Genomic DNA, 144179 nt, shown 5'->3' with positions numbered 1-144179 from the left:
ATGAAATGTTTCTGTGTTTTTATATTATTGAAATTTTTTTTATTAAGGATCACAATTTTCCTGCTTTTACATAGATCTTACTATTTTTTTTTCATTTAGCCCTTGATATTTTGCATAAAAGAACATAAGAGACTCAGGTTGATAACATTTGCCCTCAGAATCATGAACTTTCCTCTGATGAGATGCTAGGATGAGGGGCTGAGTCAATCAAATCTGTAGTTTAGCTTGCTCTAGGCTGTGTTACAGCTTTAATTATATTCATTTTCCCTTTGACTCTAAATATTTCTATTATTTATACATAGCAAAATGATGAAGATTTTCCTTCTCCAGTTCTTGGTCTGGTGAAATGGAATTTCCTGTCAGTTCTTTGATGGTTTTGTGTAGATTTAAAATAATTTTCCTCAATGTTTTCTTTGTTTCCAGTAAGTGGGTTGTTCTGAATTTCTCAGCCTGTCATATTCCAAAAGAAGAGACTCCACCTTTACAAGATATCTGTTAGTTCATGTAAATTACATTTCCCCTGGCTTTGACAGTTTTTTCAGGACTAATTCATGGTTAAATTATCATTAGCCTTTGTTAGTTTGATACTTGTTCTTGAACATGAGTTCAATTTCAATTCAATTGTATTTTCACTGATATGTCAGAAAATTAATCCAACCTACTGGAGTATTGATAGCAGGGATGGGAAAGTACAGAGTCAGGGCTTTTGGTTTGATGCTGATTTATTGGAACCTGAGGGTTAGGGTATCATGAGCAGAGAGAAAAGTGATATCAAATTACTAAAGTAACAGAAGAGATTCTTAAAAGAAAATCAACAAATCTGGGAAACTTATATATAGGGTGAGAAACAGAATACTATGCAGCCTAATGAGAGATCTCAACTCCATCAAAGATATCTAGGAACACTGAAAGTTTAGGGAATTCTCTAGGATTTAGAGACTCACTTACTAAATAGGTGGTTACGTTATTGTCGTTGGTACCATTTAGTGTGTGGAAATGTATGACTTCTTCAGATTTCTTGGCAAAAGGAAAACACTTCGAATTCACTCATTCCCAAGCAGACCCAATGTGAAGGAGCATTTGCTGGGAATGTCTGATTTAAGGCTGTTTCATGGTGGACATTCTGGCCATTGGAGTGACAGCAGCATATATTTTTCTGATGACTTTTTATGCCACACCAGTTGCAAGTTACAAGCAAAAAATGCCTAATATAAACCCTCCTGTCCCTTGCCACTTTACACTCATTTCCCTGTTTTCTAATGTTCAATATGCCACTAAATCTATTAAATAATTTGCTCATTCTTCATATTTTATTTTTCAATTCAATTTGAATATTTTCTATGGATTCCAATTCTTTGGGGAATTTCTTCACTAGTCTGTTTCAAATTTTTGAAAATATTTTTTAAAGATATTATAGTTATTTTAAAATCCTTGCTTGCTAGCTCCAACTTCTGGTTCAATGTGCATTTGCTTTTAGCAATTTTTTTCCTGTGTTTATTGGTCATAAGGTCTTGTCTGTTCTCATGTTTAGTAAATTGTTTATTGCCATATAGTGACTATAAAGAAAGATGTTTCAGATGATTTTTCCCATCAAAGAGGGTTCAATCGTTCCTCTGAAGAAGTTAAAACTGATAAACTCTATCCAATTAGAAACTGACCTGGGCTGGATTTTCCTTAGGGTTTTGGCAAGATGCAGTCTACCTCCATTTCACTCCTATTTCTAGGGCATGACAATCCAGGGATTCCAGTTAAGGGCTAGGACTCCCTTTATCTCTTCAGCAAGAAGAGAATGTGAGAATTTCCACTCATGTCTTGGTGGTTTCTGGCTTAAATCTTTCATCTCCCATGCCAAAAAGTATAGAATTTGGCAAATGTCATGAAAAGGAGTTCACTGTGTGTTTGAGGCCACATGAGTCTCCAGAGTCGGTACCCTAATTCTATTCAATCACCAAAAGTTCTGCCAGTTTTCCTGACCCCAGCTAAAGCCACCTTCCTATATTCTTAGATGCTATATGTGCCCAGATTTTAAGAGAAATACGGTTTATGAGTGCCAGTGTCATATGACAAATCTCTCCAGCACTGTACACCTTTTTATTTTCAGAACCCAAATTCATAGCAGGTCTTTGTATCTTAATCATTAAAAAATTGAGGGAAATTCCACTTTGCTTTTCCAAAATTGCTAGTGCTTTTGATCTACTGCATGCTGAAGGTTTGAATTAGAAAACATCTGGACTAGGAAACCTACTGCTTGTTTGAGATTCCTCACATCTCCAGTTTTGACATTCCAGCAGTGTAATTGCCATAAACTCTGAAAAAGCCCGTATTTTCAGTCTCTTGTCCATACTCATAGTTGGTAAACCTTTACAGGAACATCTGCAGGTCTTATCTCACCTCTCAATAGTTGTAAGCTTTGTTGAATTATACTCACTCTCATCCATATTGGTGAGTTTATATATAGGATGTAAAAGATGCTTACCAACATAACCAATTGATAAGACGAAGCTGAGTTTATTGCTTACCTTAGTAAGAGAGAATACTGCCTCACAGACCTTTGGCAGTTTCTGAGGGGAACAGGAAGAAAGGTAATAATTTAGTAAGAATGAGAAGTTTATTTTAAGATGTGTCTTTCAAAGCAAGGGTTTGATTAGAATTGGCTAGAGATCGAACGATAACAGCCCAGGTTGATGGAAACAAGACAAGAATTTTGTGGCAAGCGATTGAAAGAATTTAGGGAGTAAGATGTTTTCCACTGAAGAGTCCAAGGATTGTTCAGGAGATTTCTGTAATGAGCAACCAAAACATTTACCTGAGCGAAAAACTCCTGGAAAAATTGTCACGCTAATAAAAACAGAGGAACAGCAAAGTCTTGTTAATGTAGACATTGAAGTATGGTTTAGTTCTTAGTGTCCAGGTTGAGTATGGGACACAGTTTCTGTTCTCTAGTTTTGTAATTTATCTTTCTTTTTTCCTAGAAGTTCTCAATGAGAGCCAAAACTGCTATGAATTATCATATCCTACCTCAAGTGGAAGTCTTACAGGTTTTTTAACTTTTTAATAAAAATAACAGAAGTATTGAATTATGTATGCACTATATCTCTTTCTTTTCTCGGTAATTCTTACATAGGAGATATCAGATCAGTTTCCTACAAAGTCCTGTATAATTTTCTGTATCAGATAATATAAAATCAGATCTAGAAAAGTCATGTCATCTGTGGTGCCCTTTTTCTAAACTCAGATCTTAAACTAACAGCCTAAATCATACTTGCAATATACCAGCTGATTTGATGTTAAAAATTAAAATTTCAATTGTATTTATAAGGATGAAAAAGCACAGTAAAAAAGCATGCAATTTTCAGCTAGTTATTTTGTCTTGCGTTATTGACTGAACGCCGTTTTCAGACAAATAAAAATATTTATCTCAAGTAATTTTTTATAATATCTATTAGTCTATTTGTTGTTCACAGAATAGATCACTTACAGAACCTCTTGCTCACTGTCCAAATCTCTTCCCAACTCAATGCTCTTTATGAAAAACATATCAAATATATTTGTATCTATAAAAGTTAAACCTATTCATGCTGTGTAAAATTGAATTAGACTGACCATTATTCACATATATGTGTAAGAAAGAAATATATCCATCATTTTTATTGAGATATAATTGACAAATAACATTATATTAATTTCAAGTGTACGACATAATGATAAAATATTTGTACGTATTGTGAAATGATGATCAAAAAATGTCTAGTTAATACCACCATCACCCATAGTTGAGGTGACAGAATAAGCAAAGTACCTAGAGTATTTGTGTACTTACACTGATTTATGCCCATCACTTCATAAATTATTTTTTGTACACATAAATTTTGCATTTGCTTGTTTTGTGCTAAAGAAATGAATTGCAGTAAGGCAGAATGTACAACAGGAATATGTTATTATACATTACAATCTACAGTTGATTTTAATAAGCACATAGAAATTTGTGCTTTTTAGCATTTTGCACTGATTCATATATTATAAAATATCACTCAGAACATGGTCAATGCAGGCAGCATCTCCCAAGGTAGGCACATTTTACAATGTCATGGGCACCTTATTAATAAATATCAGTTATTGCCTATGTGCTCCCTGGAATTGTTAAATACAACACCTCATTGCACGCCAAAGTTAATAATGATGAAGTGTCCAGCTAAGCTAATTAAAATGGAGTATGTTTCAATATGGAAGCCTTTTCTATTGTTCTCCTCTACCTCTATCACTAGTGTAATGTTACCTTGATTTAGAGGTGGGACTTGGATGACATCTCAGTTTTCTTAGAAGTCTAAGGATCTGCATGACTATTTTAGTAAGTTTAACATGAACACACTATAATGTTTCATAGGAGCAACCTAGAGGGTTATCTTTTTTAACGATAGATTTTTTTTAAAAAATGAAATATAATTGACATATAACATTAAGTTTAAGGTGTACAATGTGTTGATTTGATGTATTTATATATTGCAATGTGATTACCACCAGATGTTACCTATCACCTCCACCACATCATATAATTACCTTTTCTTTTGATGTGAGATAATTTAAGATCTAGTCTCTCAACAACTTTGCAGTATATAATACAGTTTTGTTAACTATAATCACCATGTAGTGCATTAGATCTCCAGAACTCAGTCATCTTATAACTGCTCATTTGTGCCCTTCCACTTACATATTTCCAATATCCCCATCCCCTAGTTCCTGGTAAACAGCATTCTACCCTCTACCCTCTGTTTCTTAGAGTTCAGTTTTTTTAGGTTCCATGTAAAAGTGATATCATCCAGTATTTGTCTTTCCCGTCGAACTTATCTCACTTATTTTGCTTAGCATAATGCCCTCAAGGTCATTCCAATGTAAAATCTATTAGGAGCAAATACATTTGAGTCAGACAAACTTCTTGCGTAGGAACTTGCAGAAGTTTACTGATTACTTCTGGATTTCACTTTCAGTATCTGTATAATGAAATTGTAAGAGACAGCTCAAGAAACAGAAAAAAATATTTGAAATACATGATCCATACGGAGATAATTTAATTATTACGTGAAAAAACACAAAGAATTTGGTAAGATCTCTACAACAACATATATTTAAACAAACACCTGTTACCTCACAAGTCCAGCGTTGAATGATGAGGTGCTTAAAAAGCACATTTGTAGAAGGGAGTGTAAAAACATTTTTAATATCAGATTAATGGGAATGAAGGATATATCTCTCTGTTCCAATGAAGGAGTCCATTCAATTCAGGGACCGACATTGTTGATCAAGATTCAAGGAGTTGGAGCATCACATAGTAGCTGTAGGGGAGGGATTTGGGTAGATAGAAAATTCACACATTCAGTAACCCTTGGTTTTCTAAGTACTACCAAGAGTAATAACACACAAAAGCTATTTAGAAATCAGCAAAACTGACTTTTTTAAAAAGAATCATCCCAACACATTTTTTTAAAAGAATCTTCTTTGTACGGATGAACTATATTAGTAAAAAAAGCACTTACCGGTTGTTTGTTTCTGTTCTTTGTTGAATATCCACCATCCTAAAAACAGGAAACTATTTAATAACACATATTTACTGAGTCTTACTCATGCAAATACTTATGCTAAAGATTAGGGGAATGTAGAAAGTCACATATATGAATAGATAAAAAACATAATTCAACAAAGACTGAACTAGGTAAAGTGGATTTTATATAGTCAAAAACTCATTGAAATGATGGTGGTTAACATACAGTTGGGGGAAAGGGTTCAATGACTCCTGAAAAAAAGCAATATGTAGGATCACTATATTTCTAAATGGAAGATGAAGGAGAACATTTCAGAAATGGAAGAAACAGAATGAACAATAAAGAAGAGATGCAAAACATTAGTAGATGATCTATAGGTTTCTCCCTTAATGCAAAAGTAGCATGTTGCTGTGGAACATTTCAAAAACTGAAATGGTGCAAAGTGAAGAAGTAATTCACATTAATTTATATTGACTTCTAAAAACATTCCTAGACCCCCCAAAAAACCTACCAAATCATACTAAATAACACATAAAACCTAAAATAACACTAACTATAGTAAAAGCAGGAATGAAATTCACTTTCCCAACACTTTCATCAGCATCAGTGCATTCTGTTTGAGTTTATTAAAAACACTGATTGAATTCTCTTTAAATATAAGACAGCTTAACAGAACACCACACTTTGTATGTACACCCATCAATCCACTCAAGCAATAGACTTTTCATTTTATCCATTTACTGGATTCCGATTAAAAGAGACCACTCTGCTGCTAAGTTTGGCAGCTTTCAAGAATCATTCCCTTCTCATAAATAGTACAAATGATGGACACAGGCAAATTCAATGCACCCATAACGTCTTTATTTCTTTCATCACAGAGGCTTAATTATGTCCAGTTTATGCTAAGCAGAACACCCTTGCAAGCTCTCTGAGCCTTTTCTGATGGCTTAGGATGCAGCTTGCTAAGAGATGCACAAAATAAGTTGAAATAAAGCACAGATGCTCACAGACACAGTTCAAAGCTATGGTAGCTTGATGCTGAGTGTAGTTTCTGGGGGAAGAAGGTTGGTGGTGCCACTCTTGCTTCTCAAAAGTACCAGGTAAATAGCTCCCCAGAAAATAAACACTTTTTTCATAAAAGAGAAAATGCTTTTCAGATTTCTTTCCGTTAGTGAAAACAGGTAGATCTTTCCCAAGAGTGAAGTAGTGTAATGCAAACTTTCAAAAAGCAGTATTTGATTTCCCTCAGATATCTGGTTTCTCTGGAGGAGGATACAGATTCATGGTAGACTTGAAGCACAGCATTCATAACATTAACTTCTGTTGACTTTTTGACATTACTTAATGTGGTGACACAAGTGAATAAGTAAAAGTTCAGCCTTTATGAAAATTGTCACAACATTCACAGGGGAAAATATGGAATCAGAAATCAAAGTTAATCTCCTTCACACAACACAGAAGAGAGGCTTAGAGATTTAATTCCCAACAGTCACAACAATATGAAACATGAACAGAACAGAACAGAAGCAATTTTTCCTATCAAGTAGGTTTCTAAATGGCTAAATTTAAAGAATATAAGGAAAAAATACTTACTTTTTTGGAAAAATAAGCAATCAATATTGAGGGATTTGTAAATAAATCATTTTATGCCTACTTACTCAGTTAAATAAACTCTGCAATCTAATGGCCGAACAATGATAATTGTTTGTTAGAGCTGTGTGAATTTTACCAAACTCATTAGTCATTTTTATAAGAATAGTAAAGATTTTACTTATTTATATTTTAATCAAGATTCATAAGTAAACAATTACTTTTTTATCACTGTTCAAGTAATATTTTTGTACATGTGAATGTAAGATTTGCTTTTGTCTTTTTCAAATTAAGGTCGAGTTCACACAGCACAAATAACAATATATGTAAATCCAAGTCTAAATGGATCACATATCATAATGCATGTCTAGAGAAAATAAATATCGGGATACCATTCACATTCCAATATTCGTATCTCAATGTACACACACATATACAAGGTGTGCATAAATACAAGAAGTAGAAACCTATATGTCTCAGAAAGATTTATTGTTCCTCTTCCCACTTTCATTTCAATGGAAGAATCAACTTAAAATTAAAACATATGCAAATTGATGCATTATACTCAATTGCTCCCACTTTTAAACACTTCTCTTTTGCTTGTCAAAGGATTTGTCCTTGAGCAATAGGTAATCATACAAATGGTTCTATATGCTGTTGACAAACCAGTGAGGAACAGTGATAGGATAGTTCAGTAAAACATGTTCACCTTTCAGGAAACACTAAAGACACTGTACACCAAAAACAGTATCATACTTATTTCATTTATTAACTTATACAATATCATTGTGATAAAATCAGTTATATTTATTGAATGATGCAATGTTTCATCATTTTTGTCAAACATATGAGAGATTTAGTGTTGTATATCCTAGTATTTTTAACTTTGTTGTTTCTTTCAAATTATTTTGGATCAGAATGAGCTTTCAGTCCATTCAAATCTACTGCCTGACTTTTGGCAACAGAAGCTAAGACAAGTCATATCTCAGGAAGGATATATAGATATAGAATCAAAGTTTATCGACTTCTTATCCTAGACATTTTTATTTTTTTCACAAGACAACAATGCCTCTTTAAAAGTGACACTTGTTGGGCTATATCCTGAGGGTAAAGAAGACAATTTTCAAAAACTAGTCTTATTCTATCTTACAGATAGTACTTTTTGGGTATCCAGAAGAGTCAAATCCTTATCTATTATTTCCTTGATAATTTTGCATCAGTTTATTACAAATCAAGATGAATGTACAGAGGAAATTGCTTCATTGACTGAATTCTTTCCCTTGAGAATTACCCATAACCCCCTAGACCAAAGCTACCATGTTTCTAGTTGTTTGTCTCATTAATCTCCTGGCAAATATTAGAATGATCATTCTAAGTAGAATGGATAAACAGCTTCATACACTGATGTACTTTTTCCTCAGCCCCCTCTCTTTCTGTGACCTCTGTTTTTCCATGGCAATTGAGCCCAAAATTCAAGTGGACCTATTTGCCAGTAACAAATCGATTTCTTTTTATGGCTGTGCTCTGCAATTTTTCGTCTTCTATATCTTTGCAGATTTGAGGGTCTACTGCTGGCAGTAATGGCCTTTGGGACAAGGCTATTAGAAAACACTTGCTCTACACAGTGAACGTGTTTACTATTCCGCTATATTTCTGTGGGACAAATGAGATTAACTCTTTATTCTGTGATGTGCCCCCACTTTTCATCCTTTCCTGCTCAGATACTCAGGTTAATGAGTTGATATCATTCACCATTTTTGGCTTCATTGAATTGAGTACCATTCCAGGATTTCTTGTCACTTATTGTTTTATTATCCTATCAATCTTGAAGATCCACTCTGCTTATGGGAGGTTCAAAGCTTTCTCTACCTGCACCTCATGCTTAAGTTCTGTGGCAATTTTCCTGGAAACTATGCTCTTCGTGTATTTCAGGCTGAGTTCTTCCTAATTTCTAGATCAAGATAAAATGACCTTATTGTTTTATACCCTCTGATTCCCATATCATGGTCTGGAGGGGAAGCCATGTTTATGAAGATAAAGTTAGGATCCTGTCTGAATAGTGGAACCTGAGGATTCTGGCATCACTGGAGATGTGGAAGCACCTGAGGAAAAATGAGTATGAAATGGAATCAGAGGAAGGTAAGCAAGGATGACTTCTCCTCCAAATATGCACAAGAGAAGCAGAAAATGGTAGCAAAGCTCTTAGGTATGACAAATATATCATTTTCTTGAGTTTACCAGTTGTAAAATTATTGGCAATTACTTAGGTGGGTTGAGATTTGCATCAACAATATCTCTCACAGGAGTCCATTTAGTATTTTAGTATTGAGATCATCATGCAAATAATGACAGTACATTATAAAAAGGATTAAAAATTGTCAGTAAAGTCACTTTTTCAACAATTAAAGATACCAATTTCATTGATTTTTGCCTGAAAAATATTCTATCTTTATGAAAAGCAAGGGAAAACTCCACAACAACAAGCAAACGAGTAAACAAAAAGACCTCAGCACATCTATGTTTCTGCTTACTTCAGGTGAGGTTTCAGAAGAAATAGGAAACTATCTCAAGTAACGGAATGCATACAACTAGTACATCCCTTGCTCATCTTTGTTTGCTATTTGTTGACACAAATTTCTCATTGATAAATTTTGTGGCAATAAATTTAATTGCATTAAGACAAGATGTACAGCTAATGTACAGACTACAGTACAACTTTTAGAATGTTAATCAACAGTAAGTATTTAAAAAGAAAAAGCCAAAGCACCCATGCTTGTAATTGTACAGCAGTGATTCACACAAACATGATAGATAATACTGAAAAAAAATGGCCAATACAGAGATTATCCCTCAAAGATGCCAGGTTGTACAATGTCAAGGGGCACCAATTTCTTTACTTTCTCTTTGCTTCCTGAAAGTGTGCAATGCAGCTCACCCTCCACCTCACTTCTCTTCACATTAATAATCATAATGTTTAAGTGCACAGTTGATAAAAATAAAACAGATTTCCTCCCAATGTGGCAACCCCTCTGCTCTCAATCACTGTTGAGATCGTTGAGATCCTGCCTTTGTTTAGAGGTGGGACTTAGATGGTCTGTCACTTCTTTCAGAAATCTGAAGTCAATGGGTCATTAATTTCGTGAATTTTCAAATGTCACTAATATAAGCATAGTATAACATTCTATAAGAATACTTGAGAGAATTATCTGTTCAGACACATTTGTTTCATTTCCTCATATTCGGGTATCTATTGTGAGATATTTCTATGATTTCAGTGAACTTTAATGTATAATAGACTCCAGTTTCTTTGTCACGACTGGCTTTCAATTTGTGTAAAATATTATGAGACTATTAGAGACAAATCAGGGCATATGTGATAATATATAAAATAAATGAAAATATAGAGTGATAAATAGATAATATAAAACATCTGACTATGGTAAGAAGGCCATATTTTGCCTTTATTTAAAAGTATATCTCTTTGCTTTTAAAGGCTATCTCTTAGGATTTATTTAAAAATAACATCCGCCTGTGATAAACTATGCATGTATAATTTTACTCATATGACAATTTTTTGATACAAAGATTGTGTATAAACCAAGTGGTCCTTAGAAGAGGATAGACTGAATAAATGAATGTCAATATTAGAAAGGAATGTATTGCCTATAATCTTAATATTTATTTATATATATATAACTATGTTTATCCTGATCTTATTTTTGTTTAAAAATTTGATAGTATAAACAATACATCCAGTTATCCTTAAGCAGTGAAAATATGGTTAGCTTTCACTGTCTACAAAAATCTTTATTTTATGAATGTGTTTAATGAGGAGTGTGCATATGTGTCTATGTAAGTGTGAGTATCAGTGGGTGCATATTTGATTTGCAAATTATAGAAATAAAACAAAATCTTTATAAATGGACCAGAGAAATGGAAAAAAGAAATGCTCTTTGGATCTTTACTATTGTTAAATAGGTAAAATTTGGGGCAGTAAGGTAGATAGGAACAAAAGGAAAAATTAAAAAAATGATCTGCATTTTTTCTCAATCACCCTACTTGTATGATACATCAAATGATAAACCATGTTGTTAAATGAGTCACTTATTCTCAAGAGACCAAGTGGTCAACACCCAGGGACCAGACACAGACATGATAATATAATCCATGCCAGTGAGGAAACAATGCTGAACCCTCCTGCAGAGAGAACTGCATGTAACCACGGAGTCAGTAGTTCTGGGTCAGGTACTAATACTTTTTATTGTTTCTGTCATTTATATTGTGGATTTCTTTAGTTCTTTTAGCCTTCACATTAAGCATGTTAGAAAAACAAGGAAGGTATGAAAAAATATGAAAAACTTTATTTTAATTATTTTTATCAATCTATTTTAAAAAGATACATATGTATAAACAAATAGATTGATTTTAATCATTTTTATAAATCTATTTAAAACATATATACAGGATAGCAGAGCTTACGATAATTTGCAAGCATGTTTGTGGAGGAAGTAGGACATTTTTAGTTTAGATTGTTTTTAATCTTTTATCTGTACTTCTATATGCTTTTAAAAATATTTTCATTTTTAGGGAAAATATTTGTTTAATGATGTTTCTACAGGGATAGATATTTTAATGAATGTGTTGCGAGTTTTTGGAGACTTGCACATTGATCACTAAATCAGTATGCAGATGTAGTTTTTCTGACCGTCATCTGTCTTCAACTCCACATTTCTTATATTCTCACAGAACAGAGGAGTAGTTCATGCATGACATTATACATAACATAATTGGTTTGAGTAAAATATAGCGGTGGGACATAGAATTCAGTTGGCCTCTCAAGGACCACTATCTCTTTTAAACCAAAGAGAAGCAGATTTCAGAGATACTCAAGAGAAATAGGAATCAAAGAAAACAATTAAACAATATTACAATTTCTAGGGATTGTGATGGGGGCACAGTTCAGACATGATTCTCTGAAAACATTAGAATTTGGACACATGAGTCCTTTTATCACCTGTCTTACAAATCTTATCTGATGCTGAATAGGTCAAGAGGATTCTAGTCAATTAGGGCAGAGCGATTTACACAGCAACCATACTCCCTTTCTTGCTTCTCTATCATCTGTGTTACCAGCATCCCTAGAGTAAGGTCCCAAACATTCTTCATACTCTCCCCTGAGCCACAACAACTGTCAGAGGGAGCCTGTTTAGCCCTGGTGTATTTCTGTCTGTGCACTCTAGAGCAACACTCATGGAGACCCTTCCACCCTCTTCTCCAGCAACCACTGCCCTCCCTGCTTCAGAGGGTCCTGAAACTCAGACTCTCCTATTCCTTGTTTATTGAGAATAGATATGAGCTGAAGGGTTAATGGGGAAATGGGGACAAGTTATATCCATAGTTTTGCTGCTCCACAATTTTGAATGATGTCAGAAAAACAAAGGAAAATATTCATTACCTACACATCTCACTTAACTATGCTTCTCTATTACAGGAACTAACAGCATTGAAAACAGAGCAGTCTTGTCATAAGATCTGGGTTATCTGCGCCAACTAATTGTGAAAACTATTGCCTTGACTCTGAGGACATAAATTTCTTATCTATAAGACAGAAGTAGCAAAGATTATCATAAATATGACATGGTTCACATGGAAATAGAATGATTTAATTTAGGTTAAAGTGCACTACAAACTCTGTACAGTGTTGTACAAATGAAAGTGGGATATTGTCATTATCATTTTATATTAAACTGGTTATATTTCTGGGAGAGTCAGTTTCCCTAAAGCAGGCTTAACATTGTTTATCTTTTTCTAATAAGTGTAAAATAGAAAGGACCAGCAGTTTAACAATTAAAATAGTAAGATGATGTTATCCTCCACTTCTATTTCATTCTTTCAAAACCAGGGATTTCCAGACCGGAATGATGGTTGTTGAGAACTGCACCGTGATTACTGACTTCATTTTCCTAGGACTTTCTGACAGGCAGGATGTGCAGCAGGGTCTCTTTGTACTCTTTCTGCTGGTTTATGGCATAACTGTGATTGCCAATCTAGGGATGATCCTGCTGATCAAAATGGACTCCAGTCTCCACACACCCATGTATTATTTCTTGAGCAATCTGTCTTTCTGTGATGTCTGCTACTCCACCACTGTTTCTCCAAAGATGTTGGTTGATTTCTTATCTGAGCAAAAGAGGATTCCATATAGTTTCTGTGCCATCCAGATGTATTTTTGGGGTGTCTTTGCGGATGTGGAATGTCTTATGTTGGCTGTCATGGCATATGACCGTTATGTAGCTATTTGCAATCCACTTCTTTATACAATCGCGATGTCCAGGAGAGTCTGTACCCAGCTAGTGTCCATTGTGTACATTGAAGGTTTGATTGATTCCACAATCTTCACCTGTTGCATATTTCAGCTGTCATTCTGCAATTCCAATATCATCAATCACTTTTTCTGTGATATCCCACCCTTACTAGCCCTGTCCACCTCAGATACAACCGTCAATGAAATAGTGTTGTTCACTTTCAGTACCTGTGTCGTAGGTTGCAGCATTGTCACTGTCCTCCTCTCCTACATCTACATAATAACTACCATCCTTAGAATGAACTCAGCCGAGGGAAGATACAAAGCCTTCTCTACATGTGCCTCCCACCTGACTGCTGTGGCTGTATTTCATGGCACACTCCTCTTTATGTATTTGCGACCCAGCTCGAGTTACTCTATGGACACGGATAAAATGGCCTCCGTTTTCTACACAGTTGTCATCCCTATGTTAAATCCACTGATCTACAGCTTAAGGAATAAGGATGTGAAAGGTGCCCTGAAAAAAGCAATTAGCACTAAATTATCTCCTGGGTGAAACTGTGTTTTCACCCAAAAGTATTTATTTAAAGATTTTGAGACCTAAGTTTAGGTACTTTGCCATGAGTTCCTGTAGTCTCATCAATACACATTCTAGATATCATTTATGATTTATCATTGTGCCTAAATTGAGTGTACGGAGCCTTCCTTATTGATCTTAATTTTCTCTCCAACCTCGTTAAGAGTAGTAATAGGATCAGCTTATTTTGCTAAAAGGGTTTTTTATACCTCCATTCTCTGTTCGTAGGTATGTTCCAGTAAGATATCATGGGCAGAGCAGCCCTTCCCCCGATACCAATTCAACTTGCCTTCTAAGGTTTCTAGATTCCAATGCACATTTTTAAACAATGGGTTTAATAAACTTGCTTATTTGAAGGAAGTGCTTGTGGGTTAAATTAGGTTTATTTGCATATTTTCTTTGTGCTAGTGTCACCCTACAAATGTTCCATCATAACACTTAGAAGTGTATAAGCAGTAAATTAACAAATAAGAATGAATAAAAGACTACTATCCTAACTCAAAGTTCTTTAAATGCAAAGCTCTTGTCTGTCTTCTTCCCCAATATTTCTATTTTGAAATTTGCTGTGCTTGGTGAGAGGATTCCGTCCAAAAACATTTTTTGAATAAATAAATGAGTGTCCTCTGCAAAAGCTTAATCAAAATGATTCCTTTCCCTGATTAGTCTTTTCATATCATATCCTTCTCAGACATCCACCAACGAGTCATGGCAAATATCATTGTCCAAATATAATGCTATAAATCACTGTGTGTACTGTGTTAATATTATGGTCAAGTTTTATATCTTGACTCCTTTTATCCTTGCCACTGAATCCTTAAGCACAAGTATGACATAGCAAAGGTAGGTTTGGGTATATATCTACTAGAGAGAACAGATAGACATATGGTAGGGATAAGTTGTGTAACTACATTTGTTAGAATTAGAGCAGTGATAATGTTCAATAACCCAATAAATAGGAGATCCAGTGTTAAAGCCAGAGGTGTCAATTTTTAACCTCCCTGGACGTGTCTTTTTATAGAAACATGCTATGAACCAGCTAACAATGCAACTCTAAATCACCGTGGTATATAACATGCCACTCTTTCTTTCTATACCCATGTTACCCTTATGTAAAAGAAGGACTTCACCTCGGTTAGCTCTAAGGTCCTTTCCAGCTGATGCAATCTGTCTTTATAAAATATGAATCTACTGCTGTGTAAACCCATCCAAGTATTGCAAACGTTTTGAAAAAAGAAAAAAAGATGAATCACTTTTTTTAATACAAAAGTTTTGTCACATCTAGGCTGTTTTAACCTGAAATAGTGGAGACAATGAATCCAGCCAGATAGTATGAATTTCAAAAGATCAAATACTTAAATATAACCCTTATAGTGGCATGTTGTTCAAATTCAGAGATTCATAGGCATTACATAGAAGTGGATATCCGACTTTATTGGTATTCAAGGAAATAAAAATAAATACCTAAATGTAGTATTGTGACTAAACCACAGATTGCTTAAAATAAAAACAATGGCAATATCACATATTAATGAAGATGTAGAAAGACTGTCAGTCTTACACATTTTGAGTAGAAATGAGAATTGGCATTTTATTTTGTAAAACTCTATGGTAGGGGGCCGGCCTGACGGCACAGAGGTTAAGTGCGCACCTTCCGCTTTGACAGTCCAGGGTTAGACAGTTCAGATCCTGGGTGCAGACATGGCACCACTTGCAACTCCATGCTGTGGTAGGCGTCTCACATATAAAGTAGAGGAAGATGGGCACAAATGTTAGCTCAGGGCCAGTCTTCCTTAGCAAAAAGAGGAGGATCTGCAGCAGTTAGCTCAGGGCTAACCTTCCTCACAAACAAAACAAAACAAAAACTGTATGGTAGTGTCTACTAAATCTAGACATATAAATGTCCTTGACCTCAAAACTCCATTCCTAGCTTTATTCCCAAGGGAAATGAATTAATCTGTTCACCCAAGATATGTACGATTATATTCACTATTGCCTTATTTACAACAGCATAAAAACTGAAAATAACACAAATTTTTATCAACACAACAGATCAAGAGTTGACGAACTTTTCCCAAAAGTGCTAAGTAGTGAATATTTTAGAGAGTGCAAGCCACAAACCCTTGTCATAATCATTCAGAATATTTCTTGTATGACAGAAAGAAAAAAATATCCACCATATATAAATAAGATAACATATCCCAAGTCCAATAAAAACTTTATGCACCGTAGTTTGCTGACTCCTGTTCCAAATGAGGTAAGTAACTTTATGGTAACTTTATCCTCTGGCAAACTACCCAGCAGTGAGGATAAATGAAGTATCTCCACATGTAAAAACAAGGAGAAATCTCACAAACAGAATGTTGAGTAAAATGAGCAAGACAAAAAAATGCAAAAGCTGTATGATTTTACTAATATATGCCTCAAAAACAGGAAAATGAACATGTCATAATTGACATCTATTTGCAATGGTCATAGGGATGGTTTCTAAGATGCTAGTAATGTATTCTTTTGGTCTGCTTAGCTAAGGGGATCTTTTCATCTCTGAAAATGTAGTTGCAATATACTTTTTAAAATAAAAGCTTTCCATATGTTTACTTTACTTAATAGATTTCCCAGTGACAAAGGATATACCATCAGATTGTAAGCAATGACAAGATTTTATTGTTTTAAATTTAGCTGTTACATGTAGACAGTGTTCATCATATATTTGTAAAATAAATATAGTGCATAATTTCATCGAATATCTCAGTACATAATTAATCTTAATGTTACTAAAAGTGCTGCTTTGTTTGCAGGAAAACAATGTCTTTATCCATTCATAGGCACTTCTAGTCTTTCCTCCCACAGCAGGGGAATTTAATATGTTTTGTTGCCAATATCATGAAATAAAATCTGTCATAATACTCAATGTTTCAGGGACAGACAACTATTTTCTGAAGAATGTGATCTTCTATGTAGACACTTGCCTACATAGCATTGTTCTAGAGCCAACAGGGGCCCCCAGAAACCACTAGATATAGATAAATTTTTCTGACTCATTTGTATCTGATGTATAAAATGTCTCAAAAAGACATGTTTTTTCAATTATTTAAGAACTCCATTCTTAGTGAAACAGATTCATTTGAAAATTAAATTAAGCAATCCAATTTTCAATAATAATGTAGCTCTGAAAACTTAGGTTTAAATCATCGGGAGGGAGTAGATTGAAGGAAATTTACTCTACATGGTCTGGAATAGCAGTCCTGTTTAAGAAGCTAGTTACATCCTGATTCAACAAAGTATAACCTGAGGGATTTTCATATCCCTGAAGACAGGGAAGCACCTGACGGACAATTAATTTGAAAGGACTCAGAGGAAAGGACCAAGGGAAATTCTACACCCTCGAAATATGTACCCAGACTAAACAGTGATAGTAAACATCTTGGATAACACAAATGCATAAGTTTCTTGAGTTTAAATGGTATACAACTATAAGCAATTAGTTATATGGTTTGAGCTTTGTATCAACAGTATCTCCCACAGGAGAACACTTTGTGTCTTAGTTTTGGGAACATCATGTAAAGATTGACAATGAAATATATAAAGGCATTAAAAATTGTCATTAAGAATGATTTCCCAAATTTAAATATGTATTAAATTCACTGATTTTAGCCTGATGAGTTTTAGCTTTATAGAAAGCAAGAGGGGAAAACAACAACAAAGAAGCAAACAGAAACAACCAACCGGAAGAATTTCTGTGTCTCCAATCACTTTCAGGTGAGGTTTTGAATAAACAGGAAAGTACCTGGAGTGCTCTAGAGCATAAACTAGTACATCTCTACACATCTTACTTTCTCCCCACTTCAAGTTTTGTATTTACTCTCTTAGTGGAAATTAAATTAACTGCATTAGGACTCAGAAATACAGCTGATATGCATGACTATTACACATTATCTTGAAGTATTAATCAACGGTAGACATTCAATGAATGCATAGAGATCAATTCATTGAAGTGGACTTACTTTAGTCACATTATAAATATAGCTCAGAACATGGCTAATATCCCTGAGGGTTGTCATGTTGCACAATTTTAGGGGCCACAATTTTTTTTTTAATTTTCTATTTACTCCCTGGAATTGTGCAATGTAGCCACTTTCCATTTCATTTTCTTTTCACACATACACTAATAACCTTCAAGCGTTCAGTTGTAATAAATAAAACACAGTATTAGTCATTTTCTTTTCAAGTAGACTTTTGTCCAGTTAAAAAAACATATGTAATTTTTTTATAATATAAATGTGAAGTCATAATAGAGGTTTTATGGTGATACTGTATTTTGTGCATGTTTACAAATTTTAAAAGTAATCACTATGTATTCAATTATGGCCATAAGTGATGTTTGATTTGAATTCAGAATGCTTCTCTCTGATTTAAGTGAGAAGCATTAATATAGTCCTTCACTGATTTTTTTCCTGCTACATTTTAGCAAAAGTTTACTTTTAATTTACAGATAAACATGCTCACACATACTTGGGACACTATATGTATATACAGTGTTCCATAAGTGTGTCTGTGTGCTCGTGAATGTGTATGTGTGATATAGGACTGGCTGCAAACATTGCCCCTGTTAATTATTAAGCAGAATTGAAGTAATATTCTCTCAGTTACATACAGAACCATCGTACCAAAACTAATACAACCCAGTCTCCTTCCACCTCAATTCAACACGTGTCCATGCGGATAGAAACACATACCCACAAAAATGTACATAGGTTATATACATGTATGTACATACATGCATTTTGTTCCTGTTGGGTAAACAACGTAGCTTACAGACATTATTTTTCTTCTAATGACAAATGATAAAAATGCCATGCTATATACAAATAGATGTTGTAAGGACAACCCTTTATCTCTAACTCCTCTACAAGCTATTATTTTCCTACGTGAATATAACATGTCTCTGAACTGCTATTGTGGTATCACTCATTTTCTGTAGAGAGTTAGTAAAATGATTGTTAAGAGATCTTAAATGCATCATCAATTCTTAATTATAAAAATGGCTTGTTTTTGCCTCACTAAACAGAGAAAACTATAAGATGAATCATGCTAATTCTAATACTTGTGAGTAAACCATTATTTAAAAATGAAGACAGGTGAAAGATCAGTGCATTTTTTTTTTCCATCTTCCAGTTCTAAAGATGATTAAAGGAATCCAGGTAGTCCAGCAAGCCACACCTATGCTCACTATTAGCACAATTTAGACTTGATTTTAGGTACTCATTTCTGGATGTGATAGCCTCTCATACTTCGGGTTTGAGATTTGTTCCTAAGCTTTTAATACTGGAAATTATCTTTTGGGTAATCTAGATCAATTATTTCTGCTAAGGAAACTTAGAAATAAAGAATTTGGATGGTGTTCTGATGAAATAAAGACAAAGAGATAGTTAAATAATTGAGTCCAGAAACAAGTTTTTTTTTTTTTTTTACAGAATATACATCTATCTATATATGTACATGCACACAGAGATATATGCATGAAAAAGTACATAAGAGTGAAAATAAATGCTTCCTGAAGTAAAGTTTCTCTCTGGTTATATTCTCTCTATGCTATTCTGGTTATCTTTTGCTATATAAACATTACCTGACTTAAAACAAGGATCATTGGGCAAGTATTCTGTTCTCATGTTAACTCAGGTCAAAATGAAGCATTCAGTTGAAAGCTGGGCTTTGGCTGTAGGGTCTATTATAACTGGCAGCAAGGTGTGAATGCCTAGAAAGATCAACTCAGCTGGCCCCCTTCCCTCTCCATGTAGTCTCAGAGACTGTCACATGGTTTATCCAGAAGGATAGATGGACTTCCAACATGAGCTCATGGCTTTTAGTGACTGTCATTTTAAAGGCTGGACTTGGAAGTGGCATATAGTACTTCCGCCTATTTCTATTGGTCAAAGCAGTTAAAGAACAGCAAAAATTCAACAGGATATGTAGGCACTGTGTTTGTAAAGAAACTGTGTAAAGATGTGCGTAGTCATCTTTAATCTGCCCAAATCATCAGCCCATTGTAGAACTATGAGATTTCTCATTCTAGATTCTTTTATTAAAAGTTTTTTAACACTTTAAGTAAATACATCAGTATATGAGCAACCTTTTTATTCTTTGTTTTGCACAACTTAGAAAGTCACCAAATGAAGCAGTACTTGAACTTGAACAGCACACATATAAAAGGAAGAATGATAGGCATTTCAATCATTACTGTCTTTGTGAAAGTAGGATTAGTTTTGAGGCCTTCGGAAGTAGCCCAGTCATACCAGATTCCAAGATGGATAATCAAGGTTCAAGAAGTGTGGAGAATTCCACTGTTACTTCGTGGGGAGTTTTTGGAGAGTATACGAAATTCAAATTAACAAAAATTCTCAATTTCTTAAAGAACTAGTACAGATAATAGCAAATTAACTCTACTCTTGGAAAAACGATTATCTATGCAAAATTTTTTAAATGAATCATCCTTGTATATGTGAACTACATTAGTAGAAACATTTCCCAAAGCTAGTTTATTTCTATTCATACACCACCCTGCACTTCAAGTAACCCAAAATATTTAATAATCAATATTCAGTAAACAGCTACCTTTGCAAATTCTTGTTCTGGGGACTTTGGGAAATATAAAAAACTAAGCACTGAACTTATTTATAAAGCCTTAATTTTAATAGAGATTTTATGTGAATAAAATTAACATAATTCAAGAAAGTTTACTAAGTGTAAAGAACATGATAGAGTCATAAAACCAATGAAGTGTTGATGGATAACATGTACTTTGGGGATCGGAATAAGACAATGCTTGTGGAAGAAAGCGACCTTTATCATTTCCATTGACATGAATATTTAAGCATCATTACTCATAACAGCCCAAAAGTAGAAAGGACCTAAATGACCATTAACTGATGAGCAGGTAGTGTGCTATATCCCTAAAATGAAATATTGTTCAGCTATGAAAAAGGAAATTCTGAAATATCCAAACATGGATGAACCTTGAAAACACTACGGTAAGTAAAAGAAGCCCAACGACACCACCAAAACCCCCACATATTGTATAGTGCCAAGATATGGGATATCTAGTATAGGCAACAGCACATAGTCAGAAAGTAGATTAGTGGATGTCAGGAGTTAGAGGAGGCAGCAAGGAGACGTGCGTGCTAATGAGTAGAAGTTACTTATTGGGGTGATGAAAAATGTTCTGGAATTAGATAGTGGTGATAGCTGCACAACTTTGTAAATATAGAAAAAAAAATGAAGTGCACACTAGCAAGGGATAAATTTTACAGTATATAAAATTATGTCTCAATAAAAATAGTACCATTGAAGAATAGTCATATTCCTATATGAGGTGGTAAAGGAGAATGTTTCAGAAATGGAAGAAATAAAATAAAAAATAGAAAGGATATGAAAATTACTAGGTAGGGAATGTTTTTGTATTTTATTGGATTACTGCTTTGACTAGAGACAGAGGGTGCAGATTCAGTATAAATGTGAAGCTCAACACAAAAGTTAATTTGCAGTTTTCTTCCTGTCAGATCAACATGTTGATAATAATGAAGAAATAAGCTTCAGTTTTTCTAAAGTTATTGCTAAACTCGCAGGGAAAAATGTAGAGAGGAAATATAATTAATCACATCTTAGCATATACTGAAGCCTGACGGTGGAAGTTCCAGAGATTTAAGTCCAAATGCTACCTGGTAAATAAAATGCCATCTGCCTACTTTTCAGCCACCAGTAGTGAGTACAGAAAGATTTGCTCATCTCAAGTAGGTTCCTGAGTCTCCAAATTCAAGAAATACAGGGGAAGATTGCTTACATTTGGAAAAAACCGAAAAATTTGTAAGTAATTCATTTTATGCTTGATTACACAGTTTAGTAAACTCAGCAATCTAAGGTCAAAAAATTATATTGAATGGACTGAAATTATTAGTATCCACAAAATAGCATTTTAGTGATTTTATTTTAATCTAGGTTCACCGCAGTATCTTCTATCACCGGGGAGGCATATAAACGAATTTGTTTCTTTTCTTTTTTTTTTTTTTTTGAGGAAGGTCAGCCCTGAGCTAACATCTGCTAGCAATCCTCTTGTATTTTTTGCTGAGGAAAACTGGCCCTGAGCTAACATCAGTGCCCATCTTCCTCTACTTTTTACATGTGGGACACCTACCATAGCATGGCTTGTCAAGTGGTGCCACGTCCACACCTGGGATCCTAACTGGCGAAACTCAGGCCGCCGAAGCAGAACCTGCCCACTTAACTGCAGTGCCACCGGACCAGCCCCCAAATTTAAGTTTCTTATGTTTTATTTCATAAATAATTTAAGTATGACATTACAAATATCTTTCTACAAGCTCAACTCCACATGAACCACATGCCATATTTACTTAAGTCTAAAAAAAATCCACCACTGACATTCCTATTCTCATATATTCAACAGAGACATATAATACATGAAAACACATGATGCCGTCACACATGTACACAACCACAAGGAAGAGAAGCCTATATATCTCAGAAACATTTATTATCCCTCATCCTATTTGCATTTTTAATGTAAAAGTCCTTTTAAAAACAAGGAGATGCAAATGTGTATGTTAAATTCTTTTGTTTTCACTTCTTTTCAGCACTTTTCTTTGAACTCCTCAAGAGACTCATCCTTTGGCATCAGGCCCACTCCACAAATAGGTGATGAGGAATGGGATAAAACAATAATAAATTTCTGGAGGAAAGGTTTAATATTTATTTCATGTCTCACCAAATACTAAAGACAGCTTCGACTAAGACCAATAACATAAACATTTTCATTATTATTAGTGATGGTCATTATTTCTAGCACTAACACAAAGTCTTTTAAACCAATCATATTTTTTGAGGAACATAACAATGGTAGTAATTTTTTTGTGTCCACGTGAATATTTCCAACTTAGGAAATGCTTAGTCCTACATCTTACAGTGTGTTCTCTCTAACAACATTGTTGTCTCTTCCATAATATTTTGATTATACAATGAGATATCAATTCATCCAAATCTATTGCCAGAGATAATAAGTTAAAACTCAGAGATATAAAACTTATATAAAACCAGATACATCATGAATGACGTGTAGATTAGATAGAAGTTTTTCCATGTCTATTCCAATTTTTATTCTTCTTGTTATTATCAAATAGAGAGTAATGTCTCTTTAAAGACGGGATACATGGCTGAGTAATTTTCTGAGCACTAAAAGATAATTATAGAAAGAAATTGTGTTCTAACCCACCAATATTTTGTGGATGCCCAGAAAAGTTAAAATATATCTGTCATTTTCTTGTTCATTTTCTCATAAATTTTGAAAAGACAAAAAGAAACAGAGGAAATTTCTCCTCCTTGATTGGATTTGCTTATGTGGGAATTAACAGTACCCCTGGAATCAAAGTGACCCTATTTACCATGTTCCTAGTTGTTGATCTCATTAATCTTGTTGCAAAGCTCGGGAATACTATTTTAATTAGAATGGAATCCCAGCTTCACACATCAATGTATTTTTTCTCCTCACCCAACTTTCCTTCAGTAACTTACACTATTCTACAGTGATTGCACCCAGGATACTTGTAAGCTTTATTGCCAAGAAGTCAATTCCCTTCTATGGCTGTACTCAGCAATTCTTGATCTTCTGTACCTTTGCAGATTCTGAGTATCTACCGCTGGCAGTGATAGCCTTTGATCAATTTGAGGCCATTAGCAACTCCTTGCTCTAAACGGTCAACATGTCCAGCAGAGTGTGCTCTCTGTTTATAGCTGGGGTTTACATGGTGGGAATTATGGATGCTTCAATAAATACAATATTAACATTCCACTTATGTTTCTGTGGGTGAAATGATGTTAACCATTTCTTCTTTGTTGTCCCTCCTCTCCTATTGCTCTCTTGCTCAGATACACAGGTCAATGAGTTAGTATATTCACCAGTTTTTACTTCATTGAACTGATTACTGTTTCGGGGCTTTTTTTTTTTGTCTTTTTGTATATCATCATTGTAGTGATAAAGATCCACTCTGCTGAAGGGAAGTTTAAAGCTTTCTCCACTTGTACGTCCCACTTAACTGCAGTGACAATTTGTCAGGGAACTCTGCTCTTCATGTATTCCCAGCCAAGTTCTTCTTACTCTGTAGATCAAGATAAAATGAACTCATTGATTCATGCTCTTGAGATTCTTATGTTAACCCCTCTGTTTTATAGTCTACACAACAAGGATGTAAAAGAGGCTCTGAACAAAATTTAAACATAAAAAGTGGTTCCATTGAAAAGTTAAATGTAAATATTTTCTCCAAAAATTACACTATAATACATGAAAATCAAAATTATTTTGCCTAATGTGTCACGATCCAATAAGTATTTATACTATCTTCCAGACGTACAAAAATTTGTCATTCCCTAAGTATGCGATGCTTCATTTTGTATCTTGAATTTATATTTGGTACTGCCTAATTGTGGAAAAGTTCTGAACTCTTATGTTGGCCAATTTTTATTCTTTCAATGTTTCATTTGTGAATTATTTGATTTTCTAAAAGTTATTGAATGTATTCTAAGTATATGTTGTGTGTTTATGTGCTTTGTATTTCATGGTGAATCTAACAGTTTTTACACTAATGAGTCATCATTTAATGAAAGTGACAAAATAGTAGTTAAATAATTATTCAGATTAAAGTTATAATCACTTATAACCATTATTAACCATTTGGATACCTTCTTAGAAATGCATCATTAGTCGATTTGGTCATTGGGTGAACATCATAGAGTGTTTTTACATAAACCTAGATGGTATAGCCAACTACACAACTGGGCTATATGGTACTAATCTTATGGGACCATCATCATATATGTAGTCCATCATTAACTGAAACATTGTTACGTAGTGCATGACTGTATCTATAATAAACTAGAATTATGCCATAATGTAAAAAGACTGAGCATTATAAACCCAAAGCACGTTGTAATATAATGAAGGAAGTTAAAATGTCCTTCCTGAAAATGGAAACAATTAATCTGGGATCTAAAAGATAAGCAGGAATTAACTGAAAGATGCAAGTAGGTAGAGAAAGCATTCTAGGCAGATGGATCAGCAATTAGAGGGGCTCTTAGGTGGGCAGAACCATATCATTTATTTGGAATTTAAAGAAAACCAGAGTGGTAGGCTATAGAGCTGTAATTCACAACCCAGTCACTTCCTCCAGGGGGCTTTCCTTCCCTCCAGCACTCAAGTTTGTTTCACAGACCACCCTGCTCTTCAAAAAAAATTAGTAAATCTTTGACTCTTTTTTCTAAATCCTTACCTTTAATATGTGTTTATGAACACTCTGAGTTTAAGGACTGTGCATTTTATCACTTTATCCAAGCAGCAGCATAGCATCTTGGTAAAGAAAGAAAGGAAAAAGAAAGATACCAAAAAAAGTTAATTTTTATTGAATATTTATTCATATGAAACCAAAAAATAATCACTGAGGTTCTAGTGTGTGACTTGAATTCATTTTTTTGTATCTTATATGTAAGTACATAAAGTGGTTGAGGATGCTAAAGGTAATGGAAATTTAGAAACATGCAAATAAATTATTTGGAAAATAATTTAAACAAAGAGCTCTTATCTGAGTATTTACAAGATATTTAATTATTTCATATCAGTCTGCTCTAGTTTGGTGATAAGCAAATCACTAGAAGCAGCTTGTTTAGAAACAGGACAAAGACATGCATCTGAAGGACCATACAAGATTCAAGGGCACTCTTATGCTTGCTACAATTACAAAAGCTGAAAGTCATTCAATATCTAAGGCTATGTAGGTGACCTTGTAAAATACCTTTCAGTGAAAAAATTTCAGAGGGACAGTAAAGTCCAAGTAGGAAAATAAGACTCCTCTGCTTTCCAGGGTGATAGTCTTTATGGGGTTCTTAGACCTGGTAGGGGGAAGTATAGAGCTAGAGAAAAACAATGATGGATGCTTCTTTCAATTATAATATCTCCTCAATCAACCCATGCTCTTTTTGACATATTACCTATGAATTATGCACTACCTTGAACAGCAATGTGGTAGGAATGAGATTGAATCAGAATGAAGCCCAAGCAAAGTTTTGTGTCACTCTCAGAGGTATAAGGATGTCATCTAGTTAGCACTTTGCTCTCCCATAAGACAACTGTAATGCATTTAAAATCAAATTTCATCTGCATTTTGACTCCTATAAGCAAATCTAAGTTTAATGTGTAAACTAAAGAGAAGAAAATGATGTCTATTAAATGAAGCATTTTAAGCTCAATAAAAGAGAGCCTAAAAATGAAATTAATGAGATCTGTATAATTTGTGAGATCCCTGTACCTAAGTTTGTGAAAGCACTGAATGAATAATCACTTAGTGGAGACACTGGGGAATTCAAGTTTCAACTAAGGGCTTGTGTTAATGACCTGCAAGAGATTTCTGTCCTGTTTTTCTATAGAAAGTCAAGGAAAGATAGTATTGAACTACTTTAATCTAATTTGCCTTATCTAACTCAATCCTCACTATTCCCTTAACTCTCTCTTTCTCTAATTCATATGTCTCATAGAATACTCACCACCAATCGGTGGCAAATATTATAATTCAGATAAAATATCATCAATGTCTGCACATAATGAGTCCATATTATAGGTCTATTCCTTCATTAGAGTTCCTTATTTCTGACCAGGCATTGGCATCCCTAACCATAAGTGTAACCAATGATGACAGATTAGGGTCTATGTATAATGATACAAGCAATTAGCTCAATACTGGTGCAAAGCTGGTTAGCAAAACTTCTTAAATCAAAACAATTTTTAGTAATAATGTAGTCCATAAGGCTCAGGTTTTAATGGAAATTAGACTAAACGCTATGCAGGAACTGTCAAGTTTAGGAAGTTAAATTTATGTTCTGTCTAACCAGAGTGTGACCTGAAAAGACTTGCCATCACTTGTGACAGAGAAGAACGTGATGAAAAAATGAGTTTGGAAAGGAATCAGAATGAAGTGATCAAGGAAAATTCCTACGTCTTCAAATATGATCCAGAGAAGTAGATAATGGTAGTAACGCTCTTGGATTACACAAATGCATCAGCATCTTCAGTTTGCTTCAGGGCGTGCAAATTATTACAATTTCTTAGTTTGAACTTGGCCTCAACAGTACTTCCTAGGGTAGTAAATTTAGTATATCTGTATTGGTATCATCATTCAAAAAGTAGCAATAAAAAATGAAAAAGCATTGAAAGGTATCACTAAGAGCTATTTTCCCCAAATCAAGAATACTCTATTTTAAAGGTTTTAAACTATGATGTGGTCTGGATTTATAGGAACAATGGAAAAAGACTATGTCCTTGACTAGTTCTTAGTGAAGATTCAGAAGGGAAAAAAATACCTGTAAAATTCATGCACATATACTGATTTACTCCTATCACTTCATAAATTATGTTTTACATACACAAATTTTGCATCGACTTGACTTGTTTTAAATAAACAAATTAACTACAATGAAGCAGAATGTACAGCAAGAATACATTATTGTATGTTACAATCAACAGTAGACCCCAATGAATGCATAGAAATTTGTGCTTGTCAGCATTCTACAGATTCAGATATAAAATGTCACTCAAAACATAGCCAATGCAGAGTATCCTCCAAGGTTCCCACATTGCATAATTTCAGGGGTACCATAGTACTCGTTTTCTATGTGCTCCCTTATTTCTGTAATACAGCAACCCACTGAACACCAACATTAATAATAATGAATTACTATTACATGGCTAAGATAAATAAAACAGATTATATTCAATCTAGAAGCCCTTTCTATTGTTTCCCTCTGCCTCCATTAGTGGCAGAATCTTGCCTTGGTTGAGAAGTAGGCATTGGATGACCTGTCAGTTCTCTTAGAAATCTAAGAATCTGTAGATCACAGTTTTTGCAAATTTAATATAAACACACTATAACATTTCACCAGAGTAGTCAATAGGTACTTCTTCTTAAAAAATATTGTTTTCATTACAGTGTAGTCAGGAACCTACTAGGAGAAAGTGCTTTGGAGTCCAACAAACGTATTGCCTGTGAAACTCCAGAAATTTACTGATTACTTGAGTACCACACTTTTGGAATCTATATAATGAGGTTGTTAGAGACACTCAGGAAACATAAGATAATGTTTGACATATATGATGACAAACATGATGATGAGTTAAATTAAATAATACGTGAAAAAAACAAAGCATTTGTTAAGATCTCCGTAAGGAACTATATTGAATTCATAACGTTTGCCCTCATAAATCCAGTGCTGAATGAGGAAGTACTTAACAAGTGCATTTATAGAAGGCAGGGTAAAGACATTTTATGGTCAGAAAATTGGAATGCAGTATTTGTCTCTGTGTCCCAATGAAAGAGTTCAATGAAAGGGAACAACATGTTTGACCAAGGTTCAGGGAGGTAGCTGTAGGTGAGGGATTTTGGAAAACACAACTTTCACTCTTCCAGTAACTTTAAAATTAGTACCATGAGGGACCAGCTCCGTGGCTGAGTGGTTAAGTTTGGTGCTCCGCTGCAGCGGCCCAGGGTTCGGATCCTGGGCGCGGACATGGCACCGCTCGTCAGGCCACATTGAGGTGGTGTCCCACATCCCACAACTAGAAGGATGTGCAACTAAGATATACAACTGTGTATGGGAGGGGGAGGGTGTTTGGGGGAGATAAAGCAGAAAAAAAGAAAAAAACATTGTCAACAGTTGTTAGCCCAGGTGCCAATCTTTGAAAAAAAATAGTACTATGGATAACAGCACACACAAGTATTTTTGGAAATAAATATAACTTGGATTATTTTTTGAAAGTTTTGTCACAAAACATTTTTTTTAAAAAGAATCATCCTTGTACATATGAACTATATTAGTAGAAGAAGCTCTCAAATTTATTTCTACTCTTTTTTGAACATCCACCAGGTTCACAATAAGAAAATATTTAACAACACTCGTGTACTGAGTCATCACTCCACAGAAGTCCCTGTGTTAGAGATGTGGGAATGGAGAAAGATATAAGTGAATAGATAAAAAACATATTCAATAAAGAGGTGTGTGGATGTCATATAGTCATAAAATCATTAAAATGAGGGTGATTGACATGTAGTTGGGGGAAGGAAATCAGACAAGAACTAATGAAAATAGCAGTAAGATTACCACATTTCTAAATGGGAGGTAAAGGAGAGTGTTTCAGAAATGGAAGAAACAGAATGAACAGTGAAAATGAGTTGAAAATCATGCAGAGGATCTATTTGAATTTTATTAGACATCTGATTTCACTAGAGTAGGTTATAGATTTATGTAGCCATGAGCATAACTTTAAAATAAATTCTAGTAAGTTTCTATCGTTGATCAATTTGGCGATGAGTGAAGAATTGAAAGTTCAACCTTTGCTAAATTTGTTGCAGGATTCACAGGGGAAAATACAGAAATAGAAATCTAATTAATCACCTTCACATAACACAGAAGAGTGAAGGCAAATGTTTTACAGATTTAAGTCTCAAAAGTCACTAGGTAGAAATAAAATGCAATCTGTCTATTGTTCATGTAACTGAGATAATGCACAAAGACTTTCTCATTTCAGGTAAGCTTCTAAACAAACAAATTTAAAGATTATAGGGGAAAATACGTTTTTTGTGAAAATGAGGAATCAAGTGTTGAAGAACTTATAAATGAATAATAAATATACCTGCCTTATTCAGTTGAATTAATTCTGCAATCTAATAACCAAACAATGATATTTCTTTATTAGCCCTGTATGAAGTTGACTGACCTCAAATGCCATTTGCATAAGGATGGTAAAGATTTTACTTATTTATATTTTAATCAAAATTGATAAATAAACCAGTACTTTTTTTAATCACTGTGCAAGTAATATCACTGTACATGGAAATTTAAGATTTGCCTTACTAATATGAAAAATAGTAGAGATAACATGTTGCAAATAGAAATATATGTAAGTCCAAGTGCATACAGACCACGTTATAATATTTGTCTATAAAAACATAGAAATCAAACCAGAACCCACATTACAATTTTCATATATGAACAGATACATATCTAATGTGTACGCAAATACAAAAGAAGACTATATACCTCAGAAAAAGTCAGCTTAAAATCTATGATATGCAGTTTTATGCGTCATACTCTGCTGTTCTGACTTCTTTTTTTTTTGAGGAAGCCTAGCCCTGAGCTAACATCTGCCAATCCTCCTCTTTTTGCTGAGGAAGACTGGCCCTGAGCTAACATCTGTGCCCATCTTCCTCTATTTTTATACGTGGGACACCTACCACAGTGTGGCTTGCCAAATGGTGCCATGTCTGCACCCAGGATTCAAACCGGCAAGTCCCGGGCTTCCAAAGCAAATCATGAGCACGTAACAGCTGCGCCACCGGGCAGGCCCCGAGTTCTCACTTCTTTAAGGCACTTCTCTTTGGCTTGTGAAGGGATTTGTCCTTTGGCAAAGATTATTCATACAAATGGGTTATAAATGCTGTGGCATATCAGTGAAGAAGAGTGATAGAATAGTTCTATAAAGCATGGTCATGTTTCACTAAACACTAAAGACACTATATACCAAAAACAATACAATAATAATATTCATTTAATGTAATATCTTTTTCAGTGACAAATAAAATTATATATGCTTTTCTTGAGGTAACATTGCTTTATAACATCACATAGATTTTAGGTGTCCATCATCATACATTGACATCTGTATAGACTGCATCGTGTTCACTACCAAAAGTCTAATTTCCATGTATCACTGTACAAATGACCCCTTTCCCCACTTGGCACCACCCCCAATATGTTTCTTGAATAATGCAATAAATGTGATTCTTTTGCCAAAACTATATTAACCCTGCATATTCTGGCCTTGTCTGTCTATCTTTATTGTCTCTTTTGTATTATTTTGGATGCAGTATGAGCTTTCACTTTGTTCAAATCTACTGCTTGACATTGGATGACAGAAGCCAAGATGAGTTACATATTTCAGGAGTGAGATACAGATTTAGAATTAAAGTTTATCAACTTCTAATCTCAGACATTTTTAGGTTTTTTGGCAAGATGATAATGTCTCTTTAAAAGTGACACTTGGGGTATTTTCTGAGGGTAAGAAGACAATTTACAGTAACAAATCATGTTCTGTCTTACAGATAACACTTTGGATATCCAGAAAAGTCAAATGCTGAACTATCATTTTCCTGATCATTTTTGTAAAAGGTTACAAGAATAAAGAAGATGGACGGGGGAAATTGCTCCTCCTTGACCAAATTCTTTCTCTTGTGAATCACCAATAACCCTGAGACCAAAGTGACCCTCTCTGTGACCTCTGATATTCCTCTGAAATTGGGCCCCAAATGCTAGTGGATGTATTTTCCAAGAACAAATCAGTCTTCTTTGGCTGTGCTCTGCAATTCTTCATTTTCTGTATGTTTGTGAATTCTGAGTGTCTACTGCTGGCCATGATGGCCTTTGATAGGTACAAGGCCCTTGGTAACCTGTTGCCCTACACAGTCAATATGTCTAGCAGAGTGTGCTCCCTGTTCATGGCTGAGGTTTAGATGGTGGGAATGGCATATGATTTGATACCTACAACATTAACATTCCACTTGTATTTCTGTCAGTCAAAGGAGATTAATCATTTTTTCTGTTATGTCTCACCTCTCCTTTTGGTCTCTTGCTCAGATACACAGGTCAATGAGGTAGCAATATTCACCATTTTTGGCTTCATTGAACTGAGTACCACTTCAGAAGTTCTTGTCTCTTATTGTTATATTACCCTACCAGTCTTGAAGATCCACTCTGCTGAGGGGAGCTTCAAAACTTTCTCCACTTGCATCTCCCACTTAACTGCTGTGGCAATTTTCCACTGAACTATGCTCTTCATGTATTTCTGTCCAAGTTCTTCCTACTCCTTTGATCAAGACGAAATCACCTCATTGTTTTACACCCTTGTGATTCCCATGTCAAACCCTTTGACTTGTAGTTCATGGAACAAAGATGTGAAAAGTGCCCTGGAAAAACTAGAAATTAAAAGTTCACTTTAAGCAAATAGGCAGATAGTATTAATAAATATTTATATATGTACACAAACATACTCTTGTGTTTTCCAAATAATTTATTATACCATAAAGTTGTCTCAAATACCTTAATTAGTAAAATAAGTTTTTTCTCCTAATTCAGAATAGTACCAATATTTTGGAGATTTCTAGGTATGCTATATTTCATTGTATATCTCAGTTTTAAGTAAGCTTCTCTCTATTTTTGGAAAACTTGCCAATCTCCTTTTCAGTGTGCCAATTTTTCATTTGTTTAATGTTTATGTTATGCATTATTTTAATTAGTCTAAGAGCTATTAGAGTTTACATTGTACTTGTACTTCTAGGTGTTTTGAATTTCATGGTGGCATAGTGGTTGAGTTCACCAGCAGAGCTTCAGCTGCCCAGGGTTTCCTGGTTTGGATCCCGGGTGTGGACCTAGGCACCACTTATTGAGCCATGCTGTGGTAGGAGTTCCATGTATAAAATAGAGGAAGATGGGCACAGATGTTAGCTCAGGGCTACTCTTCCTCAGCAAAAGGAGGAAGGTTGGCGGCAGATGTTAGCTCAGGGCTAAGCTTCCTCAAAAAAACAAATATTATTGATTCCTGGAAAACTGATGCAAAAACAAAACTTTTTAGGGCCTGGCCGCCTGGTTAACTAAGTTCTCGCTCTCCACTTTAGTGGCCCGGGGTTCACCAGTTTGGATCCTGGGTGTGGACCTATGCACCACTTATCAAGCCATGCTGTGGCAGGCGTCCCACATATAAAATACGGGATGCTAAGCACAGATATTAGCTCAGGGCCAATATTCCTGAAAAAAAAAAAAAAAACCAAGAAATGAACTTATGTAAATTTACCAAAGAAAGAACTTCCTTCTTTAATTTTATTCAAGTATGTTCATTTTAGATGAGATGCACCTGCAATTGTCATTTGGCCTAGGCTTAAATAAGAATCTGGCACAGAGTTTATTTGATTTCAAAATCTTGTCATGCTATTCCTCAACATTCTACCTCAATTATGTCAGCAGGCATTCCCTGGATCATCAGCTCTTGACTGTATTGCAACTCACAGACTTCACATCAGCCTATGAATTTCCCTTCTTGCACTCACTCTGGAGAATGGATATGTTGCTATCAACAACTATACAGAAACTACATGAATGGCAGTTGAGAGTCAAAGAGTTGGACCTTCTCCAAAGGCCACTGGAAAAGAGGACATCATCTCCCCAATGTGTTCATAGCATTATATTAGTTAAAATTAATAAAAAATAACTGAAATTCCCAATGGATACAGTTTAAGCTGTAAAGGAAGAGTTATTGACATAAATATATGTCCCTTGGACAAAAAAAATGAAAAGTAGTATTTACATTAGCATTCCATTTGTAAGGATTTATATTGGCTTTCTGTGTATATGTAAAATAAACTAGAACCATGTTGTACGCAAAATTTTAAAAGTGGTCATTGCTGAGAAATTGGATGTTATATAATCGTATAATCTATTCCAAAAATTTAAATTAATTCCATGTCTTTCAGACTGTAATCAATCACTAGTTAATTCAATTGTGAAAAATATAATACAATTTCAGATTATCAAGCCTATTCATTTTATTTAAGTTGTTGTCATGAAAAGAACTCTGAGATCCTCTTTTTTTCTTCTGGGAGGAGAGAGCAATGGGTTATACAAGGTTTCTCCTTTAGATCCTCTTTTCTAATTTTCCATATCCCTTTGGTGTATGAAATGTGCTGAGTGCTATGAAGTCAAAACATCAATGGAATGAAACAACATATTAAAACATTCAACTTTCAGCACATTATTTGCCTTTCGTTACAAATTGATGAGTTTTAGACAAAAATATTTCATTATCTCATAAAGGTATATTTTCTTTTATAACCTCGAATAATTTCTTTGTTCATAGAATATATCACATACTACGACCTCTCACTGTCCAAACCCATTCTCAACTAATGTACTTTATTAAAAATGTGTTAAGCGCATATCTCTAAGAATTAAACCTATTTTGTTACATAAAATTAGCTCCACTGGCCGTCTTTCACATAAATGTGTAAGTAAAAAGAAATTCTTTTTTTTTTCTTTACTTTTTCCTTTAAAGACGTTAACTTCATAGCCTTTACAGGTGATCAGGAAACTAGGGTTTTTGTTTTTCTTTTAGTTTTATATTCATTTTAAGAAAATGATAAATATGGGTGAGAATTTACCACAAGAGCTAGAATTTGAAGTGAAACTGTCCTGAGTTTAAATCTGTATAAAGTCATGTACTTGTTTTTACTTGTTAGCTCTGTGACCTTAACCAACTAACTCCCTATCAAGGACAAAATCCCTGATGCTGAAAGAAAAGACCGTATCTTTCATGGCGTCATCCCACGAAATGGAGTCTCCAGGATCCAACTTTATCCACTTTAGAGCCTGCTCAACCAATCTGTCCAATTCCGGTTGCACATTCTAGCCTCGGAGCATGTTTTGAGCTTTCTGCTCGGCAGCCTTAGGACTTCTTTTCCCTGACCCTGCCTTCGCTCTTGGTTAAGGTTGAACATAGGTTTCTTCACAGCTACGCATGCTGGCTACATCATTTAAAAGTCTAGGCCAGGTTACTGAATCTTCTCTACTGATCTATATTTAAGACCCTATATTGCCAAGAAATGAACTTATATAAATATTTCCAGACTGCAAAGGAACCAATATCCTTCCGCTGTGATGAACCCATGCATTTTGTAGAATATTTCCCACTCAGTGTTTAGGAAGAAGCACTCGGCTCTCATCACCCTCAAGCTGCCATTCCGTTCTTGCCTATTGAAAGCCCACACGGGCCAGAGCCCTGCCTCACCACTGATCTGTATGGATGCAACTCTTCACGTAAATTTTGTTCCACTGTGGTAAATGGAACTGTGGTCTAGATTTAGAACCCAGCATACATTATTATGGTCAGAGGTTTTCCTCTCTAGCTCATCCTTTCTCCCACTACTCAACCTCACCTTTATGTTAGGACTTACTTTAGACTTTCCAGCCACACCTTTTCTTTGGGTCATGCTCTAGAAACTGGCCAAGCCATCATCCCACTATTTGTCTGTTTCATTTCTCATCTTTGATTCTCAGATAATAGCTTCCTTCAGAGAATTTAAGCTCTTTGCCTACCAATCAAGACATTTCATAGTGAATATATTCTTGAGGAAATATTTTATGATCCATAATTTTATTTAGTTGATATTTGAAGATTGCCTTTTTGAAAGTCACCATACTTGACACTATCTTATAATAGTCGTGTGTATACAGTACCCCTCTAGAGAATTAACAAAAACTATTGCAAGAGAAATATATAGTTTCTGCCTATTACTTGTATATAATCTAAATTATACTCAATCCATAGTAAACTTAACCATGTTTATTTCAGAAAAAATATTCAGTATCAGAAGAGATTGAGATAAGAGGCAGGGATCAAATAAGAAATAAATTAATAAGAAATAATTAAAGAATAAATCTAACAGAACAGACACAGATAACCACATGATTAAACAGAAAATGCTGAGAATCTTAAAAGAAGCACACAAGATTTTAGTGAGATGTAGAATTTGCATTGTCATCTGTAATTGAAGAGAGTGTGAGTAAAATATCATATAGGAACTAATATTTGTGGAATGCTTTTTTAGTGAATATGATTTGAACTGTTAAGCTATAATATGTATGTATTAACTTGGAAATAATTAATTGAAAAAGAGTCTCATTGAATTGAACTTATTTACTTTCACAAAGAGTGTTGTGAGATGTCAGTGATATCTAATATTGGTAGTAATTGTGATAAAATTTGGGGTGGGGGGAGAAAAGGAGTAAGAGTATTAGATATAGAATATTATGTACAGGGTAAATCTACCCCTGGAATAAACAGTTAAAAATTCAACTTTATTTTTTTAACTTGTTTTATTAATAGACATTTAGATTGTTTTCAATGATTTTCTACTACACACTATGCTGCAATGAACACATTTGAAAGTAGTGAACTTTCATAGATTCGATTCCTGGAAGTGAAATTGGTGGTTTAAATGGTGCATGCATATTTAATTTTCATGTTAGATGAATTATCCTCCATAGCAATTGTCCGCAAATTATCCTCCATAGATAGCACTAATTTACATTTCCACCAACAATGAAGCAGTATGACAAAAATTTCATCTTTAAAATGATAAAGAATTAGACATAATACAAGTGATGTGAGAAGGTATGGTTCTGATATTAGGCTCTGACCCTATTCTGTGGTTGAAGCCTCGTTACCCATAGAATAGGAATCGTCCATGTCAAATTGTCTTTTCCATCAGTTAGAATGAAAGGTCAATAAACAGACAGGTTACAAAGTTGTCAAGCTCATTTCCACCCTTTCTTAAGAAAGTGACTTTTGGAAAATCACTTTCTTCAAGGCATTTTTTACGTCTTTGTTCCTTAGACTGTAAATTAGGGGGTTCAGCATAGGTATAATCAGTGTGTAGAACACAGAGGTCACTTTGTCCATATCCAGTGAATGACCAGTGCTAGGCCGCAAATAAATGAAGATCAGGGTACCATGGTAAATAGTGACCACAGTCAGGTGGGAAGCACAAGTAGAGAACCCCTTTCTTCTTCCCTCAGCAGAACCTGTTTTAAGAATAGCTGCTATGATGCAGACATAAGAGAGAAGAACTGTTAGAAGGCAGATGGCCTCCACCAAACTAGCAAAGATTACCAGAACAATGTCATGCATGTAAGTGTCAGTGCAGGACAGCGAGAAGAGTGGGGAGATATCACAAAAGAAATGGTTAATTTCTTTGGAGCAAAAAGACAGAAGGAAGGTATTAGTAGTATGAATAATTGCACTCAAAGTGCCCCCCAAAAATGCTCCAATTGCAAGCTGACAGCAAATCCTCTTGGACATAATGACAGTATAAAGCAGGGGGTTGCAGATTGCTATGTACCGGTCATAAGCCATGGCAGCCAAGAGGAAAGATTCTGTGTCAACAAAAGAGCAGGAAAAATAGAACTGTGCAGCACAGCCATTGTAAGAAATGGTCTTCTTATTGGAAACCAAGTCCACAAGTAATTTGGGGGTGATGACAGAAGAGGAGCATGCATCTGTGAAGGACAATATGCAGAGGAAAAAGTACATAGGGATGTGCAAGTGGGAACTGATTGTGATTAAGAAAATCATCCCAAGGTTCCAGATAAGGGTAACAGAATAGATGAAAAAAAAAAACACAGCAAAAAGAACACTCTGAAGCTCTGGATGGTCACTAAATCCCAAGAGAAAGAACTCAGCCTTCACTGTGATGTTCTTCAACTCCATTCTCTGCAGTGTCCCTAGACTTTGATGTTGTGACAGAGTAATGATTGCAATGTTAGTAATAATCTCAATATTAACAAAAATTAAAATGATTGAAATAAATAGAACTGTACTTCTAAATCCATTTGGGCATCCTGATTTCACCCAGGCATATCTACTGTTAGTGTCGTGTAATGTATAAGTTTTTACTTTTTTTACTGAAAATCTGTTTTTCACATTAAATGGTACCATTATCAAACCAGTTGCTGAACTCTTAACCTGCGTTTAACTCTTACTTTCTTCAATTCTCTCAGATTCCACCAATGTCATGTGATAGTGGTTAAACACATTGCTAATAGAAAACTTTTAATAAATAGACTTTTTTCTGATTTGTGTGTTTTTTTGTTTATTTCCACAACAGATAAAAGCATTGCTTTTCCAGGTGAAGGCTTTTATAGATAGAGGAGCAGAAGTTCTGAATTTCTCACCTTGAGATTTGGCTTTGCCTCTGAGGAACAAAGGAACTCTTTCGAGTTGTTTGAAATCCACTAATAAAACAGAAATAAGAAAGATTCTGATTTAGTTATATAAGTGACTGAATCCTAACTCTTGTCACACAGTAGTTGTGAAACCTTGGGCAGGTTAATTAATCACTGAGTTTCAGTTTCATTTTCTATGATATGAGAATGATAGTACGTTTCTCATCATAGTACAATTGTTAAATGAATCTCCTTCTACAGCCTCAATATTCTCACCATCTTCTTTCTTCACTATTCTAAGGTTAGAAATATAACCATTGTGAGTCAATGAGGGCATCTATTTCATGTTATCTGGAAATGTGACAGATATGCAACGTTTCCTCTTTATCGTCACTGAAATCCCACTATTAAATTTCACTCCTCTTTTTCTTCAGTTGAACCTCTTTATTGGCCTCATTGCCCCCAGTCATTTCTCACGCTACTTTCAAACATGCTACAAAATCCATCCATAAATCACTCTAAGAGTTACCTGTATGAAGGAGATTTTGTATTTTATGTTTCTTTCTTGCTTAAACTCTTTAATTATTCCCTGTCTCCAACAAACTCAGCGTTCAAGTACCTTCACATTTGACTTATGTTTCCATTTTTATCTCATATTCTCCATCTCAGAACCTGATCTAACATTAACAAAATCTTACCCTTCTGTTCTTTCTTAAATTTGTTCCAGGTTTTTAATAAAACTAAATGTCTTTAGTAAAACTTTGCATACGTTTAGAGTAAATAAGCAGAGTGTAACTATGTAGGAAGTTATTTCCTTTGTATAGAGAATCAAATAGAGATACGATAATGATTGTGAATTCTGGATTATTACTCAAAGCTTATTTTCTACCTTTGCTCTGTTTCTCACTAAATTAGGTGAATTCTGGGTGAGTGTGCATATCTGGGCTTAATAATTTTCATCTTGTAATTTTCAATGAACTTCCACAGCTAATTTAATTCTCACAGCTTTTAAAAAATATGTTAATAATTTATTGTATCTCAATTATATTGAGAAGAACCTGATAATTTGAGGCCAATTAACCAGGACAGGGTTCCACTGTTCCACAATCGAAGAGCCAGGGCCAGAGATTGTAAATTCGGTTTTAACGGGCTCGAACACTTTCCAATAAACATTGCCTTCCCAGAGATGGAAATGCATCAGAGATGGTGAAACTTAGGAAGAAAAATGGAGTAAATAATGTAATTATTTTCCAAAAACTCCATGTGTTAAATTCAATACAAGGTATTAGTTTAAAATTAATTTAAATTTTCACTGAGGGTATGTGGTGAAATAGGCAGATTTACTTATTTTGACACAGTAATAGAGAAAGTATGTTGTGGTGATTACAAACGTGGACCCTGGAGCCAGACTGCCTGGGTTTAAGTACAGCTCTGCAACTTAATACTTGTAGGACATTGGCAACAGCTCAGCAGCTCTATAGTTTCCTTTTCTGATATGTAAGTTGCATATTACAGGAACACTTGTATGCAAGGTAATGATGAGGATTAAATGAGCTATTACATGTAAAGTATTTTGAAGAGGGCTCTTCAAATAGCAAAAATCCAATAAATATTAGCTATTATTATTCAGCCATTGAGACAAGCTTGATCTTCACTAGACACTATTTATTATTTTTTTATCAACCAGGATTCACTTTTTGCTCTAAAGAAAGGGTTAATTGGAAAAAGAAAACATCATTGAGCTACTAGTCAACTCTTTGGAGCTCTCTTTTCCTGAAATACATGTGTCATCCTCCTTAGAAAATAGCAACTTTCATTGAGTTACAGTCCATCCATAGCTGTCTACAAACATGAGAGACAAGATTGTCAATTGAGCTAAGAGTGGAACAATGGCCACTGTTGTGAAGGTGAGGGGAAGATAAAGTTATATCCAGTGGTTAGCAAGGAAATGGTGGATGAAAATCTTTCTTTGTTGTGCCATCATCTCTTTTGGTAATTATGAAGAATGACTATTAAAAAATAAGCACCAAAGAAATAGGCTTATCTTTAGAGATGATGCTTAAATAAGCCTTGGGTCTGAGCCATGGGGAACAAACACTTCTTTGCTGAAGTTGTTTTCTGCTAACCCCCTTATTTCCAATCACAGAATGAAGAAATCAATATTTACCAGTAATGACCTTCCAAGGATGTTATATGCTTCTAGACTGAAAGAAATTTGCAGGATTCAAAACTGAAAAATGAAAGCCAAATGGAAGAATGAAAGGTGAAACGAATACAAGAAACAAAAAATTAAGAGAAGTCCAAAGAGAAGCTAAATAATCTGTTCTTCTATGCAACTGGCAGATGAGAATGAAAATGGAGATCTTCGATAGAGTTCAGCAAACTTATATATTCCCTCAGTAAGCTCTCTATATGGAGCCCTAGTCACTACTTTTGTAAATTTGTTTTCTATTCCCGTAAAGCCAACCCACTAATACCACTTCAGTCTTTTTATTTCTGTTGGTAACTGTTGATACCAAGGTATTAACATAGGATAAAACAAATAATATAATATACAAATTGAGTCAGCTTGAATTTACGTCTAAGCCTACTCAACTTTTAGAAAGAAATAATAGATAAAGAGAATTGTGTTTATATTTAGATTCTGAATCAGAGTCCAGAAACGCTGAGGATTGTTTTAAGAATATCGTGTGTTATATGTGCTTTCTTGCTGTTGCTGTTGTTTTGGTTGGAAATACCTTGAGGACTTGAAAATCATTATCCTAGGTAAGATTTATTCTAAAAACATCAGTTTCTTATGTGAAAAATAAGTGAGTATAAGAAAATGATTATGTGAAATCCTATGCAGCTTTAATATCCTAGGATTATGTTAAGAACACTTACCAGATCAGTAACTTCTTTTCATTCAGTTTCTTGCTACACTGTCATCAGCATCAGTTCATTTTTCACTGAAAAAATCAACTTTGGCAGTTAAAAGATTAAAAAATAGACCCATTGCAACATTTGCTATAATTCATTTGGGAAGACATTTTGTGTTCATAGAATAAATCTGTGCCTCCCTTATGAAGGCTATGGTTCCTTAGAACAATGCAAGACCTTTTATATTTTGCTTTGAGACTATTGAGATAAACTTTCCAATCTCAAGTCAGATCCTAAGAACACACACACTAATATCCAAATCCCAGTGGGAAAAGATATGTGAGCAATTAAACAGTTCTACTGAAGACTTGATTAAACAAAAAATGAAAGGATGCAATGTGTTTTTCTACATCCTGAGAATGTCTCGAAGAAAAATGTTTTTTGGTTCTCAAAATAGTAGATCATTTTATATAAGATTGGATTATGATATTTGCTATCAAATTTGACTTAACCAGCTCAAAGCAAGTTATCAAACAACTATCAAAATGTTCTATGTGACAGCATGATGGGGTAGAGTGGAAAGAAGCAAAAATGTGTCTATCTAGCTAAGGAGATTTAAAGGATATTGAAAGTAAACATGTAGATGGATGAATGAAGTTAATGACTCTGATATGTGCTATATGTGCATTTATGTTCAAAAGGAATTCTGGCCACCCAAGGCCAGAATCTTCATTCAATAAATACATTTATTCTATGAATATATTGTGCCAGGCAGTGTTCTAAGTACAAAGCAGAGAGAAGGAGGATAATCTTAACACGACATTAAGAATTTTGTCAATTATTGTGGCTGCCCCAATGGTGTAGGGGTTAAGTTTACGTGCTTTGCTTCAGCAGCCTGGGGTTCATGGGCTCAGATCCCAGGCATGGACCTACACAGAGCTCATCAATCCTTGCTGTGGCATTGTCCCACATACAAAATAGAGGAGGATTGGCACAAATGCTAGCTTAGCAACAATCTTCTACACCAAAAAAAGAGAAAAAAATTAATTTTGTCAATTATAGAATAGTGAGTGAGAGGCAGTGGAGGAAACATCATAAGCAATTATATGGAGGTTGGAAAGCCCATGGCATGACTGGAGACTTGGAAATGAGTTTTACAGAGAATGCGTTGCCTACTAATGAAAGATAATACTCAAAAAATATATATCTTGGCAAACAGAGATATAAGCACTTTTGACCTTCTATCTCTGCCTAGAGGATTAACCTCAGCAGAAATAAACTCTTTTTTCCAATAATTCCAGAAAATCTCATTAGGTCATTAGTTTAATGGTGTCCACCAAGAAACCAATCACGGGTCTTTTGATGACTGGTCATGAACACTTCCCCATAATCCCATTAGGTGCAAAGACAGAGACTCACTAAGAATAGGTAAGGTTGGATTCTCACCAGAAAATTGAGATGTCATTAGTAAGAGAATGAGAAAAAGCATGTCAACCCCTATAGTTTAAAAGTAAGGGAGTGACCGGATTATATATATAAAACAAAACCCCTCAAATAAATACAGAAGAAACTTTTATGTGGCTGCTTTTCAGACATGTTTGAGGAGCACTCAGTGCAGTTCAATTATTCCCAGACAACTGGCAGCATTGCTTATGAAGTAACATCGGGAGGAAAAGAAAAGTCTGAAATTTCCAGATTTTGTGAAAGTGAATGTAAAGATGATGTCATTTTGCTAATAAAGTGAAACACTCTTTAGATAGGAAAAATGTGTCTATATCCTAGTAGGACATGGAGACTAATAGTTATCCATGCTAAAGTGAGAGTAAACTCTTTGTCTCTGAAGCCCTAAAATCCAAGGTCTCTGAAAGGGAGATTGTAGAATCTGGAGAGAGTTCAAATTAGCAACTTGGTTAAAGGTGAGCACCTGGGTAGCTGAAAAGGCTTCTTAAACATGGAAAAGTTTGATGTTGAAGGTTCCTCTGAAGAGACTAGAGCTCTAGTATATTGATGATCTGTAGTTCAGTGACTCCCAACTCATGTGATTTTGCCCTCTATGGGAGATTTGAAAATGTCTAGAGACATTTTTTGCCTGTCACGAATGTGGGGAGGGGTGGTCCTGACATCTAATGGGTAGAGGTCAGGGATGCTGCTAAACATCCCATAATGCACACGAGAGAAATGCACAGCCTAGAATTGTCTGGCCCAAAATATTGACAGTGCTAAGGTTGGGGAACCCTGTTCTAGTTGGAGGACCAAAGTTGATGGATGTTTATCTTACCTTCATCTTAAAATGCAAAGTCTCATGGGTGATACAGGAAATCTCACTCCATTTAAAACATTTGAAAACAAATGGAGAACCATGTTTTAATCATAAGCACAGTATAACTCCATTAGTTTAGTATTTATTTATTTATTTAAATTAATGATGAGTAGCTGTCCTCCCCATGGGTACTAGGATATTTCTAAATGATCTTTACCCTCAAAGATTTATTTTTAAGAGACATTAATGAAAGTACATTTTATGGGACAGGTCCTTGCAGTTTTATTATTATGCTTAAGTCCAATGATAACTCTTTGAGGCTGGCAGTTTATTGCCAGTTTATATTTGAGAGACTTGAATTTAAGCAAGTTTAAGTATCTTCCTCAAAATCACTCATCTGGATCTGAACCTGGAACCAGAGTTTTAACCTCAAATCAAGTTTTCTTCCTGTTTCAAAAAGCAATAAGGACCTATATTACATTAGTGACTCCAGCAAAAAGATAAACAATGGCAAATATGAAATGGAATCTTAAGAAACTAAAAAAAAAAACCAAATGAAGTGTTAATATTGTAGGAGCACAGGAAAGGTAAATTATGATTTGGCCTTTAAAAGATGGGTGTGTTAAGCTTGAGAATGGACACTTACATGGACCAGGTTCTAATGCCTGGAAATTGAAAATGTCAGCTTATTTGGAGAAAGGTTGCTTGCAAATGTGATACATTATCAAAAGCGATTGACACATGAAGCATGCTTGACTGTCCCCTGTGTAGAACATAACGTGAGGAAAAACAGATGTGTTTTAATACTCATAGGTGTAAGTATCCAAAACAGGAATATATAAGGCTTTAGAAAATAATTACTAGTTAATTTTACTTTATCAAAAATTATAAAACTTAATTGTGTTCATGTTCTGAAATATAACTAAAGATTACACATGTGATAATTATGAACTCAAGAAATTTAGGTGGTAGCATGTAATCAACTCCTCATGTAACATATATTAATCTCACTGATTTCATGCATTATACAAAGAAACGTCTAGCAAAATGAAAAAATGATTTTTGCCATCCTACAGTTACTAATAAAAAGTGAAGCATCTGAAATAACTTCTACAATTAGAGTGAATTTGTATAAAAATATGAGCATATATTGTTATATAAAGAAAGGATATTCTGTATACTTAATCATATCCATATTTAAAACACCAGTTTAGTACTTTAATGATCATTCCTATTTTTGACTCCATAGGTCAAATATCAAAGTAAATAATAATTTATGTTTTTTAATGAAGATATCTATTGAACTGCCTTTTTCTACAGGTGAGCACACAGAAACCTGAAAAAGCCATGACTTGCCCAATGACATATGGCTATTGGATCATCAACCTACTATTAGAACCCAGATTCTTAAATTCCCAGTCACGTACCCATCTCTCTATGCTAGGCTTTGATATACACTACAAATTGAGATATTCACATTTTTATTTTGTAAGGATCATATTTTTACATGTTTTTGCTAATCTTTTGACCATTTTAAAGACAATCTTCGTACTATAAAACTATGGATACTAGTCCAATCAATGTGTTGAGGGCCACGGAGCTGTTCTGAGGATCTGCATCAAGATGAAATGTAGAGAATGGCAGTTAGAGATACATCCTTGTTCAGGAATGAGTAAATTAAGTACCCTCAAACATTGAAAAAGACTCTGCCCTTTGCTAGACTCTTTTCTCTTCTTTCTGTAAGGTTGCTAGAATATTCATTCTTTTCCCATTACCAGTCAAGAAAATAGATGAGAGGTAAGATGTCTCCACACTCTAAAGACCTTTGTGATAAAGGAGTTCTTACTACAGAGAGAATGGTGGGATTTACCAAACTGGTTATGAGGTAAAACCCTCAGTTAAATTTGAATCTCAAATAGGTAACAAGTATTCACTATAAGTACGTCTGAAATATTGCACAGATATACTCATCCTAAAAAGTTATTCATTGCTTATCTGAAGTTCAAATTAAATTTGGCATTATGTATTTTTCTGTGCTAAATCTTGCAACCCTATATCCAGAAGAACTCAGAATGCTATGGTGACGGACACATCCCAGTTTTCCTGGAACTTTCCTCTTTCTAATGCTGTAAATCAAGCATACGAGGAATTCCCTCAATTATAATTCTTATAAAGATATGTTTTTCTCAGACTGTCATTTCTGGTAAGGTCATCTCTCTTTCTTCAACTCTAGAATTAGATGGCTCCAAATGTTGCAGCGCTAAGTCAGAGGCCCCATATAACATCAAAAATTCTCATGGCCCTATGTGTTCAGATATCTAAGGGTTTAAAGATTAATCAGAGGCAGTGTTTTCCAGTCAGTTATCACTATCATAAAACTATTTATTAATTTCCATTTTCAAGGTTTCTCAGCCTTGTCACTACTGATATTTTGTCCTTGGATATTTTTTTTTTTTTATGGGGAGCTGGCCTCTGCATTGTACCATGTGTAGTAACACTTCTGGCTTCTATCCACTAGATGACAGTTTCACCCTCATCCCTAGTCCCTCCACTGTGATAATCCACAATGTTCCAGACATTGTCAAATGTTCTCTTGCAGGGGGAGGGGATACATAATCACCTATAATTGACAACTCTTGTCTTATCTCCTTGATCCTGGTAAATTTTCACATTTCTTCTCTTTGAATTCAACTTAAAACTAATGTGTGAATTAAATATCATGGTTCCTTGTCTCCCAAATGATGTTATTATATGGATTAAACAATTTATATTTTCTTTGAATCTGGGATGTGTGGTATTTAAAACCTTCTTCTTTATCATTTCTTCCCTTTTTTTTTCTTTTTTCCCTCATGAGTCAGTATACTTTTTGCATGCTCTAAATCTTATTTAGAGTAAGTCCTGTTTACTATATTTCTCCAGAAGTGTCATTTTATTCCTTTCAATTCAATTCTTTAAAAATACCTTCCTATTCTCCCTTGCAAAACTCTTCCAAAAAATCACAGAAACCCACTGACATATACTTGAAAACTCTCGAGGCCCTTCTAATTCTCCAGCCCCCAGGAAACAGTTGTTCTAGACACTGCTATTACGGAACTCAGCTAAGTCAGGCCCTCTATACAAAACTCTTTAGAAAGAAGGCACTTCCTGTTTTAGATATTTAATGTTTAACTGTGGCTGAAAAGTTTCCCTAAATGATTTTTCCATGAAAAACTGACTGAACCTAAGGCAGCTTCTACATACTTTACATGAAAAAGAAATATCCATATTATCTCTGAGCTACAAACCAATCTCCTGGTGGACTAGGGAGCCTCTCTCCTGCCTCTGGAGAGCTGGTCTGAGAAAGATGCCAAGACTCATATCTATTTCCACTCCCTGTCCCACCAGGGCCCTAGAAAAAGTTGCTTGCCTTATTCTCCAGATGACTTAAAACAAGCAATTAAAATTACTTATTGTTTTCTGATGTAACTCTGGTTTCTTGGCAAATCTGAAGAAAAACAACAGCAGCTTTAGAAACATTTGATATAAAGGTTAACTGAAAGTTTAAATGACTTCTCATGCTCCGTGATCATTCTCGTAGTTTCCCCAAATTTTTGTATAACAAGCCATAGCAGAAGTTATCTTTTTTATTTACTTAATAAATATTTTTCTCTTTTGTAGTACATTATTTCATTATTTTTAAAATTTATTTTTGAGGTATAATTGACAAATAAAACCAACATGTATTTAAGGAATACAACCTGATGTTCTGATATACATATACATTGTGAAATAATCACCACATCAAGCTAATTAATATATCCATCACTTCAAATAACTATTTTCTTTCTTTCTTTTTTTGATGAGAATATCTAAGTTCTACCTCTTAGCAAGTTTCAAGTTGTTAAATTTAGTCACATTGCTGTACATTAGATCTTCAGAATTGATCCTGCTTGCATAACTGAAGCTTCATATCCCTTGACCAAGATCTCTCTATTTCGCCCTCTTAAGCCACTGACAACCTCCTTTGTACTTCCTGCTTCTATGAGTTTGACTGTTTTAGATTGCACAATGTGAGATTATTCAGTATGTGTCTTTCAAGAAATATTTCTTATGTATCTACTATGTCCCTGATTTCTGTAAGGCTTAACTGCCCCAGGTTACACTAATCACACAGAGGGAGTGGGAAGAGCCTGTTGAGGTCCCTCAGCTACTTTGTTATGATCCTGCTATTGTGATTAGGAGCAGAGCATCAACTCATACATATTGTTGATAGGACTACAAATGGGAATTCAATATTTCGTTTTCCCCAGAAGAAGCCACATCTGACTAAAACTAGTATATTAGGGTTTCTAAAGTTATTGCAAACATCCTGGATAACTGATAAACAAATATATATTGTTAACAGCATGCTATTATCTTTCTTCTAATTTATCATAAAACTTTAATCTAGAACTCTGCAGTCCCTTAAAATACCACATTTCCACAAAATTCTTGATTCTGTCCTCTCTATAAAACCGTTGGCATTTCTTTAGATCATATTTTTGGTATTTCACCCTTATACTTTTCAATAGCCTCCAAATTGGTCTTTAAGCCTATATATTCACCCTCATAGCTGTCTGCCACACTGCTACTAAAATAACTCTTTTCAAAGGAAATCAATTAATATTTATATATTCGTCTGAACATCCATAAAATATGTCTGTAATTATGTTAGGCATTTTTCACCTTTTGGAGAGAAAGGAAGAAGTGCCTCATGGGAATATATCACTTATTCCAAAAATAAATACATTAAATAAGTGTGAAATAAATTAAGTGAAAGCTATAATGAGCAAATCGTTCCCCAGATTGTAAATCTGGGTGAATCATAGTCACTTATAAGTGCATCTTCAAGTGCCTAAAATTTCCCCCCTTGGTTTTCTCTACTAGACTTTTCCTTGTCAACTTTCTGTACAAATTTTTGTCTCCATAAACATCTCTATATATCACTCTCTATCTCTATCTATCGTCTATCTTTTTACCTATCTATCTATCTATATGCTGTTTTGCATATCTGCACATTTATAGAATTTCTCATCAATCTAGATACCCTTAAGTTCCCACTTATCCCATTCATCCACAAAGCACTGCTGGGTCACGAACCTTTCCAGAAAACCTTTTCTAACTTCTCCAGACAAAAGTTATTATTCTTTAAAAGTCAATTTCTGTGAATCATCCTTTAATTATTGCTTGGGCCACAGTGTGATGTAGTTATCAGTCTCTATATTTACACTGCATTCTCTTCAGCTAAAGCGTGGGTTCCTGGATATCACAAACAATCTCTCTTTCACTTGTGTTTCCTCCGCACATATTTCTATGTCTACCCAAGAGTAGATGCATACATATATAAGTAGTATTGAAGCAGAACCCTTGGCTTTATTTTCTTCATCTGAAATATTTGGGATAACTCTGATACTCTTCACATCAGGAGTAAGAATGTGTTCACCATTCAAGTCCATGTATTAATTGTTGCTGCCAAACCTGTATCTTAATTTTATCTTCTAGTCTTCTGATCCTTCTTCTATACTATACCTACCTTCAGCCTGTAGTGTAATGATCAAGTAGTCATAGAGTGGAAAACCTTGATTTAGCTATGAAAATTAAATTTAAAATATATGATGGAATATGGGCTCAATTGTTTCATTTTGTTTTGTTTTTCCTGCCAGAATTCTAGAGAAAATCATTGGTATTTGAATCCATACTATGTTGCATCTTTTGTAAAGATATATTTTCACTTATTAGCAACGTCTCTGAAGTTGGATGTGTCTTACAATTAATGGTAAAGAAATAATTGTCTCATAGTTGAATGAGTAAAGAGTCTTTCTTGGACATACATTTAGTGATGGTGAATTTTATAATACTTGGACTATGAAATGATAATGGACATAAAGAAGGAGCGCATGGTGAAACATTCCAGTGGTAGCATTCTTGAGAAACCTGGTAACAGTGTCCTAATTTATCCAATTGGCATAATCATGGATATGTTACAACTAATTTGAAATAAAATGTGATTTATTCCTGTCAAAGTCCTGTTTTTCAAAAATAAATGCTATGGATGAAATTGAGGCCACAGAATCCAGTGTATTTGTCTAAAAACATAGATAGTGACATAGCAAAACATGCAGTAGGATAACATGTAGTGTTTTTGCTGTTATTTGTCTGTTTCTTTGTTTACTTTTCATATGCCTCTGCAAAATATCATTCCTTGGTGACCTAAAAACTAAAAAAGAAAAAACAAATAAGTGCTTATATTGATGTTGTTAACTTTAAAAGTGTAAAGCAGGTTCTGCTGTATTCCAACAATATCCTGAACAAGCTCTAATTTCTATATTTTCAAAAATGATTCTACTTAGAATGCATATACCATCACAGTGATTTTAAAAGAATTAAACCAGTGGGTAGATTGGAAGAAAACTTCAGAATATGGGTCATTTTAACCTTTAAAATTGGCTCCCCAGCTCATAACTTGGTTATTTGCTGAAGAGTTTAACTCAATTTTTAAAAAATTTCTGAACATTACTTTTTGCTGGTTATTGATTATTCTTCACAAATCAATTTAATCTGGTAAGAGTAAATAGTCATATGATTGAGTTAATTTTCTTCTCAGAGTGTGAATATTAAATAAATCAACAGTTATATCAAAACATTTGCAAGAAATGCTGCAACTCCTTCCCCATTAAATGTGATGTTTAATTTTTGTTGTTGTTTATAAACATCCTCCCCTCGCTGAGGATTATTGTGTCCAGTTAGAGGCACAATGTAGTTGTGAACTGCTGCCGAGACCAGCTAGGCAGCCAGCTGAAGGGGCGGGCGGAATGAATATACAGAACACGTCTATATAATAGACACAACACACTCTATATTATTTAATGAGGCAGGGGACCATCAGCCTCTAGAACTGAGGTGACATCCCTCTGATCACCGAGTATTTATTTGCAAGCCAAGAAGTACAAGCATAGCAGTAATTCATGCCAGCAGGAATATGCAAGTCAAAGCTCAGCAGTTCTAATCTTGGCCCTTTCCATGTGCCCCGGCCCTACACAAGGCCATTCTCTGAGGGAGTATCCTGGGAACAAAGTGGCAAGTTATGCAGATGGTGTTCCATTCCTGCAAGGGCCCAGCATTCTTAAGCCCCTTGCCTTCATGCTTGATAAGAGACTACCTTCTGGCCTTTGATTCCAAACCACAAACAATCTAACACAGTAATTTATGAGAATCAGCAAGTTGCATATTTCTCAGTCACCCATTTTGTAATTTGTTCCTGCTAAGCTTAAAGCCTTGCAATAATGTTGCTATGCTCTCCTGCAACAGTGAACGTGTATTAATATGGCATTGGCTAATAGAAGAGAGGTAGTATATGTTACAGTCTTGCATAATACCAATGGATGTTGCAGAGAAAATTTTGTATTTTGAATGCTAAAAAGCATTATAAAATAATATATCCTTTACTCTTTATGAAAGAAGATGGAGAAGGGACTGTGGGATACTATACAGGGTCTGGCAGAAAGATCAATGTTAAGAAGATAATTTATTAAATAAATTAATATATGTTAATGAGGAAGAAAAAGATTCTCAATAGATGGTACTATAAACATTACCATATAGTTTGGGAAGAGGAGCTGGACGATTACTTTGTAACCCTTCATTCATTCATTCAGCAAACATACACAAAATAAATAAAAACCAATACATTTAATACTCATTAGAATTTAAGTTAAAAACTCATTCAAATATGAGAGAAAATATAGAATGGAGTGGGATTTATTTTCACTGGATTAATTTTTAAGCTGCAAAAGTTGAATATAAGTACATTAAAAATGTAAACTACATATCAAAAAACATGCCTAATACATAAAAATAAGTAGCATCACCAATTTGTGATATTTGGCAATTACCCTCAGAAATTAATGTCTTTAATATATAAAATGTTTTGTAAATTATTATGAAAAACCTTAACACACAGTGGAAGCAAGAGCAAAGTGAACAAAAACCTCACAGAAAACAGTTTAAAAATCATTGACATTAAATGCTTCCATTTTTCAACTTCCTTGTGTTTTTTCCTCCTCTGTCCTTAATTTTTAGGTTGACACAGAAATAAAGTTACCTCTTGGATAAAATCAGCATTAGAATGTGTTCTAAGTCTTATTTTATATAAATATATATTATTATAGAGAAAATGTTTCTTTATATACTTGTCTTGCTGTTTTATGTCCTTTGATTACATCATTTTATTAGACCCAAGACGTAAAATAGAGAAGAGGTAGCAGCAAGACACCAGCTCCACACAGAGCTTCCAGGATATGGTGACCATGACAGCAGTGGGCTAGAGATGGCCAAAAAATGGTCATAAGCCATTACAGCTAGCAGGATGACCTCACTTACCAGACATGTGCAAAACAAGTAGAATTGCACAGCACATTCCAGGAAATAAATAGTTTTGTCTTCTTTTAATATGTTAACTAACATCATTGGCACAATGATGGTGGAGTAACAGAAATCCACAAAGAACAAGTGGCTGAGGAAAAAGTATTTGGGGGTGTTGAAGTCAAGAGTTGACCTAAATCAGTGCAATCATGCCCAAGTTGCCCAAAACCACGACTTCATAGATGAGAAGAAACACTAGGAAGAGGAAAATCCTCAATTTCGGGGTATCTGCTAAGCCAAGGAGAATGAACTCTGCCACAGCAGTGCTGTTCCTCTTGCCCATGTCCCCATTTTATTGGTATTGGGGAAAAATATGAATAGTTATTCTCCATTATATTTAATCTTCACAACATCTAAAACACATAAATATTTTATTGTAATGATTTTTTTTAAGGCAATGTAAAAACTTGCCTGAATTCTCAGAAAACATAAGGTTTAAGGAGTGGAATGGGGAAGGAAGGTGTGATTTTTTAAATAAGGGAAGGATACATTCAAGGCCATTGACACATGGAATATACCCACAGCGGGTGAGAACACTCTCATTTAGCCTCTCTGTCCTGACCTTGGTAGATATATACGTGACTGTAGAGGCACTGATTGGTTATTCCAGGAGGAAAGAGCATCTGGACTAACACTCAACACAGTCGGGTATCTTCTTGATTCTTCAAATTATTTCAAAGAGGCCAAGGATATGTGCATTAGGAAATCTCAGTTTGAAAACAAATAATTATTCTGATGATATGGTTCTCTCTTCAGCATCCAGTAAAAGTGAGTTATTTGTCTATTTATGAATTCAAAGGCGTACATAATTGTAAAAATCTTTTCCTGTTTTCTAGTCTAAAGATGAAAAATCAGGTTGTTGATCTCTTATAGAGCAGCGGTTCTTTTACAGGAGTTCTCGTGATCCTCATGGACATCAGGCAATGTCTGGAGACATTTTTGGTTGTCACAATAAGGAGGAGTACTACCGACATCTAGCGTGTAGATGGGATGCTGCTAAATACTCTATGATGCACATGACAGTCTCCCCTCCTTCAGGCACACACACATACCAATGGCACATGCAAACAATGAAATTTTATCTCGTCCAAAATGTGAAAAATATCAAGGTTGAGAAGCCTGCTATGGAGAGACATTTCAAAGTGTTTTGCACAAGGCCAAAATAATGCCTGTCCTTTATTCTTCAGATGTAGTTCCAATGTCTGTGCCCCCAAATGAGTAGTCCTGAGGGCCACTTACTGCCACTCTCAGCATCAGAGTGACTGTCAGGAGAATCTCCATGAAGTCTTTACCAGATTCCATGGATGCAATTAGTATGAGAGAGGAGGAAGAGAGAAAGAGAGAGAAATCAAGCATTCTTCCCAATTTGTTTATATTCTTCTTCCTCTTACACTAACACTGTTACCAGATACTTGGTTCTTCCGAATAAATTGTTCTCATTTCTCATTGAACTTGTTTTTCAATACAAAAAGGGACAATATTTTCATAAAGGAGTCCTCAAAACATGGCATTTCTTAAAATGCTCTTTAGTTAAGAGAAGGCTAAATACAGACTTAAAAATACGTCGAACGCAACTGCGCTCATTTACAATTCCTCCTTCTCTTACACAAGGCTATAATAAACTACTCTGCTAAGAAAAAAAAAAAAAACAAGCTTCCAGATCCCAGGAAATATCATTAATGTCCATTCCCAAAAACCAGAGTACAGTCCAACTAACCAACCTGTAGGATAAAAATTGCTTCCCCTGTTTTTGAAGATGCTATGATGGAAAATGACTTAGGCTTTATGTTTTGTGTGTGTGTGTATCTCAGGGGCCTATTCTCCTTAAGCTTCCCAAAATAATCACTGATCACTGTGGGACATTAACATGATGTCAAGAAAACAACACCAACTTGGGACTCAAACAATGACTTCTATGAGATATAAAGAGGGGGAAATGCTATCCCAACTTGGTACACATTATTATAATTCAACATGATTCCTTGCAGAGTTCATGATGAATTGCAGAGCACTGAATGCTGCATCCAAGCATTGCTCTGTGAGTCAGGGATCACATCGCCATTGTGAAATATGTGAATAGGTCTTATAAACTTTGCCTGTATTATACTCAAAAGCTCCTTCCTGGAGGGGATAAGGTCTGAAGCCACACCGGAGTTCTGCCAAATGCCAGAAGGAGGTGGGGATAATGAACTTCTTTTATGGAGAATAATAATAATTGCTCACATTTATTGACCACTTCCTGTAAGCAAGTTACTGTTCTGAAGACAACTATAAACACATTTCATCTTTATAAGAATAAATGAGATTGGTACAATTATGTATCTTTATGAATGAGATGACTAAGGCACTGTCAGGTCGAACTTGCCCAAAGTCACACATAGAACCAGTCGTAGTATGAGACCATATGCTGCTTTTTTGGGTTGTACCACACATTTGACCCTGTGAGGAAGAGCACAGCTACTGAATGATGCTGGGATGGCATAGCCCTTATCCAATGCCAGAGACCATGAAAAGAGATTGTCTCAAGGATCTCTCTCAGCTCTGCTCCTTTTCTGACCATATATTGTATCCCTAAACCAACAGTGTTCAAACGAGTGTCTGTGGTTTGTGCCCTTTGATATACTAAACATCTCAAGAATTCCATGGATGTAATTAGTTACAGGTAATATCAATAAATATATGTTTTCCTAATATTGCTCCATCTGATAATTTTTTGTGTTTGAGGAGCGTTTCTGAGGCTCCTTTCCACTCAGCACTCTCATGATTTGATTTTGTCATTTTTCAAAAGTGAAGATTCCTCTTATCCATTCATTTATTACTATGTGAATTACCCCATTAGAAAAACAAAAGCAAACTTCCAAAACCTAAAACATAAGAACAATTTGAAATATTGTTTTACATGCATCCTGAAGTTTTCTTTTATCAAGACACGTCAAATCCACGACTTTGGTGTGTAGTACATATTTCCTTTCATGCAAAATGGTGGCATTAGACATTTATTGCAGCCATTTCAACGATGTTTTGAAATGAGATATGTAGGAGATTGAAGACAATACGTCTTTTCAAGCTTTGGTACTTTGGTAGTTTTCAAAGAGGGAGCTCTCTTTCTTTCTCTCCTTTTTTTTTTTTTTAACATGGGCACCTGAGCTAACATCTGTTGCCAATCTTCATTTTTTTCCCCTTCTTCTTCTTCTCCACAAAGCCCCGCAGTACATAGCTGTATATTCTAGCTGTAGGTCCTTCTAGTTGTGCTATGTGCGATGCCGCCTCAGCATGGCTTGATTAATGGTACTATGTCCACATCCAAGATCTGAACCAGCAAAACCCTGGGCCGCCATGGCGGAGGGCACGAACTTAACCCCTTGGTTAGGGGGCTGGCCCATCATAATATTTTTTTAATATCTATTCTTTTTGTTCTTAGTGCACCCTGAAACTACAGTCACAAAATGTATCCTCCTAAAGGGGAGAGTTTCATGACAGAAAAAAAAAATATTATCTAAAAAGAGTACCATTGTCAGTGATGTTTTATATCATCTAGGCATCCCACTTCAGGAAAGCTACTTGCTTATCTGTTTGTCCTAGAATTAATGACATGGTGAGTGTTTTTAAAAACTAATTTAAATATAAATATTTTATTGAAATTTCATGGTCATTATCCATAAATTGAATAATATCAATATGAAGCTCTAAATTTTTGATGAAATGTATTTAAAACACATACAATAAATGAATGCATTAATAAAATATTGTATCTTTTGCAAGGTTTAATGAAATCAACAATGTGTTAAATTTTCTAAACTTTTAATTCCACTGTTTTAATCAAGGTGCATTTAAGAGGAAGAATAACAGATATGCTTAATTGTTGTATGGTACGACTTGGAAGGTGTTTGTGGTAACATTTTCAAAACTTAAGAAAGTGAGTGGTTCTAATGGTTGCATAACAAACCACTCCAAAATATGTTAGTTAAAAACAACAATTACTTATTGCCCTGGTCACTATTACATGAGTCAGTAAGTTAGTTCTGTAATCTGATCCTGACAAGGCTGATCCTGGCTTGTTTTGCTATATGTATGATATCAGCTTGGCAGGTTAGACGATCTAAGAGGCTTCATACTCAAGTCTGGTGGCCATGTTCCTCATTATCCAACACTCTAGTCTGTTCCTATGCACATAACAGCTTTTCAAAGAGTCTGAGAAAATTCCCAAAGATTGTGAAAAAGTCAAAAGACCTCTCAGAGGCTTAAAAGTGTCACAGTGTCATTTCAGCAATCTTCTATTAGACAAAGCTAGTAACAAGAGCAGCTTACATACCAGGAGTGGAGAGATTGATTCCACTATTTGATCAGAAAAGGGCCAAGAGTCATGGATATGGGAAGGACTAAAGAATTTGGACCATGTTTTCTACCGCACTCAGCAACAAATCCTTTTGAAAGATATGATTTCCAAAATTTTGGCCTTTGACAAAATTGGAGTCAATCCAATTTTGTTTAATACATTATTTAAAAAAGCTTTGATGAAAGATCATCATGAGAAATTGGCATGTAACTTCGATGGAGTTGAAAGAATTGAGTGATATTTTTGTTACAGCACTATTTCTGGTAGAATTTCCATCCCCATTTACCTTTAATATGAGCAAATAGTCTCAGCATTTTCATTTATTAAAAAGTAGAAATATAAATAATGCTGAAACCTCTTGCCTTTTAGCATTAAGTGATGTGTTTCCAAAGATAGGTTAATTAATTGTGATAGAAAATCCAAACAACTACTAATAATATTTCTAATACAAACAAATGTTCCAAAATATTTTCCAATTTTGATTAATTATATTTTATCCAAATTTTAAATGTAATTATATTTTTAATTAGTTGTGTAATTATTATTTTATCATTAAATGGTTGACAATGCAGAAAGAAAAACTTTTGATTTGCACATGACCAAAAAATATGAAGACTACTACTATGAGGCATGTTCTATATGGAAGTAACAGAATTTAGATAAAGAATATGAACTGTCATAACCAGAAAATAAAAAAAAATATGATGTTACCAGTGTTTACTGGAAAATGTGCTTCTGATGTGTCTGGTGCCTTCAATGATTTCATTAATTCTATCAACAATTGCTCTTATAATGTTGACCTGGTCACTTAAACATCATGGACCTTGGTTTCCTCAAAGTAAAAGCTAAATACGTTGTGTTAGTTCTATCACAAAATGTGATCATCCTTGGTCCAAGAAGGACAGAAGTCAAATACAATCTCTATAAAGAGGCATTAACCATCATTGATACAATTTAAAATTAATATAAATGATTTCCTAATTTCAAAGAAAATTAGACATTGTATCTTTGCCAGATGTATAGTGAAAGATAAGTTTGTGAACATCTAGAGAAGCAGAAGTCAATAGGGGAGAAAAGCATTCCATAATCAGACATCTGATATGTAAAACACTGTTTCCTACATATTTTATATTTCAATATAAAATCGTTATTTAATTTATTCCTTATCACATAATGTTTATAAATGGACATTTTAAAAATGATCATACGTTTAAAATAACATGAACATTCCAAATAACTTTATTGAATCTATATAAAAATTTCCCCAAGCTTATTTTTTTCCTTATCAAAATACCTGGAAATATATTTCTCCCATTACATTAATGATTAGTTTGAAATTTTATCTAGATATATTGACTAAAGAGAAAGAGAAGGGTGGGCAAGTTATTCAAGCAAAAGTGAGTTATTAATGTTAGAGAGATGCAGTGCTTTTTAATTTGCCAGATTAAATAGGTCTTAAGGCTAATTACTGCCTGGTTTTCATTTTATTTTGAATAAGGTTATATAGGCAATTAGTTTTCAACACGTGAGGCAGCTCCAAACACGTTTTTTTTTTCCCTTTCTTAAGGTAGGTGTGCAGTTGAGAAGGATTGAGAGATTACGCTCACATTCAGAAAAAAAGAATCATAAAGAATTGATCGTGTTTTTGATGTCTTTATAGGAAGAATGATAGCATGAAATACAGGTCTGGTAGACACTCATCGTGATTACTTTTTACCTATAGGATGTTTTGAGATCCAATATACTATTTCTAAGCCTTTGGTGGACCCTATTACAGCTTATCATACTGCCACATGGGAACTCATTTGAAACACATTCAGAATAAGTATCACGTCTTATCAACTTTTCGTTCATGCCAAGTAACCTATATATACAATACAACAGAGATGCACACACACACACACAAACACACACAAATACATGTTATAAGTATTAGATCAATAAAAAATGTGCTGGATCATTGATTCAGTATTACATTCTGATCTCCTTGATTTTGCCATGCTTTCATCATCTGAATAAAACTCCTTGTTGAAATGGTTCTCCTAAAATTCTATCTGTTATCCAAGGACAAGTTCCAGTAATACCTATTTCATGAAGGTGTTTCTCTAAAACGCCTAAATGCATTTGAACTTTTCTTTGTCTCAAATCCTCTATGATACTTACTATTTTCTACCTTATACCGTGACAACTTTTGCACTACGTTACTGTCAACACTGGAATGTGCCTTCCTTGAAAGACTAGCCTTATTTTATCTGCTATTTATATTTTTATAAGATAAACTCATATATTTATTGAAAGCCTAGTCTACTCCAGGTATGTTAGAAGACAGGAGATGAAATTGTTTATTGAGAATATACAAGCTTTTACGCATGATTTCTATACAGTCTTTTAATCTTCACAATCAGGTTAAGAGCTAGTTTATGTTATCTCAAATTTGTGGATGAAAAATTAAAGATGAGAGATAGCTGTCTTATTTTCCAGTAAGACACAGAGCCAAGTTTAGTTTCTTTGAACCCAAATCCATGACCTGTCCATTGTACAACATTAACTCTTCATAATGTTAAAGGTTTCTTTGAAATCAATGATTATGGACAAACTTTATTTACATGTCAGGGACAAATTCTACTAAAATAATATGCTCAATAAAAATGACTTTAGTGTCCATTATTTTGCTAAGAGTATCCTTGACTTCCTTATTTCTCAGACTATAGATCAGGGGATTCAACATGGGGATCACCACTGTGTAAGACACAGACACCACTTTGACTGTGTGCCTGGAGTTTTTGGAATTGTGCACATGGTAGAGAAAGAGGATGGTGCCATGAAAGATGGTGATGGTGGTCAGGTGTGAGGCACAGGTCGGGATGGCATTGGGGCACCCACTGGCTGAACACATCTTGAGGATGGTGACAAAGATAAATACATACGACACGAGAATAATGAGTAATGTGCTGACCCCATTAAAGGTGGCAAAAATGAAAAGCAGCAACTGGTTAAAATAAGTATCAGAGTAAGAGAGGGACTGCAATGAGGAGAATTCACAGAAGAAATGATTAACTTTGTTCAAACTCAGAAATGATAATTTGATAGCAGAACATGTGAGTATCAAGGAACAAGCTACTCCCCATGCATATGATCTGACCACTAGCATGGCGCAAAATTTTTGGGACAAAGCAGCTGTGTAGAGCAGACGGTTACAAATGGCCACAAAGCAGTCTGTTTACTTTTATGCAAGATATGCTAAATGTCTAAATTTTTTTTTCGGACATCTTCATTTCTGGCCTGCCGGTATGTGGAAATGATCTCTCACTGCAGTCTCTTTGTGTTTTTTTTTTTTTTTTTTTCAGATTGGCACCTGAGCTAACAACTATTGCCAATCTTGCATTTTTTTTCTTCTCCCCAAAGCCCACAGTATATAGTTGTATATTCTAGGTGTGAGTGCCTCTGGTTCTGCTATGTGGGACACCTCCTCAGCATAGCCTGACGAGCAGCACCATGTCCTAGACCGGGATCTAAGCAAGCGAAACCCCAGGACACTGAAGGGGAGCACGCGAACTTAACCACACAGCCAGGGGGTCGGACCCCTAAATGTCTAAAATTTTAAAGCATGATTTAACCCATTTAAAATTTTTCTTTAAGTAAAAACAATACAATTATTTATTTGTTTTTTTAGGTCTCAATTGTAATTTTTAATATTTACAATAAGAATAAGAATATGAATAGGAAGGATTGGTTATTTTAAATCAAATCCTCCCATAACACTTTCAAATTCCTTGAATATTTTAAGTTCATCAAAGATAAGCCTAGCATAATATGATGACTGATTATGTCAGCCCTATAATCAGTAAAAAAAATGAGAAATTTCTAAACAAATCAATTTTTGTATCATGTGTTCCCACTGTGACATTAAGAAGGAACATCCCTAACACTTTTCATTTGTGCCTTTGTTGTTACTTCCATATAGCACTTTAATCTTTGTTTTTCTCTCTTACCCAGAAAATCTGCTTTCAAAATTAATCCTAATTTTTTTCAGAGAGTATGCTCTTCAGCTCACGGAGTCCTAAATGTCAATCCTTCCTCATTGCTTGAGGACTAATAAAATTGGAAGTAATGATAAAGATAACCTAGTCTATCTCTTTATTCAGAGGTGACAAAACAACAGCTGGAGAATCTTGGCTTTCCTAATGATAAAAAATGTAAATAAGGACCCATCTACCCATCTGTGACTAGATCCCAGATCCCCAGACTCCCAGCCCTGGATCCATTTTATTAGCCAGACTCTGATCCATGTTTCTGTTTAGATACTAACATATTTCCTTTGTTAATCATCATACATTTAATTGAAAACTAGAGGCACTAAACCTGTGGGAAATAGTTTAGTGACAGAGTACATGCCACAGAGTTATACTGGAAAGCACTAGAAAGATTGTAAATTGGTGGTGGTACTACACTATAAAGACTTTTCTTGAGAAAATAGTAATAAAAATAATTATATTTCTCTAAATGAGAAATTATCTTTCTCTAAATTATATTTTTCTATATTTCTCTTAGAACTTGCCAACAGTTCTAAGAGCGTACCATTCTCAAAACCTCTTTCTCTATCATTTCTGGTAAGATTCTCTCTGGTCACACAACCAAGGAAATGGATTTCAGGTGGGTCATCATAAAAATGTCAGATCATATGCAAAATGGAGACACTCAAGGGCCCTCTGTCCCTACACTCATAAATTTGAGTATTAAAGACAACATCAAAAAGCAATCCATTGCAAAGCCAGACACTGTAATTATCAAACTTTTTTCCTGATACAATATTTAATTTGGCCAAGGCATTTAAGAATTCATTTTAAACTAACGTTATATTTAATATAATGGTTCCTGTGTCCCAAATGCTATATAGAAAATATAACAGCTAAAGTATTCTTTCCTATAATTGTTTTCTCCATTTTGTTTTAGTTTTTGCTCTCAGGGAACACATGTGGTTCCTGCTTTATAATCTCAATGAAAGTTAGTCCTTTTCAATTTTTATCACTAGAGAATCTATTCAATCTCTGCTTGTTTAATTTTATTTAAATATTTGTCTCTTCTACCTCGACTCCCCTTCAAAAAATTTATAGCATCAAGACAATGCACATTCCCCTAAAATCTCAGAGCTCTTCCCATCCCCACTACCCCAGTACCTGTTGTTCATAGGACGTCAGTGAGGAGCTCACCTGAGCCAGGCCCTCTAACACAAAGCTCTGTAAAGTAAATGCTCATCCTTTTCTTGCACATTCAGATAAGTGACTTGCAGTGGCTAAATATTTCTCAAGAACTGTCTAAATTAAAAGGGTAAATTTCCCCTCACACTGTTTTCTACATACTCCACATTGAAATTAATATCAATCTGTCTTTGGAGTCCTAAAACAAACCTGCTGATGGCAAAGGGAGGACCTCTTCTGTTTGGAAGGGATGCATGCGTTCTTATAGCTATAGTCACCACCTTTGGGACATGAACCCTAGAGACAACCTATTGTCTCATATTCTTGAGGTCATTAAATAACCAATTAACATTAATTACCTTTCTCTGATGCAATTCTTGTGTACTAGAAAACTGGAGCAGCGTTAGGGGAATTTCACCTGAAAATTTATATTTTAAGGTCACTTCTCTCAGCCTTCTGATCACTTGCGTACCTTCGTACAATTAACAAAATTATGTAATTATAAAAGTCATCATTATCAAATATTACTCAACTGACAACTATATGCTGAGCATAGCCCTCTTGCTTCTTACTATCCACTCTCACGATAATGGAGAAGTGTGAAGATCCATCTTTTAGGTCATCATAATCCATTGACAGTTAAAGCAGAAATATTTACAAAGTTAAACATTAAGTTGGGACAATGATCTAGTTCCTCTCAAATCTTTGTCCTATTTTATTACACTTTCTTGCCTCTGCTTTCTCCAGATAGTTTGACCTCTTTGCTTTTGTGCTTGCTTTTTGTTTCTCAAAAAATGCTGCACACTCCTTCTTTATGGTCTTTTTTCCCAGTATTTCCTCGTTGCTGGAATGCTTTCTCTTAAGTTTTTGCTCAAAGCACGTTTTCAGTGAAATCTTGCTTAAACATACTATTATAATGCAGGAGCTACTTCACTACCCAATTTAGTGTTGAAGTACTTTGCGTAGTTCAAATATATATTTTTAATCTTTATTCATTTCATTTATTATATATTGTTTGTTTCTCCTGCCAGAATAAACGTCCAGGAAAGCAGAGATTTTTGACTGCTTTGTTCACTGATATATTCCAACCTCCTAGATCAGCACAAAGTAAGTGTACCATCAATCTTTACTGAGTGATAAATATGGACTTTTAAGGAACTGGGAATAGAACCAAACTTATCAGAACTATGAGGAAAGTGAATGCAGAGAGGTTAGGTCACAGAAAACAATAAGGGTGTTTTTAGAAGTGATTATTGACACTGGGCAGTCAAAATAAAAGAAAAGAAAAATAAACCAAAAGAAATGTCCACTCTTCTGAATTTTCTATCTCTAGTTAGAAACCAGGAAAAGAAGGTTCAGTATGTAATGAGGATACATACTTGCTCATTTATTCATTCATTCAATAAATATTTATTACAGGTTTATCCTGAGCTAGGTATTGGGGAAAAAGAGAAAGAATATCCCTTTGTAAACAATTATATTTAATGGGAATACAAAAAACCAGATGAATATATAATCATTTTCCAGTAATTATAAATGCAAAAATATATAATTGAAGGCATCATTTTAAATAGGGAGGTCAAAAAAGCCCTTAGTGTGGTGCTATTTGAATATGGACCATTAGGAAGTGAGAGAGCAAATTATGGAAATACCTGGGGGAGGAGGGTTGAGTTTGGGCCAAGTGGAATAGCAAATACAGCCTGTTTTCAAGTAAACAGTCAGCTTTTTTTATGCATCTCAGTAATTCTGCAATTTGTTGTGATATTCCAAGCTTTCTAAACCTGTTTTGCAAAAATATAACTTGGATATTTCAGAATAACATTATTTATGGCAGAAAGAAAAAGAGGAAGCCTATATGGGTATATTTATGGGTTTCCTTTAAAGCTGTGTTTATGTCACTATGTTGGTATTTCTTAGCACAATAACGAAGTATGCGATGACATTAGTTGAATACTTTTGCAGTACATTTCATTAAGAAATTACTGTTAAATAAATTCAGATCTGCAGAAATAATCTGGATGATAAAACTAAAAAAGTTTTATCTATATAATTTTAAAACTTTGTCTTTTGAAGATATTCAAGGAAACAAAAAATACTTCAATCAATGCTACAAGCCTCAAAACAAGGAACTATGAGAACTGCTACACTGATTTTTTTCTGCCCCAAATGTATTTTTGGCCAAAAGTGCTGCATGTTGCTTGGAAAACAGGACCTTGTTTACTGTTCTTTGTCCTGAAGTGTCAAGACATTTTAGGGACACTGAGTCCCAGCCTGCCAACTCTATAAATTTGAGTCATTTAAAATATAATTCTACTTATAGGGTATTATATTTCTCAATCAATCTACTTGCTAAGAAAACTAGGTAAGTAATAGGAGTTTACAAAAAACGCAATCACTAATAAAATAAACATTTGATTAAACATTCATGCCAAAATTGCACCTAACAAAAATAATAACAGATTATTATATAATGTAATGCCAAACCTATGTTTAAATTTCCCCAATTGTCTCAAAGTTATATTTTCACAGTTAGTTTGAGCCAAGAATCAAACAAATTTGATTGGTATAATTAAATTGTCTTTACTATGTAACATTCTGCTCTGTGTATTATGTATACCTTCCTTTGTGTGTGTGTGTATGAGACTGTAGAAATATGTGTGATCAGGTAAGTTTTGGAAAAGCTGGAACATTTGTAGAATGCTGTATGTTCTGTATTTGGCTTATTGCTTCGTCGTCATTTGCCTTGTTCTGCACCAGCACTTTTACACTGATACTCAGGAAGTTTTATCAGTTCAGGTTGAGTCTTTAGTTTCTTTTAGGCAAGACTTCTTCACAGGTGGTTCTGACTAAGGCCAGTAGCTTCAAATTGTGAGGTATAGGTTAACTAGTTGTCTGACCTTTAGTGCTGCTTAGTCTGATCTGTAGATCATGTAGCGTCAGAATCATTATTTCCTTTCAACATTTCCCATCAACTTTTCACTTAATGACTTTAATAGCTATTGGAATCATTGCCCTGATCCATTTTTTAATGTGTTCTAAAATTGTGAATTTCTAATTCTGCTCTTTTTTCTGCTTTTATTTCTTCTGAATTTCCCCTCATAAACTATTAGGTAACCCTGAAATACAATTCATAAAGGAAAGACAGAAAAAATGTTAATCTCCTTTATTTGCCAATTTTCAGCGTTATGAATTGATACCCCAGCAACCATTAAAAGCAACCAATAATTTATTTTTTCTTTTTTAGTATCTAGATTAAAATTTTTAGATTTAAACACATTTTATGCCTATAAATTAATTTCAGTCAATATTCAATTTATGTTAACTAAATCCTGTGTGAGCCCTTTGAAATTGCCTCCTATCTCTCTTTGAAATGATCCACTAGCGAACTAGCCATTCACAGCATTCTTGCTTTCTGGAAAATTAGGTTGTTCCAGGCTCATTACATTTTCTTCCTCAGACTTCAAATCAGCTATTTGTCTAGAAAACTCTGGTTCTGTTTAGAGAGCAAAGATTTCCTTTTAGAGAAAATTTTGGGAATAGGAATGTTCATTGCCATTGGGTTGTCATTATGAGTGGTACTTTTTTTGAGAAAAAAAATTGTTTCAAACTAAATTTCGATTTCAAAATAAGATGAAAGTTTTGTACTTACCTTACCTTACTTTAGACCTGTAACTCTTCTATTATGCTGACAAGCTTTGTTTCAATGATATTTCAATAATTATTTATTCACTTTATGCTAAAATAAATATTGCGCAATAGGAGGTAGACTCAAATTGCTTTGTTTAAAGTCTTTTATGGAAAATGTTTTACACTTTGTGGCTATGTGTAACCATTATAGCTAGACTCATTTGTTTTCAAATTTTAGAGATATTTTTGTTTACTTTTTGACATAAATATACGTTTTTTCAACTATGCACAATATTGCATTTCCAACAAATCAGGGCTATATTGTAATGTACATTCCCGAAAGATTTCTTTCATCTCCTCTTATCTTTATTAGTTTTCATTGTATTTTTCCTACTTCTCTCACAGAACTTATCTTACTATAAAAACTTTTCAGTGTGTTGTCTTTATTCAATTAAGAAAAATTTCTGGGGGGACATTCTACAACAATCTATGGAAACCTCCCTCTTTCCATTTTCACAGCTGTATACTTCTTTATTGTGACCCATAGCTTAATCAACCACCTTCATATTGGATTTTATCCAGTCTGTTGTTATTATCAATAATGCTTGTGATTATGTTATTTAGATATATTTTGTTTATCTTTGGAATAGCCTCCCAGAACAGTGAATGCTTAGAAAGAGGATAAATGCATACGTAATTCTTCTATTATTTCAAGTCACATGTAACATGCTACCTTCCTGCTAATGTGTAAAAATGTCTGTTTCCCTGAAGATTCACTTACAGGATATGTCATTATACTTTTGGATTTCTCCCATTCTGATAGATGAGAAATATTAGCTCAGGGCAGTTTTCATTTGTATTTTTATTATTTATTATGAGTGAGGTTGAATAATTCTTCATATATTTATGGGCTATTTGCATTCTATTATATAGACTATTTTATTATATCATGTTTATTTTCTACAGTATTTTCATTTTCTTCTCTGCTATATTGGACATAAGTGGCGACTTTTTCTCAGCTTTTCATTTGCCATTTTAATTTCTTATCTGTTTTTTGGCCAAGAAGTTTCGTATATTCACGTAATCTAAGTTTTAAACTTGTTTTTAGAACTCTCTTTTGCTGTGTGAAATAAGGAAGAGATGTAATTTTATCTTTTTCTCATATGGTTATTTTCTCCAATATCACAATCGTTTAATAGAAGGAACTTTGTAATTTATTTTGAATTCTATAGAGTTAGCCTTCCTGTTATAATTTGCTTAAGTTTTTAGAGTGTTTGTTGCTAGACCTTTGTGCTCATTTAGGCATTCATATAAACATTGGTACAGAAGTTTTGAAACATGATTCCTCAATATTACCAGGTAAAATGCATATTACATTCATCTTGGTCCTAATGCATATGAACTAGACTAGACTAGAAAACACTTGTAGAGATTTCTAGACCTCATAGTACCTGGAATGCAGTCTTTTGAGTAATAATAGCCAAAATTAATCTAGGTATAGTGAAATGACTTGAGAGATTATCCTTTCTGAAGGACAAAACTAATCCTTGTGGTTTCTCAGATTCATAGCCTCAGAGGCACTACAGTGAAAGAGCACTAGATTTAGAGTCATCAGAGTTGAGTTCCTGTCTTAAATTAACCATTTTATTCATCTCTAGGCTAGTTTCTTCAACTTCTATGTCATCACCTAAACAATAGATGTAACTGTCCTTGCTGAAAGTACTTCTCAGCATAAGCTGACTGTAAGAAAGCATAAGACTGTGCTTTCAGAGAATTCACAGAACCCAAGGAATGAAGGTGTCAGAAAAGCATCACCCCCACTTTTATCACACATCATATCTATCTATATCTCCCAACAAAGACACAATACTTCAGTGACATACAACACAAATAACTCCAAGGGATTTCAGTATACCAATTCACAATATATTAATGTCACAGTTACCACTAAAAACCTCATGCAAATATATGCTATAGGTTTAGGGCTCTGTTTCCATTGTTTTTAAAATTAAAAACATCTTTTGAGATTGGTTCAGGAAAATAGGACTCTTGTTACCATTAATTTCTGGAAGGCATCCTTCACATCTTTATTCCTCAGGCTATAGATCAGAGGATTCAACATGGGGTTGACTACTGTATAAAATACAGAGGCCACTTTGACAGTTTGCCGAGAGTTTTTGGAGTTGGGCACACAGTAAAGGGAAAGGATAGTCCCGTGGAAGATGGTGATGGCGGTGAGGTGGGAGGCACAGGTGGAGAAGGCTTTGTGACGCACGCTGGCAGAAGGGATGTTGAGTACAGTCGCAAAAATAAATACGTATGAAGCAAGAATGATGAGTAAAGTACTCACTTCATTGAAGGTGGCAAAACCGAAGAGCAGTAGGTGTGCAATGTGTATATCAGAGCTTGAGACAGCAATGAGAGCAGTATATTCACAGAAAAAGTGGTTGATTATGTTATGTCCAGAAAAATCTAACTGGAGAGCATAGCAAAGGAGTACCAAGGGGCCAAACATACCCCAGAGGTATGACCCAGCCACCAGGAGGGCACAGAGCCTCTGTGACATGGTCACTGTATAAAGCAGAGGATTACAGATGGCCACAAAGCGGTCATAGGCCATCACTGCCAGCAAGAAGGACTCAGTCACCACAGCAGTGCAGGACAGGAAGTACTGCAACATGCAGCTGGAGTAGAAGATGCTTTTATCAGCCATGACCAGGTTCTCAAGCAGCTTGGGAGTAACAATGGAAGAGTAACAAAAATCAACAAAAGAAAGGTGGCTAAGGAAAAAGTACATGGGAGTGTGAAATTTTGGGTTAATCTTTATGATTATTATCATCCCAAGATTTCCTACTACAGTCATAACATACATGATCAGAAACACAAGGAAGAGAGGAACCTGAAGCTCTGGGTAATCTGTGAAACCCAAGAGAACAAAAGTTGTCTCCACACTTAGATTTCTTGCAACCATCATCACAATGCTGTTAAAGGAAGGGGGTGGAAGAAGAGAGTTGTTTCTGTCAAAGAGAAGATTTATGGACGTGAGTGACAAACAAGTCATGACTTTCTATGGTAGTGAAAAGAATATGAGAAGAGTTATTGGTGCTAGTTTTGTCCATATAGAACATGCCTCATGCAGATAACTGCTATGGATATACCAAACCAAGCTGAGTCTCTGAAACATCTTTGCATTTCCATTGCAATTTGTGTCTCCATAAGAAATTCTTATATTGTAGTGTGCACATCCACACATTGGCTAGTAGCATAGCATGCACCTAACTGATCAGAAATATTTGCACATAAATGCTTAAACTAGTTAAGGAGTCTGTAAAAAATGTGAACTGATTGCCTCAAAGAACAACATATATTGCTATTGTATTTTGCCTATACACACAGATCAACTAAAATCTTCAAGATAATATGCTTTTATTTTAGGAATAATTTAAAATGTTAGAGAAATCTAGGAAGAGAGGCTATCAATCCAATTTTAGCACCTTTTGTTCAGTAAAGGCTACACCTCTCATTGACTAGCTTAGCTGCTGAGGGTTGAGGAACATAGGAGAACCTTCCGACTTATCAGGGTAGTGTGAAGTTTATTAGGGTTTATAGTCTAAAGATTAGCTTCTGTTGCAGCCTAGATATTGTATAGATCTCTCTTAATGTTCTGAAGATTGATCAGGTAAGAATACTTTCAGAACTAAGTAATTCTCATTTTTGTGAAAGTTTGTATACCAATTTAAGATGCATATAAAGAGATATTTAAATATCCATTCCTAGGTGGAAAGTTTATTCTATTCCTCATGAAATGTTGGCCAATAGACTTGAAGCCAAATATTTCCATGAGCATTAACTTCTGTCTTTAATATTATTGCACTGAGAATTGGGTAACATTTACAGTGACTTACAAAAAAAAATAGAAGACCCCAGTTACCATATCAGGAAAATAATATTTTACCTGTCTCATAGAAAACTTGAATAAGCTTCCCTGCTGCAGAGAAACAGGCCACTACCCTCCTGTTTCTCTGTAAGCTGAGTATAACTGGGGCGCCAAGGCTCTTACATTCAACTAGATAGCCCTGGGGACTCAAACTCTGGAGAATCATTAGCAACATATTCCTCACAAGAATCAAAACAAGTAATTAAGGCAAATGCTAGTTACCTTGTACCATTTTTAACGACTGGAATTTCCTTGAAATTACATAGAAAAATTGCATCTTGAAATTGATTACCAGGCCTTGTTTGCACCTAATTAAAATGTCCTTTGGACATCAACCAAACTAAAATAGGCGGTATTTCTCAAATCATGCCTTATCTCCAACAAAATTCAGTTGGCTTCTTGATTTTGAGGGCAGCATATACTAGTTTAGGCAGGTTATTCCAACCCATTTATAAAGTTACCCAAAGGGTTGTCCATTTTGAATGAATCTCCAAACAAGAGAAAGTTCTAACAAGTCCAGTCTGTCATGCCAGCTGCTGTGCTAAATAGGTCATATTACTCAGCATATGTGATTGTTCTTCAAGTGTATTTGCAGATAAGTGTTGTTCATAACTTTGTATAAACTTCTATAGTGAGTTACAGATCAGACTTTCAGGATTTTAAAGCAATAACTTCCTCTGCGGAAAACTAATCACCTTTTGGAAAACAGCTTCTGACTTTTTAATTGACCCTAATAGAGACTGAATGATTGACAATAGGCTACTAAGTTACTATGCAACCTACACTTTCCATCATGAACTGGCTGTTTTCTATCTCACCAATCCAGAATATTAGGCGTGCACAGCAGTCAACAATGCTCCTGTTACTGAGCAAGTGGTACAGATGACCATGGTCCACACTCTTGTTGTATTGCTTTCTGTTTCACAGCCTGAACTTGTAGCCTCATAAGGTATTCCCTACTACAAACTGAATATGGAAGGAAGAATCGGGGCCTTATTTTCAGATGATTCTACATGATATGCTGGCACCGCACAAAAAATGGACATTTGCAGCACTACAACCCTACACCACACAAACGTGGACATTTGCAGAACAATAATCCTGCCTTGGGATGTTCCTGAAAGACAGCTGTGAAAGAAAATTCATCTAGTATTCAGAAATTCAAGAAGTGTCACTGGAACACTGGAAGAAGATTTTTTAAACTCAGTTATAGGAAAAACTCCGTTGACAATACTTTAGAGAGATGGAATACTTGCTTCCAGAATGTGCTATATGCTCTAAATCTGAAACCAGTATATACTGCTGTTTTTCCAATAATTTATTGGACCCAGAATTTATGGGTTCAGGATGGAAATAGGAGTGGAGCTATCCCCTATTATTCTTAATGACCACCAGCTAAATCTCTGCTTCCCATAAGTGGACCAATGAGCTCTACTAGTTTAGAGGAGTGATGCTTCCCTAGGGAATTCAGTGATGAACCCATTAAGCTGGAACTGTGACTTTGATAAAGAACATGTGGAGGTGATGTTAAATAGATTCTGGAGTAGAGGAACCAAGATGCCTTACAGCTTCCACTTCTAATCTCTTCAAACACTGTTCTGTGATCACCACACAAGGAAGCCAGTGTAATCTACCAGTGGATGAGAGATTCTGTGGGAGAATACTGAGGCACCCAAGCCAACAGCCAGCACCAAGACACCTAACAAAAGAATGATACCATTTTAGAAGTTGTAGCTCCAGTAGAGCTCCCAAATTATTGCAGCCACGAGATGAGCCCGGGTGAGACTGGCAGAAGAATCATGCATTCAGCCCCCAGAATGGTGAGAAGTAACAAATTGTTTTTAGCCACTAAGTCCTGGGGTGTTTTTTTTTCCCTCAGCAAAAAGAAGTGAAATATGCTTCTAGCTACTTTCAACTTTAAAGCACTGAGAGACTGAGTTGAAACAAATGAACATTTACCTATTATTTTTTAGAACGTTACATTGCAGACTGGATTAAAGACTCTTTCATAACCTTGTGCCATTTCATTCCCTTCTCTCTTTCCTCAATGATAAGCAGCATATTTAATTTGGTGATTTTCATTTCCATGATATTATTTATTATTCGTGAATATCCATAACCAATATATAGAGTGCATTTTACTTTTGATCTATTTAAATGATATTAGGCAAGATTTCTGAGATTTACAGCCAACTGGTATATTTTTGAATGCAATCACTTTAACTTATACAGTGTTCAATTGTATGACTACAATCACTTTTTCTTCCTTTTTTTTTTTTTTTTTTTTTTTTTTTTTTTTTTGCTGAAGGAGTTTCACCCTGAGTTAACATCTGCTCCCAATCTTCCTCTTTTCTTTTGTATGTGAGCCACAACCACAGTATAGTCACTGACAGGTGAATGCTGTATGTGTGTGCCTTGGAAGCGAACCTGGACAGCCACATCATAGGATGTTGAACTTAACCAGTAGGCAACCTGGCTGGCCCTATATCACTCTTTTCATGCCTATTTAGACTATTTCCATTTCTGTCATTACAAACAATGTGCAGCTGCAGACTATTTTGTACAGCTCTTTTTTGGCATATGTGCTTGAGTTTCTCAAGAGCAATGGTTTGCCACAGATTTTCATGCCATGATATACACAGAAAATAATATTTGGAGGATGCACAAGGGTGAACTGAAGATGATTTTTTCATATAATTTTTTAAAAAAAATTATCACCATTTATTTACTTTCTTTAATTTGTCATAGATATTTCTATATTTTAGATATTGATCGTTAGTCAGTTAAATATGTTGCAAAATTTTTCTCTTATTCTAAAGCTTCTCTTTTCAATGTTGCCTTGTGTTTCAGGGGAATATGCTTTAATTTTAATGTGGTAACATTTATTTTGCTTTATGAATGTTGGCTTGCTCTGCATCATAAAGAAATTCTCATTTCTTTTTTCTTATTTTTCTTTTTTTTTATGGCAGTAACACTGGTTTAGGGGCCAGCCCAATGGCCGAGTGGTTAACTTCACCTGCTCCACTTTGGCAGCCCAGGGTTTTGCCGGTTGGGACCCTGGGCACGGACGTGGCACCATTCACCAGCCCATGCTAAGGCAGCCTCCCACGTAGCACACCAGAAGGACCTACAACTGGAGTGTACAATTATGTACTGGGGGGCTTTTGGGGAAAGAAGAAGAAAAAAAAAGAAGATTGGCAACAGATGTTAGCTCAGGTACCATCTTTAAAAAATAAACAAACACCAGTTTATGACATTATATAAATTTCAGGTGTACAGTGTTATATATTTCAATTTCTCTGTAGATTTTTATCTTCTACTTATGAGTGAGATCATCGGTATTTGACTTTCTCCCTCTGACTTATTTCACTTAGTATAATACCCTAAAGGTGTATTTTGTCTTAAGAGAAGCCAACTTATATAAGAATTCTTAATAGAAACATTAATATAGCAGGCAAGTATATTTTGCTTACAGAGAGATTCCACTGATATTTTGTAGAGTATTTACATGTTTCAGATCCTTTTTCTTGTGAATTATTCCTGAAACCTAAGCATTTTTGAGATGCTATACTTCAAGATTAATGGTAGTGATACATTATTTCTATCTTTCCTATAGGCAAGAATTATCACTTGGCCAGTGCCCAAAAGCAACTTAGCCAGAAATAGATGGGATGATTCAGAAGTATTCTGGCACTTAATTCAAACTTTAAAAAATTTCTCTCATCTTTGTGAACCAGGATCATTCTAATCGGGGGTTATTACTTATCAATTATATACAGAACCCTACACTTTTGAGTTTCTGAGTCTGGCAATCCAAATGAACCAAAATTTCCTGTCATATTAACTATAATACTGAATAAACTCTTGAATTTTTCTGTAATCTGAATTAAGCTCTGAAAGAGAAAGATGTCTAAATTGAACCTATACAGTTAAAAAAAATTAAGCTCAAACCTAATTATGAGAGATACTGTTGATGATAAAGGCATCATTTTTGTGGTTCTGACAAGTGTAGGATAGTCAAGTGGTAATATAATATCCAACTAAAACTAAATACTTAAAATTAGACAAAGACATATTTTTCACAGTACAAGAATCTGCAGTAGAAGCATTCCTATAAACAAACAAGGTCACCTTTGATTATATTATTTCTGTTTTTTGGCCTTTAGAATCTCAAGTGGGGGCCATATTCATTGAAGGTTCATCACCCAAGGTCGGTAAACAGGGTGTAATACTAAATATTGTCAATTTAGTCTGAACTTCTTATTTCATTCCTTCTTTTATTCATCCAGTAAGTATTCATTGAAGGCATGATGTGTTTCTAGGCACTTTTGTAGGCAATAGAGAAATAAGATACAAAAATAATACAAGAAATTTCTGTCCTCTTGGATTTTATGTTCTACTGGAATACGCAAATAACAGACAAATAAGTTATTGCATGTGTTTAAAATATCATCTATTGCTATGAAAAAATATAAACCAGGTTAGAGGGCTAAGAAGTGACTATCTCATTAGATTAGGTTTTCAGGGAAAGATTCTCTGAGAAGGTGACATTTGAATAAACACATAATTTCATAGAAATATATTTATTAAGATTAGATTGAGTACTAAAATATTTTACAGCCTATCTATTAACTTCCTCACAGCCTCTTTCATATTTTCATACCTCAAGCTATAAGTCAATGAGTTCAGCATGGGGATTAGCACAGCATAAAACACAGACCATACTTAACAATTGCCCATGAGTTTTTGGAGTTGGGCCCAATGTAGAGAGAAAGGATGAGGGTGAGCTGGAAGGCAGATGTGGGGAGTACTCTGTGATGCCCACAGGTGGTAAGTATCTACAGGATAGTGATGAAAATGAAAGCTAGGAAGTGATGACTATGAGCATTCTTCATTTATTAAAGTTAGCTAAAGTAAAAAGAAAATTATCTGGAGGAAGTGAACAGCGTCTAAAACGGAAACAAAACACTCATAAAAAATATGTTAATTGTTGGACTCACAATAACCAATACAATGAGAGAATGAGCGTAAGGTTACAGACAGTGCCCAAATGTAGCATCCAGCCAGAAGGATGGAGTACCACTTCTGTGACATGGCAACCATGTGAAGCAGAAGCTTACAAACATCCAGGAAGTGGTTATAGACTAGCACTGCTAAGAATGAGATTTTGTTTTTGTTTTTTTGAAGAATTGCATGTGGTTTAAGAGGAAAGAGAGAACAGCAGTAATCATCACCTTTTGTACATTATATAGTCCCCTAACAGGTTTCCACTTTCTACCTCTCTCTTCTCTCAGGGTTTGTTCTCAGCATCAGCCAGAGTATTTCTTATAAAATTTAAATGAGATCATATCACTCTTCTAACACCCTGCAGTGTTTCCCTATTTCACTCAAACTAAAAGCCAAAGTTCTTAAAATGTCCTATGAAGCCCTGACTGATAGTATTTCCTGCATTTCTGCCTTCTTGTCCTACTGTTGTCTCCCTGGCTCACTTTTGCAGAGAGTTTGCAAAGGTAAACTATTCAAAGAAACTGAAAATGAAGAGTATACCAGGACTACAAGGACTACGAAAATTTTATTTCTCTAACTTAAATGTTTCATATTTTTATAAAATTGTGCTTGTTGTAAAGTTTGTGTGATTATTAAAATTTCATAAATAATATTATTTTCATTATTATTCCAATTGTTGCCAATAGAAGAAAGGAGAAATAAGGAGTTCACATTACAGGCTCCCTAATGACTCCATACACAATTAGACATGATTCTACACCAGCTGAATTTTATCCAAAATAAAAATATGTTTGTTTAGACACTTGCTACTTAGATTCTGGTCCAATGGCCGATAATAGGAAGATCTCTTTTAAGTTTATTAGAACGTAGCCTCTTGGCCCCCACTGCACCCAAATCTTCATTTTATAGCACCCCTAGATGACTTGCAGGAATAAAAACATTTGAAAAATCTCTTGTTTTGATTACCTTAGGTTTGATGGATATTCTTGTGCTTTGACAAGATATTCCACTAAATTAAAAATAAATAAATGAACATACTCAAATATTTTTTTCTGCCTTTTTCTGTGTTGTCATCTTCTTTCCTCTTTTATTCAGAAATGCAAGGCCAAAGACAATTTACCCTTTCTCCATATACAGGCCACTGTACCACAAAGTATGTAATAAAAAAATTCGCTTTCAAGGGTAACAACTGACAATGCTTAATTTATTATAAGCCTCTTGGAAGGGGGAGTGTATATATTCTACACCACCACACACACACACACACGCACACACACAGAAAGAGAGAGAAACATTTAAGTCTCCCTGGTGGAATTGAAATGAAAAGGTTTCTATTTCATTTCCCAGTGTGAACAAACCTTGAGCAGGATTATATGGAAAATGTGCCTTACAGTGTATTGGCAATTGGTCAGAATATTATGATAAAATTACGTGGAATCTCTGTTTTATAGCTAAGGAAAATTAAAAGTAAAGTATCTGTTTTTTTGTATTTTAAAATTGCCTATTTATTCTCACGTATAAGACAAGGTTTTGTGGTATACCCTTATAGTACAAGGTGAAGTTAGAAAGTTTTATTTGAGATGAACACACTTGCTCTTAAGATGCAATTACTATTTAATCACTAAAGTGACAGAGCAACAGCATTGGCGATCTGCACAGTGCGTATACCGGGGAACCTTGTGTGATACAAACCATGATTAGCAAGAGATAAATAAAGATAACATTTTGATTTTCTCTAACAGAGTCAGTCACCGGGTTAATATTAACAAAAGAATAATAAATATAGAGGATTTTTCAATCAAAACAGTTGAAACCATGCCATATTTGTCTGCCAGATGAAGCTATGCCATGCAGGTGAAATGTGTAATTAACCAAAGATTAACATTTTAAAGCAAAACAAGGATTATACAAACTACTTTTAAAATGTATTATGATATTTATTGTTAGTAAAGAGAATTTACAGAATCAAGTTTGGCACATCAGATTGTGAGATATCTGAATTTAGTAACTATGAACTTTTCATTTTTGGTCCCCTTGGTAATCCTTCCAGAAATTCATATAAAAACAATATTTTTATATATTTGGAAGCATCATGTTTAACATCACTTCCTGTACTATAATACAAGTACAAGACACCCTTTGGGAAAAAGGAGTAAATAACTGTGCCAGATCTTAGAGATAGTGCCTCCAGATTCTCATTGCTAATTCTTCCATATTCACACTCCTAGTTAGCTACAGTGTCTCAAAATTCCACTGTAACTCTGACATTCTCATTGCTTAAATATAATGGAAGAATGGCTTAAAAATGATTTACCACACCAATATAGGATTCAACAGATTTAGATTTAATGGTCTGATATTTACTGTTAAATAAAATCCCCAGCATTGCTGCAGTAAACTAGCAAAAACTTGTTGGCTTGAACAATGGATATTTATTCCCTCACGGTTCTCAAGAGCAGAAGCCTGAAATGAATGTGCTGGCAGGACCATGCTCATTTTGAAAATGCTGGAGGAGAATCCTTTCTTGTGTCCTCTAGATTCTGCTGGATCCTGGAGCCCCCTTGTTGGTAGCAGCAAACATCAATCTCTGCCTCCATCTTCACAAAGGCTTCTTCCCTATGTGTCTCCATGTGTCATTTACTGTCTCTTATAAAGACTCACTCATAAGATTCAGGGCCCATCCTAATCCAGAATGATCTCACCTTGATCCTTACCTTTATTACATCTACAGAGACACTATTACTATATGTCATCACATTCTGAGCATCTTGGTGGACACGGATATTTTGGGGACACTTCCACCCACAACATTTATGTTACTTCACAGATATTTCACCAAACATTGAAGTGAATAGAAGTCAAATGATCAAATAACTAGTTTATTACAATAGATTTAAAAATCTGGTAAGTTGACTAGATAATTTAAATCATCATCTCTACTAGAAGCATTAAACAATCTCAATATATTCAATAAAATTCCTTTTGGAAATACAAATCTTCAACAAAATTGTATTGAGTAATTCATTAATTTCTTGACACTCTCCTTCACATCTTTGTTCCTGAGGCTATAGATCAGAGGATTCAGCATGGAAGTCACCACTGTATAAAATATAGAACCCAATTTGACTGTAAGCCATGAGTTTTTGGAATTGGGTACACAATAAAGGAACAGGATAGTCCCATAGAAAATGGCAATTGCAGTCAGGTGGGAGGCACAAGTGGAGAGGCCTTTTTGGCATCCACTAGCAGAAGGTATTTTTATGACAGTAACAAAAATGAATATATAAGTAGTGAGGAAGATTACTAGGCTGCTCGCCTCATTGAATATGGTGATGATAAAACAAAGCACTTGGCTGATGTAAGGGTCAGAACAGGAGATAGAGACAATGGTTGAGTGGTCACAGAAAATATTATTTATTATGTTAGACCCACAAAAGGATAATGCCAGGAGAGAATATGTGAGTATCAGAGAAGAGACTATACCCCATGTGTAGGGCCCAGCCACCAATGATGCACAGAACTTTTGGGACATTACTACTGTGTAGAGCAGAGGGTTGCAAACTGCCACAAAGCGGTCATAGGCCATCACTGCCAACATGAATGTTTCTGCCACCCCAAATATACAAGCCAAGAAGAATTGTGTGATGCATCCTATGAAAGAGATAGTTCTGTCTTCCACAACCAAGTTCTCCAACAGTTTGGGTGTAACTGTAGTGGAATAACAAAAATCAACAAAGGACAATTGGCAGAGAAAAAAATACATGGGGGTGTGGAGTTTAGGACTGATACTGATTATCATGATCATGCCCAGGTTCCCCACCACAGTGACCATGTAGACGGTCAAGAATACCAGGAACAGGGGTACCTGGAGGCCTGGATATTCTGAGAAGCCCAAGAGGGTAAATGTGGTTCCAGCACTCTGATTTCCTTCAGCTAGCAACATGATTGTTGTTGAAGAAAATCTGAAATAATGATAATAAAAATTGTAGTTGTGGTAGTATATTTATATAACACTTACCATGTGGCAGGGATTGTGCTAACACATTACAATATATTAATTTCGATCTTCAAATACCACCATGAATTGTAAAACAAGTAGCTCCATATTTTACACAAGGAAATTGAGGCATATATAAGTTAAGCAACTTGCTAGAGGTTACACAGCTTGTTAGTGATAAGTTGGGTTTTGAAGTTGACCTGAGTGCCAGAATTTGAATTAAGTGTAGGGTTAGACAGAATAGTATTCTACACTGTTGTAGAAAAATATGTGTCTTTCACACTTCTATCGTTCTGAAGATCTGTGTTTTTTTAATAACACTAATATAACAATGAAAATAAATTAAGCACAAAAATTTATAAGGGAGCAATCAGGAGAAGTAAAGCATTAGAGGCAATCATACTTCTAGAGTTATAATATTCAAATTGAGGATCATAGGAAAGGCAGCATTTATGAGTCACCACAAGAATTTTCAAGCTGTGAAAAAAATATATAGACGTCGAAGGAAGTATAGCCCTGTGTATCTTCAGGCTTTCCTTTGGTTTATCCTGATGCTACAGTAACGGCCTTAGTGTTCTAAAAACAATATAGAAACCTGATAAAATGTGGAAGTTGCATTTATGACATGCTGTTCCCTCACTCCTGTATTTTCTTTCTTACTAAAGTTTGTCTCACTTAATGTCACTGATGCTGTCAACGTGCTCATCTAGATTCCTTGATCGTTATCTTCTTTCTATTATTATTTTTTAATCTGATATCTTTTCTCTGAATATTATAACATTAAATACTCAGAGAAAATCTGAATTGGAGAATAACTTATAATGTGTTTTGCTCAAGCCTTCTATATTCTCTAATATATATTTTCTATATTCTTGATAAATGATATGGTAATAAACACTAATGGTTACATAATCATCCTCCAAATTTCTGGTGGTACAAACATTGGTTTTGGTTAAAAGCTACATATGCGATTAGCCTGTTTTGAATCATGTAATCTTTGTTATATTTGTATATGTCATTTTGAGAAAACAAAAGCATCTGTATTCTCAAGTGGCTCATAAGCACACAATTATCTTTAATCATTTAAAAATATTTTTAAAAATAAGGTTATAATAACAAGAAGCACATGTCTGAAATGTTTCAGTTAATAAAAGACTATTAGCAGGACTCCTATAGGTGAAGACACTATTTTAGTTCTGTCTGACTAGGTCAAGGTAGAAAGAAGCTATTAACTCATTTGTAGCTAAATGCTTGCTTTGTTTGTTTGTCTATGTTTGTTTTTAAGGAAGATTAACCCTGAGCTAACGTCTGCTGCCTATCCTCCTTTTTTGCTGAAGAAGATTGGCCCTGAGATAACATCTTCCTGTATTTTATATGTGGGACGCTTGCCACAGCATGGCTTAAAAAGCAGTGCATAGGTCCACACCTGGAATCTGAACCCTCGAATCCTGGGCCGCTGAAGTGGAAAGTGCGAACGAACTTAACTGCTGCGCCACTGGGATGACCCTACTAAACGCTTTCTTGACACTCAAAAAAATGTATTTCCTACATGTAGAAAAGAGAATGGGCTGGAAAGTGGCAAAGAGCTAACGACAGACCAGCATAATGAAAGAAGTATGGACTTGAAACATAGATTTAAATTCAATTCCAGGCATTGTCATTTACTGAGTTATCTTTGGTGAATTCCTTGAATTTTCTGAGCCTCAACTTCTTTATCAGTAATAAGGGCATAATACATGTTTCATAGATTTATAAGTATTAAATTATGAAATGATGTTAATATACTTAGCACAGAGTTTGACAATTGTGGAGTCTGGGAGATGTAGGTTTCTTCACCCTCCCCATTTAACTCTTAGTGCTATGACTAATTGGTACTTTCAAATCCTTATATTATTTTTAAAAATCAAAGAAATAGATCAAGGGCCAAGGCGGGCAGTAATGAACATGTGGGTACAATTTGGGACATCAAAGTGAAGCTCAGCTCCCTTTCTGGGATCTCCTCTTCACCCTGTTTGTCTTAATTCACCCCTTACTGTCCTTCAATAAATTGTCTGTTTTTCGCTTGCTTTCTCATTATTATATGATTCTTTTGTCCTCCCTTTCGAATCTAAGTTTGGTGCCTGTGGGAGACTTAGCAAACTGCAATCATTACTCAGGTGGATTATGGCAGCTGAGGCACAGCCAACTTCCCTGTAGTGCTGCTAGCTTGCACTGTGAGAACATCAGCTTCCTCTTCCCTTGACTTCTATGGTTATTATGATAGTCTTTGGCTCCAAAAACTTTGATTTCTCCCTATTAGCTAATTCTAAATGTGTCTACTCCGTTCTACCTAAAGCTGTACACTAGTTGATCCCTAGTCTCAATCTTCTTTAATCATGCTGATATTCTCAGCTTATAGTGAAGAACTTTTGCTCCTTTATTCCTTGGCTTATTTGATTTTTCTCTTCTTTCACCTGGAACGTCCTCTTTTTCTAGTATACTTATGTAGCACTTGCAATATATAAAGCTGTAAATGAAAATCACTATCACCAAGAAAAGTTCCTTTTTCATTCCAGCAATCTTAGTTTACCTGCAGACATTACTATTAGGAAATCAAAATTTTCGTGATATATTGTGTTCACTATTTCTTTATACATATTATTGTTATCTCCTTTCTACAAGATTGTGAGAGTTTGAGGACATTCTCTGATCTTATAATACTCTTTTAAAAATTTTCAGTGTGACTTTACTATGCTAGGCACATGGTGAGTATCCTCAAAGCCAAAATCAAGATGATACCACAGGGAAGGGGGAAGAGATCAAAATTCAGTAACTTGAGCTTTTGGGAAGATGAACTCAGGAGACATTATGGCATTTAGACTAACAAAGAATGCTCCCATCCTCAAAGGCTGCAGGACCTCAATGTCCCCCATATAAGGGAAAGGTAACACAAGATGGATCACCCAACCTGAAACCAACTCACCTGAAGTTTCCGTTTCTATTATTAAGGGTCTCTAATGAAGTCCTTACTCAAACTTGAAACATTATTAAAATATTGAGAAGTTTGTAAGTGTATCAGGAGTCCACAATAAATTTTAATTAAAGTGATGAGAGTATCTTTATTAATATCCAGAACAAATCAGAGAGAGAAAGAAAGAGGAGGGAGAGAGAGACAGAGATTTGGAAGCTGAATCTGACTCCTAGGAGCAAACTGTTAGGCTTATGTACTCCTCCATGACCTCAGGGATGTAGACCCTAGAGAATTCTTATTGAGCTGTTTCTTTTTATATCACAAACTCAGAAATTAGATTGAATGCTCTCCTATATGACATTTTACAAGAATGTAATTTCTTCTAAATTGTTGGAGATAATTCTTCATGAAGCCAACTCATGAATTTCTTTTAAAATATGAATTGTAGAAAATATACAAATTGACTTAGAAAACGTGATTACTAAAGTAAATGGCAAAGGGAAAGATAAATCAGCTGAAATGAAACCATTCAGAGAGAACCTCTGTTAATATTTGCTGCATGATTTTTCTGTCTTTTTCTATGAATTATGTGTGTGTCTTGAAATACATAAACAACGTAACTTGGATTTTGTCTTTTGCATTTAATATAAAGTAATCATTATTGTCCCTGGAAACATTGATTCACGTCACTGGAACTAATTTGCATTTTGTTACAAATATGGGCAATCTGCTCTTGTAAGCTTATGTTAGTACAGTTGAATAATATAATCCTTTTGTGTCCATACCTTCTTAAAAATGACAAATGTATTTTGGAAGCACGTTTAACTCCGAAATCAGAACGTCAGACAATCCATTGGTTCCACCACACCCAAATATCACCCAGTTAGTTGCACTTATGCATTCCCTGGGCCCCTGGCAACTTGACTAACACATGACAGGCTCTACCAGGAACCCCTAACACAACAGAGGCTATTTATCACAAGGCATAGGATTATTTATTGTAGATGACATGGCCTTGCTCCAGAATCTGAGGGATCTGCATTGTTATTTTCCCATTGGGATTGGTGTGAGTTCCACACTGTATCTGCTTCTCACCACTGACCTCTGCACCTTGGACTAGCTCTGCAGCCAATTTCTGCCCCAGTGTCATTCAAAGCTAGCAACCGTCTGTGTCACATGGTATATGAGTTTTCTATGCTCCATAATAAATTACCACCTACTCAGTGACTTAAAATAATGCATATTTTTATATCACAGTTTCTAGAGGACACAGTCTAGTTACCACCTATCTGGGTTTTCTGGACTCTCCAGGGTGTCATCAGGCTACAATTCAGGCATCAGTCAGAGCTGTGGTTTCATAGGAGGCTCAAGAGGGGAAAAGTCCCCTTCCAAGCCCCTCAAGTTTGGAGCATATTTAATTTCCTTGCATACATAGGACGGAGGTACCCATTTTCTTGCTGGCCGTTGGTCAGCCACTACTCTCAGATCCGAGAAGCCACCTGCAGTTCCTTGTTGCATGGTCTTCTTTGTAGGCCCTCTCACAACATATCTTACTTCTTCAAAGCTAGAAAAGAAGAATCTTTCTAACCTCAGGGAGGTCCCAGTTTTTCTTTCAAGGGCTTTTGCTAATTAAATTAAGGCCACCCAGGATAAACTCCCATTTAACTAACTAGAAAAGAACAGATTTTGGACTTTAGTTATACATGCAGGAGTATTCATTTTGCTATATAACAGAAACTAACCAAGGAGATGACATCCCCTTACCTTTTCCATATGGTATTGGATAGAAGCAAGTCACAGGTCTCATGTGCACACAATTGGAGGAGACTACACAAAGGTAGATACACCAGAAAGTTGTAATCAATTATCTTAAGGGTTGTTTATCAGACTTGGTAAAACAGTTAGAGCAGTATTCCTAGGTGTGGAATGTGTTGCCTCTAAAAACTTAAAAGAGGTCTTCCAAGAGTTGTGCTTTCTCACTTCTGGTAGAGGACAGACGATGCAATAATTTGTCTTTTATTTTGGAAAGGATTCCCTGGAATGTTTCTGACTACTTCACCCCTAAATACATCATTGAAGTGGCAGGTCCCTGAATTTCATCTTTCCTTCGTTTCGTACTAAAGCCTTCATCATACAAGCCACTTCCTTGTTTATCTTGTTGGTTAGTATGATGCTATCAATGTAATGGACTGGTGTGATGTTCTGCAGCATGTTCAGGTTGCAGAGATTTCTTCAAACCATATCGTGACAGAGAGCTGGAGAATTCACACTGCCCTGAACAAAACTTTAAAGAAATACTTTTATCCATCCCATGGTAATGTGAATTGTTTATGATTTTCATTTACAATTAAAAAGGAAAAGAATACATTTGCCAAGTCAATGATTGCATACCATATCCCATAAGCCACATTCATCTGCTCAGGGGGAACTAGTTGGTTGAGTTTTCCATAGTATACGGTCATTTTACAAGATCCATCTGGTTTCCTTCTACTTGAAGAACTATTGTTATGATTTCCTTTACTGTAAATCCACTGAAGACCTTCCTTTAGCTTTTTGACCTGAAAAGACTTTGCACTATCTATATTTTTAAAGAATAATTCTTAGACACAAGATCATAGTTCTGAAGTTATTTTCTTCACCAATGTAACAATGTCACTCATTGTCTTCTACCTTCCATTCTTCATTGGAGAATCAGTCATGGTCTTCTGCTTCAAGTAGGAGAGTGAAGATCATTGCAGATCAACATTTCCCCTGAAACAACATTTTTAAAAAGGCAAATTGCAAAAAAAAATGTTTGAATGAAAAATTAAAACAATTAGGACTGGATAATTAAAATTTCAAAATGGAAAGAGACCCTCCTTGGTGAGCTGGCAGTCATCAGCTGTTTCCTTCACTGTACACATTTTCTGATTTGGGGAAAAGGCTAAGTTCCAGGTTTGGTGTTTTCAGAGGGGGACTACTGAGAAAACAAAGAATCCAGTAATGCTTTGTGGACACACAAGAATTTATTGAAAATTGAAAACTTAAGAGACCTCAAGGTAATGATGAATTCTTCCCACAGGGCATTTTTTATATTCTGCATGGAGGGCTGGGGATCTGAACCAGAAAGGCAGATTGAAAGTACTACACAAACGTCATGGTGCTTAGGAGAACAAATCTGACAAGAGAATTGAGACCTTCCACAAAATCTTGATTATTTTCCCCTCACAATATTTGTCTGCCTGTTAAGCTGCATTGGGTAGCAGGAGAGACGGCTAAACTCAAACTTCAGAGAGTAGAGCTCAGTCATTATCAGCTTTTCATATCTGAAGGAGACGCACACTTGTCAGGTCTCAATCAATACTCCAGCCAACTCAAGGAGCAGGAAGGACAATAGAATGGCTGACTCTTGAGAAAACTTTTTTTTTCCCTCCAGCTTGCTCACTTTGATGGGCTTGTTTACTTATCTCTGGGATATCTCTTTTCCCCTTATACCCCAGCAATCGTTCCAGTGATCCTTCCAGTACGTTTAAGACAAATCACTCTTCTAATTTCTCTCTCTTTAAAAACCAAGAACAGCTGTTTTCTTGTCCTGATCAGATGTTGACTCGTATCAGCAGGGTCTGGTTTTTTCTCAGAAATAATAGCAATTTGAAAACTATTATTCTATGTACAAACTAAACTCTCACCTTGAACCTCAAAAGGACGATTACGTGAGGAGATAGTTATACCTTATCGGTACATTCTCAAAGGCTTGGTAACATAGATATAATGAGGTCATCAAAATTGTAATGCAGGAGAAGAATTACATATATTAACAAGTATATGTATACTGTATCATAATTTATTTAGTTATATATAAATTTATATATGTGTGTGAGTGCACATATAATAAATATCTCTCTACGTTAAGAGACAAGATCTTTCCATATCTCTTCTGCCATTTCCTGTTTACCCTTCATAGGTTTACGGAAACAGCTATTCATGGACAAAAATCCACCTTTTCTAGGAAAATCACTTTTTAAAAGACAAAGTCAAAAACAGTTCATAGAAGGACAAAAATATCCATAAACGATACTCTCCTTGCTATTTTCCTTTTCGAGTATTATGGCATATACCATAGAGAACCATTTTCTCCCAAGTTAAAATATTGAATTTCATTTCTCATGAGTGAATACCTAGCAAAGGAATTGTTGAGCTGTGTGGCAAGTGTTTGCAGAACTTCCTAAGATACTATAAACTGTTTCTAAAGTCGTTTTACCTTTTAGTCCCATCTGAAATGTATGAGTATTCTACTTGCTCCACATTTTCACCAATACTTGGCATTTCAGTCTTATTCACTTTAGCCATTCTAACTAGTATTCAGTGGTGTCACATTGTGGATTTAATAATAATTTCATTGATGACTGATGATGTTTAGCATTTTTTCATGTGTTTATAGATGATTTGTATATCTTGTTTTGTCAAGTGCTAAAATATTTCGCCAATACTTGAAGTAAATTTTTTGTCTTCTTGTTTTGAGTATAAAGAGTTCTCTATATGTTCCACATACGAATCCTCTGTCAAAAATATATTGCAAATACTTACTCATACTCTGTGGCTTACAGTTTTATTTTCTTAATGGCGTCTTTCAACATTAGGAAAATTTTACCAAAAGTTTTTAATGTAGATGAAGTTTCTTTCATCAATGTTTTTGATGATCCATCCTTTCTGCGTTTGATCTAAAAAAATTCCTGCCACAAATTTAAGAAGATTTTTCTGTGATTTGTACTAAAATATTTTAGTTTTAATTTTTATGTTTAGATCTATGATCCATTTCATTTAATTCAAGTTATTAGTTAGGTATAATGTGAGGTAAAAGTTACATCTCACTTATTCATATGAATATCCAGTTACCTCAGAATTATTTGTTGAAAATCATCTCTCCATTGAATTATAATAGCGTGTTTGTTGAAATTTAAATCACCTCATATGCTTGAGCCAATTTTGAGACTCTATTACCCTAATAACCTTCCGCCTTTATTGCTAAATTTTTTTAAATAAACTAGGATATGAATTTAGGGAAAGCAGAACAATAATTTATTCAATGTTGTTTGTTCGTCAGCAAGCTATAATTTTCATGAATAAAAGTCAACTTTTGCTATTCAATACAATAAATAGCAAAAGGTTGGTTGCTGTACAAGATACAGTAAGTTTAAGCATTTATTAAAGCCATCTCTGAAGTATGAGCTTCCCGATTATAATTCTAAGGAACTATTCTAGATCTGCACATATTTGATGAACTGAGAATTGGTTTTAGTTTGGAAACACACATATATAATTACACTATATGATAAAGCATTTAAAAATAATTTACAAATATTGCAAAATATAGTCCAAGAGTTTTATTTTTAAAATTTTGGTTTCCATGTTATTTAGATCTATTTCACAAAAAAGTATGCAAAAATACAAACTCATAAAGCGTACTGCCACAGATATGTTAACTAACAGCCTATTGATTAAATGATTGGAATTATCTATTGGGCTACAAGAGGTGAATAATCCGTATCATAGCAAATCAATTTTTTCAGAAATAAAATAATGAATCTAACAATATTATGTTGAGTAAAAATGCAATTTTGTGACAGTAATTTTCTGCATATGTCTTTCACATCTTTGTTCCTAAGGCTGTAGATCAAAGGATTCACTATGGAAATCACTACTGTGAGAAACACAGAAGCCACTTTAACTACGAACCAAGAAGTTTTAGGATTAGGGATACAGTAAAGGAAAAGAATGGTTCCATGGAAGATGGTGATGGCAGTCAAGTGGGAGGCACAGGTGGAGAAAGTGTTCTGGTGCCCACTTGCAGAAGGCATCCTCATAACAGTGATAAAAATGAATATATAGGACAGCAGAATAATCATCAGGCTGCTGCCCTTAGTGAATATGTTAATAATAAAACACAGCATCTGGCTGATATATGGGTGTGGGCAGGAGACAGAAACAATTACACAGTGGTCACAGAAAAAATTATTTATGATACTAGACTTACAATAGGATAATGCAAGAAGAAAATATGTGAGTGTCAGGGCACACACTATACTCCATGAGTAGGACCCAGCCACCAGCAGCACACAAAGCTTCTGAGACTTAGTAGTGGTATAAAGCAAGGAGTTACAAACTGCCACAAGATGGTCATAGGCCATTGCTGCTAACATGAAAGTTTCTGTTACAGCAAATATCCAAGCAAAACAAAATTGTAGAATGCAACCAGAGAAAAAGATGGCTCTGTCTTCCACAATTGAGTTCTAGAATGGTTTAAGTGTAACTATAGTGGAACAACAGAAGCCTACAAAGGACAATTGGCTGAGAAAAAAGTACATACTTGTGTGGTTTTGGATTGATCTTGATGATTATTATCATGTCCAAATTCCCCACTGCAGTGACTGTGTAGGTAGACAAGAAAGCTCAGGAAGAGTGGAATCAGGAGTTCTGGATATTCTGAAAAACCCAGGAGGTATGATACTTTGATTTCCTTCAAAAAACATGATTCCTGTTGAATAAAAAACCAAAAGTTATTCCTGGAAAATACAAGTGAATAGAAAGGAGAAACAGAGAGAAGAAAGAGGCTTCCTTTACCTCTGTGAAGTTGATACAGAACAGTGATTCTCAAAGTCTGGTTCCCAATCAGCAGAAGCAGGAGCACCTGAGAATTTGTTAGGGCTACAGATTTTCCAGCTGCATCACCAACTTGCTGAATCAAAAACTCTGTTACCGGGTCCACAATATGAGATTTAACCAGCCCTCCAGGGGACTTTGATGCATGCTAAATTATGAGAACAACTGGTATAGAAGATATATAGTAATTATTCTGTTGTTTAAAATTCAGCTCTTGTTAGTATTATTAATATAGAATTGAAACACAAATTTAGAGAATGAAAACATTGTAAAAAAAACAGACGTAACAGTCAGAACAGAAGCACAGAGCACTTTGTTAGGGGTCTAAGAATCACAGCAAAGATTGAGGGGATCACTTGGCGATGCACATGTTGCCACACAAACCTTAATATTAATTATTTTTATATTTTTGACATTTTTTAGACATAACACAGAATTAAATACCCATAGAATTTATGAGTTGTAATAAATCTTAAAATGTATCTAGTTCATGCCTTCCATCTAATGCATGGGAATTCAATACAGAATTTTATCCATGACATGACCATGTAGACGCCATCAAAACGTCCCAGTAATAATTTTGTGTTTTTTATTGACATTTCTTTAACATTTCTAATCTTATTAACTAAAGTTAGTAAATTAAATTTTCATTCATTATTGATTAATATGCTTTTAAGTCATCCATTCTGATACATATATATTAAAAATTATGCATATATATATCTAAATATATAAATTGTGTATATATGTATAACTTTTTTTGAAAACAGCACAACAAAAGTGTCTTATATTCATCAACAATAGTTACATAAAAAATATGTTGTATGAGCCAATGAAAATTACACATTTTCTTAACCAACGAGAAGTGAGCCCTGTTTTATGTGGAGGCAAACTGGAGAAGATAAGGAAATGAGAGCAGTGAGAGCTTAAAATGAAGGGCCCCAAGTTATAAACATGACACTATGGTAGAATTAGATGAACGATCCTTTCCATCTTCTTAGCTTTGCCTGTAGCAATTGTCAGCCTCCAGACTCAGCTCTGTGAGCGCCTACCTTTACATGTGCTACAAGCAACCTTGGGCATAAAGCATCTATCATCAGCATATTCTTTCCAATAGCAAGTGGCAGTTTTCAGATACATTGTAAATATCCATTACTGGTCAGTCTATATTAATAAATGAGATCTGAATGTATTACCAAAACCCTGGCATATTAGGGAGATTACAATTCCTGCTCTGGCTTATTGGCACGCTTGCTAGGTCAATAACAAAAAGATACTCAGGAAAACACTTGGTACTCAAGTTATAACAATTTCAAATAATTTTGGTGAAAATCAATGGATTTTTTTAGGTTTGTACTCAAATTGAAACTAGGATTATAAGATTTCAAAAATCAACATATATCCCATAAATTTTCTGTGACTTGCTCATTGCTTATTATTGCCAGTTTCTGTAATACAAAATGCAATAGTCAGAAACACTTCATGCCCTGTTAATGACAATTAAAATGTCTCTGATCATGGGGTCAACCCAGTGTCAGAGTGATTAGGTTTGTGTGCTCCACTTCAGGAGCCTGGGATTTGTGGGTTTGGATCCTGGGTGCGGACCTACACACCACTCATCAAGCCAGGCTGTGGTGGCATCCCACATACAAAATTGAGGAAGATTGGCACACATGTTAGCTCAGTGACAATCTCCCTCAAGCCAAAAGAGGAAGACGGGCAATAGATGTTAGCTCAGGGCCAATCTTCCTCACACACACACACACAAAAACTCTCCGATCATAAAGAGGGTCATTTATAATTTTTGGAATGATCTACATGAGCTGTATCTCCATGTTTTCCACCTAAAGTGAAAGAAACCAAAAAAGAAATGAAACAACTGGAAACCAGAACATTTTGATTAATTTACTGAGGATTCCCTTTGATGATTAATGAACCTCAGCCATTTTTCTTCTCAGTAATCAAGCATTCTTGAAGATAGCAACAGGCTAGAAGTTTGTAACAAAAATGGCAGTATATTTCAAGGGATATGCCAGTAAAATGGCATTGTAACTACAAGACATAAGAAATCACAGAGAATACACAGAAAATGCTAAAGGCTGAAACCATAGTCTAAACTCTGCCAAAATCTGCGTCTTATATCTGCCTCTATGACAATGGAGATACAGACTACAGAGAATTATAATTGAAGTAGTACTCAGTGGGCCATGAGCCATACAATTAGCAGAAACACTGTTTCTTGTATCATTATGGTAGATGCATTTTCTTCTAAATCATTACAGATAATTACATCACCGCATCTATTCCATTAATTGCTTATAGATATCAAATTATTGAAATAATACATATTGATTAAACTGTATATGGCTGAGTTTTAAATAAGAAAAAAAAGACAATCCAGAAATAGCTGTTATTGACTCAACTGCGTTTTAAACTCCACATTCAAGTTTAGAGAGCAGAAATTTGGCCAATGCTACCCTAAACAAATGATGACTATGACCGCCATCAGTGAAAAAATGGGAATATCATTTATCTCCTGATATGATGTGATGAGAAAGACTTCGTCTCTGTGATGTTCTTCCCCCAAAATCCATAATCCCAGCTTAATTTGAGAAAATCATCAGGTAAACCCGTATTTAGAAGTCTTCTACAGGCTAACTAGCCAGTACACATTAGGACTGTCAAAGTCAAGAAAAACAAGAGTGAGAAATTGTCACACACCAAAGGAAGCTGGGGAGACCTGACAACTAAATGAAATGTGGTACCCTGGATATTATCCCAGGAAAGAATAAGGGCATTAGTGAAAAAAACTGATGGAGTCCAAATAAAGTTTGAATTTTAGTGATCATATTGTACTAATGTTTCCTTTTAAAATTTTATTTTATTGTGGTAAGAACACTTAACATGAGTTCTATCCTCTTAATAGATTTTTTTTTGAGGAAGATTAGCTCTGAGTTAACTACTGCCAGTCCTCCTCTTTTTTTGCTGAGGAAGCCTGGCCCTGAGCTAACATCCGTGCCCATCTTCCTCTACTTTATACATGGGACACCTACCACAGAATGGCATGCCAAACGGTGCCATGTCTGAACCCGAGATCCGAACCGGGAAACCTCGGGCTGCCGGGAGAGGACGTGTGCACCTAACCATTGCACCACGGGGCCGGCCCCTATTCTCTTAGTAGACTTTTAACTGTACAGTGCAATATTGTTGACTACAGACACAATTTTGTACAGCAAATCTCTAGAGTTTATTAATCTTGCTTAACTGAAATTTTATGCCCATTGATTTGTAACACTCTTACTCTCCCAGCCCCTGGCCACTATCATTTCACTCATTGATTTTATGAATTTGATTATTTTAGATACTTCACGTAAGTGGAGGCATTCAGTATTTGTGTTTCTGTGACTTGATTATTTCACTTAGCATAATGTCCTTAAGTTTCATCCATGTGGTCACATTTTTCAGAATTTCCTTAATTTTTAAGGCTAACTTTTATTCTATTGTATGTATATACCACATTTTCTTTATCCATTTATTTATCCATGGACACTTAGGTTGTTTCCACATCTTGACTATTGTGAATAGTTCTTCAATGAACATGGGAATGCCAATACCTTTTTAAAAGCTACATTTCAATTCTTTTTCATACACATCCAAAAGTAGGATTACTGGATCATATGAAGAGCCTCCATATTTTTTTCCATAGCAGCTGCACTATTTTTCATTTCCACCAACAATGCACAAGTGTTCCAGTTTCTCTGTATCCTAGACAGCACTTGTCTATTGTTTATTTGATAGTAGCCATCCTGATCCTTGTGAGATGATGTCTCATTGTGATTTTGAATTGCAATTCCTGGATGATTAGTGTGACATCATACATTTTTTTCATATACCTTTGGCACATCTTCTTAGAAGAAATGTCTAAATCATGTCCTTAGTCAACTTTTTAGTAGGCATTTTCTTTTGCTATTGAGCTGTATTTGTTGCTTATATACATATTGAATATTAATCTTTTATCAGATGTGTAATTTGCAAATGTTTTCTCCTATGCTGTTTGTTGCCTTTTCAATACTGAGAAGATTTTCAGTGAAAAAAATAATTGCTAAGCCAATGACAAAGATAATAATGTTAATATTTCAAATTTTATTTTGTCAATTTTTTAACCGTATATGTCTATCAATAAATTTATAGGTGTACTTATAGATCCATCATAAATCTATGAAGTGATAAAGACTTTTTACTCAATATATCAAAATCTTTGTTGCCTCTCCCCTCCATCATAAACCTGATCAAAAAGAGCAATGATAATGAAGGAATAAATCAAATAACAACGTCACTCTAATAAAGACAATGGCAAAATAAACACCAGCTGATATGATTTTCCCATAATTTCAGAAACATGTAAAGAGAATGGGGAAGTATAGACTAATGAAGCGGAAAAGGCATAGCTACAGTTAAGAATGATTTAAGGTGCACATCTAAAGAGTAAGTATAGTTTTTAGAGCCCAGAAGTCTCAGACTTCAAAGGTATGTAGTAAATGAACAAAATAAATCCTGAAGTTTGTTTGAAAATGTAAAAGGCCAAGGACAACCAGTATCCACCCATGGAGAAGTGAAAGATGAAAAAAGTTCTCTAAGGGATATCAAGATTTCTTTCAAACTATAATAATTAAGAATATGTAGTAATGGAAAATACTTCAATGGAATGCAATAGAGAGTCAAGAAGCTGACTGAATTAGATTGAATAATTGGGTTCAATTATTCACCATCTCCTTGCATTCATAAATTCTACATACTTTATTAATGATGGAATCTATTTCTTCACCTTCGGATTATGAGTCCAGTCCTGTAACATGTTTAATGATCTGCTGGCAGAAAAGCAAGTATGGCAGTTCTTAGCCTAGGCTTTAATAGACCTTGAGTATTTTCATCTGGTTTACAGCTTTTCTGACGTTTCCATAATGCAAGTAGCCAAATAGTCTAAAGATGATAAAGGACATGTGGAGCAATCAGTACTCACAGAACTGTGGTGTGAAGCAAAATGTTCTATCTCACAGCCTAGGGCAGAACCACCTCAGATGACCTCCTGATCTTTGAAAATAGTTGTTCTTTTAAAGCATTGATTGTTTGATGGATTTTTCAAGAGATATTGTGGCAACAGCTGACAATTATACTGATAAACACACATATGGACTCTTCATTTATGACAAGATTAGTATTAAAGAGCAGCAAGGAGAGAATGGATTTTTTTCAGTAAACAGCCTGTGACAATGATATATTCATCTAGTTAAAAATGAGAGAAGTACTATGATTGTTGGTGATTGACTACACTATGTGTTTGGCTAAGTTTGGCTCAGTTCCCTTGTTTTCTCATTCCAGGACCAGGCTGAAGGAACACTCTATTTGTAGTATGCTCTTCTCCAAGTTGAATGCACAAGCTCAAGGAATAAAGATTCAAACCATGTAGGGGTATTTAAGGATTCTTCTATGATGTAACTTATGATACATTCACTCACTTTCCATTGTCTCAAACAAGCCACATGGGAATTGCTCTCTCTCTGCCTACAGAGAAGCATGACAAAGATGAGGATAGAACAAATAATATTGAACCAGTAAAACAATCTATCATAGACTGAAACCTCATACAATCCACAAAAAAATGAATTTTAGGTGACTCATAGAGCAAAATATGAAGAACAACAAACATTCTTGAATATAACATATGTAAATGTCTTATTGAACTCAAGGGTAGATAAATATAATCTTCAACAATTACAAAAACATTAAAAAAGTAATACATTTGACTAAGTTAAAATTCAAACTTACTCTTTATTTGAGGAAATTGAGTGAAAAGTAAAGTCAAAATGCAAAAATACTTTCAAGACGTAACAGTAGAAGAGATTATATTCATAATGTAAAATAAATTTTTGAATAAATAAGAAAAATGACATACTAATTTAAATGAAGACTGGTAAATGTCCTAAGAAATCACTTTAAAAAGAAAAAAATCCATAAACACATTAAAATGTGCCTAACCTCAATAATCATAAATACTCTAATTAAAACTACAAATGAAATATTCTAAATCAAATAAATGGGTAAAAATCATCATAATATCTAATAATACTGAACACTGGTAGGGAAGTAAATTATAATTTTAGAACTTTCAAACATTGCTTTAAGAGTCTAAACTGATAAAATCACTTTGAAATATTAAGAACTAAATAAATGCATACTACTTCTAGGCATAAAACTCATTCTAATGAGTACTTATGTGACGTGTAATGGTATACTTGCCCCCAAATTGAAACATCCCAACTATCCATCATAGTAGACTGGAATAAAGAAAAATCCTGTAATATTTAGAATATAAAATATATAATAGAAGCAAATCGAATAAGCTATAAATATTTGCAACATGAATGATTTGTAAAATGTAATATTCATTTATAAAAGTCAGATATATGATATACATAATAAATTATTTCCTTCCCATAAAGTTGCAAAGAAGGAATATGAATTTATATTTTTTGAGAGGCATAGTTAGATATCGAATCTATATAGAAAAGTAACTGCATCATTTTGATAAAAATCATCCTTTTGAGTCTTGCTGAGAGTAGGAAGAAAGGGCCAGTAACTGCTCTATGTATGGATCTACTTGAGAGTTATACTGGTGTTTGTTTAAAAAATATGTTTCAGTACGTTTTAAATTTAAAATGACGAAGTCAGAGTATTAAGCAGATGCTACATTTTGCAGGGATAGATTATCATCATAAATGTAATAAAAACTATTGCACAATGTGAGGCTAGGGAGTAAAATACATTGACTTTATATTTTTCAAAAGTGACTATGGATGATCTGAGATTCATGCCTTATGTAAGGATAAAAAATATGGGAAGTATACTAATTTGGTACTAACTGCTAAAAACTCACTTAATGAGAATGATGACTCAGAAAGCAGAGACATGAAATCATTGTTCTATTTTGGAGACAAAACATGACTGACAGATGTTTGAGAGAGGCTACAGAATAATAAAATAAATAATGTCTTCTCCTTTGCTTGTTTAAGAACTGAGTAGCTGTGGAAGGCATTTACTGATATAAAAAAATTGGTAGATGGGAAACGCTTACTGTTGAGAATGGATGATCAAAAAGTGTACTTTATTAATCTCAGTCTTTTTATCAATGCGTAATGGATATAAATTTTATTATAAATAAATATAGCTTTTGCTTAGTATTATTTTAAACAGCTTTTATTGAACTATAAAATATTCCACTGATATTCAAAAAATGAATGATATATAGAGTAGTTAATATTTTCAGCATCTGCTCACTCAAACTCAGCTAATATTTCTCATAATGCAAACTCCCAGGTCCTCAGTTTACTTGGAATGCAGTAAAGTTGTCAGGGGAAGAAAAAGTTCTGTTATATAGAACTTTCTGAGACAAAAGAATTGGTTATGAGAACCTGAGCACAGATCCAGGAAAGGCGGTTATCATCTGTGTTTCTGCAGCACTTTTATAAAGGAGAACTTAAACTATAGCAAAAGTAATGAGTCTCTAAATATATATCCCTTCTTTGTCATTCTGACTTCCATAATGCCTAACTGGGAGATGTGGAAATATATTTCTTTCTTGAACCCAGCTAAGATGAAGTGCATCAGAATGAATTATTTCTGTATTAATTCGGAGTGTCCTGACCACCAAAAACCATTTAAAGTGCAATATTTAATTGATTTAAAACATAATCATATATTTATTTAAAATAAAGGTAAACTAGCATAAGCAATATATATGAAAAATTATTGGATGCAAGTACAACATAAAAAAATATATATGTATATATATTTGAATTATGTTGAATGAGAAAGCAGTTTGGAATTGATTACATTCCTGAGAGCCTCTTTCACGTCTTTGTTCCTAAGGCTATAGATAATGGGGTTCAGCATGGGCATCATGACTGTAAAAAACACAGTGGCCACTTTGAATGGGAGTAGGAGCTTTTGGAGTTGGGCACACAGTTGGGAAGAATGTTGATCCCTTGGAAAATGGTGATGGCAGTCAGCTGGGAAGCACAGGTAGAGAGCTCTTTTTGGAGTCCATCAGTAGAAGGCATCTGGATGATTGTGACAACTATGACAAGATAGGAGGAGAGGATAATCAGGAGGCTACAAGCCTCACTGAATATAGAAATGACTAAACATGTCAACCGACTGAAATAGGGGTCAGAGCAGGATAAAGAGAGGATGGCGGAATACTCACAGCCAAAGAGATTTATGGTATTAGAACCACAGAAGGATAGTTCCGAAAGAGAATATGATATTGTCAAGGAACATATTCCATCACATATGTAGGTTCCAGCTACGAGGAGGGTGCAGAGTTCATGAGACATAGCAACTGTGTAGAGAATAGGATTAGTAACAGCCATCAACCGGTCATAGCCCATGCCAACATGAACATTTCTGTAATCACAAATGCACAGTCAAAAAAAATTGTACCATGCATCCTTTGAAGGAGATAGTTCTGTATTCCATGACTAAGATTTCTAGCAGTTTGGGTGTAAATAAACTGGAATAGCAAATATCCAGAAAGGATAAATGGTTGAGAAAAAAGTACATGGATGTGTGGAGTTTGGGATTGATCTTTATGACCACAATTATGCCCAACTTCCCCACCAGAGTGACCATGTAGATCGTCAAGAAAACCAGGAAGAAGAGTACCTGAAGGTGTGGGTATTCTGAGAAGCCCAGGAGGATGAACGTGGTCACGGAGCTCTGATTTCCCTCACTCAGTATCATGGTTATTGATTTAAAAAAAAGAAGAAGAAGAAATAAAGGAAAGAAAAATAGAAACTGTGCAGCAGAACTTGAGAAAGTGAGGCAAGAGGAATTCAGGACAGCTCAATGTAAACCATTGAAGGCAATGTGGTCAGTGCGCACTCTTGAGTGTTCTGCTCCACTTTGAAGTCTCACTTGAAAACTTACTGACTTTTTGATTATGAACAATTACCTTTGTCCTTCAGTACTTTAGTTTCCTCATCTGGAAAACAAGAAAAAAATAGTACATATCAATGGTATTATTTTATATAAGTGATCTATAAATGTGTGTGATATTTAGAGCATTGAATACCCTACGATAATATATAATTATATGAGAACAAAGCAGACATAGAGCGAAATCAGAAAAACATTGAGTAGATCATAGTAGTCATGTGATCATGGCAAAAGTGGTCTTGGGAAATTACATACTTTTAGCACATCAAAAAAAAGTAAATTTCTTTGGGGAAAAATGTATAATCATACATTCATAATTCTGTATCAATATTTTGAATGTTTGTGTTTTCCAGGCATGTTCCATTATCAAGGGTTCATAGAATATCTACTTAAAAAGATCTTTAAGTAATTTGGAGAAAAATTCCACTGATAACTATGTTCTTTCAATTACACATGACCATATGTTCATATAAAGGCTCAAAATGCTCAATGATTTATAACTATCTTCTGAGGAAATGTTTTGGAGATGTTCTTGAAAGATTCATATTGACATTCTTTTGATGGTTATGAAGTATATTTGCAGTGCATATTGTATTAAAAAGGAAAAAATTATGCTTGTCAGTGATTATAAAACACAGAAACAAATAGTACTAAAAAAGAAATATCTCTTACAACAATAACCAAAACCCTTCTTCTGGTGTGGCGAACTCAGGTGTGGTGGCTATGAGGAATGAAAAAAATGTGTAAGAATCAAAAAAATAAGTATTTTATTTTTGTAAACCAACAGGCATTTGAATATCAGGAATTTCATATGATTGAACCTGAGAAAAACTGACTCTAGAAATGAATGTGGGGATGTAATGAGTAAGGCACTGCTATCTTGAACCCATCTGTGATTTGGCACCATTTTTGGCTTTGTTTGCAACAAGCAACAGTCTGTCATCAACCTGCTATTAAACCCATCAGCTGAGCAACCACATTTCCATTACATGGATGATTGGGTTGACATTTTGTGAACTGAGTGTATTTAATCACATGTGTTGATGAAAACATCTTCTCTAAATTCAGTAACTTAGATTGCTTTCAGTGGATTACATCCATGCAGGTTAAGAATTTTAAGATAATTAACTTAACTAAAGTTTTCTATAAAATGGGGTTGAATAAAAGCTGAACAATCTACTTCTTAGAACTGTGGGAATTACTACATAAAATTTTTTATAGAACCACTTATATAATATGTTACAAATTTTAGTTGTCGTTATGTTTTCAGGCAATAACAACAAAACATGGCCTATGTTGAATCTGCTTCATGTTCAGGACAACTTTTCATCAGCTGTCTTCTGGTTTATTAATACTATGCTGATAATTATTAGCAAAAAACAGAAGCTTTTCATTGATATTGGATAAAAAAATAAAAGCTTTGTACAACAACAACAAAAAGATACAATCTGCTACTAGAAAATAGAAAAGAAAGAAAGCTAGATGAATCTGTTATATGAGTAAAGCTTCTAGAACTTGGATTGGGAAAGAACCGCTGGAATTGTTAGATCATGCTCTACCTAATAGAAACTAAGTAGATCTTTGTGAAAGATTCCTAACCAAGATTAAGACAAGACTTGACACAGTTAAAAAGCAGATAATTCCTGAATATTCTCATATACCCTGTGTTCAGTCTTAATTAGCAATAATTCTACTGCTCCTCCTTACTTTAAGGCTCCTGTCCTCACAGCTAATGATCCCCCTTCAAACTCTTTCAGTGAAACTTACCAAAGCAGTAACTATCATAGTCAATTCTATGTTTGAAAACTTCTGTTAACTAGTATTCTTCCAAATATATTTTCTGGCACTTTCAAGGTCCAATTGGATCTAAATCTATCTCTGTAGTTCACAGAAATTAAATCTAACACCCTTTTACATTATAGACCTTCAAATATTTTAAGGCATTTAAAATGCTTCTCTTGCTCTTTCTCTTTAGGTAAATATTTTTAGTGTTAGTTTCATGTATGTGTGTGTTTTCCATTTTTTCCTCACACTGGTTTCTAAATATTCCAGAGGATCTACTCAATGCTCTGGGTATACCATTGACCTCTGTGAGCTGATACTGAAATTAGAACTATACATACCTGCTCAGGAATTTCCTGCCAGGCCAAGAGGCAGCAAACTCGGTAATCTGGTCTTATTTACTCCATTTCTAATAGTAGTGCCTAATTGAGCACTTGAGATCAAGTATTTGAATGGTGTTAGGTCAATCTACTGCCTTGCCAACGTTTTTCCATGATTTACAAGTAAGTAACAAATCCTATGCATATGCACGTGAAGTTCTGAGACAAAGTTCAGGATTGTGCATTTATTATTAAATCTCATGCATTGTTTGGTTCTTTTATTCTCCTCTTGCTGCTTGCGTGATCTTCCATTCTGATTGGCTTTACTGTCGACCACACTGCTTCTTGTTTATACTTAGGCCACTCTGTCTACCTGAAATGTCTTCGTCGTTTCTTCAGCTTCCTTCAATATTGCCAATTATCAGTGCACAATCCATTCCCCTTGCAATTTGGGCTATTTGTTAAATTTTTGACAAACATTCTTTCACCTTCACTTTTGAAGAGTACACGTGTTCTGTTCAACATATTGTGCCCGATACAAACTTTAAGTCAAATAATCACAGGAAGTCTTAACAATCTACAAGAGCTAAAGATCAATGACAACGAATGTAACACTTCCTCCCCCATCTGACAATCATTTGAGGGCCAGGCTCCCGTTGTATATTTATTAGTTTACAAATAAAACAGGTACTTAAAATGCATGAAGAAGACAGTAATTGTTAAGATAACATTATGGTGATAATTTTATCAATGTCATTGAGATATTCTGTTTAATTAAATTAGCTTGGTACCTGACAGTATAACTGAGGTTGAATGAATAACTACTTCTTTGTTCACAGTACAGAAAAAAGAAAATAAACATCCCATTTATTTTTTCTTATCAGAAACTTTTTTTATACAACTCTAACATCAACTGTTTATTTTTTTTTCCTCATTCAGAGATGAGATTTGAATGGAGGGAGAAAAGGCACCATCGCATCATGCCATTTCATAAAGAACGTGGACTTAAGGAAGCAGATCCCGCTAGTTCGGATTCACCCTTTGTCATTTATTACATATGTAGCTTTAGCTAATTCTTTAATGTTATGAATCTTAGTTTTATCATCTTGAAATGTGGATTAAAAACCTAGGTCATTTAATATTTAGTGTGAACATCTTGAGTGAGATTTGACTTTAACATATCTGAGAGTAATTCCTATGCTTAGCTAAAGCCTCCACAACTATGAGCTCCCTTCCATCTTGACTCTAATGCTGTTGATCTCCAAGAATGTAACATCAGTACCAAGTCTAGAAAATATTTGCAGGGCAAATTTTGGGAGCTATTTTAAAAAAGGGTCTTATATCCTGGACTCCTTTTAATTTCAGATTTTTCACTCAGTCTTGGATTCACAATGGTATCCATTTCTAATCCACTTATATAGAATCTTCAATACCCCTTACTTTCCTAACCACATCTGGATCTTTCTGACCCTTTTCTTGCCATCTCATCTCTATGATTGTGGACAAGGCAATAAGGGGAAAATGAAAAAAGAGAAATAGTCAAAATATGCCTCCCCCTTCATTTCCACTATTATCAACTCTCCACTCACCTGAATATATGATTTCCAACTGCTTCCAAACTACAGTCCAATCTGTAAGATTACTTTTTGCTTACTCTCATTTAGCCTAGAATGCAATAGTGTCGAGGTTTGGGAAGGCATTTCATACTAAATGCATCAAATTGAAACTCATTAGCTTGGATTTCTATAATATTCCAGGAACTATATAATCACATCCTTTTTTTCACTACAATGCTACTTCATTTACAAGAATATTTTAAATCTTTATTGTACAAAAATAGGGCATTGATATTTTATAATCTTCCACTGTTTATGCCTCTAAAATTGCACCTCTACCTTTGTTCTTTTACACGGTGTCATTACTTCACCAGTTACTAGATAACTCTTCTAAGAAAACATTGCTCGTTAATCTAAGTGTCTTTTCTCTCACTCTGTTTTCTTTTCACTCATATCTTCACAGTATTTATACAACACCCTTTATATTTTGCTATGTTTATTGATATGTGTCTGTGTGCGTGTGTGTGTGTTAGCTTTTTCCCCTGAAGAATATAATTTCTTTAGAATAAGACTTACATTTAACATTTCTCTTATGACCCCTAATGTGCTTAACATAGAATATTTTCAAGGTCAGGACAATGGTCCTGGGAATAATGAAAGTAGAATTTAACCTGTTGATTATAACCATGAATGAAGTAGATATTGCTGTTAGTCAGCTCATGTAGGTTTTTCCTTTCAAAAATTCGTTAGGTTCCAATATCCTTCACTTCAGAATGAAAGGATGATCCTAGGTAGAATCAAGTCATCAAAAGCCAGATATTCCTAATGTATTTATCATTGAAGCCTTCCTTGTTAGTATTAATAAACTGCATACATATTCTGTCTCAAAATTGAAATTTTTGTTTAATTTTTTCAAATCTTTTAGGCAGACAGCTGATGATTCTTGCTAAAAATAACTTAATGAAGATACCAAAATTTCATTTTTGCAACTGTCAAGAAATTGTGGAGGAAGCACAGAGATGTCCTTGGGATGTATACAGAGCAGGAAATTATATTCCATGATCATATTGTTTGTTTTATGCCTAACTACTTGACCATGGGGACACAGGCCTCGGAGAATTCTGACAAAGTTTGTTGTCGTGAGCTACAAACACAATAATTAGAGGAAATTTCCTCTTCTGCAACTTAGAATATAATTTCATCGAAATGATTAACATGTAGATCTTTATGTCTTTAAAAAACTACCTCTGCAAAGAGACTATAATTCTTAAAATCATGAAAAAATATAGTCACATCCATCCAACGTCTTCGACATAATTATTGTTGATATGATATGCTTTTTTCATCTATTTTGCTTAAGTGTTGGCACAAGTATTTATATAGAAACACATCTAACGTTATGCTGTAGATATTTTGACATTCAATAATTTATTGTTTGTTATATCCTGAATATGTAATTCCTTCGGCTGGCAGTTGAGAGAGGATATGCTATTTACCTGCCTCTTGGCTATAGATCCAGCTCTATTGTTCAGTTCAGTCATAGGGATCATCGTGTTGATATTTTAAATCCCTCTCTGTGATTCCTACACCAACTCCTCTGAGACACAGATCAGGAAAGAAAGAAAGTGGTGTTAAATATTGACCTCTCCCAACACAGGCCTTGCAGGAAAAACAGTCACATTTATACCTACAATATCTAAAATTTTAAAAGAAGTGTAGCATATACATTAATTGGTAGAAAAAAATTAACCTGTAACCATCACTTAATACAACCATTAGTGAACTAACATATAATCTAACATACATTTAGCTCCATAGTTAAAATATTTACTTTCAGGCTGAAAGTATAACCTGAGATTTTTGAAAAAAATTTTGTATTATATTAGTGTAAATTAACTGCTTTTTCAAGAGTCTTTACCAAAATAAACAACATCCTGTTCTAAAAGGATTTTGCAGCTATTCAGTCTTTTTTGCTTTTGTTTTACCTTCCACTAAAAGACAGAAAGCTAGAGTATCAAAATTACAAGTTACATGACTCCAAAATCAATAATTAAGAATAATATATTCTATTTTTTAGCCTAGAAACCTTAATGAATATACTAAATGCTCCATGATGCATGCTCAAAATTCCTAAATTCTTTTTGTATTCTTAAAATCTTTATTGAGCTACACACACTCAAAGATTTTTATAGTACCTGATAGGAACAGTTAGTATGTCACCTGGTTGATAAACAATTAAAAATTAATGTGAGGCTGGCCTGGTGCTGCAGTGGTTAAGTTCACACATTCTGCTGTGGCAGCCCTGGGTTCACTGGTTTGTATCCCGGGTGCGGACCTATGCACTGCTTGTCAAGCCACGCTGTTGCAGCCATGCCACATATAAAGTAGGTGAAGATGTGCATGGATGTTAGCTCAGGGCCAGTCTTCCTCAGCAAAAAGAGGAGGATCGGCAGTGTGTGTTAGCTCAGGGCTAATCTTCCTCAAAAAAAAAAAAAAATTAAAGTAAACCTTTTGTAACTATCGTGATACACTGAGTATTGAGAATGTTGTTGTATACCCCTAAAAAGTAAGTTACATAAGACACAGGATTTGATGCAAAGCATTCTAGTAAAGAGTGTTTAATTTATGGATATAAAACTCTAAATCATGGGAAGAAATAAGTAACATTTAATAGACTAAATTAGAACCACAACACATGCATATGGTTCTATTCTCTGCTTGTAAACCTTAATCATGATTAGTAAGACACACTTAGAAAAGGAAAGTTCTTATATTTATTCTCAAGCAGAATTTTATTAGAAAATTTTGTAAAACCTGTCCCAGACTTGAGTTATCTGTTATCTGCCATAGAGTTATCTGGCATTATCAAGAAATAATGTGTTTCTTGAGGTAAATGTTTTAATCAATCTTTGGTAGAGTTTCAACCAAACTTTACATTTCTCCCTATACCCCTGATCATTGACTTGTAATTTTGCAGTCCTATAAGAGGTAGATAATTTTCTCATACTTTGACTTTGGGCTTAACCACGTATTTTGCTTTGATTCATAAAATACTAGCAGGTGAGACCCTAATATGGGCTTGAAATACGCTTTTGTTGTTGGGCACACTTTACTGTGACTTAGCATTCAGTGTAGACCATTGGCTAAATGGTCCAACAGAGAAGATATCCAAACAGGTCTTTAGATTGAAGTTCATCTAGTTAGCTCAGTCTTGACACTCAGGTGACCCAGCTGGTATCAGCTGAGCTAGCTCAGTCAAATCACTGATTGAAAAGGATTGTTACTGTTGCATCTCACTGGAGTTCATGACTGATTGTTTCCTTTTTTCAATAAATCCCTGATGCTTGAATAAGATCTATGTATTGTATTATCAATATCGTGGTTGCTGCATTGTACTATCGTAGTGGAAACTGGGTAAAAGACATTGAGATCTCTCTGTATTATTTATTACAAAAAATAAATCTAAAATCATATCAATAAAATTTCCAATAAATAAATAAATAATATACAACTACTTTGACATGCATGGAAAAACCAGAGTCATGGGCACATACATCCAAAATGTGTACCATCTTGTGCCAGTTTATAGAAAGAAAATATTGTATATTTTGTCATTCTACCGATTATAATTCAACTACACCATATTCTGGAGTATCCAGAACTTAACCACTAAGCCACGGGGCTGGCCCCTGAACTTTTTAAGGAAGATATATTTTGTATTTATTTTTGGTTGTCTGTGATCTTCCAATGCTAAGATGGTTCTTATGGAACTAAATATGTAATTTTTTAGATATTTAGGGGTTTTATGTTGAATAACTCTTAATGTACTACTTTTATTTTAAGACGTAAACTTCCTCATTGTAAACTATAGCACTTCAGATCATCTCAAAAATTCAAGATGACTTAAATTGAACTGAAATTTGTCCGGAGCAATCACACAGTCATGTATGCTAACATAGAGACTTTTATATTCCAATTTATGAATCAAAAACTTAATTTAGGTAGTCTTACCTTTTATCCGTAACATTATTTGCAATGTTAAAATTATTTTACTTATTATAGTGAATAGATATCGGACTGTCAATTACAAGGTTACCAGAGATTCATGTACTGCTTTGCTATTAAACAACGCTTAACCAGTACTCTCAAAAAGAAATAATGAATACTTCAATGTTTACATTTCATCACAGAACAATTTATTATTGATTAACTTGTTGACTTTATATTTCACATCTTTATTCCAGAGGATGCAGATCAGTGGGTTCATCATGGGAATGACTACTGTGTAGAAGATGGAGGCAACCGTGACCATGAGCCATGATCTTTTGGAGTTAGGAACACAGTAGAGAAAAAGGATGCTCCCATGGAAAATGGTAATGGTGGTTAGGTGGGAGGCACATGTGGAGACGGCTTTGTGGTGTCCCCTACATGAAGACATCTTCATGACAGTGATAAAAATGAAAACATAGCGAGTAATAATGATTATCAGACTGCTTATTTCATTGAATGTGGCAGAGACTAAAACGATTGTCTGGTTAATGTATGGATCAAAGCAGGAAACAGTAACAATGGCGTTATGGTCACAGCCAAAGTTACTTATGAAGTTATTCCCACAAAAGGATAAGGTCAACAAAAAGCATGTGAGTATTAAAGAACAGACTATACCCCAAGAGTATGATGCAGCCACTGACAAGGAATAAAGCTTCTGAGATGCTACAACTGTGTAGAGAAGAGGGTTACAAAAAGCCACAAATCAATCATATGCCATCACCTCCAATATGAATGTTTCTTTCACCACAAATATGCATGCAAAGAAGAATTGCATGATGCATCCTGTAAAGGAAATGGTTCTGTCTTCCACAACCACATTTTCTAATAGTTTGTGAGTAACTACTGTACAGTAACAGAAATCAACAAAGGATAAGCAGCTGAGAAAAAAGTACATGGGGGTGTGGAGTTTGGGATTGATCTTGCTAATCACTATCATGCCCAGTTTCCCCAACACAGTGGCTGTGTAAATGATCAGGAATCCCAGGAACAGGGGCATCTGGGGTCCTGGATATCCTGAGAAGCCCAAAAGAACAAAGTTGACTCCACCACTCTGGTTTTCTTGGTTCCTGTGGAAAAAACATGAAAGTTTATCCACAGAATTAAGAACCAAAACTTGAAATATGTAAAAAAATTGGAATAAATGTTGAGAGGCTCAATGGGTCTCTATTAAGAGTATTGCTGAAAATGCTAGACCTCCACTGTTACATTATTTCAAGTTATTCTTCACTTATGTGATGATTATACAGTGAATAATAATTTTTGTGTGAGTGGAATAATCAAAAGCAAAGTTAAGACAGGAAGAATGGAAAACAGATTATATCCCACTATATTTCAAATAATGAAACTCAGCTTCATCATGGGCAGCTAATGTCACGAGAAGGGTGGATCTAACTCTCCTGAATCTGAGCTAGTAAAAATAATTGTATTGGAAGAAATACATATCATGAGTTTCTACAGTTTCTTCCCTGTCTTACCTCTTAAGCTGTGGGATAATTAACTTGTATATATTGAAAGTATTTAAATGATAACATTCCTACAAAATGATCAATTTAATAGCTTCTTGGTTGTTCTATGTTTTTTTCAGTGCCCTTCTGACTCCTGGTAGCATAATAGTCTCAACACATTCTGGTGCTGTGCTGTATACGTATTCTAATCTTTTCAATTATGTTGAAATAATTTTGAAAATATTCAAATGTTGTGGATAGCATATTACATTATTCATCAGGAGTTGTTCATAATGAAATATGTACTGTGTCTGCAGTGATATTAGTTGAAACAATACTGAACTAAAAGCTCTTCATTTTCCAATGGGGCAAATTTTGTAAGTTGGGTAAGTGACAAAAGAGAACTATGAAGTACTGGGAAATGCATATAAATTTCAGGCTGAAGGAAAAAAATAAGTTTAAAGCTTTTCCAAGGACCAGTGTCAGGAGAGAGAACTAGTCAAACAGGCACGATGGTATTTCTTGAATATTACTTCGTGTCACTAGGTAGTTCCTCAACAGCAAAATGAGCACAGTAATAATATAAAATTTAAGTCAGTAGAAAGAAAGTAGGTGCTTTTATATTGAATTTATAAGCTATAAGACATGATGTGATGCACAGTAGATATCAGCTTTCTTATTTATTGCATTTATGCATAATTTGTATGATATCAAAAACTATATTTTGTTATGAAAATCAGGCCCAAGCATGGGCAACTGTCAACAGGTGGGGACATTTGGGAATAAAATGTAGGAATTCCGTCCTACAGAACTAACACAACAGAAATACCATAGGATTTCTTTGGACACTCCGTCTAAGATGTATAATAAATTTTCCCCATTCTCCTATAGGTTTTTTCATCACAATATAATTTTCTCTGATCCCCACATTCTTATGCCTGTGGGAAAGACATCCTCCAAAAACGAATCCCATGACAGATCCTTCCTTTGTAAAAATCGTTCATAAGTTCTTTACACTGCAAAGATAGATTATGGCAATTTTTTCCAGCCAGATTACTTCATTTTAGTATATTCTATGCCTCATTGAAGGGACAATTTTCCATGATTAACATAAATTCCAATGACTTTTAAGATTCCAAATACTTTATATTACTTAATACATGAAATTTACATGGTTCAGCCTGGCTTTTCCAAAAATTCTTGTGTCTATAAATTCAATCTCATTACCTCTTAATGCATTCTTATTTAATCATGATGAATGTATCAAGCTCTGTTATATAACACATGCTCACTTGCTTATAGTTTATTTTCCCATTTTATTCTCAGTCCTATAGTGCTTTATTTTACCACCTACTATTATTGGCATTGCTCATGGTTCCTTCTCTTTTTTATACATATAAACTGAATATTTATAACTCACAATTACCATATAGTATATCGTATCATTTACAAACATGATGGTTATTGTCACTTTCTTCCTCAGTGATCATAGGAAGTGTGAAGACAAGGCCTGTTTTTTATTATTCCACATTTGCCAAAATATTTATTTCATTGCAGGCTACATTGTTACCACCCAATGAGAAAATTAGGATGAATATCATTTGACAGAAAGGAATCAGAATATAATACTGTAAGCCCTCTCTTAGTCAAACTAAGTGGATTTGTGGGCACTTTATTCTACACATGTGTTTGTGTACTGCAAATATCACTAGTTCTCCATATATTCCTTTTAAAGGAAAACAAAAGACTGAATCAATTCACTGAAATGCAAAAGCACTTGAATGAGTCTTTTACTGAAGAATTATTTGCTACGATTAATGAACTCCAGTAGTTCTCCTGCTTGGTATTTAATTAATAGACATAGATTTGAAAACAGTAGTAGGGGTCCAGAGAATATTTCATTAAATGTTTCCCATAAGTTACTTTTTTCCAACCTATTAGGAATACTCAGAGATACCAGAGATAAGATCACATCTGAAAACTAAATTCTAGCACCAAATTGTGTTATGAATATATGAATCAAGACCTTAGGGACACGGAGACTAGAGATTATCACGGAAGTATTGCTTTGAAGACTGCAATTCAAGTAATTAGATGTAACAGTGTCCCATGTGATGTCTTCATTTTAAATTGTTTTCCTAAAGCCCTCCTGGGGCATTTGTATTATCAACCTCAATTAATCTTATGAAAAATAAATAACAGTGAATATATCTTAACTTTGCATGGATGTAAAAATAAAGAAATATGCAAAAGAAAAAAGCATCTATAAGACAATAGCTCTAGGGTGATTATTAATTCATGTTGATTTATTTTTCTATTTTCTCATGAAGGTTATTTATGTTCCTATGATTCTAAATATAGAGCTGCCTAAACAATATCACATTGTTTACTTTTCCATTGTTAATTAGTAATATATGGTAAACCATTTTTTATTTAAACCCTTGGTGTTATTAATAGAAAGCGATTTACATTGACCTTTTAAGTACAGAGGCCTCAGTTGTTCATATTTACTTTTTCATCTCAAAAACAATTTTGGATTATATGTTTCCTAAAAATACCAGTCTATGGAAATGAAAATATATTCATGAATTATAGTAACTCTATCCATTATGCCTTTAAAGACACAAATTAAGTTTACCAGTGGCTCGACGTAGTGGTGGATTATTCCTTACTAGAACAAGGCCACAAATCCATTCGTGAACATCTACAGCTCTGTTTCTTATATTATTAAAGGGGCTCATGTTTCTTCCATCTTGTGGCTCACCATCAGTATGGTGCCTCTGAGGTTACGGTGCTCTTTTGTAAGTGAAGAACTGACAATCATGGAACAACTCTGTAAGTACATCTTTAGCAAAGCTCCATCTCATGAAGCTGACCTCACATGCTACAGAGGAAAATCAAAGTAAAGAGCAGTCTCGGAACACTACACCTGAGGAAGTAAAGATAAAAAGTGATATTGGGGCCAGCCCAGTGGCATACTCCACTTCAGCAGTCTGGGACTCGCTGGATCAGATCCTAGGCATGGACATAGACATCACTTATCACGCCATGCTGTGGCAGGCATCCTACATATAAAATAGAGGGAGATGGGCATGGATGTTAGCTCGGGGCTAATCTTCCTCAAAAACAACAAAAGTGATATGGAACTATGCTCATCGAGGATATTGGCCTGTAATTTTCTTGTGGTATTTTTGTCTAGCTTTGGTATTCAGGTAATGCTGGGCTCATAAAACAAATTTGGAAGATTTCCCTCTACTTTTTGGAAGAGTTTAAGAAGGATTGATGTTAACGCTTCCTTAACCTTTGGTAGAATCCTCAACAAAAGAGTAGCAAATTGAATCCAACAACATATTAAAAGGATTATATAACATGACCTAGTGAGAATTTTCCAGGAATACATGTCTGGTTCAACATAAGACAAGAAATAATTGCAATATACAACATTAATAGAATGGAGGAATAAAACCACATGATCATCTCAATTGACATAGAAAAAGTATTTGAAAAATTCAAACACACTTTCATGATAAAAACACTCAGAAAACTAGGACTAGTAGGGAAATTTCTCAGTCTAATAAAGGCCATTATGAAACTAATAAAGGCACTTATGAAAAATCCACAGGTAGCATAACAATGGTTAAAGATTGAAACTTTTATATTAAGATGAAGAAGAGGAAAAGAACTCAGATTTCATCACTGCTGGCCATTTTGTACTGGAAGTTCTAGCAAGTGTAATTAGATTTAAAAAAGGAATAAAAGGCATCCAAGTTGGAAAGAAGTTAAACTATCTCTTTTCATGGGATATATCTGTATCTATACCTACATTTTCCAAAGAATTAACAATAATATTAACAACAAAAAGCTACTAGCACTAATAAACAAATTCAGCAAAGTTGCATGGCATGAAATAAACAAAAATCATTTGTGCTTCTCTATGACAGAGATGAGCAAGCTTTAAAGGAAATTAAGAAAACTATTCCATTTACGTAGCATCTAACAGAATGAAATACCTAGAGACAGATTTAACAGGGAGGTGAAAGACTTGTACACTGAAAACTGCAAAATATTGCTCACAAAAATGAAAGAACGTTTAAGTAAATGAAAAGACACTGTGTGGTCATAGAGAAGGAAACTGGAATTTGTTATCTTAAAAGATGGCCTTTAACATAAAAATTATTTTGAGGTGAAGCCCAGCAGGAAGCAGTAAATGCAGGAAAAGGTCTCTCTACTCTCTATCTTTCTGCCAAAAAGCAGGATATAAGTTCTTCTTTTACTGGAGACATACTCTTACCAGCTCAATGGCAACATAGAAATCTGCAAACAAACCTTACTCCATTGGTTTTCGTCCATATATTTACCTTCTCACATTTTGCCACCCTGCAAAGCCTAAAACTGCTTTCCTTTGTCCTGTCATTTATCTCTAAATTTACTCTTCTTTGTTGAAGATGCTGCCTAAGCCACAGTTCTAAGGTATCCTTTTGAGTTTCTCTATGTCGAGGTTTCTCCCCTGTGATGTGCAATGAGCTTGGAAATCTGCATCATTCCATATACAACAATTAACTCAAAACTCAACTGACAAGTAATTTTCAAATATTGAGATATATGGGGTAACTATTCTGGTTAAAACTGATTCAGGATGAACTCTAGAAGCCTTACTCATGGCCTATTAAGCATACATTGTACATCTGCTTTAATAATTAAAGCAAAACAATGCACTCTTTGAAGATACAAATGCATATTTCTCTTCCTACAACACTAATATGGGTAACACCTGTATCAGTATTCCTGAGGATGTGTTCCCTTTCCTGGACATCAGGGTCATGTTGTCATGCTAATTTGTAACTGAATACCTCTTTGAAACTTTGATGAATATGTATCCTGGGCATGTTTAATGGATGTTCTTTGTTCTCAAAAGGTATAAAACTGTACTGAAAACCATTCTTCTCTGGAATAATTTCCTGATTTGTGGAGACTGCCCTCCTGGGTTATAATCCTCAGCTTGGCTCAAATAAATATTCAATTTATCTCTTCTATCAATAGAATGGCTATTGGTAAGTTACATTGACAGAACAAATACCTAAATATAAGAGTAAAATCTATAAAACTCTTACAAGAAAAACAGGGGTAAATTTTCATGGCCTGGCCTGAGATTAGGCAATGGCTTCTTAGATATGAAAACAAAACTATAAGCACCAGGGGGCAGGCCCAGTGGCATAGTGGTTGAGTTCACACTCTCCACTTCGGCAGCCTGGGTTCCATGGGTTCAGATACCGGGTGCAGACCTATACACCACTTATCAAGCCATGCTGTGTTGGTGTCCCACATGCAAAATAGAGGAAGATTGGCAAAGATGTTAGCTCTGGGCCAATCTTCCTCACCAAAATATAAAGTATAAGGAAGAATAGAAAAAATAGACAAATTGAATTTCACAGAATGTAAAACGTTTGTGCGTCAAAAAACATTATCAATGAGGTAAATAAAAAGTCTAAAGAATAGGAGAAAAGATTTACAAATCATATATCTGATACAGGTCTAGTATCCAGGATATATATAGGACTCTTACAACCCCAAAATAAAAAGGGAAACAAGACATATATCAAGGTTTACAAATGTCTAAAAAGCCCATGAAAAGATGTTCAACATCTTTAGATTTTAGGAAAATGCAAATAAATACCATAATGAGATATCTCTTCACACCCAGTGGGATCACTCTAATTAAAAACATGTATATATATCATAGCAAGTGTTGGCAAAGTTTTGAAGCAACTGGAAATGTCATACATTATTAGTGGTAATCCAAAATGACTCAGACACTCTAGAAATCAGTTTGGTGCTTCCTCATATAGATAAACAGAAGTACTATCAGACCCAATGCATAGTAGAAAATTTTGCCTTGCACAAAGAGAAGTTGGCCTTTGCCCTCAGTTTCTGGGATATAATCTACATCTTACCTGATAGTAGTGTCTGTTTAGGGAGTGTGGATAGCCACACCTCATATCAAGATGGGGCTGACCATATTTGACAATCTTAAGGCAGGGATTGCCCATGACTGAAAGATTAACCATGTGATTTAGGGTACAGGCTTTTAGATTTGGAGTATCAGTTAGCCTGGAGGCTGAGATCAACCATTTGGACAATCAATCAATCAATCAATCAAGCCTGTGTAATAGAGTCCTAGTAAAAAACGGAACACTGGGGCTTGTGTGAATTTCCCTGGTTGGGAATAATTCATGTGTATTGTACAATGGTAATTCTGTGATCATAACATGTCCTGAAGACAATGGAAGTTTCTCTTTTGGATGCCTCCTAGACACTGTCCAATATGTCTCTACCTTTGAGCTATTGATCTGTATCCTTATCCTGTGATAAACCATAACTGTGAGTATAGTTTTTACTGAGTTATTTGAAATTTCTAGGAAAGTAGCATACCTAAGTGGGGTTTTGGGAATTTCTCATACTTGCAATTTGTTTCAGAAGTAAGTGCAGGATTAGGTGTTGTGACTTCAAACCTCACAGTCTGGCTAATGCCAGGTACCCAGAAATTCTATCCCTAGGTATAAACAAAACCGAATTGATAACGGGAACTCAAGCAAATACTCATATATGAATGTTCTTCTTCAGCACTATTCACAATAGCCAAATTTCCTAAATGATGGATACACTAAATGTGGGAGAGATATATATATATATATATTTATACACACATATACACACACACACATATATATAGATACATATATACATATATATGTACACAATATTATTTAAGGATAAGAAGGAATGAAGCACTGATACATCTTATAATGTGGATGAACCTTAAACACAGCGTGCTTAATGAAAGAAGTCGGGCACAAATGTCTCCTACTGCATGGTTCCCTTTTTACGACATGTCTAGTATGGATAAATGCATAGAGACAGAAAACAGATTTCTCATTATTAGGATCTGGGAGGAGGCAGAAATGGGGAAAAAAACTACTTAATGGATGTGACTTTCTTTTGAAATGATGAAAATATTTTGGAACTAGGTAGATGTGTGATTGCACAATACGGTGAAAGTTTTAGTGTCACTGAATTTTTTAATTTAAGAAGGTTAATATTATGAGAATTTCAATTCAATAAAAAAGAATGCAGCTATGAAAAGGAAATGAAGTTTTATCCTATTTTTTTATCCCAGCCTCAGTCTCTGCAGTAGTTGATTCAAATTTGTCAAAGGTAAAAAGTTTGTTCTCCTCCTAGCTAACATTCTATGGCTTTAGCCTTCCATACTGTTGATAATTCATTATCCAGAAAGAAGGAAATGAGTTTCTTTGTGTTCATTATCTGTCTTTCTCTTCTCTTCCTGTTTTTCTGAGAATTTTTATCATGACTAGTTGCTTAATATTATTAGCTGTTCTTCACATCTGTTGAAGTGACTATTCATTCTTCTACTTTATTTGTTAATGTGATGAATCACCTTGATGGACTAGAAAGGATATACCAAACTTGTATTCCTGGGTTAAATCCCTCTTGAGTATGATTTGTTATCTATTTTATATATCAGTGAATTGGTTTACTATTTTAAATACTTGTCCACATATATTTACGATGTATTGTTCTGTAACTTGGCTGTCTAGTGATGCAGGCATCGTAAAATGAACTGGGAAATGCTCCCTGCTTATTCTATTGTTGCTGTAAGTCTATGTCAGATTGGAATTGCGTCTTCTCTAAAGTGCCATCTACTTTAGGGATAAGGCTTCAATTTTTTATAAGGCTTTCCTGAAATTTTGATGATAGCAGTAGGGAAATAAACACCAAATATAGCTAGAAAATCACTCCTACATGTTGCTTCTCTCAGATCCACAAGCTCAGAACTATGTTCATACAATTACTGGATTTTATCCTTGTGCTTAGAATGCAACTTTTTACATCAACAAGACAGTCTTTGAGCTTGCATGAACTACGTATCTAAGCAGAAATATTCAGGAAAGAAAGAGCCTTGATGTAGGAGCGCTACAATCCCTTTCCCTAACTGCCCATCTCAATTTCCTTTTTTCTCTCTCAGGGTCAATCTTTTTCTAAGATGATGAATAGTAGGGAGGATCAGTCATACAGTAAAAATGTCACCTACCACCCCTGGAATACTCATATCATAATAGAATTGTCCAGCATTGCACATTTCCTGAAGTTGTATTGTTAAACATTATATGGAAATTAATATTTACATAATATGGTCTACATACAACTTGCAACATTTTCTCTAGTAAGTGACTATTAATTCTGTACATTCTTCCCTTAATTTTGTGAATACCTTCACCAAAAGTCTTGACACAGCTTCTGAGAAATGAAACAAAGGAACTGCACCTATCCAAACCACTACTAAAAATATAAAGAAGAGTATAATTCATACATAAAAGCGAAGAACCCATCAGTAGCAGTTTGTAGAACTTTCAATGAAATCACTTATATCAACAAACATACACTCATTTCATCATTTAAAATATGTACATTCATATTAAAATTCTAATTTTGAAATTCTTGGAGAATATCTACATTATATTTGTGTCAATAAATGTTTGTTGAAAAGCATTTTCCAGATTAACTAAAAGTGTATTCTAACGGAGTGTACACCTATTCAGAGATTTTCTTCATTACATTTTGCTTTGTTTTCTCCTTGGGATCTTAAATCCAAGGAGCTATGGCAGATGTCACACATGGTTCACTCTAGACTGTGTTCACATCCTCTACACACATTTTTTTGTCATTAAAATATTTTTATTAACATACACACAGCCTATTAAAGTACTTTTTGACTAGAAAGCTGAGTGTGTATGGCATCTGGTTGACAGAGAATTAAAAGTTAAATAAATCACATAACTCTATAAAACATATCCCAAATTATTGAACATATCATTACATATTGCTAAACAATCAAATAAATAGGTTAAGTTTCAAAGTTTGATAGCAATCTTCATTATAATGGAAATTAGGATTCTTTATTTGGAGATAAAAAGCTCATGATTTCAGTGAAGGCAATCACATAATTCATAGTCTGCTGTTGGACTGAAACCACGATACTTGGAAATTTACCCAAACTTTGCCTATCTTGTGAGAGTTCAACCACGATCATCAAGCAAAAACCAGCAATGACAGTCATTTAGTAAAGCTAATCAAATGGCCCATCGATTTACACAAAAGTCTGTCAAACTAGATCAGTTATTTTTACTTTTAAATTTTTTATTGTTTTACAGGGAATGACTCACTCTGTGCTAACATCTGTTGCTAATGTTCCTCATTTTTCATCCTCCCCCCTACAAAGCCCCAGTACACAGTTGTATATTCTACTTGTATATCCTTTTGGTTCTTCTATCTTAGCCACCACCATAGCATGGCTACTGACAGACAGGTGGTGTGGTTCCATGCTGAGAACTGAACCTGGGCCACCGAAGTTGAACAGTTATTTTTATCTGAAATATACAAGAAGAACATTTTCCATTAAGTAAAATTGACCATAAACTTTAGATATATTGAAATATTGAGCCTAAATCTTCATTGTATTCTGTATCCATGCTCATTGTCACGTAGTTTTTCAGTTCCGCAAAAGGCAGATACACTTTCTCAACCATTGACTTTGTGCTCAGCTATATGATTTGCATTGGCTAATAGAATGTTAACAGACATAACACAAATAGGAGCTTGCCCTAGGTTTTGTTATAGCACATTTTGTCTTATGACTTAATCATGGACAATACAGGAAGATACTCTAACTAGCCCAATGGTACACAGAGCAGAGCTATCCAATCACCATGAAGATCTATAGACTAGAGGTGACTTTGCTAGTTAGGCAAGACTACATCAGGTTAAACAAGATTCTCTAGCTGATTATAGCAGAGCTTCTCCAATAAATCCCCCAATAAAGAAATCAAAATTGCCTAATGTTTCATATCACTGAATTTTATGTTCGTTCTTATGCATCAACAGTTATATTACACACAACTCAAGATCAGCATGAATGACAATTTTAGATTGAACCGTAGCTACTTCTGAAGAGTACGATTTTTTAATTTTTATTTTTTATATTTTGTATACAAAGAGAAAATTAATTTTATATTAACAATCATAATTTAACCACACAATATTCTGGGCTTTGTTGGGGCAGAGGTATGCCTTCTTTGCACTTATAATGTACCAATGCTTCCTGTGTGGAATTAAATAAATATTTCTTTTAAATTTAGAGTCTGAGTGCTGAATAACTCCTAGTTTGCTGTATTGCATTTGATGCATCCTCCCTGATAATAAGCTATAAATATTTACGGTAACTCTATAAACCTATTCTCTGATGACTAAAAAAGAATGAAAGATTTACTGGGCAGTCATATGGTAATGTGTGCTAACTCAGATATCTTTACATGACAAATTCTGTGTGCCAAAACTTCATTTAAGTGGTCTGAACTTTAATTACTGTGTTATTTATTATTTTATAGCTAATTTACTAAAGTTAAAATTTAACATATGTTAAATAGTATGTCAACTGGGGACTTACATTAAACACTGCTCTGCTTTAGTAAAATAAGGAATTCCAAGTATTAAAAATGCTAAAAGACTAGGACAATTCTCCACAATACTCTTGAAAACAAAAACGTAAATCTTACCATCTTACATTAATGACATAATAATTTGGTACTGATTGACTTCCTGAGGGTCTCCTTCACGTCTTTGTTCCTGAAGCTGTAGATCAGTGGGTTCAGCATGGGCATGACCACTGTGTAAAAGACAGAGGCTACCTTGACCATGAGCCATGAACTTTTGGAGTTAGGAACACAGTAGAGAAATAGGATGGTCCCGTGGAAAATGGTAATGGCTGTCAGGTGGGAGGCACATGTGGAGAAGGCTTTGTGGCGCCCCTCGGTGGAAGGTACTTTCCTGACAGTGATAAAGATAAAAGCATAGGAAGTAAGAATGATCAATAGACTGCTTATTTCATTGAATGTTGCAGAGACTAAAATGGTCTCCTGGCTTATGTAGGGGTCAGAGCAAGACACAGAGATAATGGCGGCATGCTGACAGACAAAGTTATTTATAATATTCTTTCCTATGAAGGATAATTCCAATAGAAAGTAGGTAAGGGTCAGGGAACAGACTGTACCCCAAAGGTATGGTGCTGCCACCAGTAAGGAACAAAGCTTCTGCGACATTACAACTGTGTAGAGAAGAGGGTTACAAACTGCCACAAATCTGTCATACGCCATGACCACCAACATGAATGTTTCTGTCACCACAAATATGCATGCAAAGAAGAATTGCATGATGCATCCTGTGAAAGAGATGGTTTTGTCTTCCACAACCAAATTTTCTAGTAGTTTGGGTGTAACTACAGTAGAATACCAGAAATCAACAAAGGATAAGTAGCTGAGAAAAAAGTACATGGGGGTGTGGAGTTTGGGATTGATCTTGATAATCACAATCATGCCCAGGTTCCCCAGCACAGTCACTGTGTAGATGGTTAAGAATAACAGGAACAGAGGCACCTGGAGTCCTGGATATTCTGAGAAGCCCAAGAGAATGAAAGTGACTTCAGCACTCTGGTTTTCTTGGTTCCTGTGGACAAAATAGGAAAGCTGATTCAGAGAAACGAGAAGCAAATTTTGGAGAAGGCAGGTTAACATGAGGAAATGTTGAGAGACTGTGATTATCTATAAATAGTGTTGTGGAAAGCTTTTAGTTTCAACCATTACATTATTTAAAAGCTAGAATTTACTAGTGTCAAAATTTTACAGTGAGTATGAAGTCTATGCAAATGGAATAAAAAAGAAGGCAGTTGAGTGAGGAAGGACAAAAACAGAGTTGGCCTTGTTATATTTCAAGTGATCAGACTCAGTATCCTCAGAGTCTATTATCATCATGAGAAAGACCAGTCTGGCTTTTTACATAAATCTGAGTTTAGTTAAAATGCTCGTCTTGTAAAAAATATATATCATACGTTTCTACAGTTTCTTCTCTAACTTGTTTAACTATGAGAACATAGAATTCAAAAGAAAATTAATGACCCAACAAAATGGTCGAGTACAATTTTCTTTTTACTATTTTTGCTGTAACTATTTCTAAATAATTTACTTCTCCAGTGACCTCCTTACACTGAGTCAGACATTTCTTTTCCCGTATTTTAAATATTTTCTTCAGAAGAATAATGCACTTGATCAACTACATTTACCTAATTATTGCAAATTATAAAAATCTGTTACCCTTCCTTGGTGTATTGTAATATCAAGTAGTTAGAGAGATTTATGGTAGAAGTAAACTGAAGTATAATATGTCCAGACCATTTTTATTATGCTGGAGACCTCTCTACATCATTATCAGATGGTCATTTTAGTGTACCTCAAAACCTCCAAAAGTCAAAATACACTAATACTCATCTTGAGTCTTACAAAACAAGTAGCTGTAGCGAAACCCCATGGGATCTAAGTATCATGAATTAGCATAAAATGAGGATATTTATCGGGGGCAAATACACTAAATTCTTTGTAAAAATTGTCCTGTGTTCCTCCAAAATGGCTCAATTGCCTTTTTCTGCCATTATAATCAATTAATCTCAAAGCCACTTTTCCTGATTGCCGCTGAAACCTAAAATGGCACTATGCATAAAAGTAAAGCAATTCTACATAGAATTCTGTAAAAATTCTATGTCCTATTAGGAGGTGAAATTAACAGGTTATAGTTTTCCTTTGATTGTTATGACTTTATCCTCCAAGACCGTATGCAGCACTTAAAGGTTCCCTGCATATATGTAAAGATATCATATCCTGCTCTTTTTCTTCTTCAATTGCTCCTTAAGATGCTTTGATTTGATACTTGTGATTTAATCTTCCACCACATTTATTACTACTTCCTGAAAGTATTTTTCAAATAACATAAAACTCATTGAGTGCAAATTCCATAACAGAACATATTCTTTTCAAAATCTATACTCGTCTCCCATGGCTGTTGTAACAAAGTCTCAGCAGCTCAGGATTGATAGGGAATGCATAGCCATGAAAGAGAAAGAAAGTTTTGATATATCTTCAGCTCATTCTTACCCACACATCTTTTCCACACATGTAGCTTTTCATTCCACCTTCTGCACTCTGTGTTTGTACCAACAAACTTGGGGCAAAGTTCACAGTCCCCCATTTAGCCCCATGAATTGTCAACAATGTTGAGGTGACTGAGAGCATAAGGTGCTGGGCACACTCTTTCCCTCCTTTCTGATGCCATCCATCATGACTGTCTCACTGCATATCCACTGTGTACCCAGCAGTATAATAGGCATTTTAGAAACCACAATATTGTAAAATATCCTTATCCTCAATTTTTTTCCTATGAGTGCTATTCTGGGGAAAAATGCATATAATTACAAATGATACATTGCTACATATAATTCTTGTTTGTTATTAAAGATAAAGTTTGTGTGTATAAAGAGAAGGAAAAGAATACTGTGATCAAGAATGACTGAAGACACTTCTTAGTGATGTAAGTCAGTGAATAATAATACACGTGGTGAAAGATACGGTATCAGATACTTCTAGTTGGCTGAACTAAGCAGGTATAACGGCAGTTAGAGATTCACAGGTGTTTGTCTCCTGCAAAGATTATTGGAATATATTATTTTACCTTTAAAGTTAAACAAACTAAGGATGGAATCAACTCACCTGAGTGCAGAACAATTTAACTTATTCATTTGATGAAGCTTATTTGCTAAGATTAATGGACTGAAGGCGACTTCCTGCTGAGATTTCAGCTATTTTTTTTAATGTAGTAACAAACCAGAAAAAGTAATAGCAGGATTCTACAATATATTGTAATGAATATTTCAGGGAAATGAGTTTTTTCCTGTAATCTGTCAAAAATAAATTCATAGATGACAGAGAGAAAAGGAGACGAAAGCTAAATCCTAACATGAAGCTGTGTCACACATATATGCCACCAATACCTTAGGGATGTTAACTCTGGAGAACGTCACTGAAGTCTTTCCTTGGTGGCTACAAATAGAACAATTAGATGAAGTAATGCCCCATGTGATATTTTGTTCGTATATAATTTCTTCTAAAGATTGGGGAGTGATTTCACCATGAACTTGTATCCACTAATCTTTTAAAAATGTTGAACCAGACACTATATTGTTGTCGTTAAATACTTGTAAAATATATAAATGTAGAAAAAAATCAGTTATTTGGCAACAATCCAGACAGAACTAATCTTAATCTTTGTTGTATCTTTGATTTTCCTTCCCTATATAGATATACATTAATCAGTGCTAATATGGACATAAAATTTATACAAAAAATATTATATTATAGTTATGCTGTTTATTCTCCTTTCTTTAATTTTATATAGTATTATCAGATTCATTTTGTATGAAAACCATTGATTTTCTTCAAATTATGCAGACTGTATTGCTCTTCCAAATATGAGCACAATGTTATTCAATTCTTAAATTTAGTATTGAAATTGAAAAAAGCTCATACTCTATTTTTGCAATTTATAATTTGTTATATGTTATATAAATTATATAAATAATATGATGTATTTATTATTTAAGAAACTGCCATATCTTAACAAATATGCATCTTAATCTCAGTGACTTGATTTAAAAGAACAGGTTTCAGCAAACTTCCTATGAAGGACAATATAGTAAATATTTTAGTCTTTGTGAGTTATATTGTTTCAATCCCAACTATTCAATTCTGCGTGTTGTAGCATGGATGCAGCCATATAATCAACACATAAATCAACAGGCCTGGCTTTGTTCAAGTAAAATTTTATTTATAAAAATATAGTGGACCAGGTTTGGTTTGTGGGACGTAATTTGTCAACCCTTGCAATAGAAATTTATTTCTTCGTTGTGAAAGGTGCAAAGTTATTTCCAGATCAGTAGGCAGATGTCCTCTGAGTAATGATACATGAGGCTAGCCTTCTTCCAAATTGTGGCTTATAATAATCTGATTATTATAGTGAAATTATAATACAGTCAGAGAAGCAACAATTTAAAGGATACTGAGCTTTTCTGCATTATCACTATGCATAAAGTTTTTTGCTTTGTTTAATTTTTACTTTATGATATCTTGAGCATATTAGGGGTACTCTTCAGAAGTTGAGATAATTGAATAATGTCCAGGATTTTTTCTGATTGGTACAATCATAAAAAGATTTTGAACTGTGGGCTGAACTATAATGTTAACATAGGATTGCAGGGACAGGAAAGAAAAAGAAAAGATTCTTTAAGCAGAGAAGACAGTCTGAGCCAAGGCAGGAATTTGGATGTTCATGTTCCTATCAATTAGAAGTAGAGTTTATGCAGGTAGCAAAAAGAGGTCAAGTTGGAGGATTAGAGGAACACAATTGTGTACAGAATGCAATTGGGATCTGTGTAAGTTGTTGAACACTGTAATAGGGTTTAATGCCAACAGAACAAAGATGGAATAATGAGGAGGTGGTGGTTGTAAAAAGGTATAGACGTTGGGAATGAAGTTGATTCAGTTCTAATATTATAGCCATGGCATTCAATTTGGCTGCATTGTTAGATTATGTAGACAGAGAGAAGTAACTCCCATTTTCACTTTGGTTTGGAAGGGAGCATTATGTTCTTGACAGCATGTCATCGCAGGTAAGCCAATAGTTCCCCATAACTATTCATAATTTTATAGGTACCCTGTGATGTCAAGTAATTAATAGTGAGACGTATATATTGGAACTAGAGCATCTAATAAACCAGTAAACAGCCTGAAGATGCCTGGAATACAGAAGAAAAATACAAGGAGACTCTGACCAATATCTTTAAATATTTCAAGGTTAAAATGGGAACAAAAGGCTGTTCTTGTTTTCTGTATGTTCAAGAGACAAAATTAATTCCATTAATTCAAAAACCACAGGAAAAGCACTTTCAGAACCAAAACCAGAAAGATTTTCTTTCTATACTGTCCAAAAACAGAATAGTATAAGTAACTCTCAGTGTCCCTGAGTTGCTGCACTCACTAATAGGATATAAGAAGGGACTATAAAGATATAAACATTAATGTGAGTAAAAAGAATAGCTTGGCTCTTGAGGATGAATGCCGACAAAACAATAAGACTCCACAAGGTGTCTCTACTTTTTGAATATTATGTGACTAATACTTACATTTGTAGGGAGGTCTCACCAGATCATTCACATTTGGGGTTCTCAAAATACTCTATTGTTTTCAAATTATTTTTATGCTTGTCAAATCTTGGAACTTACACATATCTAAGAAGTTAGTTTCACTGCCCATGCAATAAAAGTAACTAATAATAATTAAATAGCATATTCTAACCTTCCTAACCAATAAGATTCTTGTTGAATGCAAGATTTATTAGTTCTTGCCTGGAAATGAGCAGAGCAGTCTTGCAAGTATATGTAAATATCACGTACTATAAGAAATAAGAAATTCAATTCAAAATAGACTCCCAAATATAGTATGATACGTAGATATATAGTTATAAATAGATATATTAGATATCAGTATAGATATAGGCATATATAGACATATATATATAGTTATAGATACAGATACCTTTGAGAATGGAAAGTGTACGGTATAAGCCCATGGCTAGCACTCTGTGTCTAAGATAACTCAATTAATGTGACTACAGGCAATTTTCTTCACCTTTCTCTGATCTAAGCTGGGTCTCTAGTATGGCATATAGTTCAGAAAAGATCAAAGAACTAAGGTGAACTTTGTAATGGATCGCTTAAATCTCAGTCCAGGATTATTTCATCTTTTATTACACCAGAAGCAATGTGTCTTTTTTTTATTAGAATTTATCCCAGCTTGACATAATGAGAATAAACAATTGGTTTGCTTTACCCCAACATTGCCAATTCGACTGCCATCTATTTGTGGTCTCATTCTCAACCAAATTACATAGTAATTGGTAGAATTTTTTCATAAGGTCCACTAGTACAAAATCCTTCTGCAAATAGTAGGAGAGGGTATCATTTCTTTCCCTTACAAATGATACAAACAGAATATCCACTAGATGGCAGGGTGATACGATAAATTAAATGAAGACAAAAATTTCAGTATATTAGTTGCTTTAAGAGAGTAACAGAAAGAAATAAAAAAAACTAAGAAGTTCATGGTGTGAATAGGCCTTGAAGATCATTAATTCCACACTCCCTTTCTTTCAGGGATAATGGAACACGTGTTCAAAGATGGTAAATTACTTGACCACATTCCAGCAACAACTCACCTTTTATTTTAATTTTGTTTTACCACTAATTAATTTTGAATTACGAGTAATGTGTTGGCTCTTGGTCACTTACACAGTCACATAGTTTCAGGAATAAGGAGCATTAATAGCTCATTTCAATTCATTTATAATAAGTAAATACAAAAATAAAAACAGGATAATTACTATATACAGATATTAGTATAAAGACAAAAATCCTTACCAAAATGCAAATCTTCCTGTAAGCAAAGAGCAAATAAAACAAATTAAATGATAAAAAACAATTTATCTATTTATACACACATACATAAGTATCATATATCCATATACATATGGATGCATGTATATGATGTAAAATATCATGTATATGACATAAAATATTACAGAACAAATACAGAACACATTGATTATATTAATAGATTTAATGACAACGTTAGATCCAACACTGTGCTATATGCATGAGATACTCAAAATCATTCAGTAAAGTTAAAATTAAAGAATAAGTTAGTGATTTCTAAATTAATTTCACTGTTGTCACAGAAAATATTATGAATAATTTGAGTCCCTTGATATTTGTTGTGGCTTGATTTATGATCCAGCACATGATCAACCATTGCAAATTTTGTATGTGCACTGAAAAACATGTGTATGTTGTTTTTGTTGGGAATCATATTCTATAAAAGTTAGTTAGGTTAAATGTGTTATGTCATTTGGAACTTCTATGTCCTTAGATAGTGTATTGCTTGTTTATTCATCAGTTTAAAAAGTAAGTTAAAGTCTCCAACCATGATAAAGGACTCATCTATTTCTTTTTATACCTCTGGACTTCTTCTTTACCAATTTGGAAGATCTGTCATTGAGCATATGGCCATTTGAATTGTAATATCTTCTTAGTAGGTAGACCTATAAATCATTGTGAAATAATCCTCTTTATCTTTAGTAATTTTATTTTAATTAAAACCTACTATGTTTCATACTATTAAAGCTGCATGAGACTTCTTTAGAGGGACTTTGCTTTGCATATATTTTACAATTATCCAAAGTAGATGAACATATGCATAACTTACTACCCAGATGTTTACCCAGGTCTCTACCCCACAGAAATATTTATTTATGTTCACTAAGTAATATAACAAGATTCTTTGTAATGCCACTATTCACAATACCTAAAAAGTAAAAAACAAAACCAAAAAACGTAGATAGTCATCTACATCTTGTTGTGTAAAATTTGGGATATATTCATACAATGAAGACTATACAGCAAAGAGAATAAAGAAATTTGTAAACAAGATGAATATATGTTATAAATATAATGCTGATCAAAAGAAGCCAGATACAAAGAAAAGTGTATTCTGTATAGTTTTATTTATATAAAGTTATAAATAGGTAAAATATTGGTGTTACAAATGTAAAGGTACTTTTGTTTGAAAGAGAGAAAGTGAATAAATAAAAAAGGGACAAAATGTGCTTCTGTGTTTTGTTAACGTCCTGCTTGTTGATTCCTACGCTGGTTACAGAGGTGTGCTTATTTTGTTAAAACTTATAGTGATAGTCATGCACTTTTCTGTATGCATATTAAAACCAAAAATATATATATTAAAAATTCAACAAAGATATTAGACAATGGTAAATGCAAATAAATAAGATGCCAAAATCATGATATGTGACAAAGGAGAATGCAGACAATAAAGCTTCAAATGTATTTTTAAAAAATAAACACTATATTACAGAAAGCCAGATCCCACAATGAAGTTATATATCCAAAGACAAAGCAACACTTTTCATAAACCAGAAACTATAGGAGATTAGAGGAGAAATAAACAGAAACTCTCAATTGAAGACAAAAGAAAAACAGCAAACATTTAGTAATGAAGGCTATAATCCCAAACAACACAATCACATATACATCACAGAAGTCCAGTAATAAGAAACACAATTTTTTCAATTGCATGTTAGTTTTCATAAAAATTAATTATATTTTAACTCATGAGTTAACCAAAAATAAATCCATCAAAAATGATGAAAATGTAAATAGTATTCCCTGAACGTTAATAAATATAAGCATAAATTAATAATGTTTATCGAACAATAAGGCATTCCACTTGAAAAGGTTAAAGCATGTCATTAGAAAATACCAAAGAATGCTATAGACCACAACTGCTAAATTACTATATGAGATACATTTAAGGAAATTATCAGAAGAGATGTTATGTTATTGCATATTGATATCATAAAATGAGAAGAAATAAAAATTCAACTCCAAAGGCCTAGAAGAAGGCCTTAAGATAAAAACAACATGTAGAATTTAATCTTCCTATCCATCCTCCCAAGAGCCATTCAGACCATGAAAAGCAAACAAATTACCCATACTTTTTGCATCACTGTGAGAAAGATATTCCTATGAAGTAGAAGTTGCCTGTAAGTAGAGAAATATTTATCAAAAGTAAAGAGAAGTATCACTGGATCTCAAAGTCTCATAATTCTATGTATGTACAGTGAAGAAGTCTAAAGAAGCAGTTTAGAAAAATGAAAAGGGAAGTGGTGATCCTATTAGTGGGATAATACAAACAAAATCAATAATAAAGGTCCACTTATGTAACCGGTAATTGAGAACAAGTCCAAAGCTGACAGAAAGCAGCATTGATTACAAGAAAAAGAATAGGAATTATTTGGGATTTGAGGCGAAAAACTCAGAAAAATTATTTCTAAGGGAATGGAGGGAAGGAAAAAGAGGATAGTACCCTTTCAACTTGTGAAAGTTAACAGAAAGAGGAAGTAAGATCAGTAAATAGTTAACGAGCTTCTAAAAGTAAGATAGAAGAAACACACACAAACACTACATCAAAACTTCCTAATAACCACAAATTTTATATAGAGAGAGATTTATATACAAATATAGATATATACACCTATATATGTATGTATATCTACATACACACACATAGTTCGTTTCACTATATTGTCAGAAGAAAGCAATAAAGCAATTTTATCTAGAAATCTTGTAAGTCATACAAAACCCTCAACTTAGTTCATAAAGTTAACAAGAAAGTCTCTATCCACACAACTCTACCATAAGTGGGATGGGGGACATAAAATAAGAGTCAAAGCATTCCAAATAATGAAAGTGTCTCCAACATAATATAACCCAACAATAAGCGTAAGGAAACAACACCATAACATTTTAAACGGAACTAAATATCCTTAAATAGTAATTTGGAAATATTAAAATTATGCCTTGAATAAAAGTCCCAAAATGCATAAAAATAAAAAAATGGTTATACTAAAAAAGAGTTGATTAGGTGCAATAAAGAAATTGAAGAAAAAGTAGACAAAATAATAATGAAATCAAACTTATTTCTTTGAATAGATCCATACAATTGGTAATGCCTAGTGTAATGTATGAAGAGAACAAAAAGAAAATATTACCAATGTCAATATTTAACAAGGATATCTTATAGATATGAAAAAATTATCAAATATTATAAATAATTTTGTCTTTGTTTTCAAGTCATATACCTCATATTTATCCTTCTGCCATGAATAAAAAAAAATCTCATATCAGGTTTCTTATTTCTTCTTGTGCGTATATTGACATATTAAAATAGCAGAGACTGCATCCCAAGCTCTCTGCCTCTCAACAGAAATATCAAAAAAATTGCAGATACTATCAGAACCAAATTTATCAGAAAACTGAAAAACAGTCAAAAGATTTAAAGTAACCAAAGTAATGCTAATATAAGAAAAAGGTAATTGAAAAGTGGTAGGAACGTTTTGTGCATTTTTACTTGCCCTTGGCCACTCCTCCCTTGCTGTGGTGGCAGTCTTGACATGGTGCCCTGCATTCCAGTGTGGGATTCTGAACTCTAGTTTTGGAGGGAACAGAAACAATCATATTCGCAAGTTCTTGTGTATGTCTATTCTAATCTGTCCGGCGGCTACATAAAAGACTGATGCAAAGTTCACATCTCTCTTCTATCTAACACAGAAATCTCAGGTATGAAGAACAGTGTGCATTGTTTGAAAACACTGCAAGATGAATAATGACTCACTGATTCCTAAGGTCAAGGACAAAAAACAGAGCAGAGTTTAATTGGGAAATTAGGACACGCAAACGCATCTCTGTATATGGGGGAATTAGGAAGGTATGGTCATGCTCAGGGCAAGATGCATGCTTAGAAAGAACTCAAGAAGACCCTAGGCTTTCATCTTGGGGAGATCACTAGGCTTGGTATAAGCCTGGCTGAATGTTGAAAGAGTGTCCCAGCATTTAACCAATCTGCGATTTTGTCATATCCCAAAATAATTTTATTGGAATTTTGATTGGAGTTATAATCACAAATTAATTTGGTAGGAATAGACATCTTTATAATATTCAATTCTCCCATCCAAGAGCATGCAGTGACTCTATTTATTGGATTCTTCTTGTATAGCTTACAGTAAAATCTTGTCGTTCATTCAAATAACTCTTATATTTCTTGTTAAGTTATTCCTAGGTATTTCATCACTTTTGTTGCTATTGGGAGAGCAATATTTTTTTCAGTATGTTTTCTCATGCTCACTAGTCATAGTGTATAGAAAATCCAGTAATTTTCAGATAGTTGTCTTTATATATGTGGGTATATCTCCTATATTAAGTCATTCCTGGCATTAATAGGAGTGTAAAGTCACATCTCAAGTACTTTGAGTTCTAAACTCAATACACAAGATGAGCACTGAGTGTGGTTAAAATTATCCAATATCATACAGCTATTAAATGATATGGATGGGATTCAAGCATCCATTCCTGAGATATAATTGTGTTATTAGAGGTGCCTAATAGCTGAAACACACCTAAGAAAGAGAAAAAATAACGTCTCACATCTTATGCAAAAGCCCACATTGGTGCCGTGTTGGACAGGGCTGAATCTCCCATACTATTTATTTCCCCTTTAACTTCGTTACCCACTATTTTTCCCAAGATATATAGTTGGGTTCTTCAAGTCCAATATGCCTCTGACATGACTCTATTGTCCTGTTTGATAAGTCACGGAGGCTGGACTCTGGCTAGTTTAATTGGTTTGACGTTAACTATATACAACCAAGGAGTAAACCACCACTGGCTTGGCTACCAAAAGGAAGAACATATAAATCCCTCAAAATTAGCTATTTTTTCAAAGTAAAAGATTTTCCACTTACTATTTAAATCCAAGTTTAAAATAATCCTAAAATAATATTTGACAGAAAATATAGAGCAGCTTTAGCGATGGAATTCTCTGAGTTACACTTTCTCATGAGAGGAAACTGAGATTTAACTATTGAAAAAGCATTTTTTAACAAAGATAATGATTATAATAACATATTTATCGAGTTTCTTCAACACTGATGATCACAACTTTCATGCGTAAATTATAAATTTCTTTTTTTAGCTAATGCAATTAATTTTTTGCATTAGATATTTTCCAATAGCTGAACTGTATACATTTTTAAGGAGTGGTAACTAAGAAACATGGAGTTCTTCTTGGAGATCTCCTTCCATACTTGTTACTGGCTTTGATGAGCAGCTTGCTTCATTATCACCAAAGTTTTATCTTATAACTTTTTTATCTTCTTCTTTTTCTCTTCTGAAACTAGTTTGTTCCCTTGCAAACCAAAGAACTACCCCACTTCTGGGTATAGGAAATACGTTCTTCCCCAGATTTTTCCTTTGTGCTTATTTTATTATGCCCCTTTTTCATTCAAGCTTCCTGGGGGAATCTTTGAATTTTTCTGTGAAGAAGCCAGAACTTCTTTAACATATAATGGAGTTCCTCTCTTGCCCTGACGAAGTGTAATAGCATTTTGCATGACCAGCTACAGCATACAAGTAAAGATGACTGAGAGCCAGTGTTCTGTACACATGCACACCACGCTGGTGAGACCCCAAAAACAAAAACTTGGCAGTGTGTGCAAGGCTGATCAGCAGCATTCCTGGAGTTTGGGGGATCTTCTACATTTAGACACTTCTAAATTTGGACAAAGCATGAAGCTGTGGGATGTGAGGTCATCAGTCTGAGAGCCCTTGAAAGAGTAAAACTACACAAACCAGAAATCCATTGGAGTTATCCCTGTGGGGTGAATATTGAGCAAAAAACCTCAAGAGGCAGGAAAGATAAAGGCAGTATTATTCTAATACTTCCTTTGAATGGTTTCAGTGTGCAGTACTTTTATTTCCTGTCATTTGAGACCCAATCAAAAGGCTATGTTTGCGGCAAATCAACAAAACAAAAACACCACCCAGTAACTGGGAGAAAATATTTGCAAATCATGTATCCAACTAGGGGTTAATCTCCATAATATATGAAGAACTCATGCAACACAATAACAAAAGAAATGAACAACCCAATCAAAAAATGGGCAGAGTATATAAAGACATGTCTCCAAAGAACATATACAGATGGCCAATAGGCATATGAAATGATGTTCAACATCACTGATTATTAGGGAAATGAAAATCAAAACCAGGAGTTGTCACCCCATGCCCATCACCATGACTATAATTAACAAGGCAGGAAATAACAAGCATTGAAGGGGATGTGAGGAAAAGGGAACCCTCATACACTGCTGGTGGGAATGCAGACAAGTGTAGGCAATATGGAAAACAGTATGGATGATTTCTCAAAAAATTAAATAGAAATGCCGTATGACCCAGCAAATCCACTAATGGGTATTTATCCAAAGAACTTGATATCAATAATTCAAAAATATATATGCACCTGTATGTTCACTGCAATATTATTCACAATAGCCAAGACTTGGAAGCAACCCAAGTGTCCATCAATGGATGAATGGATAAAGAATATGTAATACACACACATACACACACAATGGAATACTAATCAGCCATAAAAAAGACAAAATTATGCCATTTGTGACAACATAGATGGATCTTGAGGATTTGATGATATACAAAATAAGTCAGACAGAGAAAAACAAATACCATTTGATTTCGCTCATAGGTGGAAGATAAAGAAACACATAGATGAGGAGAACAGATTAGTGGTTACCAGAGGAGAAGGGGGTGGAGGAAGGATGAAAGTGGTAAAGGGACACATGTATGGTTAATGGTGAATATTCTCTTTCTAAGATTGGAACATCAAGACAAGGATGTCCACTCACCATTTCTATTCTGCACTGTACCCTAGGTTCTAGTCACTAAAATAAAATAAAGAAAAGATTAAAAAGACACAGATTAGAAAGGAAGAAGAAAACTTCTAAAAATATACTTATGTACAGATGGCATAATAATATAGGTAGAAAATATTGAATTTTCTACAAAAAATAGAATCGACCATATCTTTAATTTAGCATAGTCACAGGATACAATTTTGAAACAAAAAATAATCAAATGTTTATGTATAATTGCAACAATTAAATATTGAAATTAGAAACAAAATACTATGTAAATTACTATTTTAAAACATAAAATTTGGGGGATAAATTTTATAAGTATATTCAACTCCTGTACACATATGAAAACTAGAAAACCTAGATGATAGAAAGTAATTACTTAAATGAAGAGATATACCATAGTGATGGATTAAATTACTTAATATCATTTTGCGTTTTCAATGCATGTGCAATAAAAATCCCAACAGGATTTTTAGAGAAATCACAATCCCGTTCTGAATTTTGTATAGAAATATATAGAATTAAAGGAACTTTGAATAGCAAATCACTCTCCCTAAAATAAAAATAGTTGGAGTACTTACTCTACCTGCATTCAAGACTCACTTTAAAGCTCTCATAATCAACACTGTGTGGCAGTGACAAAGATAAACATATTAATCACTGAAATACAATAGAATGTTTAGAAATAGTTCTAAATATATGATTTTTTTTAGAAATATGTCAAGGTATTTCAATGGGGAAATAATAGACTTTTCAACAAATCGTGCTGAGTCAATTACATATACATATGAGAAGAAAAATAAACTTAACCACTGTTTCACAGAATGTTCAAACATTAACTTAAAATGAGTGAGGCCTCCATGTTAAAGCTAGATCTATAGAAACTATAGAAGAAATCCTTTTGACCTTGGGGTAGACACTGGGATCATTAGATATAACTCAATAAATGTGACCCATAATAAAATATGAAAAATTAGACCATGTCAAAACTTTAAATCTTCTGTTTATCAGGTGACAGCATTCGAGAAAATCAAAAGGCAATCCAAATACTAGGAGAAAATTTTACATATATACATAATGCAACACATAGCATATATGTATTACAAAAACCTGTGTCAGAAATATGTAAAGAACACTTACAACATAGTAATAAAAGCAGAATCCTATTTTCACTTTTATTTTATTGTTTTTTGTGAGGAAAATTACCCCTGAGCTAACATCTGTTGCTGATGTTCATCCTTTGCCTGAGGTAGATTGTCATTGAGCTAAGACCTTTGCCAATTTTCCTCCATTTTATATGTGGGACACTGCTGCAGTATAGTTTGATGAATGGTATGTAGGTCCATGTCCAGGATCTGAACACGGGAACCCCAGGCCGCTGAAGTAGAGGGAAAAACTTAACCACCACATCATCCAGTTGGCCCCAGAACTCTATTTTTAAATCATGCAAAGAACTTGATCAGAAGCTTTACAAGAAAAGATAAATGGTCAATAATAACATGAAAAAATACTCGTCATCAGTTATTAGAAAAGCAAATTAAAACCACAGTTATTTACCTCTATACACCTCCTAGAATGACTCAAAGGAAAACAACTAATGGTATATGCGACAGAGATGTGGAACAGCTGAAGTCTGTTGTGTTTTAGATATCTCCCTACATTTTAATTCTGCCTGTTACTCCATACTGACCGTCACATGAGTGCCAGAGATAACTAATCAGAAGCATTTTAGAGTTTCTGGCTACTTAGATGGAAGGATTTACAATTATAAAAATACTTTTTAAACAGCTGTTTATTTAATATTGAATTATCTGGAAAGTCTCATTCTGAGGATGTCTTATCCCTCGTATTGAAAGAGGACTTATTACAAAAGGAGGTCAATTTGAATACGGGAATGTTTTGAACAACCCCAAATATCATTAGGATCATCTAACACTATAATGTAAGTTTTTAAATAGTGCTGTTACTTATTAAAGATTGTTAATTATATAGTAAGCATATGAATCAAAACTTTACAAATATAGTAATAGAGCATTTCTTCCTCACCCATTCTGTAAAAGGTACTTAGTAAATGTCAGTAACCTAATTTGACAGCTGAAAAATTTGAGGCTTATAGAGATTAAGATAGTAGGACCCAACTCTCTGATACCAGCCACCATGTTTTTGCCATGAGACATCTCCTTTAGTAATCAAAACTAATCATGAGAATGAAAATGAAATTTACATATACTTCTCAAAAGATATTACATAAATAAGAAATTTGAATGGGATTATTCATCAGCCGTTTAGTCCGGGCACAAACGTGGAGAATCCTTCTTGGGATCAACTGCTATAGACAATATGAGTCTCTGTGGCTTCTCTAAAAATGAAATTAGAAATGATGCTTGCTGAGCTTACTTGTGCTAAAATATTTCTATTATTGTTCTAATTGTCAGTTCTTCTTATCTCCTAAGCACATGCACAGTCACAAAAGTAGATGAAAGTCTTACGTGTGTCTACATCACTATGGAAAATATTTCATATATGTTGCCTTAATTAATTCTCATAAAAACTCATGAAGTGGAAATTATTATTCTTGCTTTGTAGATTATGAAACAAGAATGTAAGGTGCCAAAAAATGTACCCCAGATAAAAGAAGTTGTAAGTGGAAGAATTAGGATTCTGGTCTGTCCTCTCTGATTCTTAATCTAAAACATTTAACCACTGTGGTAATCATTTTCAATACTTTGCAGAGGACTCTGGGGGACCATGACTGCAGGGGCGTTGAAAAAGTGCGAACTGTATATGAGGGAGAAGTCAAGATGAAAATGTTTTCAGCAAACGCACTGCCACATTTTACTTGATATTTGGAAGATCAAATATGTCACTGCGTGTGCGTGTGTGTGTGTGTGTGCCTGTGTATGTTTGTGTATCTGCTGCTAAAAGTGCTTCTCTCCTACTTGCCCCTGAAGTAATAGTAATTATAATTACTTGAATGATACAAAAATGAGATAAATAGTTGAATATTGTTAATTATAGTATAGAGAATGGATTTGGAATTTGAAGGGAAAACAAGTGTGCAAAGCACTGCTTGTGTCGTGTACATAGCAATCAATCATTAAAAAGTGTATATTTTAGCTATCATAAAGTTATTAGATTTAGTCAACAAGCATATGAATTCCTTTATAGTAGCTCCTGTATACTTTCTTTACATTCCCATCATCAATGTCCTGTTATTGCTCATGTCAACTATTATAAATAATCTTCTAACTGGGGTTCCTGTTTCTGTTGGGCATCCCCTCCTGAACCTCAGCCCACTTCATCCAAGACACACAAAGTTATTTTTTTTATTGAGTTAATGATAGGTTACAATCTTGTGTGATTTCAATTGTACATTAATGTTTGTCATTCATGTTGTAGGTGCCCCACTTAACCCTTTGTGCCCACCCCCCACCCCACCTTTCCCCTGGTAGTCACTAATCTGTTCTCTTTGTCCACATTTTTAAATTCCTCATATGAGTGGAGTCATACAGAGGTTATCCTTCTCTAACTGGCTTATTTCACTTAACGTAATTCCCTCAAGGTCCATCCATGTTGCAAATGGGATGATTTTGTTCTGTTTTGCAGCTGAGTAGTATTCCACTGTATATATATACCACAACTTCTTTATCCATTCATCTGTTGATGGGCGCTTAGGTTGCTTCCATGTCTTGGCTATTGTAAATAATGCTGCAATGAACATTGTGGAGCATAGGACTTTTGGAATTGTTGACTTCAAGCTCTTTGGATAGATACCCAGTAGTGGAATGGCTGGATTGTATGGTAGTTCTATTTTTAATTTTTTGAGGAATCTCCATACTGTTTTCCATAGTGGCTGCACTAGTTTGCATTCCCACCAGCAGTGTATGAGGGTTCCATTCTCTCCACAACCTCTCCAACATTTGTTATTCTAATATTCTATTTTTGTCATTCTAACTGGTGTAAGGTGATATCTTAGTGTAGTTCTGATTTGCACTTCCCTGATTATCAGCTATGATGAGCATCTTTTCTTGTGCCTATTGACCATCTGTATATCTTCTTTGGAGAAATGTCTGTTCATGTCTCCAGCCCATTTTTTGATTAGGTTGTTCGATTTTTTGTTGTTGAATTGTGAGAGTTCTTTATATACTATGGATATTAAGCCTTTGTCAGATATATGACTTGCAAATATTTTTTCCCAGTTAGTGTGTTGTTTTTTTGTTTCAATCCTGTTTTCATTTGCCTTGAAGAAGACCTTTAGTCTGATGAAGTCCCATTTGCTTATTCTTTCTATTGTTTCCCTTCTCTGAGAAGACACGGTGTCTGAAAAGGTCCTTTTAATACTGATTTCAAAGAATGTACTGCCTACATTTTCTTCTAGAAGCCCCGTGGTTTCAGGTCTCACCTTTAGGTCTTTGATCCATTTTGAGTTTATTTTGGTGAATGGTGAAAAAGAATGGTCAATTTTCATTCTTTTACATATGGCTTTCCAGTTTTCCCTGTACCATTTTTTGAAAAGACTTTCTTTTCTCCATTGTGTGCTCTCAGCTCCTTTGTCGAAGATAAGCTGTCCATAGATGTGTGGTTTTATTTCTGGGGTTTCAATTCTGTTCCATTGATCTGTGCACCTGTTTTTGTACCAGTACCATGCTGTTTTGATTACTGTAGCTTTGTAGTAAGTTTTGAAGTCAGGGAGTGTGATACCTCCCGTTTTGTTCTTTTTTTCTGAGGATTGCTTTAGAAATTCTGGGTCTTTTCTTGCCCCATATAAATTTTAGGATTCTTTGCTCTAATTCTGTAAAGAATGTCATTGGGATTCTGATTGGGATGGCGTTGAATCTGTAGATTGCTTTAGGTAGAATGGACATTTTAACTATGTTTATTCTTCCAATCCATGTACATGGAATGTCTTTCCATCTCCTTATGTCGTCATCCAATTCTCTCAGAAAGGCCTTGTAATTTTCATTATATGGGTCCTTCACTTCCTTAGTTAAATTTACGCCGAGGTATTTTATTCTTTTTGTTGTGACTGTGAATGGTATTGTATTCTTGAGTTCTTTTTCTGTTAGTTTGTTATTCGAATATAGAAATGCTACTGATTTATGCAAATTGATTTTATACCCTGCAACTTTGTTCAGTTGTTGATTACTTCTAAGAGTTTTCCAATGGATTCTTTGGGGTTTTCTATATATAAGATCATATCATCTGCAAACAGCAAGAGTTTCTTCTTCTACTTCTTCCCTCCCTATTTGGATTCCTTTTATTCCTTTTTCTTGCCTGATTGCTCTGGCCAGGACCTCAAGTACTACGTTAAATAAGAGTGGTGATAGAGGGCATCCTTGTCTCATTCCTGTTTTCAGGAGGATGGCACTCAGTTTTTGCCCATTGAGTACGATGTTGGTTGTGGGTTTGTCATATATGGCCTTTATTATGTTGAGGTAGTTCCCTTCTATGCCCATTTTGTTCAGAGTTTTTATCATAAGTGGCTGTTGGATCTTGTTAAATTCTTTCTCTGGATCTATTAAGATGATCATGTGGTTTTTATTCCTCAGTTTGTTGATGTGGTGTATCACGTTGATTGATTTGCAGATGCTGAACCATCCCTGTGTCCCTGGTATGAATCCCACTTGATCATGATGTATGATCCTTTTGATGAATTGCTGAAATATGGTGGCCAAAACTTTGTTTACAATCTTTGCATCTATGTTCATCAGTGACATTGGCCTGCAGTTCTCTTTTTTCGTGGTGTCCTTGTCAGGCTTTGGTATCAGTGTGATGTTGGCCTCATAGAATGTGTTAGGAAGTGTTCCATCCTCCCTAATTTTTTGGAATAGCTTGAAAAGGATAGGTATTAAATCCTCTCTCAAAGTTTGGTAGAATTCCCCAGGGAAGCCATCTGGTCCTGGGATTTTATTCTTTGGGATATTTTTGATTGAATCTCTTTCCTTGTGATTGGTGTGTTCAAATCGTCTGCTTCTTCTTGAGTGAGCTTTGGGGGATTGTAGGAGTCCTAGGATTTATCCATTTCCTCTAGGTTATCCATTCTGTTAGCATAGAGTTTTTCGTAGTATTCTCTTACAATCCACTGTATTTCTGCAGAGTTTGTTGTTACTTCTCCTGGCTCATTTCTGATTTTGTTTATTTGAGCCTTCTCTCTTTTTTTCTTTGTAAGTCTGTCTCGGGGTTTGTCAATTTTATCTATCTTCTCAAAGAACGAGCTCTTCGTTTCATTGATCCTTTCTACTGCCTTTTTCATTTCAATAGTATTTATTTCTGCTCTGATTTTTATTATTTCACTCCTTCTGCTGACTTTGGGCTTTATTAGTTCTTATTTCTCTAGTTCAGTTAGGTGTAGTTTAAGATTGCTTACTTGGGATTTTTCCTGTTTGTTAAGATGTGCCTGTATCACAATGAATTTTCCTCTTAATACAGCTTTTGCTGTATCCCATATAAATTGGTATGACATGTTATCATTTTCATTTATTTCCAGGTATTTTTTTTTATTCTTTAATTTCTTCAATGATCCATTGCTTGTTCAGTGGTGTATTGTTTAGTCTCCACATCTTTGTGCCTTTCTCAGCTTTTTTCTTATAATTAATTTCTAGCCTTATAGCATTATGATCAGAGAGGATGCTTGTTATTATTTCAATCTTTTAAAATTTGTAGAGGCTTGCCTTGTTTCCCAACATATGGTCTATCCTTGAGAATGTTCCATGTGCACTTGAGAAGAATGTGTATTCTGCTTTTTTAGGATGAAGTGATCTATATAGGTCTATTAAGTCCAATTGTTTTAGTTTTTTGTTTAGCTCTGCTATTTCTTTGTTGATTTTCTGTCTGGATGATCTGTCCATTGATGTGAGTGGGGTGTTGAGGTCCCCTACTATTATTGTGTTGTTTTTAACATCTTCCTTTAGGTCTGTTAATAGTTGCTTTATGAACCTTGGTGCTCCTATGTTGGGTGCCTAGATATTTATAAGCGTTATTTCTTCTTGATGAAGTGTCCCTTTGATCATTATATATTGTCCCTGTGTGTCTCTCTTTACCTGTCTTATTTTGAAATCCACTTGGTCTGATATAAGAATTGCAACACCTGCTTTTTTTTCCCTTGCTATTAGCTTGAAGTATTGTCCTCCACCTCTTCACTCTGAGCCTGTGTTTGTCCTTGGGGCTGAGGTGTGTTTCCTGGAGGAAACAAATTGTTGGATCTTGTTCTTTAATCCATTTTGCCACTCTGGGTCTTTTTATTGGAGAGTTCAATCCGCTTAGATTGAGAGTGATTATTGATGCATGGGGACTTAAAGTTGAATCTGTTGCTCATTATCTTGCTTTCCTGCTTTTCTCTTCCTGTGTGCTTTATCCTACCCATTTGATACTGCAATTTCTTATGCTGTGTTTCTTAGATTTTTCCTTATTTATGTTTTGTGGCTCTCTTCTGTTTTTTAGTTTAGTGGCTACCCCGAAGTTTGTATTTAGAATCTCGTGTATAATATAGTCTATTCTCTGGTGGTCTCTTACTTACTTGGCCTAGACTAATTTAGTCCCTTTGCTCTTTCCCTCATAAATTATTATTTTCATTTCTCGTTCCAACTTGTGTTATGAGTTTGTAGTTAGAGTGATAAGATCATCTTTGCTTTGGTAGTTTCCTTACCTTTATCCTAATGCTATAGTTGAATGTTTGCTATCCTATTATTGTTCTATTTATCTGTCTCCCTACTCTGTGTTTTGTGACCCCTTTCTCCCTTTTTTCTTTTTTCAGGCATGAGAGCCTTCTTGAGGATTTCTTGTAGTGGAGGACTTTTGGTTACAAATTCCCTTAACTTTTGTTTGTCTGGAGAAGATTTAATTTCTCCCTCATATCTGAAGGATATTCTTGCTGGATAGAGTATTCTTGGCTGAAGATTTTTATCTTCTAAAGCTTTGAATATGTCACTCCATTCTCTCCTAGCTTGCAAGGTTTCTGTAGAGAAATCCCCTGAAAGGCTGATAGGAGCTCCTTTGTAGGTTATTCTCTTTTGTCTTGCAGCCCTGAGTATTCTTTCCTTGGCATTCATTTTTGCCATTTGTACTACTATATGCCTTGCAGTAGGTCTTTTTACATTGACAAATCTAGGAGATCTGAATTCTTCCTCTACACACATTTCTCCCTCAATCCCTAGATTTGGGAAGTTCTCTTCTGTAATTTCATTAAGCACACTTTCTGCTCCATTTTCCTTTTCCACATTCTCGGGAATTCCTATGATCCTTAAATTCTTTCTCCTCATTGAATCGGCTATCTCTCCAATACTTTCCTCATTACTTTTAATCCTTAGTTCTATTTCTTCCTCTGTCTGGAGCCATTCATCCTGTCTATCTTAGATTATGCTAATCTGCTCTTCTATGGAATCTACCCGGGCATTCAGGGAATCCATATTCTCTTTTATCTGGTCCATTGTGTTTTTCATCTCTAGTAATTCTGTTTGATTCTTCTTTATAATTTCAATCTCTTCTGTGAAGTAACTCCAGAACTCAGCTTGTTACTCTATCTTTCTCTCTACCTCACTGAGTTTTTTGATTATAGCTGCTCTGAACTCATTTTCATTTAGTTTACCTAATTCCAAGTCCTCAGGACTTAATTCTATGTTTTTATTGTTTTCCTTCTGGTCTGAGGTTTTTATAAATTGCTGGATGGTAGAGGAACAGTTTTTTCACATGGTGGTAGAATTTGGTTGCAGTTATAGCCTGTCGCCACTAGATGTGGGTCGAGTGCTGTGCGTTCTGAGCTCTCCTGCTTTGGGCAAGATGGCGGCGCCCAGTGCACTTTGCCGGGCTGGGGGCGGGGATGGTTTCTCTCATGCACTGATCTGGATTCGCTAAGTTCTGTTCTTTGGTCTCCCAGGGCCCTGGGTTTATGGGGTCCCCGTGCATGGAAGCTTTCCCCTGTCAGCGGGTTTCCACTGTACTGGCAGCAGGAGTCCTAGATGATCCCCTGGACATCTGGCCCCTCCCATGCTCCTTCCTGGACCCGCAGGGCGATCCCAGTTTTTAAGAGAGGGAGCTGATGTTCTCTCCTACCCCATTACAGCTCCTCCAAGGCAGGCAGCAGGGGCTCCGTTCTATGTCTTTTGATACTGTAGGTCTCTGAGTCCTGGCATTAGGTTCATCAGCTGAAATTCAGGGGTTTTTTTCAGTCCTTTGTTGTACTTTGGAGGGGAGAGAGTCCTGGGTCACCTCACCCCACCGTTTTGCTCCACCTCCTCTCCCACACCAAGTTCTTTACCAGAGCAATATACATTATTTCCCCTTCCTCAAATTCTTCTTTATTCTTCCATCCACATTCTCAATTATCTTCCATGGTTCCCTGTTCCCTATGGATAAATGGAAGATCTCTTAGCTTTGAATTCATATTCATTACATTCATTTCCTATCTCTCTTTTCTTGCTTAGCTGCCACTCTGTGTGTGATCTACTAGTTCACATGAGGTTCTTATTCATCTCAGAGATTAAGGGTTCACAAATGGTCTCCTATGTGCTTACAAAAGATCCTCATGTCTATACTCTTAACAGAATCCTCAACTAGGAGGCAATTTGAATAACCTTCCATAATTCGGAACCTTTTTTTCTATCTCAAAAAATCATAAGAATTTACAACACAATAGAATTCCCACATTCAATATTCGTTAGGATGGATAAGTTTAATGAATTTAACTTTATATTAATAACAAGTTATTTTTTCAGGTAATATAAATAATACAAGATGAAATACATGGAGATCATGAACAACATGACAGAGTTTGTTCTACTGGGGCTCACAGAAAATTCAAAGATACAGAAACCATATTTGCTGTGTTTTTTGTCATCTATGTCATTTCTATGGTAGGAAATTTGCTTATAGTGGTCGCCATCACAGCCAACCCATCATTGAAGTCCCCTATGTAATTTTTCCTGGCCTGTCTATCCTTTATTGATGCCTGCTATTCCTCTGTCAATACCCCCAAACTGATTGTAGATTCACTCTAGGAAAAGAAGACCATGCTATTCAATGGGTGTATTACTCAAATCTTTTCAGAACATTTCTTTGCAGCTTCTGAGGTCCTACTGCTCACTGTGATGGCTTATGACTGCTATGTGGCCATCTGCAGGCCCTTGCACTACACAACCATCCTGAACTCGTGGATGTGTGGCCTTCTAATGATAGTGATGTGGGTTGAGCATTTGTTAACTCAAACATACAGATGCTCTTCATCTTCCAATTACCATTCTGTGGTCTCAATGTCATAGATAATTTTTTGTGTGATCTGAATCCTTTGCTCAATCTTGCCTGCACTCATACCCACACTCTAGGGCTCTTTATTGCTGCCAACAGTGGATTAATCCGTATGTTAAACTTCCCCTTCTTGATGGTCTCCTATGTGATCATCCTGCACTCCCTAAGGACCTACAGCTCAGAAGATATGGGCAAAGCACTCTCTACCTGTGTCTCCCACATCACAGTGGTCATCTTATTCTTTGTGACCTACATTTTTGTGTACATGAGACCCACAGCTAATTTATCTATTGATAAAGCAGTGGCTGTTTTCTATACTGTGATAACCCCCATGTTAAATCCCTTAATCTATATCTTGAGAAATGATCAGATGAAAATGCCACTAGAAAATTGTGTAGTAGGGAAGCTATTTCGGGTGACAAATAAATGTACCTGGAGCCTGACATTGATTCAACTGAGTCACTGGTCAAATGGTTATTTTGGATGATCTCAGCAAGGACTACTTTTATGAGATGAAGACAATTAACTACTTTGAATCATAGATTCTGCATTGAGGGGAGCAGAAATGGGTTCAAGAAAAGAGACAAAACCTAACTCAGCATAACTCTTTGCACATTTGGAAAATTCTAACAAATTGGGACTTAGTTTTACTAGTTTACTCTGCATATATTGATTCACAGGATTTTATTCTAATAAAAATAAGAAATAAGAAACTATATTGGTATTAAACAGTAATCTCTATAACAATCCATAGAGGTAGGCACTGTTACTATCCTTATTTTGTATTTGAGGAAAGTGACTGATTGGGAAAGGCATCAAAAGAGATATATTGAGGAGACTGTAGCCAGAATCTAACTGATTTCTCAGACTGTGCTCTTATGTGGCAATACACTGCCAGGTAATGTTGATAGAAAAGTAAGATAATTAAACTAGTTACTACTTATTGTGCCACCTACTATGTTGGGCACACTGTATATAATAGTTCAATATCTATAGCTAAATTCTAATAATTTTCATTAATAATTCTGCTTATTTTTACATATCAGAGCGGATAGTAAAAAGTTTCATATACCTTTATCGTGTGTAACTGCTGTAGGGTGATAAAAGCAATAGGCCATTTAGCCTCTGTGGAGTAATTAACAAAGATTACTCAATGTTTCCAAATTCCCTTATAGTCTTCAGAGTCATTTTGTTTTTGTTCATGTCAACATTATTAGTCTGCTAACCCATCAGAAAGAGTGATGACTTAAATAAAAGAATATTTGTTTTCAGATTGAAATTTCTATTTATTGAGTAAACAGTCGTCCTCTTTAAAGTACTTGCCTGCCTACTAATAATGGTTTCTACAAGGCCACATACTGTCTGCTGCATTCACAATATTGAGTGAATGAATAAAGGTAGAACAAAAGATGAGTAAAGTCAATAAAGGCTAGAGCAAATGGAAAGTACTGGAGACTAGAGAATTCCTCTTTCTATTCTTATCTGTTTCAGATTCTGATAATTCTTTCCCAATCTTTGGGAAACCACAATTTGCTTTTATTCTTGGTTAAACTAAGGAATGAGAAATAAATTGAAACTGAGGTTGTCATCTAATGAACAAGTAGTTTACCTTTATATTCTTCCTGCTTTCAGTAAGATTTTACCATCTTATGAATGTGGGCTATTTATGCTATATTTCTCTGTTGATCAGCTTACGTTTTGGTAACGATTCATTAAGAAAAGCTGTGCTTTTAAAAAATATAGATACATCTACACACAAAGCATTTCAGGATAAATTTATTCCCTTCATTCATTCTGTCCTTCATTCAGAAGTCAAAGAATATTTCTGAGCCCAAGAAATACATAAGGTACATTGCTTCAGTGATGAATAGAGACATTGGCTCAGGTTTTTACAGAGCTTAAGATCCACTGACCGACTGCCAGTAAAGAGCATAAAATTATAACACAGTGTTATACATGATATGATAGTAGAAACACAAGATGTTAGGAAAGCATGTTTGAGGGACACACAACAAACCTGGGGCACCAGGGAAGGCTCCATAGATGAAAATACAGCAAAAAAGCACTCAAAATATGAAAATGAACCAGCACAGCTAATAGACATGAATTGAGATGAGAGCATTCCTAGGACAGGGAACACATAGTAAAATCCAGGAGGTGAAAAACAGTATGCAGACAACCAAATCACTTTAGCATTGCTGTGGCTCTTAATTCATCCTTTCATTTAGTGATTGTTTATTGCATCCCCACTCTGTGCCAGGCAACATTCTGGATATTAAGTTTCTAAAAGTCCAAATAGGAAGATGAAACTGGAGAGATAGGAATAGGAAAGACCGAGAAGTGTCTCATAATTGTTTTAAAGCTTAAAGCTAAGTACCATGGAGAAAAATTGAAAGGTCTTTTAAGCAAGTCATGCAGTTGCTTAAAAGTGATTCACTTTTAAGTGAATGATGCAGTTATATTTGAGTTTTAGAATGATAACTCTAGCTATAGTGTTGGGAGTGCATTGAAAGGGATAAGACTGATAGCAGAAGAGCAGTTAGGAGGTTACCGTAATGATTTGGATGTGAAAGGATAGAAGTCTGACCTCTAGTGGTGCAAGTGAGGATGTAGTATGTTGCCTACACTGCTGTAGTCAGCACAAATTCCTTTCAGTGGTCCACTGCACCCAAGCCCCAGCTTATGTGTGTTTAGACAGCTAACAGCTCACAGCCCCAACCTTCTCTTGGCAATCATACCTGAGAAAATTAAACTGTCTCACCTCAGGTGTTATGCTCACCCTCTCTGTGCCCACCAGTGATCACTGACTGCCATAGGGGTGAAGAAGGCCAGTCGTCTTGCCTCAAGGTGGAGCTAGTTCTGTAGTACAACATATAATGTATACTCCAGAGCTCCCTTGGCTCCAGCCTGAACCAGACTCTAGCTGACATCACATCGTTTTTTCCCCTTACCACTGTCAGTGTCTCTCAACTCCTTCTCATTATAAATCACCTTCAGAAAAATCTCCATAGAGTGTGCATCTAAGGCACATAAACTAACATGGAGAGATAGAGAAATATTTAAAAAAATATTTAAGAATTATCAAGAAAATAACTTGAGAGTGGATAAAGATTAGAGAGGGAAGAGCCATGGAAAAAACCCAAGTTTTATCTTAGATCACTGAATGGATGAGGAAACTGAGAAGATGGAACTAAGAGATGATTCTTCTTTGTTAGTGTAAGTAGCTTCTCCAACCCCTGTGGAAGCAGCCTCTCCCCACCTATCTGAAGGGTTAACTATGCATAGCCTGAGAAAACTGTAATGGCCTCCCCTAAGGCAGTTGCCTTAAGAGGAAATGCTGATTCCCCCAGGACCAGCACTCACCACCCTCTTTGTCTCCAGACCTATAACTGAATTCATATCTCAGTAGGCCTCTAAAGTGAGGTACAAAGTGGAACCCACAAATTGCCGCACTACACTCCAAAATAATTTTTGAGCTGTCTAATTCATATAGATATTAAACTGGGCAAAATGTGTGGAAATGGGTATTAAGGTATGGAATAATTGCTGAAGGAATATAAAGTTGGGTGAGGCTGAATTTATTTATATGGGCTTACTAAATAGTAATTCTTCATTTAATGCTGCAGCTTGGGTAGTTAGGAAAGCTCTACAGGTTTTCTTTGTTGGTTGGCTGAAACATGAACCAAAACATGGTCCACAATGAGTAAATTAAAAAGCCTGACCTGCTTTGGTTTAATGTAAAGAAAGGGATAAAAAGGTTTATAAAGTTTGGAATGTTAGAGTTATCATTTAAGACCTACTCACTCTCATGGGGAGGTTACCAAAGAAATGCCTTTAAGGAAGACTGTGAGAAATAGATTTGTGAGGGAAGTTCCAGCATCCTTTAAGAGCTTGCTGAATCACCCTCTTCTGTAGACCAGAACTTACGGTGGGAACTATGGTCACTAAACTGGGAAATCTAAATGCAATGGGAGTAATTTAATCCCAGGTAACAGAGGCCAAGTGGTGGCACTCAATCATGCAAATCAAAGTGTGTATGATTATCATAACGGACAGCAGAGTCAACACAGCAAGCCTACAATTTGATTACAGCAGCCCTTTGACATTGGCTAGTTGATCACAGTATTCCTAGAAGGGAAATAGGAAGCCTACTCAATTGTTACTTGATCTGCTTCAGCTGAAAAGCTCAAGGTTAAGTAAGCAAAAGTCTAACTTGAATCAGAAAACAGAGAGCCATGCCCTCTCAATCAATTTCCACACATGAGACTGTTTACAGACTCAGAACTCACTGACTGAATAAGAGGACAGTTACCCTTGAGG

At 34.8% G+C, this 144179-nt stretch overlaps 6 protein-coding genes and 6 pseudogenes across 6 annotated transcripts; 4 read left to right on the top strand and 8 right to left on the bottom strand.

The window, feature by feature from the left end:
* Positions 1-13048: 13048 nt before the first annotated feature.
* On the top strand, positions 13049-13987 carry LOC106844043 (olfactory receptor 5W2-like). The gene has a single exon (XM_014861381.2). It carries the CDS (start codon positions 13049-13051, stop codon positions 13985-13987), a length of 939 nt encoding a protein of 312 aa, XP_014716867.2.
* Positions 13988-21012: 7025 nt separating this feature from the next.
* Positions 21013-24284, top strand: LOC106844042 (olfactory receptor-like protein OLF2; annotated as a pseudogene).
* A 7010-nt stretch (positions 24285-31294) lies between these two features.
* LOC106844041 (olfactory receptor 5W2-like) lies at positions 31295-32103 on the top strand (annotated as a pseudogene).
* Positions 32104-36485: 4382 nt separating this feature from the next.
* Positions 36486-37421, bottom strand: LOC106844040 (olfactory receptor 5AP2-like). The gene has a single exon (XM_070488593.1). The coding sequence runs from the start codon at positions 37419-37421 to the stop codon at positions 36486-36488; it is 936 nt and encodes a 311-aa protein (XP_070344694.1).
* Positions 37422-58372: 20951 nt separating this feature from the next.
* Positions 58373-61601, bottom strand: LOC139040869 (olfactory receptor 5D18-like). Its single transcript, XM_070488592.1, has 2 exons — positions 61541-61601; positions 58373-58986 (listed from the first exon to the last, which is right to left on the bottom strand). Exons 1-2 carry the CDS (start codon positions 61599-61601, stop codon positions 58373-58375), a joined length of 675 nt encoding a protein of 224 aa, XP_070344693.1.
* A 5026-nt stretch (positions 61602-66627) lies between these two features.
* LOC139040868 (olfactory receptor 5D14-like) lies at positions 66628-67656 on the bottom strand. The gene has a single exon (XM_070488591.1). It carries the CDS (start codon positions 67654-67656, stop codon positions 66628-66630), a length of 1029 nt encoding a protein of 342 aa, XP_070344692.1.
* Positions 67657-76537: 8881 nt separating this feature from the next.
* Positions 76538-77482, bottom strand: LOC139040867 (olfactory receptor 5D13-like). Its single transcript, XM_070488590.1, has one exon. It carries the CDS (start codon positions 77480-77482, stop codon positions 76538-76540), a length of 945 nt encoding a protein of 314 aa, XP_070344691.1.
* Positions 77483-85981: 8499 nt separating this feature from the next.
* LOC139040866 (olfactory receptor 5D13-like) lies at positions 85982-86830 on the bottom strand (annotated as a pseudogene).
* Positions 86831-94979: 8149 nt separating this feature from the next.
* On the bottom strand, positions 94980-95924 carry LOC139040865 (olfactory receptor 1165-like; annotated as a pseudogene).
* An 8027-nt stretch (positions 95925-103951) lies between these two features.
* Positions 103952-106645, bottom strand: LOC139040864 (olfactory receptor 5D13-like; annotated as a pseudogene).
* A 9264-nt stretch (positions 106646-115909) lies between these two features.
* Positions 115910-116914, bottom strand: LOC106844033 (olfactory receptor 5D13-like). Its single transcript, XM_014861376.3, has one exon. The coding sequence runs from the start codon at positions 116912-116914 to the stop codon at positions 115910-115912; it is 1005 nt and encodes a 334-aa protein (XP_014716862.3).
* Positions 116915-139358: 22444 nt separating this feature from the next.
* Positions 139359-140285, top strand: LOC106844102 (olfactory receptor 4C46-like; annotated as a pseudogene).
* Positions 140286-144179: the final 3894 nt, after the last annotated feature.

Source organism: Equus asinus, chromosome 17 (assembly GCF_041296235.1).
Source record: "Equus asinus isolate D_3611 breed Donkey chromosome 17, EquAss-T2T_v2, whole genome shotgun sequence".
Classification (NCBI taxonomy): Eukaryota; Metazoa; Chordata; class Mammalia; order Perissodactyla; family Equidae; genus Equus; species Equus asinus.
Note: the sequence above shows the minus strand (reverse complement) of the source record. Positions and strands in the feature narration are given on the sequence as shown.

Bases quoted from the DNA above. Each gene is read 5' to 3' on its own strand.
- LOC106844043 (XM_014861381.2), top strand. From the start codon at position 13,049: ATGGTTGTTGAGAACTGCACCGTGATTACTGACTTCATTTTCCTAGGA.
- LOC106844040 (XM_070488593.1), bottom strand. From the start codon at position 37,421: ATGGAGTTGAAGAACATCACAGTGAAGGCTGAGTTCTTTCTCTTGGGA.
- LOC139040869 (XM_070488592.1), bottom strand. From the start codon at position 61,601: ATGGATTATGATGACCTAAAAGATGGATCTTCACACTTCTCCATTATC. The intron at 58,987-61,540 runs GTAAGAAGCAAG...AAAAGTAAACAG, and splicing joins CATTATCGTGAGAGTGGATA to ACTGCTTTGTGGCCATTTGT.
- LOC139040868 (XM_070488591.1), bottom strand. From the start codon at position 67,656: ATGACTTGTTTGTCACTCACGTCCATAAATCTTCTCTTTGACAGAAAC.
- LOC139040867 (XM_070488590.1), bottom strand. From the start codon at position 77,482: ATGTTGCTAGCTGAAGGAAATCAGAGTGCTGGAACCACATTTACCCTC.
- LOC106844033 (XM_014861376.3), bottom strand. From the start codon at position 116,914: ATGTTAACCTGCCTTCTCCAAAATTTGCTTCTCGTTTCTCTGAATCAG.